Source organism: Oncorhynchus gorbuscha, linkage group LG08, assembly GCF_021184085.1.
Source record: "Oncorhynchus gorbuscha isolate QuinsamMale2020 ecotype Even-year linkage group LG08, OgorEven_v1.0, whole genome shotgun sequence".
In the NCBI taxonomy this organism is placed as follows: Eukaryota; Metazoa; Chordata; class Actinopteri; order Salmoniformes; family Salmonidae; genus Oncorhynchus; species Oncorhynchus gorbuscha.
In genome coordinates, this window is record NC_060180.1 from 10,063,067 (window position 1) to 10,207,245 (window position 144,179).

The 144,179-nt window shown below is 42.7% G+C and overlaps 2 protein-coding genes across 3 annotated transcripts; one reads left to right on the plus strand and one right to left on the minus strand.

Moving 5' to 3' along the window:
• Positions 1 to 2,839: 2,839 nt before the first annotated feature.
• LOC124041181 (GDNF family receptor alpha-1-like) lies at positions 2,840 to 102,815 on the minus strand. The gene is made up of 9 exons (XM_046358454.1): positions 102,370 to 102,815; positions 101,416 to 101,718; positions 100,419 to 100,502; positions 20,539 to 20,890; positions 18,294 to 18,403; positions 16,484 to 16,618; positions 9,452 to 9,651; positions 6,253 to 6,300; positions 2,840 to 5,316 (listed from the first exon to the last, which is right to left on the minus strand). Exons 1-9 carry the CDS (start codon positions 102,407 to 102,409, stop codon positions 5,161 to 5,163), a joined length of 1,428 nt encoding a protein of 475 aa, XP_046214410.1. The 5' UTR covers positions 102,410 to 102,815; the 3' UTR covers positions 2,840 to 5,160.
• Positions 102,816 to 108,043: 5,228 nt separating this feature from the next.
• On the plus strand, positions 108,044 to 114,977 carry ccdc172 (coiled-coil domain containing 172). 2 transcript variants are annotated; one of them, XM_046357821.1, is made up of 9 exons: positions 108,044 to 108,229; positions 108,410 to 108,495; positions 109,705 to 109,821; positions 109,958 to 110,123; positions 110,311 to 110,412; positions 110,604 to 110,706; positions 112,462 to 112,549; positions 112,632 to 112,692; positions 114,689 to 114,977. In XM_046357821.1, the coding sequence occupies exons 1-8, from the start codon at positions 108,151 to 108,153 to the stop codon at positions 112,674 to 112,676; spliced, it is 786 nt and encodes a 261-aa protein (XP_046213777.1). In that variant the 5' UTR covers positions 108,044 to 108,150; the 3' UTR covers positions 112,677 to 112,692; positions 114,689 to 114,977. The 2 variants fall into 2 exon arrangements, with proteins under 2 accessions (XP_046213777.1, XP_046213778.1); XM_046357822.1 differs by having other exon boundaries at positions 108,184 to 108,229; positions 109,692 to 109,821.
• The last annotated feature ends 29,202 nt before the right edge of the window (positions 114,978 to 144,179 follow it).

Sequence of the window (144,179 nt, forward strand, 5' to 3'; positions counted from 1 at the left end):
AACTCTGCCCAGGGACACAACTACTGTAATAACTACTGTAATAGCTTATTCCAATACTAACTCTGCCCAGGGACACATAACTACTGTAATAACTACTGTAATAGCTTCTTCCAATACTAACTCTGCCCAGGGACACATACCTACTATAATAACTACTGTAATAGCTTCTTCCAATACTGACTCTGCCCAGGGACACAACTACTGTAATAACTACTGTAATAGCTTCTTCCAATACTAACTCTGCCCAGGGACACATACCTACTATAATAACTACTATAATAGCTTCTTCCAATACTGACTCTGCCCAGGGACACACCTACTGTAATAACTACTGTAATAGCTTCTTCCAATATTAACTCTGCCCAGGGACACATAACTACTGTAATAACTACTGTAATTTCTTCTTCCAATACTAACTCTGCCCAGGGACACAACTACTGTAATAACTACTGTAATAGCTTCTTCCAATATTAACTCTGCCCAGGGACACATAACTACTGTAATAACTACTGTAATAGCTTCTTCCAATACTAACTTTTTTAGATTAGACACGTCCTGTGCAAGGCCAGCTTTATACAAAATTAGTTTCAATACGAATTCCTTATAGAGCTAGCTCATCACGTTCACCAATCTCTTCATTAGACCAGTCTCTTACAATACTATTTTGTTAGACCATTTTAGCCTTGTTAATTGCCTGAAAGATGTCTTCAGGTACTTCTGCTGATAGTCCAGTGTTTTCTTGAAGTGCAGTTAAAGGTCATCTCCATAGCCAAGGTTCCTTTAGGTCAGCACTATATTGAAGCCTCCTCAAGGTCTAGGCCAATAGATTAGGTAACACTTCTTAGTAAGCACATCTCCAATGTGAATTGCAGTTTGATTCTCATTATCAAACATCCAATTCCCCACATTTACGAGAACTAATGCTCAATATCTTTATTTTTACTGTTCCCTTTTTTTGCCAGAGGGCTTTTTCATTTCAAGTTTGTGTATTGCATTTGTTTGACATTTATACCTTTTTGCCTGAAAAGGCATTATCCACCTTTAGCCATTTGTAACTATTTTTCGCTTTTATATGATTGGAAATATTGTGCGTTCGGGGGGGGGGGGTTACATAACATTGGTATTATTTGGAACACATTCCATTCAACCGATTTTTTGTATTTTTTATTTTACCTTTATTTTACTAGGCAAGTCAGTTAATGACAAATTCTTATTTTCAATGACAGCCTAGGAACAGTGGGTTAACTGCCTGTTCAGGGGCAGAACGACAGCTCGGGGATTCAAACTTGCAACCTTTCGGTTACTAGTCCAACGCTCTAACCACTAGGCTATCCTGCCGCCCCAATACATATTCATCTCAGAAACCCAGGACTGAAATCTTGACTAGTTGCGTTAGATGCTTGATCAATGTTACGTGTATCTGTCCACGAGAGATTACCCATGTCTGACTACAGTATGTACAATATGTAACATGTCTTGTTATGATATAACTGTCTGGGCGGCAGGTAGCAGGTAAAAGCGTTGGGCCAGTAACCGAAAGGGAGCTGTTTCGAATCCCTTAGCTGACTAGGTGGTCACTCTGGATAAGAGTGTCTGATAAATGACTATGTCAAATGTGGACCGGATTAATATAAAAGATACATATCAATCCAAGTTCAATAACTTAATGGTAAGACTTGATACTCGCCACAAAAGTAGCATGAACATCTTCAGTGCTCATTTTCAACATCAGTCAGACCCATTTCAATGTACGTTTATCTCAGCTGCTGATGCTGCTGCTGCTGCGTTCTGTCAATGTCTGTATCACATGTTATCCCATACTCGTTATTTCTGTCCATCTTGATATGAAGAAAATACCTGCAAGAAACACAGACTTACATGAAGTACCAGGTGACAACTGATATACTGTTGAAACAACCACAGCAGTGACATTTTAGCCCTGTTTATACCTGCCGCTTACATGCGTCCTGATATTGTCCTGATCACGCCAGTTCACTGTACACTTATAAAATCTGATCAAAATCAGTTCACAATGTGATTTTTAATCATCTACACCTGTCTAAAAATGTTGGCACAATCGGAATGAGGAGAAGAACAGGACAAATGACGCATGTTAGAACCATGTATAAACGGGGCTTTTGAGTTGATTTCTGAAAATAAAACTGAACAACTTGATGTAATAATTGTGAAGCTTTCTCTAATCTGAGGGATTGGAAAGGTCAACCCCGTTGGCTGTCTTTCTACCCATTGCAACTAAACAACCCCCTCCTGCGTCCAGGGAAAGGCCATAACTACAGCCATTGGATACTATTTTCTTGCGTCCCTGTGGAAAAGTGCATGCATGACATTTACCCTCCTTTCTGTCACGTTTTCTGTGTTTATGCATCTGAATTGATCTGTTTTTGCATTCCATGTTTCAAGTGGGATTACCTTGAATTTGACCAGATGTGTTCTGAGAATAATCTAGGCCCAGGGAACAGTCAAACATTTTCAGAACTTTCTTGTGTTTAAATCATGACGCGAAGCAAATTTTTCATTTGACATTGTTGAACATTTTTCCTGGGAACATTGGAGCTGTTTAGCTGACATGGTAAAGCCAAGACTGATGTCCTGCTCTCAGCATGTCATTGATAAACTGTTGTGGGTCAACATGGCCAATCTTTTCAGCACAGCTCCAGATTCCACCACTCACACAGCACATCCACAGGTACCAGACAATGGCTACACATGTGTTTAATTAAGCAGACTCTCTCTGTCTCTCTCTCAGCCAGCAAAACAGAGTTATAACAGGCCACAAAACAACCCCTAAGCAACAGAAAAAACAACCTCACTGTTGGATGAGTCAACATTTTAATTATAATTTTATTTAGATTGTACATTTTCACAGGCTAAGAAGTATTGTGAATAGCTTAGGGATTCTTTGTTTTCAATCTGTATAAACATTGCAATTAGTTTCTTCTAGTTAAACAACCAATGTGATGTAAATGAATACAAATACTCTAGGGTATTTTATTTCTTCACCTGCCTCTTAGTGGGCTTATTATCCTCCCTCACCCACAAATTCCAACACATTCATCCTCTGTCACTGTGAAATATCAGCAATCTGACTACAGATACCGATGTGTTAAACCAGCCAGCTGCCTCAGACCTTCATAGATAAAATGTTTGTCTTTATCCTTTATTGCATTTCCTATCACCCATGTGATTTTTTGCACTTTAACCTCTGGGTACGGTCCTGTATGCTCCTTACTTGTGCGGGACGTCAACGTGTAATAAATAAAGGCCCAAATAGTAAAAGATAGAAAGAATAAGATGTTATATACCAAAAAACAATATCATATTCAGGCAACTGCATAAATGAAACTATGGTAGAGTATTTGTTGGCTCAGGAAATATAACAGGAGAGCTAGATCGATATCTTATCATTTACAATAGTTCCATCATATGTACTGGGGAAATTATGTAGCTTGCTGTAAAACAAAAAATGCTATTCTCTAACGTGATGTATTTTATTTGGGAATTTGAATCTGATCTAAATTGCTCACAATGCTCCTGAGCAGGATAGGAATAGACATTTCTTATCCAATTACTGTTTCAATCAAGTACACACATCTAATTTTAATGCCTAGTAAATAACATGTAATATACATTGTTTTGAAAAGCCACACGAACCCAAGCAGCATGTCATAAATGCTTTAAAATGTCCAGTAGCTAAAGTAATTTGCCGCACATGCCACGTGTATGTGTGAAGTGACTGTGTGCTGGGTAGTCCACATGAGGAAATTATTATTTCAAATGTATCTCAAAATGAATTGACATTTTCAACTTGCACATTACATCTGAGAAGTTACATATGGTTATGATACAAGGTTGATACTTTCTCAGCGATTCTCAGGAGACATACAAAATGCTACAATTTACGTACAAGAGTCACATGTTCTGCATCAGCTTGACTCAGATGCCAATCGTATAAGATTTACAAGGCTTTGTTCCAGAATAAGATTGACAGTTTTATTGTGAAGGCAACATGACAATAGATTGAGAGCAAATTGATGCTAGTGTGTTGAATGGTTGTGTGTAATTAAAGTGTACACAACAAAGCGGTAAGTACGAGAATCCATCTGTCACGTGATCTGTTACAACTCTTAACGCCGTCATCTGTACGGCTGTTGTCAACAGCTCCAGAGCGCTTTACGATGCTTACAGAGCAGAGAGTATAAACTCATTCAGGTAGGAATGGTCTGTCTACCGGAGAAAACCCTACACCCATCCCCCCCTTTCATCCAGTATAGAGAAAATATGTCAAACAGCTTTGATAGACCAAAATAATGTTTGACTCCATAATGTACATTCGCCATATCCCCCAAATAGCTCATTGTACATGTTAGGAAGAAACTAACCTTGACATGTGAGTGTGTACTGCATGTGTCTTTGCGTGTGTTTTTTTGCATGCGCTACAATGTCAAAGTGAGCTCTTGAAATTAGTGTTTTGCTGCAGAGGGCCGAGTTAGTGACAAAATGGTGGCGTCCCGACAGAATTATGAGTTCTGTAGACCATTCTAGATTAAAGGTTCCATGGTGGTCTAGCCATCTATACTGTCTGTCCTCTGGGCCTTCGTAACTCCATGCCCATCTCCATCTCCAAATGATACCATATCAAAACACACACACACACCACAGATGAGATATATTGACACCTAAAAAGCTGCCTACCTCATTTATACCACTGCCATCAAAGTGATGGGGATTATTTGCTTCTTCAAAGACCTCAGCCTTAACACACAAAGTCCCTTGGATAAAAGCGCCTGCCTAATGACCGTACCATTATGAATACAGTAAATCCCATTGTACCAGGAACTGACAAAAAGCCACCCGCCATTGTGTATTGGAATGTAGCAATGCATCCTATATTCTCATGATCGCCCAGTGACCGACACAGAAGCTTTTCCCTTTGTAAAACAGAAACGGGAGAAACACAGCGAAACTGAGTTACATTGAGATCACTTTAGCACACTGCTTCAACGTAAGCCTCTTCAAACTAGAGTTTAAAAATAATCAGAGAGAAGGGAAATAAAAATACAACAGGTATACTGGGAACAGAGAATATCATTTCGTCTTTTTACAAATTTAGTCTGTCCATGCTTTTGAAAGGTAGCATGGCTACAAGACTGCCGCGGGGTAGAGCGCCGCCAGGGTGCAGTGTAGCAGCGCGACCAGCAGGGGCAGCAGTGAGTAGAGGTGTGTATTAGATGATGGCAGACCGGCTGAATTCCTGGCGATGGAGTTGGAGGTACCGGAGTCGTCGATCTGTGGGTCCTGTGGAGGGAGGGACAGAGAATGTCAGAGGAGCGATAGAACAAGTTAACTTAGGCCTGATCAAATGCTTTTTTTCTGGGGGGACATTTGTGCCATCACTTTGCTTGCTTTTAGACTTTTGTCCAACTGTCAAATTGAAGCAATCTGACAAATCCCGGCTGCATCTATAACCCCTGCATTTACATTGTCCACATTCATGCTCTCTTGGGGCTCCACTCGCAAAACACTATAATAAAGAAAAATAAACAACTAGAGAACTGACATAATCCAAATCAAATAAGAATGTCTTAATAACACCACAAAAGTGTGTGATTAAATTGGCCCATTAGATTAGAAAAAAAGGTTGTTTTGAGAACCAAAATGCCAGTTGGCTCTATCATATCCATGTGTTGCTTTGGAGATGAGATAAAAAAAAAGGTATTTGACACACTAATGAAACGTTGAGCTGAAAAGGGGCCATCTCTTCTCAGGCTGTTTGAACCTGCCACCGCCTCCTTAAATGTCACTCTATGGAATAATGCTGCTTTATTATGTACGATGACATTTACTGAACTTTAAAAGGCACTAGATAAGCAATGCTCACGTCAGCGTAGAGGACTACAAAGACCATGAGCACATGTGCAAGAGGGGTCGCCTTGACTTCTGTCTGTAGGCCTGTGACCTTTGGCATGAGATCAGGGTCTGAGTAGTAATTACCATAGTCTTTCCTTGTAATTGAAAATCGACACTACTGTTCCTACATGTAATTTTACATAGATCAAAGATGAACTAGGACCCACACAGATTTTTCTGGTTAGGTCATGTGTTCAGGAAAAACTCCTGGCCTTAGTCATAATCAATTGTTAGTTGATAGTTCTGGCTTAAACTTAGTATAATCTTTTCCTCAAACAAGAGTAATCAGGATAATCAAACTATGTAGATATGCTGTACACTTACCACGCAAAGCACACCATCGACTGAAACGTTGGACTTCAGTTTCTGAGCCTGTAAAACCAAGAGAGATGGAGAGATATGGTCAAAACCACCCTACTGTGTGTGTTCATGTGTGTGCTGAGTGTGTGCCGTTTGAATTTGTTGCCGTGCTCAAACATCAGTGATTTGTTGCTTTGGAAGGATCCCTGCTGAAGCACATGTCGCCGTTGATCCTTATACAGCATTTAGATCCAGTTTGTTACAGATGACTTGAAAGCGATGGGACTTCCTGTATTTCCCCAGACTAGACTGTATGAGGATATGTCTCCAGTCACAGTAAACTCTGAGATTTTCCTCTTCTTCATCTTTTTTATTTATAATTTGCCTTGAATAAGAGCAAGGCTGCTGTAGGTAATTTAATATCCTGAGACACAGGCTTATCCAGTTTCATCTGGTATTTACAGGGTCTCAAGTGGACAAAGACCTTGAAGGAAAACAGTAAAACAGAAGTGAGGATCTACATGAGTCGCCTGTGTTCAGTGCCGTATGTTAGCCAGCCACTCTAATGCTTTACAATAGGCTACTTGTAGTTTTACATTTAGTAAGAGCTAGAGAAAACTGTGTGTGTTTGTGTGTGTGAGTCTGAAGTATTACAAACTTGCCTTGCCACTAAGAATAATATCCGTCATTCATACTCTGTTTGGAGGACTGTACTTTGTGAAGAAAACACATTACGACCAACCAAACATCAAAGCAACACAGAATTGCAAATATAATGCCTAGCCCAACACCATATGACTGGGGCATTCAGTTAGACTGATAGCTAGTCCTGATCAATGTAATGTGGGAGTGTAGAAGACAGTGTGAGGGTGTGTGGATTTGGCTGTAGTGGGAGCTGGATGGGACACAGCAGAGGGAAATGACAGATGTTTGTCATTGCTCACTGAGCGGAACCCAGAGCTGTCCCACAATTCATTTCTCTCCCGTTGGCCTAAACCATCCATCAGCTTGACTGGGCATGCGGTTATTGTTTCAGATATACCACCATGCATCATCTACGGGACTTCATGTGGAACAGAGGAGAATCAGTCTTGCATCCTTTACGACTACATGTATGTGTAAGGTGTTGAATACTAATAACCTGCAATCAGTATACAACCTGACCAAGACGTTACAAAAGACGTCATTGCATCCAATTTCACCCACTGGGGATGTGGATGCAGAAATGCTGACTGAATTCATATGTTTTACTCATTAACTATTCAAAGGTAAAACTGAATCACTTCAGGGAACCACATTGAATGATCTGTTTTGCTGCTCTTAACTGTCAGGCCCAGGTTGCGGAGCGCTACAGGCCCTGCTGGGCTCAGCAGCAACACAACAAACTCTCCTTCCTTTTGTTTCAGCTTCTTAGACACGCTAGGAGCCACCTGACTTCAATCTCCGACGTGGGACAAAAGGCATTCCTGCCTGCGCCACTTTCAATACACACAAAGAGAGGCAAAGTGAGGCAAAACCCTCTCACAAGACAAAAAGAACCCTTCCTAATTCAGTTTGAAGCTTACGGTAAAAGAAAACAAATCCTGGCAGTTTGAGGAATACACAGTGATGCTAAATTAGATTTGAGAAAATTAACAAAAGGAAGCAGAAAAAATCACATATTTCAAGCTGCTCACATAGAGATCCTCACACAGGGAGACGTTGTCTTTTGGCTAGTAGTCTAGTGGGGCCCTGAGTCATTGGACGAGTGCTAAAGCTGTCTGGCAGTACCAGCACAGAGGGTTTCTAATCGATGATGAGAGGAGAGACGAGTGAATGTTCTTACAGGCCCGTCCCCTGTGTGATTAGAAAGAGCTTGTCTGCCTCCGACAGCCGTCCCTGCTCAACACATGCTCCAGTGCAAACAGGGCTAACTGTGTGTGTGTGTGTGTGTGTGTGTGTGTGTGTGTGTGTGTGTGTGTGTGTGTGTGTGTGTGTGTGTGTGTGTGTGTGTGTGTGTGTGTGTGTGTGTGTGTGTGTGTGTGTGTGTGTGTGTAAGTACTGTAAGTATTTGTGTGCGTGTTGTGTGTGTTTGGAACTCCTTGCAAAGTGAGAGCTTTCCTCTGATTAGAGAGTATGGGAATCTATAACAGTAGCCTTGTTGGTTAACAACAATAATACAGTGAGCTTCCCAACTCTAAACATTTTAGTGGCTGAGTTTGCTTTGTGGAAGCCTTTTGTATTTTGACCAGAAAGACTAAATTCCCACTGATCGAGTTCCAATCTTAGATGTTCATCTTAACCTCAGCTCATGTAAATCATCACTGAAAGCCCCATCAACCATTCTGAGCTCTGATACAACATCAGTGTCTGTAACATTGACAGATCCATCTCCAGCAGGTTGTCTAAGCCAGGAGTCACCCTGACAACATCACAAAGATAACCCACTCCACCCCTGGACCTGAACACTATTTATCCCCCGTCCAGATCAATTGGGGTAATCTATTCTAATTTGTCCTATTAGCATATGAATGCCCTTTCAAATGGCGCTGGCGGAGCATCCAGGGACGCAGCCAGGGACAGAGGACCTCATCAGGCGAGGGGTCGGCTGGCTGGCAGTCAGGCAGGCAGTCATCTGTGTTAATGGGATATAGGTGGCAGCCGGTGACATTCAGATCAGTGTGGGTGACCACGCGTCACCTTGTCACTCGGTGACACCACCAAGCCTTTATTACTGAGGTGAATGAAGCCTACATGCCGGCAATGTGGGATTCTCTAGGGCACTAGAGTGTGTGTATGCTGTGTCAAATCGAATGTTATTATCACATGCTTCATAAAACAACAGGTGTAGGAGTGAAATGCTTGTGTGACGGAGTATATAATATATATAAAATATACTATATGCCGTTTGAATTGCAGTGTGTAGCAGGACGTGCTGACTGACTCACTGAAGGACAGTGTTCTGTCTTTGAGGAGGACTGATTCCACTCAGTGTGTACACCACTGATAGACAAACACTTCCATCTGTGTGCCTCAGACTCCTATACTGCAGAGCAACTGTTAGTCCTTTACAGTTAATTCAGGCTCTGCTGAAATGAGGCAGTATCAGTTCTCAAATCAAATCAATAATGCTTAAATTAATCCAGCGCCTAGCTAAAATAGTTTCCTCAGAATAGATGCTTGGTCGTTGGGCCTCCAGGACAGGAGGTCCATGCGGTATGAAATTAGCTGTTGGAAACCTCACCTGCAAGCTTCCACAGAAGTGGTAGAGGGACTCATCCCCTGCCTTGAGGTGATTGGTGTTTGTGGCGACATCCAGTGAGTTGGGGGACCGGTCCTTAGCCTTCTGGGAAGGAGTGGTGGTGGAGGTGGTGGTCTGCAACGGTGGCATGGGCTGCCAAACTCCCACATCTGTCCCGTTCCCAAACGCCTGGATTGCATTGCCTACAGAAAGACCAGACACTGTGTTAGACATCAATGTTGTAGAGAGAGGGAGCGAGAGAAAGTCCATATGTGGAGATACTACATCTGTCCAAAATCTAAAGCTTTTCATAAAGCCATTACTGGTGTAAAACACTATCCATTTCCCCTAAACGGTATCATGAGTCTAGCTTTCCCTAACACTATTCATTTCCCCTAAAGGGTATCATGAGTCTATCTTTCCCTAACACTATCCATTTCCCCTAAAGGGTATCATGAGTCTATCTTTCCCAAACACTATGGAATAGGTGGGAGAGAACAATTTAATTATATGGAAATACACCGGGGGAAAAACTAAATTCTAAACCACAAACCTAGTGAGTGTGCTTAAGTTTGGCTGGGGGATATGAATATATTAGCGAAGGCCATAATAATAATAATAACAAAGTGATGATGTGGCCTTTTACCCAACACATTAGAGTGCATACACTGTTCCTGGTCTATCTTTGAAGTGAAGCAGACAGGCAGATCTGAAGCTAGATGGATCAGCGTTATGCACCGCTCACAGAATAATTCAACTATTTCTTCCCTGGGTCATTGAATCCATTTAAACTGTTAGCCAACACTTTGGAAAAGGACGGACATGCTTTTTATTATTATTTTTTTTAAACTTGTCAGCTCATTTGAGCTTGAATCGTCTAAGGCTGTATAGGGCCACACCTCTTAAATGTTGGCTGTGAGGGAATCAATTAAAGCTGGTTTCATTATCTTGCGGTGAAGAAAGCGGGTGTGCCACTGAGCCTATCCTAGTGCACTAATACTTTGCGCTAGCACAGCGGCTGCCTGATGAGTGCATTGAATTTGTTGATAAGGTCTTTTATGGAGCTTTGTTCTCAACAAAGACTAATTAGAGACACCGCATTAGACGGTGTCGTCTGTCACGGCTGATGAGGTGCTTTTCTAGTTTGGAAGGGTGCTTTTCTAGTTTCAAATTTAGGCACAATGCTTGTGCTGTGATAATGTACATGAGTTTAGCTCCTATTTAGCTCTAGCTCAATGTCAGGGCTTTCAGTGGAGTTTGAGGAATCAGCAGCACTTGAGAAATACTAACATGTATAACCTGCCAGTCAAGCCCTGAGAATACATACTGTAATTCACTCCTAATAGGATGAGTGTATTCCTACAGGCGTCGACTACACTCTGAGGAAAAAAGGTGCTATCTAGAACCTAAAAGGGTTATTCGGCTGTTCCCATTAGGATAACCCTTTAAAGAGCCCTTTTTGGTTCCAGGTAGAACCCTTTTGCTTGTAGTTATAACCTTTTGGGGTTTCATGTAGAACCCTTTCCACGTTTTTACATGGAACCCAAAAGGGTTCTACCTGGAACCAAAAAAGGTTATCCTATGGGGACAACCGAAGAACCCTATTGGAACCCTTTTTTTTTTGTGAGTGTCCAAACTGGACCCTGTGTCTTATTCTTGCTGACAAACGAGAGTGTGATTTAACACTGGACCTTTACTCTGCAAACACTGAGCAATGTTAGAATCCAGACACCCAGGAAGGCCCAGCAGGCTTGTTCCAGCTGCACAGGAATGCAATGTTTGTCTTACCAAGAGGAGAGAGAAGATAAATCCCATGTTTAAACACAGGGAATATCACACTGTGTGCAAACAGCCTGGAATCTGCACAATCTGCCACTTAATCGTTTCTGTTTCCATTCATCAAGTGCAAACAGCACATGAGTAAACATGATATCATATCACTTAGTGACATTTACATCAACCAAAACACTGACAGACAGGCATTAGTGCGCATGGCCGTCTGTTGAACCAAACAATTAGGCCCATTTTGCTATGGCTGTATTCATTAATCTAGCAAGAAGGCAATATTTTGAATAATGTAGAAGTGTGTCGTGTCCACCCCTCTCGACCCTTCTCGCCAACGTAAAAAAAAAGTTTGAAGGTGCGTTCGTAAAATCGCTCTAGTTATCTACTCCGATTTTAGAGCACTGTCGTCCGAGTGTGCCAGAGCGCAGAATAACTGATGAATTTACGAACGCTCAACACGTGTTGAATATGGCCGTTGTCAGTAAACGTCGGCTAAAAAGCGTAATTAAAATTTTGCCTGCTGCAATTAGTCATCAGCGCTCTGGATAACATGAAAACAGCCTAGCCAGCTCTGCTAGGGCAAGTAAAATGGTCAGAGTGGGGTGTTCTCTCATTTATGTCTGGAAGTAGCGAGCAAATTAGCCAATCGGCTTGGGTGCTTGACTGTTGATGTTACGTCAGAGCGCTCAGATTAACCCTACTCCTCAACCAGAGCGTCCAGTGTGCGCTCTGAACGCTCCGAATTTACGAACGGACAATCTGACAACGCTCTGAATTTATGAAGGTCCAGAGCACACTCTGAGTGCTCTCCAGATTGAATTTGCTAGCGAGTCGACCTAGAGAGCTACTTTTCTAAGGGCCTCCCTTTAACGTGACAAGGATCTGACCAATTAGATCGTAATGACGCAGCAGACCACTGGACACATTTATTCAACAGATAATTCGTTTTTTAACCTTTATTTAACTAGGCAAGTCAGTTAAGAACAAATTCTTATTTACAATGACGGCCTACCGGTGAACAGTGGGTTAACTGCCTTGTTCAGGGGCAGAACACAAATTTCTTTAGCTCAGAGATTCAATCCAGCAACCTTTTGGTTACTGGACCAACACTCTAACCACTAGGCTACCTGCCATCTAGGTGTCCTAGAGCAGTCTAGTTTATTGTGTTCTGACATAAAACGATAGGAAATGAATAAAATAATAATGTAAACATACTATCAGTAATTGCCAGTAAATCTATTGCCCGAAATCGGGCACTGTAGTCTTTATTTAACAATTAACATTGACATTATTGCTATAGTCAAGAGTTTTGGTGTTTGTTTTGCATAGTCATACAGAACAAAGATACAATCGATCAGTATAGGGATTGGATATACTAGTTATACATAGTTAAAAGCGTGTCTCCTCCGTTAAGAGGGTTTTTATAGGAGAGAGCTAACACTAATCTCTGATCTTTTGAACTAAGAGTGAGTGCTTAGACGTGGCATAAAGGAGCCTTGCCAATGTGCCCGCTGGAGTTCTCAGTCAGGCTGTTGGTCAGAAGAATAGGACCATTACTGATCTCCTAGGTGATTTCTTAGGAGCACACAGGGTGGATGCCGCCTGGGCATTTATGGATTGCTGATAATGCTGCCGGTTACTCAGTGTGACCTCTCTGTTGGGATATTCTTTCTCACAATGCCACTGCTACCAGCAAATGAACCACCAACCACTCTATATGTACCATCGAGCAGAAGTAACTCTACTTCTCTTTTCTCACTTCCAACTTTTTTGGTCACGTAACAACCCTGTAATGCCTTTTGTCATGGCTGAATAAAGCTGTATGACAAATACTGAACTACCATCACTGTACTGGATTGAAGAATGGTGCAAGAGAACAACAGTACTTTACTCTGCTGACCTAGAGGCAAATGCAGGAGAGGATCCTTAACTGGGAACAATGTATGCTTAGCATTAGATGAAGCAAATCAGCAGCTATGCTTTGTCTTCTAATGCCTTCCAAAAGAGCTTTCCGTAAGCGGACAGAGCCCTCTCGTTGGCCCCCTGGTTAAGGAGCCAGGGCAAGGCCCTATCACAGTTTCGGAGCCACACCAGCACTGACGGTTGTTTGGGAGCATATCTGTCACTGTGTGTTAGTGCTGACAAATGTTCCCTCTGAGCTGCATGGGTAGCCCCGAGACCGCCACATGTCATGTAAAAATCTTCCCAGTGTGAAATAGTTCCCAATCGTTCTGATCGTATTCTGATTGTGACGTCATGCTGTAAAATTTCTCCCAGCGTGAAAATGTTCCCAGTTCAATAATTGCACACGTAACTCTTTAATGTGGATGGCTGCGCTCGTGCGGATGTTTCTCACAAACCCTCCCTCGATCTCGAAAAATTGTTCTGTGGGCACACACATTTGCCTCACACATCTGCCAATTAATGGAGGCCAGGAGTATTGACTCTGACCAATCAGAAGCTTTTTGAGCAGTAAGGTCAGCATATAAATACCCGGACTCGCGGTCAAAGCGCTGTGGGTTGATGTGAGGAGAGAATTTTTGCGATTGCAAAGACTTGGGCACTACGTTTTTGATTTAGAGTGCATATATTTGTTAGTTAGTGAGCTAGCTATACAAACAAGTTAAAAATGCATACCTCTGAGAACAAACCATCTCGACTTTACAGCTCAACTTGCAAGTTACTGTAGCTAGATAAATCAAGAGCGAGGTGGGGTGAGAGAAACATCTGCCATCCACACAGACGTGCGTTCGATTATTGACTGGGATCATTTTCATGCTGTGAAATGTTTTACAACATAACGTCACAGTCACAACACAATCACAACAATTAGTTTTTATTAGTTTCAGAGAGAGATAGAGAGAGGGGATTTAGCCATGCCTTGGTACTCTTAGGGGATCAGAGGCTGGGCTCCCCGCTTGTGCCATCAAACCCCTGAAACTCTTCCCGCCTGCTGTTCAATCTTTCCAAGTTCTCCAACGTCACCCCGCTCCTCCACACTCTCTACTGGCTCCCAGTTGAAGCTCACATCCATTTCATGATCCTGGTGCTTGTCTATGGAGCAGAAAGGGGAACTGCACCTCCCTACCTTTAGTCTATGTTCAACACTTGCACTCAGGGCCAGATTACTGAACAGGCCCGCAGGCGTTGGGGGTGCACCCCCAGATAGCATATGAACACGACAGTTAGGAACTCCCTGGAGGTCATAAGCCCTGGCAAAATGTGTAGAATAGCATGAGATTAACTACAAAACCGAAAATGGTTCTGTCTGCCACTTGGCAAAATGTGTAGAATTGTAGGAAAGGAGCTTAAAATCAGCTAATTTTTCTTTCACCCTCATAGCAATTGTGTAGATTTGCAGGAAGTGATCTGTTTTCTTACTAGCACTGACTTTGCTGATGATAGCTACTTTATTGACGAAAGGTTTTACTTACTATGACTGTGATATGTGGTTGTCTTACCTAGCTACCTTAAGATGAATGCATTAACTGTAAGTCCCTCTGTATAAGAACATCTGCTAAATGACTAAAATATGAATGTAAAATGGAATAGAGGGAGAGTTGGACACAGTTTAACCCGGACAAGCTTCACAGGCTGTTCCTGGATGTCTAGAGGAGCACAGAGACGTGTAGTGACAGCAAAGCACTCCTATTATTAAGGACAGTACTAGTTCTGGGAATCATGTCAGATTTTCTTGCCAGGAGAACAAATATTCAGGGAAGGTGCTGTTCAGACAGACAGCTCTCCCAAAAAATCAAGAGTTTGGGTAGGGACAAAATAATCCCCTTGGAAACATGACATAGGCGGACTGTGTTTACTGGCAGACACAATGCGGACGCAGATATCTAGGCTAATTTTAGCCACAGCCAGTCAGTAGTTGTCAGCCTGTAACACAAACGTCATGGCGAATGCAAACTACTCACTTGCGAAATGTTTACGTCAGGAAATGAATGGATATGATGCTGGACGGATGTCCACACTCCTCCCTTTCCTCTCTGCCAAACTGACGTTGGTCTAATTGCAGACGTGTATGCTGGACCTTTGGTACATTGTGGGAGGAAACCTATCTTTCTCAATGGCTTTCTTTCTCAAAGCTAAAACCCAAATCCTTCTCAATAGCAGTAGGTCAAATAGACTTCAATGACACTGAAATTCCCCTAAAGAAATTGCTCTGTTGTGATAGTGCTGTGTCATGCACATTGTCACATTGGGAACAAAATGTTATATATAACACTATCTCTATAATACAGTGAAAACAAACTTCCCCATAGGGTCGGTGAGAGCGTGACTATAGTGGATCCTACTGGCTTTGAAAAGGGCTGAGAGACAATGCCATACCAATAACACAGCAGAGGAAGTTGAGCTGTGATTGCACAAAGTCAGGCACCACAGCCATGGATCTGCTATCTCCAGAGGCCTGGCACCTTGTGATAGTGAAGGAGCTGTATTTATTAAAGAAGCAATTTCTGTGATGGGGGAATGGATGGAGAGAGGGGAGGGGGGGGGTTAATTAAAGCTGTCTGATATGTGAGAGGAGGGCCACCAAGTTAGAAGACAATGCCCAGGGCCCAGTTTAAAAAAAAAGGTGATATATCTGGATTTTGTCTATCGGACAGGGTTAAATGCATAGAAAAATAATGAATAGAATGGACAAATCATTGGCTTGAATGGGGATTACCATTCTATTCATTCTATTTCAATGCATTTAATCATATCCGATAGGCAAAATCTGGATAAATCACTTTTGAAAAATTGGGCCCTGGCTATCGCTGATCCAGGAGAGCTACTCCGGGGAACTAGTCACTCACACAAAACATTATTATTAATAATGTCCACACACACACACACACACACACACACACACACACACACACACACACACACACACACACACACACACACACACACACACACACACACACACACACACACACACACACACACACACACACACACACACACACACACACACACACACACACACACACACACACACACACACACACACACACACACACACACAGCCTTATCATTGTTTCTGTTTCTTCCTCCTCTCTCTCTGATTTTCGCCAAAAAGCTCACAGGAGAAATGGAGCATCACTTGGGAGAGAGGGAGGATGAAGGAAGGAACAATGAGAGAGGGATGAATAATTGTCAGGAGACCTGCAATGAAAGAGTGGAGGAGACAGGAAAATGGTATGAGAATGAAGATGAGAGGAGAGGACAGGAGATGCGCGGTCAGTCACTCACGGAGGCAGCTGTTGTCTGTGAAGAACTCTGTGAATTTGTCACATTCCTCCTTGCCATTGCCACTGCTGCTGCAGTCACAGTAGGGGACAACACTGATCTTAGGAGAGCGCAGGTAGTTGGGCGTCATCACGGTACCTGTTGGGAGGGGAAAGAAATACAATAAATTACCCAATGCAGCTGTTTTTATATCAATATCAAATCATTTTCGGGTAACAATTAAGTACCTTAAGATTTCCATTAAATTGGACAAGAATAGTAAGAATTTAGCTAGGACTGTCTGGAAGTAGTCTGAGTGGGGAGGGGAAAACTAAAAACTAGCTGTTATTGGCAGTGAGGTTTGAAACTCTCTTTGTAAAGCCGAAACTCCCGCCGATGCAAAACTGCTGATTAGAAGGTCCTGTGTTAGTTTAAACAATGTTAGTTTAATCAGCTGTTGTACAGTATTATACAAATCACAGTAAAATGGAATTTTGACTGCGCTGGGCCTTTAAAGAACGTTTTTTTGTTCCGTTTGGTTTGCTATAGACATGGTATCCTCTGTGGCAGAGCCACGACCTATTGGTATTCTTGGCTGGTCATTGGCTGGTTATGAGGTATGGTGAAAGAGGATCCGCCTCCCATTGCACCTAACCATCATGTAATGGTGAATCCCTATCATACTGTAACTGTTAGCAAAAGCTGTCTTCCAGCTCTATTTTCATCCAATTCTCTCATCAACACGTAACACTGAAAACATAATGGAGTATTTTCAAAAGTGACAATATGAAGTATTTCCAAAGGCAGTGGGAATAATTAGGTTTCTCCAGCTTTGTAGAAAACTAAATAGCTACAGTCAGTGATTTCTTGCTCCCTTAATGCATTGTTCCCCTACTGGCGTCCGTCCAAACAAGCCCTTTTTGTTTTGCGGCAAAATGAATTGGCATTTTGTTGGTTGCTGTGTGGACTATCTGTAACAGCTGTGCTAGTCAGGAAAATGTGATGGATTGAGCTAGGATGGTTCCCTCAGCACACAGAAGCAGAGAGAAGGGGAAGATAAAGGAGACAAATCTTCTCCCACATTCCCCCTCTCTCTTTATCTCTTTCACACTACAGGAGGCTGCTGAGGGGAGGACAGCTCATAATAATGTCTGGAACGGAGTAAATGGAATGGCATCAAACACCTAGAAACCATGTGTTTGTTGTATTTGATACCATTCCACTTGTTCTGTTCCATTCATTACCACGAGGTCGTTTTCCCCAATTAAGGTGCCACCAACCTCCTGTCTTTCACACGCTCATTCTTTCGCTCTACTGCGTTGTCTGCAACTATGAGTCTTGGCTTCCTTGGTTTCCTCTGGAACAATGAGCTAATTTCATGAAATGATGTGGAGGGGCAGGATGAAGTGGTGTGACGTTGGGTTGTGCTGTGCCGCACTCTTAGAAAATGAACACTTTGAACCTTTTTGGTTCCAGGTAGAACCCTTTTGGTTCCAGGTAGAACCCTTTTGAGTTCCATGAATGACCCTTTTGAGTTCCATGTAGGACCCTTTCCAAAGAGAGTTCTACATGGAACCCAAAAGGGTTCTAAGTGGAACCAAAAATGGTTCTCCCTAGAACCAAAAAGGCTTATCCTATGGGGACAGTGGAATAACCCCTTTGGAGAGAGGATAGGAGGGGGGTGAAGGGACTCTGTGACACATGACTATAACAACAGGTAGGAGAGCCATTCAGGGGACAGTATGAGGATTCAGTGAGAAAATGAAAGACCATAGTGAGACCCATCAATGTGTGTGAGGAAAGGTTGACTAATAGAAACAAGGGAGAAACTCACCGATGAGGCCAGAGTAGGACAGCAGGCAGTCAGCGTAGTTCTCCTTAAGACAGCCAGAGAGGGAGCGTGGCTCAGACTGACAGTTGGCAAAGAAATCAGCCAGACGGGACCTGAAAGACAACAGTGAAACCTCTGAACTATCTCATCTCCCCTATAAGACTAACTGTGACTGTCAAATAGACAAAGCAAAAGCAATGGTACTGATTGGTACGGTTTATAAACACACGCACACACACAGTACTCATCAATCTGTTCCTGGGCTAGTTAGAGGAGAGGGAGAACTGTTGATTCCACTCTGTGATACTGTCGTGGAAATATTGAATCAAATATTTCTCAGATACCGGAGCTTGTGAATTCAAACAGACTTTATTACAAAAAGTAGCCAAGCCGAGCAATTCCATGGAAGAACTGACTCTCCATTCTTAGTACTTGGCTTTTATACAGTCTTACCCTTACTTAAGATCGTCACTCCACTTTATGAATCTTGTTGTCTTGCTTAGTTTCCATTCTCTTATTGGCTCAGACACTGGGGCATAGATTCTATTGGTGGCGTGACATGCACACTCCTACTGCAGGTCTAATGGTGCCTATAACTGATTAGCTAATGTTCCTGTCCAAAGGTCTTCACAAGTTCAGGCCAATGTTGTCTATGTATGATTCATGCATGTGCATGTCCAGTAGCCTTCACAAGATCAGCAATGGCCCAGACCAGTCATGTCTTGTTGGTCTACCTTGCCTCATCCACATGGATTATGCTTACTGTTCTGTGTTTTACATGTCTAATATTTAAACTTATATCGATTCTTCTTTCTACTTCAAAGAAAACATTATAGGTACTGAAAATCACCAGATGACTGGACATTCTCTAACAATACCACTCTCATAGGGTGATGGATCATCCAGCAGGTAGGTATGCCTGGTCTTATAATCCCTCCCACAAACAGAGAGGAGCTCTGGATACCAAGCTCATGATACAGCTGGAAAACCTACTACCACCTAGTGTTACACATTTGTTGAGAAGGGGAAGAGAGTGAGAACAAGAACATTTATCTAAAGGAAGAGATATAAAGAGGGAGACAGACAGAGGGAGATAGAAAAAGAGGGAGAGAAAGAGAAGTGAGAGCGTGAGAGAGAGAGAGAGAGAGAGAGAGAGAGAGAGAGAGAGAGAGAGAGAGAGAGAGAGAGAGAGAGAGAGAGAGAGCATGAGAGCATGAGAGCGCAAGAGAGTGAGACAGAGCGAGGGCAAGAGAGATCGAGAGAGAGAGCACGAGAGTGAGACAGAGAGAGAGCGATTGAGAGAAAGAGAGCATGAGAGCATGAGAGCGAAAGTGACACAGAGAGAGAGTGAGAGTGAGAGAGTGAAAGCAAGAGAGAGAGAGAGAGAGCGAGATAGAGAGAGAGAGTTAGACAGAGCGAGACAGCAAGAGAGAGAGAGCGAGAGCCTGATAGAGAGAGAGAGAGCGAGAGCCTGATAGAGAGAATGCACAGCCCTGAGGCTGGAATCCAAATGGACCCAATTTATTTGCACTAATGCCTCCATTTGATCCCAGACAGAGTGCTGTGGTTCTAGAGGCAATGTCAGACGTCACTCATTGAGTCCAGTCCGTTCCGCTGCATTTCAATATGGCCTCTATTACTGCCAATGAAACAGATGCCACTTAACCCAAACACATCCACTCCGCCGCCCAGTAATTCTAACCAGAATACTGCTACATGACAGCTAAATGAATCACTTGTCTCAGAAAAGACGAGCATTCAGAAAGAAAAGCAGAGTGTTTCACTGCTTAACTTGAATACTCTCAGTTATTGTAGGTAGATTTAGTGTTTGCTTCATGCATTAGTGAATAGTGATGGTTTATTTCCCATGCAATCTCCCAAGATCCTCCCTCCAGTTATCTTAATAGGTTTGTTTATGGTGTTTTTCACAGGGACAGGTATGTTTCCCCCATACACCTCTGAAAGCATGATAGCAACCTCCACGCTGTTTATTTAGACACCCCTCCATTTTGGTGCCGAGCTAGAATGTGTAATCTGTCTCCAGCACCTCTTTATATTACAGCGGATGCTATCGGGAAGGGTTTGAGAAAATTAACTGTTGTTGACTGGAATGTAGTTTTATCCATACATTGACAATGGTTGGTATGTGGTGTGAGTCTGACACGTGACATGTGATTGTTAGCCATCTTATATGTTTGATGCCTGTGTACAATCTTGTGCACTGTGACAACTGTTTATCCTGGTGTACCTGCAGATGTAGTTGGTCTTGCAGGAGGTCTGCAGGGAGAGACAGTTGGGCTTCTCCCTGTCCTCATAGGAGCAGACTGGTACAATGGTTTGGCGCCGGCGCTCAGAGCAGGCCGACTGGTCGCCGGCTGGACAGGAACAGAACAGCATGCCGTAGCTGTGCTTGGGCGGGACCTTGTCGAAGAACTGTCGCAGGGCCTTGTGGCACTTGCGCTTGTTGCAGACCTCTGCAGTGGAGACACGGCTGGTGCAGGGGCTGATGTAGGCCGAGCGGTACTTCTTACAGGTGTCGTTCAGGTTGCAGGCCTTGGCCGCGTTCAGACAGTTGTTCTCCCTCGTCACCGCGGGCTCGCCTGTCATAAAAAGGACAACAGGGTTAGTAATTTTCCATCATCTCTGGGTTGGTAAACTCTTTTTATAAAACTGACTATAATATGAACAGGAGTGCTAGAGAGAGTTAAGCATCACGTGACTAAACTTATACTGGAGTGGATGGAAAAATAAGCGATGTACAGTAAATAATGTATTAATAATAATAATAATAATTAATCATTTAGGAACCTTGCCAACTGTATATTAATCTCTTCCTGGCCGCTGCTGATTGATAGCAAGGAGCCCATTTACTGCTACCCTGTTTCTAGCCCTAAATCAAACAGTGCCCCTCCTCTCCGCAGCCTTAAAAGCAAAACAAATATGCAGCTCTCCCGAACTTCAGAGTCATCAAAGCATCCGGCACCACGGCCTGCTCATCTGTCAGGTCTCGCTAATTGCCAGCTTTCTTACAGATGCCACGTTAATTACCGTTTCGAGATACTTTTTTGGGAAAATGGAGCAATAACAGCATTTTTCTTTAATGAGCGCCAATTAAAAATAGGAGCGGTTGGTTGGTAGAATCCGGCTTGGGATGAGCGGTGTGTGTCGTGCTCCGAAAATAGTGTTAATAAGATTCAACACGTCTCTTGATGAGGACAGTGGATGGTCCAGTGGTTTCTCCATGGTAACAGAGGTGGTGTTATACCAAACTAAGAGGCAGCCTTTACACTCTGCTCCTAGGGGTTGTCACAACTCTGCTCTACAGGGGTGTCACACTCGTGTCATCGAGGACCACAGTGTCTGCTAGTTTTTTAGGCTTGTATGTGCTTGCCACCAGCAGCAACACCCATAAACCAAGAGGGAGGAAGACTCTCGAACACTTTGATTTCATTTGATAATCTTAGCTCCATGAAAGAGAGAAAACTGGTAGATACTAAAACCTGTGAAGACGAGAGTAGGATACCCGCTCCTCAGTAAAGACATTAACACACTGCTGTAGACAGGAAGTGTCTTCTCTAAAGGTCGTAGATGTGCAGTCAGGGTACCGGGCCGGTCCCTGCGGCCAATCCCAGATGACTGGCCGTGCTGGTCTGCCAGCCGGGGCTCACGGTGACCTTTCACTGAAATCTGAAAGTTCTCCTTCACTCTGTCTGTCTGTGCTGCTCTCTTCTACTCTGCTCAATGACCAGACACATGAACTCTTTCTGGAAACAAGTACTCTACAGCTTCCTGCGAGCTGCCTCTCCTGTTGGCCCTGAAGTCTGTCTGTCAGTCAGTCACAGTCTGTCAGTCTATCAGTCACTGGCCATAACAGCTCACCCCAGTCAGCCAGACACCACCCAAATGAGGACAGCCCTGACCAGACCTTCACCCCCTCCTGTGTCCCCAAAAGGGCATTTCCCCTCAGGGCCCAATGGCAAAAACCAGAGCTCTGGGGCAAGAGATCTGTATCTGTGTCAACAGGCTCAATGTTTATCTGTGTGAGCATGTGAGTATGTATAATGTATTAGTATGTGTGGACATGTGCGTGTCTGTGTGTCGCATTTGTGGTACGGTGTGTATGTGCGTATGTGGGTGTCATGTGCCATGCAGCTGTCCAGTCACCCAGCCGTCTGTCTCCTCTCTCCCACAGAGGTAGACTGCAGTGTGTCGAGATCCTCTCCTCATCCCTCCCTGCGGCTCCTCCAGTGTCAGAGAACACATCTGCTGAACCCCAAGTGTCTTGCTGGCAGATGGCACTGTCTCTCAAGCAAACACGCATACTCAATACGCATACCCTAAAAATCCTCACACCCTAAAAATCCTCACACCCTAAAAAGCCCTCCTGCACATGCTCTCCTTCCCTCCCTCCCGTTGTCTCTCCCCACCCCTCCCCTCCCCTCCCCTCCACCCTTCACAGGCCCACACACGGCTGGGGCCATCTGGTCTCTTCATAGGGAGCTGGAGCACCCCAGCAGCTCTTGTTTCCGATACAGCCTCAAATTGATTATCATGTCGCCTGTTACCTCCAACCCCCTCCCTAATTTCAATTACGACGGGACTTTAGGTCGAGTAATGACCTCTGTCTCCTCCTCCAATCCACAGAATAAGAAAACAAGGCAGAATATTTGGGGGAAGATCCATCTGGAGAGATTGTTATGGATAATGGACTTGCCAAAATATCTTTGTCATCTTTATTTGTCTCTTTATGATCGTTATCCTATCTGTGTATTTCCACAGAGTTATTGGTGTAACTCTGACACCAACCAATTATATACAGTGTGACATTTCCAATCATATTCTGATTAATATCTCTCATTTTTTTCATCTTATATCCACATCTGCATTGGAGAGAGGACTGACTAAATGGTAAGCAGTAGGTGGGGTTAATCACAAATCCACAAGGAGCCTTACTCTACATTCTTAGAAAAAAAGGTGCTATCGAGAACCTTAAAGGGTTCTTCGGCTGTCCCCATAGTAGAACCCTTTGAATATAACTTTCCACAGAGGGTTCTACCTGGAACCAAAAAGGGTTCCCCTATGGGGACAGCCGAAGAACCCTTTTGGATCCTGTTTTTCTATGTGTAGCTTGCCAGGTTTGGCAGACTGTGAGTCCCATCCCTCTAACACCTTAATGGAGGGACTTGATTAAACCAAGGCTTCAACCTACTTACAGTAGACTGTAATTACACCTTCCATATGGATAGTATACCTTTTCACCTGTACAGCCTTCACCTCCCTCCATATAACCTGCATCTCAGTGGGCGTGCCAGCCCTGATGCGGGTGACTGGCAATATAACCTGAGGGTAAATAATTGGCTGATCGATAGATAATGATGTGTCTGAACAGAAGGGAGAAATTAAAAAACAAATTCCCACACAAATCCTGTATGCGTCCCCATCTGCTAGCTTTGGGGAACAGTTTGCTGTAGAGACACAGGGGCTCAAGGTGAATTAATATCAGTCACAGACAGTGCTGAATCACTCAAGCATAGAGGGCATGCAGAAAGTGATCAAATCAAATCAAAGTTTATTTGTTGCGTACACAGTTTTGCGATGTTATCACATGTGCAGCAAAATGCTTGTGTTTTTAGCTCCGACGTGCAGGAATACTTAGCAATACAAACAATACACAAATAATCCAAAAAGTAAAAAATTAAGAAATATCAGAATGAGCAATGTCTGAGTCAGTCCCGAATATATACAGTATATACACTGGGTGCACAAAACATTAAGAACACCTTCCTAATATTGAGTTGCACCCCTGCCCTGTTGCCATCAGAACGGCCTTAATTCGTCAGGGCATGGACACTGGGTGTTCTTGAACCATTCTTGAAACACACAGGAAACTGTTGAGCGTGAAAAACCCAGCAGCGCTGCAGATCTTGACACACTCAAACCGGTGCGCCTGGCATCTACTACCATACTCCCGTTCAAAGACACATTTTTTGTCTTGCCCATTCACCCTCTGAATGGAACACATACACAATCCATGTCTCAATTGTCTCAAGGATTAAAAATCCTTCTTTAACCTGTCTCCTCCCCTTCATCTACACGGATTGAAGTGACATCAATAAGGGATCGTAGCTTTAACCTGGATTAACCTGGTCAGTTTACATCATAGGAAGAGCATAATGTTTTGTATACTCAGTGTTCAGCGCATTCGGAAAGTATTCAGACCACTTTACTTTTTCCACATTTTGTTGCGTTACAGCCTTATTCTAAAATATATAGTGTTTTTCAATCTACACACAATACAAATCAAATCAAATTGTATTAGTCACATGGGCCAAATACCTTAGAGTGAAATGCTTACCTACGAGCCCCTAACCAACAATGTAGTTTAAAAAAAATACGGACAAGAATAAGACATCAAAGTAACAAGTAATTAAAGAGCAGCAGCAAAATAACAATAGCGAGACTATATACAGGGGGTACCAGTACAGAGTCAATGTGTAGGGACACCGGTTAGTTGAGGTAATATGTACATTTAGGTAGAGTTATTAAGTGACTATGCATAGATGATACAACAGAGAATAGCAGTGGTGTAAAAGAGGGGGAGGGAAATGCAAATAGTCTGGGTAGCCATTTGATTAGATGTTCAGGAGTCTTATGGCTTGGACGTAGAAGCTGCTTAGCGGCCTCTTGCGACCTAGACTTGGCGCTCCCGTACCGCTTGCCGTGCGGTAGCAGAGAGAACAGTCTACGACTAGGGTGGCTGGAGTCTTTGACCATTTTTAGTGCCTTCCTCTGACACTGCCTGGTATAAAGGTCTTGGATGGCAGGAAGCTTGGCCCCAGTGATGCACTGGGCCGTTCGCACTACCCTCTGTAGTGCCTTGCGGTCGAAGGACGAGCAGTTGCCATACCTAGCAGTGATGCTCTCGATGGTGCAGCTGTAGAATCTTTTGAGGATCTGAGGATCCATGCCAAATCTTTTCAGTCTCCTGAGGGGGATTAGGTTTTGTCGTGCCCTCTTCACGGCGGTCTTGGTGTGCTTGGACCATGTTAGTTTGTTAGTGATGTGGACACCAAGGAACTTGAAGCTCTCAACCTGATCCACTGCAGCCTCAGGGATGAGAATAGGGGCTTGCTCTGTTCTCTTTTTCCTGTAGTCCACAATCATCAGTCTCTGACCTCCTCCCTATAGGCTGTCTCGTCGTTGTCGGTGATCAGGCCATACCCCATAAAGACAAAGCAAGGTTTTTAGATGCTTTTGCAAATGTATATATATATAAAAATGTAATATCACATTTACATAAGTATTCAGACCCTTTACTCAGTACTTTGTTAAAGCACCTTTGGCAGCGATTACAGCTTTGAGTCTTCTTGGGTATAATGCTACAAGCTTGGCACACCTGTTTTTGGGGAGTTTCTCCCATTCATCTCTGGAGATCCTCTCAAGCTCTGTAGGTTGGATGGGGAGCATTGCTGCACAGCTATTTTCAGGTCTTTCCATTCAGTAGATGTAGATGTTCAATCGGTTTCAAGTCAAATCAAATGTATTGGTCACATACACATATTTAGCAGATTTTATTGCGGATGTAGCGGAATGCTTGTGTTCCTAGCTCCAACAGTGCAGTAGTATCTAACAATTCACAACAATACACAAATCTGAAGATAAAATAATGGAATAAAAAAATATATAAATATTAGGATGAGCAAAAAAAAGACAGTTATTCAAGTGACCAGTGATTCTATGTCTATGAATATAAAGCAGCAGCCTCTAAGGTGCAGGGTTTAGCAGCCGGGTGGTAGCCGGCTAGTGATGGCTATTTAACAGTCTGATGGCTTTGAGATCTCTCAGTCTCTGGGTCCCAGCTTTGATGCACCTGTACTGACCTCGCCTTCTGGATGATAGTGGGGTGAACAGGCCGTGGCTCGGATGGTTGATGTCCTTGATGATTTTTTTGCCCTTCCATTAGCGAGAAATATATTTGGAAGCGGTGCCCTCCTCCTGATTCTGACTAGAAGTCCACTCCGAATACCTCTTCTCCGCCGGCAGCATCTTGGAGCAGCCTCTGGGATAATTGCCCTGGGGGGTACGAACAAATGATCCAATTCGGGAAAGTCGTATTCCTGGTCGTAATGCTGGTGAGTTACCGCTGATATCCAAAAGTTATTTCCGGCTGTATGTAATAATACAAAAACCTTTCTGGGCTAATAATGCAACAAATAATAAGTTGCTTAGGAGTTAGAAGCAGAGCTGCCATGTCTGTCGGCGCCATCTTGAGTAGCAGGCTCTGGCTGGGCCACTCAAGGACATTCAGAGACTTGTCCTGAAGCCACTCTTGCGTTATCTTAGCTGTGTGTTTAGGGTCGTTGTCCTGTTGGAAGGTGAACCTGTTGGAAGGTGAAACCCAGTCTGAGGTCCTGAGCGCTCTGGAGCAGATTTTCATCAAGGATCTTTCTGTACTTTGCTCCGTTAATCTATCCCTCGATCCTGACTAGTCTCCCGGTCCCTGCCGCTGATAAATCTCCCACAGCATGATGCTGCCACCACCATGGGATTTCCAGGTTTCCTCCAGATGTGACAGTTGACATTCAGGCCAAAGAGTTCAATCTTGGTTTCTTCAGACCAGAGAATCTTGTTTCTCAATGTCTGAGAGGCCTTTGGGTACCTTTTGGCAAACTCCAAATGGGCTGTCATTCATCTCTTACTGAGGAGTGGCATCCGTCTGATCATTCTACCATAAAGGCTTGATTGGTGGAGTGCTGCAGAGATGGTTGGGGTTCTGGAGTTCTTCTCCCATCTCCACAGAGGAACTCTGGAGCTCTGTCAGAATGACCATCGGTTTCTTGGTCACCTCCCTGACCAAGACCCTTCTCTCCCAATTGCTCAGGTTGGCCGGGCGGCCATCTCTAGGAAGAGTCTTGATGGTTCCAAACTTCTTCCATTTAAGTATGATGTAGGCTACTATGTTCTTTGGGACTTCTAATGCTGCTCCCGGCTTGGTTTTTGCTGTGACATGCTCTGTCAACTGAAGGACCTTATATAGACAGGTATGTGCCTTACCAAATCATGTCCAATCAATTGAATTGACCACAAGTGTACTCCAATCAAGTTGCAGAAACATCTCAAGGATGATCAATAGAAACAGGATGCACCTGAGCTCATTTTCAAGTCTCATAGCAAAGGGTCTGAATACTTATGTAATTAAGGTATTTCTGTTTTTGTTTTCCAAACAACAATTTTTGCTTAGTCATTGTGTGGTATTGTGTGTAGATTGATGAGGGAAAAAATTATTTAATCCATTTCAGTATAAGGCTGTAAAGTAACAAAATGTGGAAAAAGGTAAGGGGTTTGAATGTACTGTACATGGACAGTATGGACAGTACATGAATATAATAGAAATGGTGTGTACAGCAGTAGTTATACAGGATTATCCTTGACTAGAATACAGTATATACAGTGGGGCAAGAAAGTATTTAGTCAGCCACATATTGTGCAAGTTCTCCCACTTAAAAAGATGAGAGAGGCCTGTAATTTTCAACATAGTGTCATGTTTTGTCATTAATTATCATGTCTTGTCCCTGTGCTTCCCCTTCTATTCGTTTCCCTCTGCTGGTCTTATTAGGTTCTTTCCCTCTTTCTATCCCTCTCTCTCCCCCTCCCTCTCTCACTCTCTCGCTCTCTCTTCTCTCTATCGTTCCGTTCCTGCTCCCAGCTGTTCCTATTCCCCTAATCAATCATTTAGTCTTCCCACACCTGTTCCCGATCCTTTTCCCTGATTAGAGTCCCTATTTCTCTCCTTGTTTTCCGTACCTGCCCTGTCGGATCCTTGTCTATATTCACCGTGCTGTGTCTATGTTTTGCCCTGTCGTGTCGTGTTTCCCTCAGATGCTGCGTGGTGAGCAGGTGTCTGAGTCTGCTAGGTTCAAGTGCCTTCCCGAGGCAACCTGCAGTTCTTGATCAAGTCTCCAGTCTGTTCTCGTCTTTACGAGTAGTATTATGCCTTTTGTTTTGTTAAGTATCTTACTGGATTAAAGACTCTGTTTTCGCCAAGTCGCTTTTGGGTCCTCATTCACCCGCATAACAGAAGGATCCGACCAAGGAATGGACCCAGCGACTACAGAGGCTCGTAACACTGCCGTCAAGATCCAAGGAGCCATGCTCGGCAGACACGAGCAGGAATTGTCTGCTGCTCGCCATGCCGTGGAGAACCTGGCCGCTCAGGTTTCCGACCTCTCTGGACAGTTCCAGAGTCTTCGTCTCGTGCCACCTGTTACTTCCTGGCCTGCCGAGCCTCCGGAACCTAGGGTTAATAACCCACCTTGCTACTCCGGGCAGCCCACGGAGTGCCGCTCCTTTCTCACCCAGTGTGATATTGTGTTCTCTCTCCAACCCAACACATACTCTAGCGAGAGAGCTCGGGTTGCTTACGTCATTTCACTCCTTACTGGCCGGGCCCGAGAGTGGGGCACAGCTATCTGGGAGGCAAGGGCTGATTGTTCTAACAATTACCAGAACTTTAAAGAGGAGATGATTCGGGTTTTTGACCGTTCAGTTTTTGGTGGGGAGGCTTCTAGGGCCCTGGCTTCCCTATGCCAAGGTGATCGATCCATAACGGATTACTCTATAGAGTTTCGTACTCTTGCTGCCTCTAGTGACTGGAACGAGCCGGCGCTGCTCGCTCGTTTTCTGGAGGGACTCCACACAGTGGTCAAAGATGAGATTCTCTCTCGGGAGGTTCCTTCCAGTGTGGACTCTTTGATTGCTCTCGCCATCCGCATAGAACGACGGGTAGATCTTCGTCACCAAGCTCGTGGAAGAGAGCTCGCGTCAACGGTGTTTCCCTGCTCCGCATCGCAACCATCTCCCTCCTCTGGCTCAGAGACTGAGCCCATGCAGCTGGGAGGTATTCGCATCTCGACCAAGGAGAGGGAACGGAGGATCACCAACCGCCTGTGTCTCTATTGCGGATTTGATGGACATTTTGTCAATTCATGTCCAGTAAAGGCCAGAGCTCATCAGTAAGCGGAGGGCTACTGGTGAGCGCTACTACTCAGGTCTCTTCATCTAGATCCTGTACTACTATGTCGGTCCATCTACGCTGGACCGGTTCGGTGCTACATGCAGTGCCTTGATTGACTCTGGGGCTGAGGGTTGTTTCATGGACGAAGCATGGGTTCGGAAACATAACATTCCTTTCAGACAGTTAGACAAGCCTACGCCCATGGTTGCCTTAGATGGTAGTCATCTTCCCAGTATCAGATTTGAGACACTACCTTTAACTCTCACAGTATCTGGTAACCACAGTGAGACTATTTCTTTTTGATTTTTCGTTCACCTTTTACACCTGTTGTTTTGGGTCATCCCTGGCTAGTATGTCATAATCCTTCTATTAATTGGTCTTGTAATTCTATCCTATCCTGGAACGTATCTTGTCATGTGAAGTGTTTAATGTCTGCCATCCCTCCCATTTCTTCTGTCCCCACTTCTCAGGAGGAACCTGGCGATTTGACAGGAGTGCCGGAGGAATATCATGATCTGCGCACGGTCTTCAGTCGGTCCCGAGCCAACTCCCTTCCTCCTCACCGGTCGTATGATTGTAGTATTGATCTCCTTCCGGGGACCACTCCTCCTCGGGGTAGACTATACTCTCTGTCGGCTCCCGAACGTAAGGCTCTCGAGGATTATTTATCTGTGTCTCTTGACGCCGGTACCATAGTGCCTTCTTCCTCTCCGGCCGGGGCGGGGTTCTTTTTGTTAAGAAGAAGGACGGTACTCTGCGCCCTGCGTGGATTATCGAGGGCTGAATGACATAACGGTTAAGAATCGTTATCCGCTTCCCCTTATGTCATCAGCCTTCGAGATTCTGCAGGGAGCCAGGTGCTTTACTAAGTTGGACCTTCGTAACGCTTACCATCTCGTGCGCATCAGAGAGGGGGACGAGTGGAAACGGCGTTTAACACTCCGTTAGGGCATTTTGAGTACCGGGTTCTGCCGTTTGGTCTCGCCAATGCGCCAGCTGTTTTTCAGGCATTAGTTAATGATGTTCTGAGAGACATGCTGAACATCTTTGTTTTTGTCTATCTTGACGATATCCTGATTTTTTCACCGTCACTCGAGATTCATGTTCAGCACGTTCGACGTGTTCTACAGCGCCTTTTAGAGAATTGTCTCTACGTAAAGGCTGAGAAGTGCTCTTTTCATGTCTCCACCGTTACTTTTCTCGGTTCCGTTATTTCCGCTGAAGGCATTCAGATGGATTCCGCTAAGGTCCAAGCTGTCAGTGATTGGCCCGTTCCAAGGTCACGTGTCGAGTTGCAGCGCTTTTTAGGTTTCGCTAATTTCTATCGGCGTTTCATTCGTAATTTCGGTCAAGTTGCTGCCCCTCTCACAGCTCTTACTTCTGTCAAGACGTGTTTTAAGTGGTCCGGTTCCGCCCAGGGAGCTTTTGATCTTCTAAAAGAACGTTTTACGTCCGCTCCTATACTCGTTACTCCTGACGTCACTAGACAATTCATTGTCGAGGTTGAGGCTTCAGAGGTAGGCGTGGGAGCCATTCTTTCCCAGCGCTTCCAGTCTGACGATAAGGTTCATCCTTGCGCTTATTTTTCTCATCGCCTGTCGCCATCTGAGCGCAACTATGATGTGGGTAACCGTGAACTGCTCGCCATCCGCTAGCCCTAGGCGAATGGCGACAGTGGTTGGAGGGGGCGACCGTTCCTTTTGTCGTTTGGACAGACCATAAGAACCTTGAGTACATCCGTTCTGCCAAACGACTTAATGCCCGTCAAGCTCGTTGGGCGTTGTTTTTTGCTCGTTTCGAGTTTGTGATTTCTTACCGTCCGGGTAGCAAAAACACCAAGCCTGATGCCTTATCCCGTCTGTTTAGTTCTTCTGTGGCTTCTACTGATCCCGAGGGGATTCTTCCTTATGGGCGTGTTGTCGGGTTAACAGTCTGGGGAATTGAAAGACAGGTTAAGCAAGCACTCACGCACACTGCGTCGCCGCGCGCTTGTCCTAGTAACCTCCTTTTCGTTCCTGTTTCCACTCGTCTGGCTGTTCTTCAGTGGGCTCACTCTGCCAAGTTAGCTGGTCATCCCGGTGTTCGAGGCACTCTTGCGTCTATTCGCCAGCGCTTTTGGTGGCCGACTCAGGAGCGTGACACGCGCCGTTTCGTGGCTGCTTGTTCGGACTGCGCGCAGACTAAGTCGGGTAACTCTCCTCCTGCCGGTCGTCTCAGACCGCTCCCCATTCCTTCTCGACCATGGTCTCACATCGCCCTAGACTTCATTACCGGTCTGCCTTTGTCTGCGGGGAAGACTGTGATTCTTACGGTTGTCGATAGGTTCTCTAAGGCGGCACATTTCATTCCCTCGCTAAACTTCCTTCCGCTAAGGAGACGGCACAAATCATCATCGAGAATGTGTTCAGAATTCATGGCCTCCGTTAGACGCCGTTTCAGACAGAGGCCCGCAATTCACGTCACAGTTTTGGAGGGAGTTCTGTCGTTTGATTGGTGCGTCCGTCAGTCTCTCTTCCGGGTTTCATCCCCAGTCTAACGGTCAAGCAGAGAGGGCCAATCAGACGATTGGTCGCATACTACGCAGCCTTTCTTTCAGAAACCCTGCGTCTTGGGCAGAACAGCTCCCCTGGGCAGAATACGCTCACAACTCGCTTCCTTCGTCTGCTACCGGGTTATCTCCGTTTCAGAGTAGTCTGGGTTACCAGCCTCCTCTGTTCTCATCCCAGCTTGCCGAGTCCAGCGTTCCCTCCGCTCAAGCGTTTGTCCAACGTTGTGAGCGCACCTGGAGGAGGGTGAGGTCTGCACTTTGCCGTTACAGGGCACAGACTGTGAGAGCCGCCAATAAACGCAGGATTAAGAGTCCAAGGTATTGTTGCGGCCAGAGAGTGTGGCTTTCCACTCGCAACCTTCCTCTTACGACAGCTTCTCGTAAGTTGACTCCGCGGTTCATTGGTCCGTTCCGTGTCTCCCAGGTCGTCAATCCTGTCGCTGTGCGACTGCTTCTTCCGCGACATCTTCGTCGCGTCCATCCTGTCTTCCATGTCTCCTGTGTCAAGCCCTTTCTTCGCACCCCCGTTCGTCTTCCCTCCCCCTCCCGTCCTTGTCGAGCGCACCTATTTACAAGGTACGTAAGATCATGGACATGCGTTCTCGGGGACGGGTCACCAATACTTAGTGGATTGGGAGGGTTACGGTCCTGAGGAGAGGAGTTGGGTTCCGTCTCGGGACGTGCTGGACCGTTCGCTTATTGATGATTTCCTCCGTTGCCGCCAGGGTTCCTCCTCGAGTGCGCCAGGAGGCGCTCGGTGAGTGGGGGGTACTGTCATGTTTTGTCATTAATTATCATGTCTTGTCCCTGTGCTTCCCCTTCTATTCGTTTCCCTCTGCTGGTCTTATTAGGTTCTTTCCCTCTTTCTATCCCTCTCTCTCCCCCTCCCTCTCTCACTCTCTCGCTCTCTCTTCTCTCTATCGTTCCGTTCCTGCTCCCAGCTGTTCCTATTCCCTAATCAATCATTTAGTCTTCCCACACCTGTTCCCGATCCTTTTCCCTGATTAGAGTCCCTATTTCTCTCCTTGTTTTCCGTACCTGCCCTGTCGGATCCTTGTCTATATTCACCGTGCTGTGTCTATGTTTTGCCCTGTCGTGTCGTGTTTCCCTCAGATGCTGCGTGGTGAGCAGGTGTCTGAGTCTGCTAGGTTCAAGTGCCTTCCCGAGGCAACCTGCAGTTCTTGATCAAGTCTCCAGTCTGTTCTCGTCTTTACGAGTAGTATTATGCCTTTTGTTTTGTTAAGTATCTTACTGGATTAAAGACTCTGTTTTCGCCAAGTCGCTTTTGGGTCCTCATTCACCCGCATAACACATAGGTACACTTCAACTATGAAAGACAAAATGAGGAAAAAAATCCAGAAAATCACATTGTAGGATTTTTAATGAATTTATTTGCAAATTATGGTGGAAAATAAGTATTTGGTCAATAACAAAAGTTTATCTCAATACTTTGTTTATGTACCCTTTGTTGGCAATGACAGAGGTCAAGTCTTCACAAGGTTGTCACACACTGTTGCCGGTATTTTGGCCCATTCCTCCATGCTGATCTCCTCTAGAGCAGTGATGTTTTGGGGCTGTTGCTGGGCAACACAGACATTCAACTCCCTCCAAAGATTTTCTATGGGTTGAGATCTGGAGATTGGCTAGGCCACTCCCGGACCTTGAAATGCTTCTTACGAAGCCACTCCTTCGTTGCCCGGGCTGTGTGTTTGGGATCATTGTCATGCTGAAAGACCCAGCAACATTTCATCTTCAATGCCCTTGCTGATGGAAGGAGATTTTCACTCATAATCTCACGATACATGGCCCCATTCATTCTTTCCTTTACATGGATCAGTCGTCCTGGTCCCTTTGCAGAAAAACAGCCCCAAAGCATGATGTTTCCACCCCCATGCTTCACAGTAGGTATGGTGTTCTTTGGATGCAACTCAGCATTCTTTGTCCTCCAAACACGACGAGTTGAGGTTTTACCAAAAAGTTATATTTTGGTTTCATCTGACCATATGACATTCTCCCAATCTTCTTCTGGATCATCCAAATGCTCTCTTGCAAACTTCAGACAGGCCTGGACATGTACTGGCTTGAGCAGGGGGACACGTCTGGCACTGCAGGATTTGAGTCCCTAGCGGCGTAGTGTGTTACTGATGGTAGGCTTTGTTACTTTGTCCCAGCTCTCTGCAGGACATTCACTAGGTCCCCCCGTGTGGTTCTGGGATTTTTGCTCACCGTTTTTGTGATCATTTTGACCCCACGGGGTGAGATCTTGCGTGGAGCTCCAGATCGAGGGAGATTATCAGTGGTATTGTATGTCTTCCATTTCTTAATAATTGCTCCCTCAGTTGATTTCTTCAAACCAAGCTGCTTACCTATTGCAGATTCAGTCTTCCCAGCCTGGTGCAGGTCTACAATTTTGTTTCTGGTGTCCTTTGAAAGCTCTTTGGTCTTGGCCATAGTGGAGTTTGGAGTGTGACTGTTTGAGGTTGTGGACAGGTGTCTTTTATTTAACAAGTTCAAACAGGTGCCATTACTACAGGTAACGAGTGGAGGACAAAGGAGCCTCTTAAAGAAGGTCTACGAGAGCCAGAAATCTTGCTTGTTTGTAGGTGACCAAATACTTATTTTCCACCATAATTTGCAAATAAATTCATTAAAAATCCTACAATGTGATTTTCTAGATTTTTTTCCCTCATTTTTTCTGTCATAGTTGAAGTGTACCTGTGATGCAAATTACAGGTCTCTCTCATATTTTTAAGTGGGAGAACTTGCACAATTGGTGGCTGACTAAATACTTTTTTGCCCCACTGTACATATGAAGTGGATAAAATAGTATGTCAACATTGTTAAAGTGACCAGTGTTCAATGACTATGTACGTAGGGCAGCAGTCTCTAAGATGCAGGCTACATAGAGATGGTATTATTGGATGCAAGAAGTAAAGAGAGTTTTTCAGGTGCTTGATCGAGTATCAACTGAGTGGTTCTAGTCCATTGTGGGCAGACAGTGAATGACGAAGGAGGATGTTGTTGAGCTAGGGAATCATATGATGGTATGTATTGAGTGTCCATAGAAATGAGTCAACTGAGATTGTAAGGATTAGGGTCAGGGTCATTCATTAGTCATTGTGATGAGTATTGACATTGCTGCAGTAACCTAGTGTCATGGGCCTGAGTCGGTGATGAAGGGTCTCAATGGAGTTTCCTGAAGATCTGATGAATTATAAGGGGTTTTGGTCATATATGAACATCTTGGCCATGTTATTTTATAATCTCCACCCGGCACAGCCAAAAGAGGACTGGCCACCCCTCATAGCCTGGTTCCTCTCTAGGATTCTTCCTAGGTTTTGGCCTTTCTAGGGAGTTTTTCCTAGCCACCGTGCTTCTACACTTGCATTGCTTGCTGTTTGGGGTTTTAGGCTGCGTTTCTGTACAGCACTTTGTGACATCAGCTGATGTAAGAAGGGCTTTATAAATACATTTGATTGATTCTTTGGTTTTGCTGTATGAAAGACAGTATGATGTCTGTGGCATCGCTGTGATGGATTTTAATGGGTTGTACACTGCTGTGATAATTTGCGGTGAGTCATGTGCATACTGGTAGTCACTAAAATTAGTGTGAAGATGTGTGATGAACTTCTAAATGGGTGTGAGGAGACGTCAGCTATGATGATTTGTGATCGGTTTCATCAATGTTGCGGTTCATGGCGCAGTATTCAATGCAGTGGTAATTATAAAGCGTCTACTCAGTCTCTTCTTGATTATCATTGCTTTGAGTTACTCCACTCGCCACTTTAATGGTCTCCTACTGAAAGTGCCTGATAAGCAGAAATGAATGAGAGGAGGAGTGGGACGGAAGAGAGGAAGCCCCCAGATTTACTCATCTACTTCTATCCTTATTCTGCGACACTTATTAAACTCCCTGTTTCCCCTGACTGTGTCCCAGTGCAATAAACCCACATGGCAGGGCAGCAAATATGATAACTTACAAACCCTGTAATGGATCTCTCTCTCTCTCTCTCTCTCTCTATATATATATATATATATATATACAGTATATACTGTATAAATAAGTATTAACTATCATTAAAACTCATTTTTCAACCACTCCACAAAGATCTTGTTAACAAATTATAGTTTTGGCAAGTCGGTTAGGACATCTACTTTGTGCAGGACACAAGTCATTTTTCCAACAATTGTTTACATACAGATTATTTCACTTATAATTCACTGTATCACAATTCCAGTGCATCAGAAGTTTACATGCACTAAGTTGACTGTGGCTTTAAACAGCTTGGAAAATGTCAGAACATGATGTCATGGCGTTAGAAGCTTCTGATAGGCTAATTGACATCATTTGAGTCAATTGGAGGTGTACCCGTGGATGTATTTCAAGGCCTACCTTCAAACTCAGTTCCTCTTTGCTTGACATAATGGAAAAATCAAAGAAATCAGCCAAGATGTTGGAAAATAAATTGTAGACCTCCACAAGTCTGGTTCATCCTTGTGAGCAATTTCTAAACGCATGAAGGTACCACGTTCATCTGTACAAACAATAGTACGCTAGTATAAACACCATGGGACCACGCAGCCATCATACCGCTCAGGAAGGAGACGCGTTCTGTCTCCTAGAGATGAACGTACTTTGGTGCTAAAAGTGCAAATCAATCTCAGAACAACAGCAAAGGAACTTGTGAAGATACAGGTACAATAGTATCTATATCCACAGTAAAACTAGTCCTATATCAACATAACCTGAAAGGCCGCTCAGCAAGGAAGAAGCCACTGCTCCAAAGCCGCCATAAAACAATGACTTGGTCCCACCTCTGCAAAGCCCTGACCTCAATCCTATAGAAAACTTGTGGGCAGAACTGAAAAAGCGTGTGCGAGCAAGGAGGCCTACAAACCTGACTCAGTTACACCAGCTCTGTCAGGAGGAAAGGGCCAAAATTCACCCAATTTATTGTGGGAAGCTTGTGGAAGGCTACCCGACACGTTTGACCCAAGTTAAACAATTGAAAGGCAATGCTACCAAATACTAATTGAGTGTATGTAAACTTCTGACCCACTGGGAATGTGATGAAAGAAATAAAAGCTGAAATAAATCATTCTCTCTACTATTATTTTGACATTTCACATTCTTAAAATAAAGTGGTGATCCTAACTGACCTAAGACAGTCATTTTTTACCAGGATTAAATGTCAGGAATTGTGAAAAATTGAGTTTAAATGTATTTGGCTAAGGTGTATGTAAACTTCTGACTTCAACTGTATATATTTTCTCTCTTTCACTTTCTCTCTCTCTCTCTTTCTCTCTCTTTCTTTCTCTCTCACTCTCTTTTTATTTATCTTTCTCTCTATCTCTCTCTCTCTCTCTCTCTCTCTCTCTCTCTCTCTCTCTCTCTCTCTCTCTCTCTCTCTCTCTCTCTCTCTCTCTCTCTCTCTCTCTCTCTATATATATATATATATATATATATATATATATATATATATATATATCTCTCTTTCTCTCTCTAAATATCTTTCCTCTCTCTCCCTTTCTCCCGCTATACTCTCTCTACCCCCTTTCCCTCACTCTCTTGCCCGCTCTCTCTATACTTTCTACCCCTTTCCCTCACTCTCTTGCCCGCTCTCTATACTCTCTCTACCCCCTTCCCTCACTCTCTTGCCCGCTCTCTCTATACTTTCTTTCCCTCACTCTCTCTTTCCCTCTAAATTTCCCTCACTCTCTTGCCACCCTCTTTCCCCTCTCTCTATTTCCCTCACTCTCTTTCCCCTCTCTCTATACTCTCTCTCCCTCACTCTCTTTCCCCTCTCTCTATACTCCTTTTCCCTCACTCTCTTGCCACCCTTTCCTCTCTCTATACTCTCTCTACCCCCTTCCCTCACTCTCTTTCCCCTCTCTCTATACTCTCTCTACTCTTTCCCTCACTCTCTTGCCACCCTCTTTACCCTCTCTCTATACTCTACCCCTTTCCCTCACTCTCTTTCCCCTCTCTCTATACCCTCTACCCCCTTTCCCTCACTCTCTTGCCACCCTCTTTCCCCTCTCTCTCTCACTCTCTTTCCCCTCTTCCTTTCCCTACTACCCTCTCTCTATACTCTCCCCCCTTTCCCTCACTCTCTTGCCCCCTTTCCCTCACTCTCTTGCCACCCTCTTTCCCCTCTCTCTACCCTCTCTTTCCCCTCTCTCTATACTCTCTCTACCCCCTTTCCCTCACTCTCTTGCCACCCTCTTTCCCTCTCTCTATACTCTCTCTCCTTTCCCCTCTCTCTATACTCTCTCTCCCCTCTCTCTTTCCCCTCTTCCCTCTTTTTCCTCTCCACCCCCTATCCTTCTTTCAAGTTGGACCTTTCCCCTCCCTCGTACTCTCTGTGTTCCCTGGTCCCCTGTGGGAGTGAGGGTCCTCGTTGCGAGGACAGACACTGTTCCTCTCGGATATTGCATTACACAGTAATTAATTTCTACTGTGACTTGTTTCATGACCAACCAGGCTGTGTGGAGATCAGGTGGTAAGGAGAACCTCCTCTGGGAGTGAGCCACAAGGAAACAGCAGGCTAAGAGGGGCCTTTAATAATGTCTACAAATTTCCCCTTTCTCCCCACAGCCTTCCAGCACGCCCCCACAGAGCCCCACAGCCCACTCCTTATGAGAAACCATCAGCCACTGCACAGAGATAGATGAGAATATATCAACAAAAAAATCCTGCTTATTTCTCGCCGCATTACAAGCCTCTACTACACAAACACAAATTATAGGCTGCAGGCGGCAGGCAGCCTAGTGGTTGGAGCGTTGGACTAGTAACCGAAAGGTTGCAAGATCAAATCCCCGAGCTGACAGAACCTAGGACGACTGTTCCTAGGTTGAAAATAAGAATTGAAAATAAGAATTTGTCCTTAACTGACTTGCCTATTTTTAATGCTGTGAATGTACTGTATTCAACACTATATCTCCAGGCCTTTTATAATGATTTACAATAGTGGTACCAAAGTGCCAATGAACTTGTTACAATGCAGTAAGACCAGGGGATGTTATGTCGGACGATAATTAGCCCTACTGGTGCCCTGGGTGGTTATCTGTAGGAAAGTGTAAGAAGGCTTTGAGAATACATCTGTCTGAATCGTATGATTTTCTTGAGGCTTCTAGCATGGCTATAATCAACATGATAATATAACATACCAAAGTTTGTCATATCAGTTGGACATTTTATAGATGTAACCTAGGACATGTGTGGCGCAGCGGTCTAAGGCCCTGCATCTCAGTGCTAGAGGCATCACTACAGACACCCTGGTTTGAATCCAGGCTGTATCACAACTGGCTGTGATTAGGAGTTCCATAGGGTGGCACACAATTGGTCCAGTGTTGTCTGGGTTTGGCTGGTGTATGGTAAGTCATTGTAAATAAGAATTTGTTCTTAACTGGCTTGCCTAGAAGTAAATCAAAATCATTCCTTGAAATGTGTTCCTATATTTTTTTAATCATGTGAAAATACAGTAATTTTGACATTGTCCTAGGAAAGTTTTTTGCAATCTATTTTTCGGGCAGTGTGAGATGAAAGAGGAGCACTTCTTTTATGATATGGTCTGACGGTACTGAAATCAATCTTAGTACCACCTTTCATAATGGATAAAGCAATGGCAGTATGTAGCTACTGTAATGTAATGACGATAGGATAGCCTGTCCCGTCATGTTTGGATCATAAAGGTTTATTGTAGCTCAGAGTTGACTGCCATGTGAAATGGCTCAATTTAGGCCTTAGTTTGATACAGTCACATGAAGGCGCCTCGTCTGCATTGGCCAATCGTCACATAGCCCCTATGACTGTTGGAAGGGGACTCGAGGTCACATCGCCCACTATAGAACAGTTTAGACAGCCTCGCTTAAAACACAGATCAGCTGAGATTTACATGGTGTTGAATAAATCGCATGTTGTAATGTGACACAACAATTATAATGTGTTATAGTACTTCTTGGGTTGGCAGTCCCTGTATTTTTAGTCAACACAGACTATATGTCAGAGTTGAACTAATGCACGAACAGCTCATTCAAATGATATTCAAATGCCTTTTAAACTTTTCATGTATAAAGAATAATAGGATATGAATTGGAGATAAGCTCAACATAAATACTTATTCAAAAGAATCATGTTGGTGACACAATCTACATGGATGGATGAACAATCAATCAAATGTTAAATCTACATTACCTTTGGACCCTTGTTGTCTCTGAGTTTATTGATCTCGATTGTTGGATTGTTGGGCTCGATGTACAGTAACTTTTCATTGGAAAATAACAATCCAGCTCTCTCACCATGCATTAATATGCTGCTTTGCAATGACCACATCCATCACATTTGTTTGACAGTGTCCAAATATCGGATGAAAGACTGCCCAAAGGTTCTCCTCTGGGACAGCGTCCTAAAACTAGTGACATTTAGAGACTTTTAGCTGCACAACAAACAAACTTTCCAAACTGTCACCACTATAATTGGCTATGGTAATGCAGCATCAGGCTGGAGCTGTATTCACAAAGCATTGTGGACTGGAGCCTGTGATTGATGATATTTATTTTCTAAACTGTGTCTTCAACACCTTGTGCATATGACCCAGTTCTTTGGGTGGTACGTTTTTAATATAACATCCAGCGTGCCAAAGTCTGCCCTGAAGATGGATTAGTCCCTACTCTCAGACTCCTGGCAGGTGGAGCTGAGTAATGTTGATGGGGGAAAATACTGTTAGGTTTGGCAGACATATGGAGAGAGCAGATAGAAGGTTTCTAGAAGTATCCATATAAGGAGAACTGAGTGCTACACTGACTCCATCAAGACTGCTGACAAAGGAGGATAAGAGAGCGGGATGAGGAAGAACAAAGAGAGGGAGAGAGAAAGGGAGAGAGAAAGAGAGCGGGAGGGAAAAAAGGAGTGTGTTTGAGAGAGAAGCAGAAAGCTAAGCAGACTTGATGGCAGCGCAGGGCATCAGGAGGAGGCTGTTTGAGGATATTAACCATGTAAGGCTCCCACCGACAGAGCAGATATGAGGATAGGAGAGCTAATTGCAGGAGATATTTGACCCCCCGTGAATATGTGCCGCTGTACACTCGGCAGCGAGTCTCAGAGCACAGATCAGAATAAAAAGGCACAACATTTTCTCTTCCCTCTGAAACCTCCCCGCTATTTAATTTCACAGCGCAGACTTTTGGAATCCATCTCTATGCACAAAACTATTTTTCTTAAAAAACAAACAAACAAAGACATGACACAGGAAGTCAGGGACACATCTTGTTGTTCTCACAATACTCCTCTCTGTGAATGTGAAAGATACATAAACAAACCATGAGGTCATTACTAAATGAGATTACCTAATGACTTCACACAGGCAACCATCCTGGCCCAGGGCCATATTGAGACAGAATTACTTCCCCTGTCATTATCTAGAAAAACTAGAAAAGTCATTGTATGTTGAGGCAAAGCTCAATCACATTGTCTGACTGTTTTTAAAAGCAGGGTTAAGAAATCCATACATTTACTAAGGTCATTGTGATCACTCAGAAAACAAACTCTGTAGCATTTTGAGCATTTTGTGTCCTTAAGCTTCTGTTACCATGTACTAGAAGAGCTGGACTTATTGTGTAGCTTCCTTTTAAAAGGCTGAGGTTTGAGTAACTCAGGGTGTGTGTTGCTTTCTATCCATTAGGGAAAGGAAGGTGGGAAAGTAACAACGGATTGATAGAAGGAGAAAAGCAGCTCTGAGGGACCACTCTACAGTGAAAATACATGTAGTTTTTGGCTTCTTATTCTTAATGGCTAGACTGACACAATCACACATATGTGAACTGCTACCTCGTTTCAAAGTAATGTTCACCCTAAGGTTATGAGTTCCCTCCAACTTTCTACCAGTGAGGTAACATCCATTCAACTGTCTCAAATTTATAAGGAAGGAAAACTGAACAGAAATGTCATCAAGCTGCCTAGGGCTAGCTGTGCCACCAGAGACTCTGGGTTCGCGCCCAAGCTCTGTCGCAGGCGGCCGCGACCAGGAGGTCCGTGGGTCGACGCACAATTGGCCTAGCGTCATCCGGGTTAGGGATGGTTTGGCCGGTAGGGATATCCTTGTCTCATCGCGCACTAGTGACTCCTGTGGCGGGCCGGGCGCAGTGCACGCTAGCCAGGTCGCCAGGTGTATGATGTTTCCTCCGACACATTTGTGAGGCTGGCTTCCGGGTTGGATGCGCGCTGTGATAAGAAGCAGTGCGGGTTGGTTGGGTTGTGTTTCGGAGGACGCATGGCTTTCGACCTTCGTCTCTCCCGAGCCCGTATGGGAGTTGTAGCGATGAGACAAGATAGTAACTACCAACAATTGGATACCAAGAAATTGGGGAGAAAAATTCTAAAAAATTCAAAAAATAAATAAATAAAATGTCATCAAGCTCCGTACATGTTAAATCAAAGGTATATAAAACAATAATCTTTAAACTACGTAATCTGTGACTCCATCTCCAAGGTAACTCATATCTATGTCATATAGAAACAGCAACAATATACGAGTTCAGTGGCAGTCTCTTCAGGGATTGACCAGGTGAGTGGTGGTTTATGGGGATTCATACAGGCCATTACAGCAGAGGTTACGTTACATTACAGTGGGGGACGTTTTATCTGCAAACACATAAAGAACAGACATCCCATATTTCTGACATCCCAGGAATATATGTACTACTGTTGAGTAGGAGCTGAGAGATGATAATACCAATCACCTCAACTATTCATACCTGCTTGTCTCAAGAGAGTTGAACCATAAAGAGATATAATGGTCAATCACATATACAGATGTAGGATCTTAATTTGATCACCCTGTTGCTAGAGAACTTTCCTGCACTGCAGTATTTGAGCTTTAAAAAGGCTTCCGAAGTTTGTCAATTCCACTTTGAAGTTTGACTTGATATTCCCTTGCCATTTATTTTTATCATACCCCTACAAAAATGCCCATTAATTATAATCCACATAATAATGAACATTTCCTGTTACTGCAACATTATTTTCCTGCTATAGCAAATTCGCTCAAATTAAGATCCTACATCTTGTATGGTCATTTTGAGAGATCAGAGCACAAAGAGCTTTGCTAGTAGGTAATCACATCGCCTCTCCCAAGTCTGTACGGGAGTTGCAGCAATGGGACAAGGCTGTGAACTACCAATTGGATACCATGAAAAAGGGGGTAAAATAAATAAATAAATGCAGCCATTAAAACCTACCAATGACCCAAGCCCACCTCTTTGGTCTCTGTGAGATGTGTAGTAAATGATTCAAACATCCATAACACTCCACACCACCACTACTATAATGACAACAGGCAAGTGTCCGGCAAAATAATAATCTCTCTCATTTTCAGATTAAATTTGCACTGTGAGACTTGTCGGTTCGTCAGAGTTTAGTCTCAGAGTGTGGAACTTTGGCCCCAAGCTTTGTGGGCTTCTGTGCAGTGCTTCATTTTAACCGGATCTGGCTGGAACAGGATCTGGGACTTCTCAGGATCCGATACCTCTCGTGGCATGAAAAATATTTTCACTGATTACAATGTAAAAATTTGAATAAAAGTAATCAGTTAGTTGACTCTGTAATTCTCCTGGCTGCCCCCTAAAAAACATTATATTCTAATAATTTATTTGTGTTGGGCCAGGCCGGATTTATGGTTTGCCCTACACTGTAGCCTATATAGACCAACGCGTGACCAATGATGTGGTGAGATAGAAGCTCACCTGTATCTCTCACAGAACTAGAAGGAGATGAACTTTTTATGATCTCTCTCGCTCCCTCTGCTCTGATAGACATGACCCTGTAACTGTCATCTTTCCAGCATTGCACTTTATCATTTATTTCCTTATAGAATTATAGCCGAGCAAAGGGTTCTGGAGGTGCCGCAGCACCCCTGATAAATTGAAATATATTTGCCAAATTACTGCTGTCTGTTCAGAAATAAATGAAATCATTCTGAATACTACACCAGTAGTAGGCCTATAATTTAGCCACAGAGGATCAATAGCTTATTTAACATAAATAGTCTAGCTGTGGATTGTGTGTAGCCCAATCACAAGGCATGCCTACAGTCGAGAATGCGAGGCAAATCTGTCAGTGAACAGCATGCAGCCAAAACAGGCCTTTCGCAATATTTCAAATAAAATCACAGGAAAACACAGTTTGGAAAGCAAATGGATCCTGCTGAAAAAAGACTAATCTCTCTGTAAGCTACCAAGTTATCAACATCCAAATAGGCCTATTGACTGAACAGCATTGTTTTACAAATTAAAACAGGAGAGAGATAAGCTTCTGGCATGAGCGGTGAGTGAGCTGTGCATCACTGGGTGAGTCAGTGAAACTGGAAAGCTTTTTTAGGACTATAATTCCCTCCTCATACTGTACAATATGTGTGTCTCCACACACCTAGACCTAGTGTCACGGTTTTCATGTGGTGAAGGAGAGTTGGACCAAACTGCAGCTTGTATATTGCGATCCATGTTTAATCACACAACGTAACACGAATCCAAAACACAAACTCTACAAAACAATAAACGTAGTGAAAACCAAAAACAGCCTTAACTGGTGCAAACTAACACAGACTAAGGACATCAGGACAATCACCCACAATACAACCAAAGAATATGGCTGCCTAAATATGGTTCCCAATCAGAGACAACGATAAACACCTGCCTCTGATTGAGAACCACTTCAGACAGCCATAACCTAGAACACCCCACAAAGCTACAATCCCACTATCTACACACCACATACAAAAACCCATGTCACACCCTGGTCTGACCAAATACATGAAGAAAAACACAAAATACTACGACCAGGGCGTGACACCTAGGTTATTGATGGATTCAAGACAAGGTTTTTTTAATTGATCAGATTTGGAGTTTGTCAGTGGTGTCAAAGTAGCCTGTCATTTTGATAATTATTGAGGTGTTAAAAAATATTCTGCTCAAGTCTCCAGTCATCTAAAATGACGTAGAATTGCATGAAATTAGTTTTTAAAGGCCACATTTTTCCCAGACCCTTGGCTAAAAAAAATTTTCCCCATGTGTGCAACTTCTGCAAGTGCCTCAACTCTACTCTACTGCTCTATGCCAGTATGCAAAAGCAAGGATAATGCATGCAATGCTTTATTATAAAGGTGCATTCCCATACCTCAGAGCCTCCCAGATTTTGCGCATGTGCACCCTCTCTTGGGCTCTCTTTTCGTTCCGCCACCTCCCAATTTACAAATTAAGCACTGCCTTTGGGATGAGCCGTGCCACAGCCCAATAATATAAGTTACCATGATATAACTGCAGCAGTGGCCACCTCATCAACGCTGGAGCTCTGCAAGGATCCTTCAGAGGAGGAGAGGGGGAGGAAGGAATGAGGGGTGAACTACTAGGGCTCAGTAGAGATGAATAGCCTGCTATCCTCCATGGGAAAGTGTCATGTGAGGAAGGAAAGAAGGAAAAAGAGAGGAAGGGGAGGGTTTATGTACGAGGGAGCAGCAAATAGTGAAACGGAACAACAGCCTTGGACTACGAGGGTTGAGATCCTTAGACTATGAGGGTTGAGATCCGTAGACTACGAGGGTTGAGATCCTTAGACTGTGAGGGTTGAGATCCTTAGACTGTGAGGGTTGAGATCCTTAGACTACGAGGGTTGAGATCCTTAGACTACGAGGGTGGAGATCCTTAGACTACGAGGGTTGAGATCCTTAGACTGTGAGGGTTGAGATCCTTAGACTACGAGGGTTGAGATCCTTAGACTACGAGGGATGAGATCATTAGACTACGAGGGTTGAGATTCTTAGACTACAAGGGTTGAGATCCTTAGACTACGAGGGTGGAGATCCTTAGACTACAAGGGTTGAGATCCTTACACTACGGGGGTTGAGATCCTTAGACTACGGGGGTTCAGATCCTTAGACTACGAGGGTTGAGATCCTTAGACTACGGGGGTTGAGATCCTTAGACTACGGGGTTGAGATCCTTAGACTACGACTACGGGGTTGAGATCCTTCCTGAGATCCTTAGACTACGGGGGTTGAGATCCTTAGACTACGGGGTTGAGATCCTTAGACTACGGGGGTTGAGATCCTTAGACTACGGGGGTTGAGATCCTTAGACTACGGGGGTTGAGATCCTTAGACTACGAGGGATGAGAGATCCTTAGACTTAGACTACAAGGGTTGAGATCCTTAGACTACGAGGGTGGAGATCCTTAGGGGAGATCCTTAGACTTCCTTAGAGATCCTTAGACTACGAGGGAGATTGAGATCCTTGAGATCCTTAGACTACGAGGGTTGAGATCCTTAGACTACGAGGGTTGAGATCCTTAGACTACGGGGATGAGATCCTTGAGATTCTTAGACTACAAGGGTTGAGATCCTTAGACTACGAGGGTGGAGATCCTACGGGGGTTGAGATCCTTAGACTACGGGGTTGAGATCCTTAGACTACGGGGGTTCAGATCCTTAGACTACGGGGTTGAGATCCTTAGACTACGGGGGTTGAGATCCTTAGACTACGGGGTTGAGATCCTGAGATCCTTAGACTACGGGGTTCCTTAGAGAGATCCTTAGACTACGGGGTTGAGATCCTTAGACTACGGGGTTGAGATCCTTAGACTACGGGGGTTGAGATCCTTAGACTTCGGGGGTTGAGATCCTTAGACTACGGGGGTTGAGATCCTTGGATTTTTACAACTTAAAATTGTGCAGTTGTAAGATTTAGGGCAAAAGTGAAGCCTCTGATTTGACCTGCAGGAAGTATTATATCTTGTTTGCGAGTTTGCTGAAGGGAACATGTTATTGTTATTGTACAAAGGAATCCAACAAAACAAACTCAGGGACAATTCACCCTTTTACTCGAACCTCAATTTCTGGCATTCACATGGTCATTCTGAAATTTAATATGATTCTTGAAAGTGTGGTCATGTGAGACTAAAGTGGTGAAGGGTGGGTTTATTTGAAGGACCTTGTTTTGCTTGATTGCTCCTATTGACTGCTCATCTTAGCCTTGTGTGTTCAAAAGACAAGAGAACAAGAGAAACAACACAAGATTAAAGTCAAGAGAATAGTCTATTTTTCGAGTTCATCAATGCAGTTCTGGGTTTAAGGCAGAGAGAAGCCTAGAGAGCCCACAGAGCATCTCCACACAGCAGAAGGGATTTGATATGTACTTAGAGCTAAGTGGCTGGGCCTAGTGATGTATATTTAAACACCCATATGCTATTTAATAAAACTGTCTCAAAATGTAAAGAATCTATCCTCCTTTAATCTGCAACAACCACCCAAGCCACTGCCTGTTCACCCCCTATCATCCAGAAGGCGAGGTCAGTACAGGTGCATCAAAGCTGGGACCGAGAGACTGAAACATAGCTTCTATCTCAAGGCCATCAGACTGTTAAACAGCCATCACTAGCACAGAGAGGCTGCTGCCTACATACAGACTTGAAATCATTAGCCACTCTAACAAATGGATCCCTAGTCACTTTATTAATGCCACTTTAATAATGACGTTTACATATCTTGTATATACATCCGTGATGTATATACTGTATTTTATACCATCTATTGCATCTCGTCTATGCCGGTCGGTCATGGTCCATCCATATTCTTATATGTACATATTCTGATTCCATCCCTTTACTTAGATTTGTGTGAATTAGGTAAAAAAATATATAATAATAATATTATTTAAAAATATTTTTTGTTATCTAATGTTTCTTCTCAGTAACTCTGGTGGTTTTTATGCTCAAACTTACAACATTCGCTAAAACTGCATCAAAACCACAGGAAAGGCGTCAGGGTGTGCCTTCCTCCCCAAAATCCTCATCCACTCAAATTGTTGATGTGCACGGACATTCCTGACTGAAATGACTGTTTAATGGACAGGGTCAGCATAGAACTTGCTGCCCTGCCTAACCAAGTTGGGGAAACCCTGGCCTAACTGATAGTCGTTGCATTGAGTGGATTTCAAATTTTGCGCATGTGCATTGCCTAACCATGTTGTGTGGGTATTACCTGGGGTAGCCGTGCTCTTTTGGGCGTCTACATAACGTGGCACTCGCATACCTGGAACTGAACAACGCACACACACACACACACACACACACACACACACACACACACACACACACACACACACACACACACACACACACACACACACACACACACACACACACACACACACACACACACACACACACACACACACACACACACACACACACACACACACACACACACACACACACACACACACACACACACACACACACACACACACACAGCAGTGACGTGTGGTGAGGTCGGTGGCTGGGTAAGCACTGGCTATTATCAAAGCCAGATTTATAAATATACCAAGTTTACCATACAACAGCTAACACCAACAACCAGAGTGACATAGGCTATTAACCAAAAGTTACTAATAACTTTCACCAAATGTAAAAATGACACACTGCTCAGCTCAGCTCAGCTCACCCTTAAACTGATGTGGCATCCAGTTACAACCAATAGGTGGCACTAAAATACCAATATATGGACACATTTCATTGGAATAGTTTGCAACGCAAACTTCATAGCCTTTCACAATGGATTTACAATTCTTTCAATGCGCGGCGGCCACAAAAATCGCACACATATATAATAAAAAAGGTTCTAGCGAAATGTACATATCAACAATCGAATTGACCAAAAAAATGTTAGCAAAACAAAATGAAAATGCATTCAAAGAGATGTTGTCCATTCTCAGACTGTCATGCAGGTGAAAGAGGACCCAAAAGCGACTTAACAGAAACAGAGTTTATTCAAGTCCAAACAGAAAACGACAAATCCTGAATCCTTAACAGGAAATGTCCAAACAGGGAATAACAGAAATCCTCTAGTCTGTAGAGGGGAAGAACAGGAGAAGCGGCCACAGACTGCAGGTCGCTTCGGGTAGGCGCTGGCCGTAGCTGACAGAGACACCTGCTCACACGCAGCATCTGATGAAGGCAAAACACGACAGGACAGGGCGATACACAATCACAGCACGGTGAATTCTAAACAAGGAACCGACGGGACAGGAACGGAACACAAAGGAAGAAATAGGGACTCTAATCAGGGGAAAGGATCGGGAACAGGTGTGGGAAGACTAAATGATGATTAGGGGAATAGGAACAGCTGAGAGCAGGAACGGAACGATAGAGAGAAGAGAGAGCGAGAGAGTGAGAGAGGGAGGGGGAGAGAGAGGGATAGAAAGAGGGAAAGAACCTAATAAGACCAGCAGAGGGAAACGAATAGAATGGGGAGCACAGGGACAAGACATGATAATAAATGACAAACATGACAGTACCCCCCACTCACCGAGCGCCTCCTGGCGCACTCGAGGAGGAATCCTGGCGGCAACGGAGGAAATCATCGATGAGTGAACGGTCCAGCACGTCCCGAGACGGAACCCAACTCCTCTCCTCAGGACCGTAACCCTCCCAATCCACTAAGTATTGGTGACCCCGTCCCTGAGAACGCATGTCCATGATCTTATGTACCTTGTAAATAGGTGCGCTCGACAAGGACGGGAGGGGGGAGGGAAGACGAACGGGGGTGCGAAGAAAGGGCTTAACACAGGAGACATGGAAGACAGGATGGACGCGACGAAGATGTCGCGGAAGAAGCAGTCGCACAGCGACAGGATTGACGACCTGGGAGACACGGAACGGACCAATGAACCGCGGAGTCAACTTACGAGAAGCTGTCGTAAGAGGAAGGTTGCGAGTGGAAAGCCACACTCTCTGGCCGCAACAATACCTTGGACTCTTAATCCTGCGTTTATTGGCGGCTCTCACAGTCTTCCCCGCAGACAAAGGCAGACCGGTAATGAAGTCTAAGGCGATGTGAGACCATGGTCGAGAAGGAATGGGAGCGGTCTGAGACGACCGGCAGGAGGAGAGTTACCCGACTTAGTCTGCGCGCAGTCCGAACAAGCAGCCACGAAACGGCGCGTGTCACGCTCCTGAGTCGGCCACCAAAAGCGCTGGCGAATAGACGCAAGAGTGCCTCGAACACCGGGATGACCAGCTAACTTGGCAGAGTGAGCCCACTGAAGAACAGCCAGACGAGTGGAAACAGGAACGAAAAGGAGGTTACTAGGACAAGCGCGCGGCGACGCAGTGTGCGTGAGTGCTTGCTTAACCTGTCTTTCAATTCCCAGACTGTTAACCCGACAACACGCCCATAAGGAAGAATCCCCTCGGGATCAGTAGAAGCCACAGAAGAACTAAACAGACGGGATAAGGCATCAGGCTTGGTGTTCTTGCTACCCGGACGGTAAGAAATCACAAACTCGAAACGAGCGAAAAACAACGCCCAACGAGCTTGACGGGCATTAAGTCGTTTGGCAGAACGGATGTACTCAAGGTTCTTATGGTCTGTCCAAACGACAAAGGAACGGTCGCCCCCTCCAACCACTGTCGCCATTCGCCTAGGGCTAAGCGGATGGCGAGCAGTTCACGGTTACCCACATCATAGTTGCGCTCAGATGGCGACAGGCGATGAGAAAAATAAGCGCAAGGATGAACCTTATCGTCAGACTGGAAGCGCTGGGATAGAATGGCTCCCACGCCTACCTCTGAAGCCAACCTCGACAATGAATTGTCTAGTGACGTCAGGAGTAACGAGGATAGGAGCGGACGTAAAACGTTCTTTTAGAAGATCAAAAGCTCCCTGGGCGGAACCGGACCACTTAAAACACGTCTTGACAGAAGTAAGAGCTGTGAGAGGGGCAGCAACTTGACCGAAATTACGAATGAAACGCCGATAGAAATTAGCGAAACCTAAAAGCGCTGCAACTCGACACGTGACCTTGGAACGGGCCAATCACTGACAGCTTGGACCTTAGCGGAATCCATCTGAATGCCTTCAGCGGAAATAACGGAACCGAGAAAAGTAACGGAGGAGACATGAAAAGAGCACTTCTCAGCCTTTACGTAGAGACAATTCTCTAAAAGGCGCTGTAGAACACGTCGAACGTGCTGAACATGAATCTCGAGTGACGGAGAAAAAATCAGGATATCGTCAAGATAGACAAAAACAAAGATGTTCAGCATGTCTCTCAGAACATCATTAACTAATGCCTGAAAAACAGCTGGCGCATTGGCGAGACCGAACGGCAGAACCCGGTACTCAAAATGCCCTAACGGAGTGTTAAACGCCGTTTTCCACTCGTCCCCCTCTCTGATGCGCACGAGATGGTAAGCGTTACGAAGGTCCAACTTAGTAAAGCACCTGGCTCCCTGCAGAATCTCGAAGGCTGATGACATAAGGGGAAGCGGATAACGATTCTTAACCGTTATGTCATTCAGCCCTCGATAATCCACGCAGGGGCGCAGAGTACCGTCCTTCTTCTTAACAAAAAAGAACCCCGCCCCGGCCGGAGAAGAAGAAGGCACTATGGTACCGGCGTCAAGAGACACAGACAAATAATCCTCGAGAGCCTTACGTTCGGGAGCCGACAGAGAGTATAGTCTACCTCGAGGAGGAGTGGTCCCCGGAAGGAGATCAATACTACAATCATACGACCGGTGAGGAGGAAGGGAGTTGGCTCGGGACCGACTGAAGACCGTGCGCAGATCTAGATGAAGAGACCTGAGTAGTAGCGCTCACCAGTAGCCCTCCGCTTACTGATGGGCTCTGGCCTCTTACTGGACATGAATTAACAAAATGTCCAGCAACTCCGCAATAGAGGCACAGGCGGTTGGTGATCCTCCGTTCCCTCTCCTTAGTCGAGATGCGAATCCCTCCCAGCTGCATGGGCTCAGTCTCAAAGCCAGAGGAGGGAGATGGTTGCGATGCGGAGCAGGGAAACACCGTTGATGCGAGCTCTCTTCCACGAGCCCGGTGACGAAGATCTACCCGTCGTTCTATGCGGATGGCGAGAGCAATCAAAGAGTCCACATCTGAAGGAACCTCCCGGGAGAGAATCTCATCCTTAACCACTGCGTGGAGTCCCTCCAGAAAACGAGCGAGCAGCGCCGGCTCGTTCCACTCACTAGAGGCAGCAAGAGTGCAAACTCAATAGAATAATCCGTTATGGACCGTTCACCTTGGCATAAGGAAGCCAGGGCCCTAGAAGCCTCCCTACCAAAAACTGAACAAAAACCCGAATCATCTCCTCTTTAAAGTTCTGGAACTTGTTAGAGCAATCAGCCCTTGCCTCCCAGATAGCTGTGCCCCATTCTCGAGCCCGGCCAGTAAGGAGTGAAATGACGTAAGCAACCCGAGCTCTCTCTCTAGAGTATGTGTTGGGTTGGAGAGAGAACACAATCTCACACTGCGTGAGAAAGGAGCGGCACTCAGTGGGCTGCCCGGAGTAGCAAGGTGGGTTATTAACCCTAGGTTCTGGAGGCTCGGCAGGCCAGGAAGTAACAGGTGGCACAGACGTAGACTCTGGAACTGTCCAGAAAACCTGAGCGGCCAGGTTCTCCACGGCATGGCGAGCAGCAGACAATTCCTGCTCGTGTCTGCCGAGCATGGCTCCTTGGATCTTGAAAACGAGCGTCTGAAGTCGCTGGGTCCATTCCTTGGTCGGTTCCTTCTGTCATGCAGGTGAAAGAGGACCCAAAAGCGACTTAACAGAAACAGAGTTTATTCAAGTCAAACAAAAACGACAAATCCTGAATCCTTAACAGGAAATGTCCAAACAGGGAATAACAGAAATCCTCTAGTCTGTAGAGGGGAAGAACAGGAGAAGCGGCCACAGACTGCAGGTCGCTTCGGGTAGGCGCTGGCCGTAGCTGACAGAGACACCTGCTCACACGCAGCATCTGATGAAGGCAAAAACACGACAGGACAGGGCGATACACAATCACAGCACGGTGAATTCTAAACAAGGAACCGACGGGACAGGAACGGAACACAAAGGAAGAAATAGGGACTCTAATCAGGGGAAAGGATCGGGAACAGGTGTGGGAAGACTAAATGATGATTAGGGGAATAGGAACAGCTGAGAGCAGGAACGGAACGATAGAGAGAAGAGAGAGCGAGAGAGTGAGAGAGGGAGGGGGAGAGAGAGGGATAGAAAGAGGGAAAGAACCTAATAAGACCAGCAGAGGGAAACGAATAGAATGGGGAGCACAGGGACAAGACATGATAATAAATGACAAACATGACACAGACACATTCCCAATGCCTCATTGGTTCCAATTTCACACTGACACAAAACCTAATTCCCAATCCTTACATCCACAAAACCTAATTCCCATTCCTTACATCCACAAAACCTAATTCCCATTCCTTACATCCACAAAACCTAATTCCCATTCCTTACATCCACAAAACCTAATTCCCATTCCTTACATCCACAAAACCTAATTCATCCACAAAAAACCTAATTCCCATTCCTTACATCCACAAAACCTAATTCCCATTCCTTACATCCACAAAACCTAATTCCCATTCCTTACATCCACAAAACCTAATTCCCATTCCTTACATCCACAAAACCTAATTCCCATTCCTTACATCCACAAAACCTAATTCCCATTCCTTACATCCACAAAACCTAATTCCCATTCCTTACATCCACAAAACATAATTCCCATTCCTTACATCCACAAAACCTAATTCCCATTCCTTACATCCACAAAACCTAATTCCCATTCCTTACATCCACAAAAATTCCTTCCTTAATTCCCATTCCTTACATCCACAAAACCTAATTCCCATTCCTTACATCCACAAAACCTAATTCCCATTCCTTACATCCACAAAACCTAATTCCCATTCCTTACATCCACAAAACCTAATTCCCATTCCTTACATCCACAAAACCTAATTCCCATTCCTTACATCCACAAAACATAATATTCCTTATTCCCATTCCTTACATCCACAAAACCTAATTCCCATTCCTTACATCCACAAAACCTCCACAAAAAAACCTAATTCCCATTCCTTACATCCACAAAACCTAATTCCCATTCCTTACATCCACAAAACCTAATTCCCATTCCTTACATCCACAAAACCTAATTCCCATTCCTTACATCCACAAAACCCAATTCCCATTCCTTACATCCACAAAACCCAATTCCCATTCCTTACATCCACAAAACGTCATTCCCATTCCTTAAATCCACAAAACCTAATTCCCATTCCTTACATCCACAAAACGTAATTCCCATTCCTTACATCCACAAAACAAAAGTAACAGAGTGGACAGTCCAGAACTGTTCGCCTTCCCGACAGCTTGAAGTGAGGGAGATGGTGGTTGCCCATATCATGTCACGTCTTAGTCTTGTAGAGCTCCTGTATGCTGGCTCTGTCTGGTCTTAACATGCAGGATGTGAATGCAACAAAGCAACCTAAAACAATCCTATCACCTGGTCAATATCTTCACTCACTCATGCAGCTACAACAGAGGCCACATTGAACACTTGTATTCATGTAGCACACTTTAAAGAGTCGATTCCCACACCCCAGAGTGATCACTGATTTCTAAGCAGTGCTGGAGATGATTAAACACGATTGAACATGTCAGCCACTCTATTTTCTAAGCCGTTTGTTGAAATGACAAGCGCAGTATAATGGTTCAACTGTCTAAACTCTCGCTTTCTGAAGAGCCTAGCTATGAGATCTGGGGACATCAATGCGTTCTAGGGGGTGTAGTCCCATTACAAGGACAGTAATTATTGATTCACTACCTCTTTTCTGGTTGATTGTGGGGGAAATCATGCTCTGTACCGGCTCTCTCTTATTGATTTGGAATGAGCTGTCATTGAGTGAGGTGGGAGCTAGAGCGGCGGTAAAGGCCGGTGTGTGCGTGTGTGCATGTGTGCGTGCGTGTGCGTGTGTGTGAGTGTGTCCACACACTCATATCTGCAGGCCTCTCCAACAGTAATATCAACACAGCAGCATTTCTCTATAAGGGTCTAGATTGAGAGTTGCTGAGCTTTCTCTACAGCCACTAACCTCATATCTGACACACAGGAAATTACCCTGGCTAGTAAAGTACTGTACCAATAAAATAATTGTTGTGTTGTTTTATGGTGCCTCTGTGGTTTTATACTCATCCAATGCTGTTAAACTATGACTCCATTTCCATCGCAGTGGTGGAAGGTCAAGATGTCGCAGGTCAAGTTTGAGATCAATCAGACAGTGAAATCGTTCCAGAGTATATGCTACAAATAAGCTCAAAAGCAAGACGGAGGGGAATTACAGACCTTTGCACAGAGCAACCTGAATTTTAAATGTTGGTATTACAAAGCACATTATAAAACCTAAGACAGCTTCTTTCTAAGCTCCCTTAGAGCCCCACTTTTAAAGGCCAAACAGTAAACTTACAAACTATAAACACCCTCTTCAACATGTTTATTTCACACAGAGTTTGAGCTTTACCCTGCCACAGTATGGTGACGTATGGTGAGGGAGAGGTTCCTTTGATCAGTGTTCCTGCAGTGACCATTAGGCAAGCTGGCGTGATCCCCTCTGGGTTGGAGGAGGAACACCCCTGCTGTGACTGAAGGCCGGAACCGTCCCAGGTCTCTTACTCTCAGTTCTGTTCAAACCACTCCTGTCTGTCACCACCCTCTGCCTTTTGAACACAACATCAAACAGACAGGGGCCTCGCTTGACTTGGTCCACTTTGCATTGTGTGTTGTTCAGGCATGGTGAGGTACATGAGCGGAGAGACTCACTTGGCAGCGTAAAGTCTCACCTGATCTTTAAAATAGGCTAGGAACGGTTGTATACAACCGACCCTCAGGGAAAACCAAACCACTGAAGACACAAGAAACACTACTAACAAAAACCACCTCTACTTCAGTCAGAATCCCCAGTTCTTGAATCCATCTGCTTCTTGAGATCAAATAAGTAGGATACTGTTGCTGCATTCATATGTGACTAATATATAATGCATTAGCAGGCTTATTGTTATGAACACTGATGAAGTAGTGGCTGATGTTACACAGATTTCACCGTGAAGGTATACCAGGTTTGTTTTATATAGATCCTTATCTGTTTGAAATGAGAATGTACACACAGAACATCCCAGTCAGTAAAAAGCTTAGGTCTATCCATCACACTGCATAACAGAGCTCCATCCCTGACACTCTGTTGAAATAACACAGTCCTGTCTCCCGACGGAACCTGGGGATTGGCTATGACGGAGCTGCTCGGGAAATTACCCCATCCTGTGACCCTGGCGTGATCCCTGTGACCACAGGGAAAGGTGAGAGTACCGGTGGGGACTGTCACTGAGACACTGTCCAGATGTTCCACATTCCTCACCCTGAAGGAAGGAAGGTGTTCTCATCCCAACCTACTGCTGTTAAGACGAAGGATAAGAGCTCCATGCATGGGCGCACATAGGAACCACAGTAGGGCCCAAAGGCTTACTGGTCATGTCATGTGGTCAAGGACAACTCAGGATCTGAGTCCAGAACCACATACTGCTGTGTTTGTTACACAATTTAGTCAGCAACATTCTCATCACTGTTATTAAGTATCCCATATTAGTGGAGATTGCTGGCCATCTCATCTCAAATGAATGTTGACTGATAAGAAATATGCTTCCATTTGTGACTGATATTTTCACTTCTCCAGTACTGAGAAGCACTTAAATAATAATTGGCCCATGGACATTTATAAAACTGTCCCATGTTTTCCAGACACTAACTTCCTCATTCAACCTCCGGCTGTGAAACATAATATATAGTCTTGCATCTGACCTGTTGGATGCTGCTTTCTTTTTTTTATTGCTCTGCAGATTTGAGTTTTCCTGGAGAGACAGACAGACACAGAGAAAGCTGTGATGTAGAGTGGAAGTCCAGCTCTGCAGGCTTCCCATGTTAGGCAAGTGCCAGCTGGGCTATTGATGTATGTGAGCAGCACAGGAGGCTGCTGAGGGGAGGATGGCTCATAATAATGGCTGGAATGGTGAGAACGACATGAAATCAAACACATGGAAACCACATGTTTGATGAGTTCTATACCATTCCATTTATTCTGTTCCAGCCATTATTATGAGCCCGTCTTCCCCAATGAAGGTGACACCAGCCGTCTGTGGTAAGCATCTGTGTGGAGTTGTTGTGTGGATGGGATGAATGGGTCCCTCTTACAGGTGAGCACTGGGGGAAATGGACTCACATGACCAGGCCATTCATCAGCACTGGCAGGTGGGCAAGAGCGGGTAGGGGGAGAGAGTGAACAGACACAGAGGGGAACGAAAATACATTCACGTGTGTGCACACACAAACACCCATGCACCCATGTGAAGTGAACACACACATGACATTCTTTTACAAAATAAATGTACACTCATACGCACATTAGAATTGCATAGGTTTGCTATGTGTGTGTGGAAATTACACTGGAGAGTGGACAAGTATATTAAGATGTATATTAAGATGTATATTAAGACGCATATGAAGACACATATTAAGAAGTATATTACGATGTATATTAAAGATGTATATTAAGATGATGTATATTAAGATGTATATTAAGATGTATATTAAGACGTATATAAAGATGTATATTAAGATGTATATTAAGACGTATATAAAGATGTATATTAAGATGTATATGAAGACGTATATTAAGACGTATATTAAGACGTATATTAAGATGAAAATGAAGACACATATTAAGAAGTATATTACGATGTATATTAAGATGTATATGAAGACGTATATTAAGAAGTATATTAAGACGTATATTAAGATGAAAATTAAGACGTATATGAAGATGAAAATTAAGACGTATATAAAGATGTATATCAAGACGTATATTAAGACGTATATTAAAGACTTTTATTAAGACGTATATAAAGATGTATATGAAGACGTATATTAAGAAGTATATTAAGACGTATATTAAGATGAAAATTAAGACGTATATGAAGACGTATATTAAGACGTATATTAAGATGAAAATTAAGACGTATATGAAGACGTATATTAAGAGGTATATTAAGATGAAAATTAAGACGTATATTAAGACGTATATTAAGACGTATATTAAGACGTATATTAAGACGTATATTAAGACGTATATTAAGACGTATATTAAGACCTATATCAAGACGTATATTAAGATGTATATGAAGACGTATATTAAGATGTATATGAAGACGTATATTAAGACGTATATTAAGACGTATATTAAGACGTATATTAAGACGTATATTAAGACGTATATTAAGATGTATATGAAGACGTATATTAAGACGTATATTAAGATGTATATGAAGACGTATATTAAGATGTATATGAAGACGTATATTAAGACGTATATTAAGACGTATATTAAGACGTATATTAAGACGTATATTAAGACGTATATTAAGACGTATATCAAGACGTATATTAAGTCGTATATTAAAGACTTTTATTAAGACGTATATTAAGTTGCATATTAAGATGTAAATTAAGTTATATATTAAGAAGTACATTAAGTTGTGTATTAAGACGTACAGTTGAAGATGGAAGTTTACATACACCTTAGCCAAATATATTTAAACTCAGTTTTTCACAATTCCTGACATTTAATCCAAGTAAAAATTCCCTGTTTTAGGTCAGTGAGGATCACCACTTTATATTAAGAATGTCAAATGTCAGAATAATAGTAGAGAGAATGATTTATTTCAGCTTTTATTTCTTTCATCAAATTCCCAGTGGGTCAGAAGTTTCCATACACTCATTTAGTATTTTGTAGCATTGCCTTTAAATTGTTTAACTTGGGTCAAACGTGTTGGGTAGCCTTCCACAAGCTTCCCACAATAAGTTGGGTGAATTTTGGCCCATTCCTCCTGACAGAGCTGGTGTAACTGAGTCAGTTTTGTAGGCCTCCTTGCTCGCACACACTTTTTCAGTTCTGCCCACAAATGTTCTATAGGATTGGGGTCAGGGTTTTGTGATGGCCACTCCAATACCTTGACTTTGTTGTCCTTAAGCCATTTTGCCACAACTTTGGAAGTATTTTTGGGGTCATTGTCCATTTGGAATACCCATTTGCGACCAAGCTTTAACTTCCTAACTGATGTCTTGAGATGTTGCTTCAATATATCCACATCATTTTCCAAATGTAAAACCAAATGTAATACCATTTCATATTTTTAACAAGAGTAATAGTTAGTGTATTACATTTACGCAAATCATGAATGCTTTAAAAATGTATATATTTATGACTTTCCAAATAAACTTTATATTTCCATGGAAATACATGGGTAGCCATGAGAAAGACTACCCCCCCCATTGCGATCGACTATCGAGGATCGCTATGGGGTGCAATCAGGCGATATAGGCGTGTACACAATTGCCCAACCTTAACACACACACACACTCTCTGTGTGTGGTTACAGTAGGCTAATGTATGTCATTGATTGGCTACTGTCCGATTCAAACTGTAATCCGTAAATTAAGATTTGATCCGCTGCACATTTTTTTTAATAGCATCATTTTTATTATTTGGACTTGGGAGGGTATCAAGTCAGGTCGAGTCAAAAGGCTCAAGTCCAAGTCAAGTCACAAGTCATTGGTGTTAAAGTCAAAGTCGAGTTGCAAGTTACCATATTCGTGATTCGAGTCTGACTCGAGTCCAAGTCATGTGACTCGAGTCCACACCTCTGAGGCTTTGTGACTCCAATACCTTGATTTTGTTGTCCTTAAGTCATTTTGCCACAACTTTGGAAGTATGCTTGTGGACATTCTCCATGTGGAAGACCCATTTTTGACCAAGCTTTAACTTCCTAACTGATGTCTTGAGATGTTGCGTCAATATATCCACATAATTTTCCTTCCTCATGATGCCATCTATTTCGTGAAGTGCACCAGTCTCTCTTGCAGCAAAGCACCCCCACAACATGATGCTGTCAACCACATGCTTCACGGTTAGGATGGTGTTCTTCAGCTTGCAAGCCTCCCCCTTTTTCCTTCAAACATAAAGATGGTCATTATGGCCAAACAGTTCTATTTTTGTTTCAACAGACCAGAGGACATTTCTCCAAAAAGTACGATCTTTGTCCCAGTTGTGCAGTTGCAAACCGTGGTCTGGCTTTTTTATGGTGGTTTTGGAGCAGTGGCTTCTTCCTTGCTGAGTGACCTTTCAGGTTATGTTGATGTAGGACTCGTTTTACAGTGGATATAGATACTTTTGTACCTGTTTCCTCCAGCATCTTCACAAGTTCCTTTGCTGTTGTTCTGGGATTGATTTGCACTTTTCGCACCAAAGTACGTTCATCTCTAGGAGACAGAACGCGTCTCCTAGCTGTTTAAAGGCACAGTCAATTTAGTGTATGTCAACTTCTGACCCACTGCAATTATTATTATAAGTGAAATTATAAGTGAAATAATCTGTCTTTAAACAATTGTTGGAAAAATGACTTATGTGCACAAAGTAGATGTCCTACCCGACATGCCAAAACTATAGTTTGTTAACAAGAACTTTGTGGAGTGGGTGAAAAATGATGACTCCAACATAAGTGTATGTAAACCTCCGACTTCAACTGTATATTAAGACATATATTAAGTTGTACAGTATATTAAGACATATATTAAGACATATGGTATATTAAGTGAAACTTCATGTGTTTTTTTCCATCATGGCTCATTGTATATCATACCCTTCATCTTTTAGCTTGTCTCAACATCATTATTATAAAATGTCTTTATTTCAATTGAAAAAGATAATGATGGAACGGTGAGTGAATTCATTCACTTTTAAGTGTTGCCAACACATTATTGCTCGATGGGCATAAATATTAAAAGCCCTTGTGAATTGATTCAATTCAAAACAACCACATACTGCAATTTGAGCACACAATGGAATTCATTCATTGGCCTCAAAAATTATTAAACAGCTGAATCTCTTCCCGAAGTTGATGTAAAAATTTTCTTTCATTTATTCATCAGCTGTCTATTAACCTGGGGCTTTTCTAAAAGAATTACATGGATTATTCACTGTTGACATTATAGTGGCGGAACATATTTACTATAAAATAACCAGAGTATAAATTGTTGTCTCAGCTATGATGTTATGATGTGCTGTGTGTGTGTGTGTGTGCACATGCGTGTGTGTACCTCTGTTCACAGTGCTCTGACGGTATGTACAGTACCACTCAAAAGTTTGGACACACCTACTCATTCAAGGGTTTTTCTTTATTTTTACTACTTTCTAAATTGTAGAAGCGGTCTAAGGCACTGCAGAAATTTCACCATGAAGGCCTGATTCACGTAGTCTCCTCTGAACAGTTGATGTTGAGATGTGTCTGTTCCTTGAACTCTGTGAAGCACTTATTTGGGATGCAAAAACCCTTGAATGACCCTTGAATGAGTAGGTGTGTCCAAACTTTGTACGGGTACTGTACAGTATGTTTGTCTTCTCTCTCACACACACACACACACACACACACACACACACACACACACACACACACACACACACACACACACACACACACACACACACACACACACACACACACACACACACACACACACACACACACACACACACACACACACACACACACACACACACACACACACACACACACACACACTTTGCGTGTGCTCATGTTCTTTTCTATAAGTGCTCTGTAGACCATGGAGAATTCCAGGAAGTGATGTTACTTTTAATCAGCCTTTTCATCTGAACTGAAATCATCTCCCTCTGGCCAAGTGTGGCTCAGTTGGTTGACCATGGTGCTTGCAATGCTAGGGTTGTGGGCTCGATTCTCACACGGGGCCAGAATGAAAATGTATGCCCTCACTACTGTAAGTTGCTCTGGATAAAAAGCACCTGCTAAATGACTTAAACTGTAAATGTTTCCAAAGAAATCCTTTTGATGGTGCAGACCTATCCTAATATTAATTTGTAATCTGCAATAGTTGCTACACTACATATTAGGCCCTTTCTTAATTCAGTGGAATCTGTTTTGGTTTAAGAAAATAACTATCTTAAGCTATGAACACTTACATACAACATCTTCCTTTACATCCAGCAACCTAAACAGGCACACAACTGAAGCAACAGCCGTCATCACTACGACCCTGAACTAACTGTCTTAAAAATAACTTTCAGATCATATTGATCTGTCCTTTGTGTTTTATACCATACATGAGTTCACGTAGTGTCTCTCACATGGATGTATTTCTCCGCAGGTGAAAGTGATTAGGGCATTTCACATGCTATTGGATGACTAATGCGTTAGGCATGTTCTGACCTTGAGAATCCAGTCCTCTTTGCTACACTACTGTGATGGCTCCAGGTGGATACAGTCTGTTCCTAATGGAAATATTCCTGTTTAATTTCCCACTCCTCTCTCTCTCTCTCTCTCTCTCTCTCTCTCTCTCTCTCTCTCTCTCTCTCTCTCTCTCTCTCTCTCTCTCTCTCTCTCTCTCTCTCTCTCTCTCTCTCTCTCTCTCTCTCTCTCTCTCTCTCTCTCTCTCTCTCTGAGTGGATGTGTTAGATATGTTGGCCCTAAGGATATTTGATTTCACTCTGTGCCGTTTTATCTGACTGCGTGACTAATTGGGGAATATGCTCATGTACTGATTATTTGTGTGTGTGTGAGACAATGGATCCTCATTTGTGTGTATACCTGCCTGTATGTGGTAAAAAGCATACTAGTGTAGCCTATGTGATTCTGGGAAGCAGAGATGTAGGGCTGTCCCAACACAAGGATCAAATCAAATTTAATTTGTTACATGCTCTGAATAAAACAGGTGTAGACCTTAACGTGAAATGCTTACTTACAAACCCTTAACCAACAATGCAGTTTTAAGAAAATACCTATAAAAAGTAAGAGATAATAAAAACGAATAATTAAAGAGCAGCATTAAATCACAATCGTGGGGCTATATACAAGGGTACCGTTACAGAGTCAATGTGTCAATGTGCCAGGGCACCGGTGTTGAGGTAATTGAGGTAATTATGTACATGCAGGTATGGTTATTGAAAGTGGCTATGCATAGATAATAAAAAAAGTGGCGTGGGGAGGGTGCAAATAGTCTGGGTAGCCATTTGATTAGGTGTTCAGGAGTCTTATGGCTTGGGGTTGGAAGCTGTTTAGAAGCTTCTTGGACCTAGACTTGGCGCTCGGGTACCGCTTGCCGTGCAGTAGCAGAGAGAACAGTCTATGACTAGGGTGGCTGGAGTCTTTGACAATGTTTAGGGCCTTCCTCTGACACCGCCTGGTATAGAGGTCCTGGATGGCAGGAAGCTTGACCCCAGTAATGTACTGGGCCAAATGCACTTCCCTCTGTAGTGCCTTGCTGTCGGAGGCCGAGCAGTTGCCATACCAGTTGCAGCTTTTGAGGATCTGAGGACCCATGCCAAATCGTTTCAGTCTCCTAAGGGGGAATAGGGTTTGTTGTGCCCTTTTCACGACTGTCTTGGTGTGCTTGGACCATGTTAGTTTGTTGGTGATGTGGACACCACCAAAGAACTTGAAGCTCTCAACCTGCTCCACTACAGCCCCGTCGATGAGAATGGGGGCGTGTTCGGTCCTCTTTTTCCTTTAGTCCACAATCATCTCATTTGTCTTGATCACGTTGAGGGAGAGTTTGTTGTCCTGGCACCACACGGCCAGGTCTCTGACCACCTCCCTATAGGCTGTCTCATTGTTGTTGGTGATCAGGCCAACAACTGTTGTGTCATCAGCAAACTTAATGATGGTTTTGGAGTTATGCCTGGCCACACAGTCATGAGTGAACAGGGAGTACAGGAGGGGGACTGAGCACGCACCCCTGAGGGGTCCTCGTGTTGAGGATCAGCGTGGCGGATGTGCTGCTACCTACCCTCACCACCAGGGGGGCGACCTGTCAGGAAGTCTAGGATCCAGTTGCAGAGGGAGATGTTTAGTCCCAGGGTTCTTAGCATAGTGATGAGCTTTGAGGGCACTATGGTGTTGAACGCTGACCTGTAGTCAATGAATAGCATTCTCACATAGGTGTTCCTTTTGTCCAGGTGGGAAAGGGCAGTGTGAAGTGCAATAGAGATGGCATCCTCTGTGGAACTGTTGGTGCGGTATGCAAATTGGAGTGGGTCTAGGGTTTCTGGGATAATGGTGTTGATGTGAGCCATGACCAGCCTTTCAAAGCATTTCATGGCTACGGACGTGAGTGCTATGGGTCGGTAGTCATTTAGGCAGATTACCTTAGTATTCGTGGGCACAGGGACTATGGTGGTCTGCTTGAAACATGTTGGTATTACAGACTGGTTTTACAGACTATTAGACAGGGAGAGGTTGAAAATGTCAGTGATGACACTTGCCAGTTGGTCAGCGCATGCTCGGTGTACACGTTCTGGTAATTCGTCTGGCCATACTTGTGTGAGTGTGTATTAGTGTTGGGTTCAAATCGAATTGAAGGCAGTTCAGGAAGTGATTTGAATTTAAAAAATGTTTAACTTTTGAAATTAATAGCTTCTACTTTGTAGTTTATTGAGAAGTAATTGAAAATAAATACCCCTTTTATTATTTTTTATTTTTTAATTAACTGCCTTTGATTAGAATTGAGCCCAACCCTGGTGTGTATAAGTCTGTGTGTACACATAAATAATATTTCCATTAGTTCTCTCCACTCGGCTTATAACAGCTTTACAGGACACATTTTAAATTCATAGCGCTTAGTGCCTCTTAATCCAAGCGAAATCAATGTTTAATAACCTATGAACATTTACATGTTCTGTTTTACCATCGCCAGCGGCCTAGTCATACACCCTTGGGGCCTAGGCTTTCAATTTGCCTCATTAGCAGTAATAAAACAATCTCAACCAATATAAAAGATTACTGCAAAGGAATCAAATGAGGTGAACAGTCTGTTCAACTGGGGTCACAGGAGGCATGATCTAAGAGTGATGAAAACCAGTTGAAAAAATACTGCACTGCCCAGCAAAATCATCATATAACCTAGAGGTCAAAGACAGATGTCATTGCCAACCTCCTAGGTAATCTGACACCGGTTACATGTCATTTCACAGTATGTGTCTCCATTTATGGATGTACATATGTGTGTGTGATCAGTCATTGCCTATTCAAGTGTTTATCAATCTAGGATTTGTCTAGTCATACAGTCCATGCATACTTTCATGTTCAAGTGTACATGTGCCTGCTAATGCCTGTGGCCATGTCACTTAATCATTGGTATGGCAGCACTACTCAGCCCTGTGCTAGATGGATGGGGCTGTCTGGGCTAAGCCCCCATAGTGAATAGTAAAGGCATGACCTGCTGTGGTGTAAACACTGCTGGATGAATGCTGGGGCTTAGAGGCACCGGGATGAATGCTTCCTGCTACAGACACTCCAGAGCCAGGACCAAAATCCCTCAGCTGTCATAAATGCTTATACGTTATTATTGCCAGTGGGATAATCTCTACCAGATATTAAATCCTTCTGGTTCCCCTGCTGGCTGATCTCTACCAGATATTAAATCCTTCTGGTTCCCCTGCTGGCTGATCTCTACCAGATATTAAATCCTTCTGGTTCCCCTGCTGGCTGATCTCTACCAGATATTAAATCCTTCTGGTTCCCCTGCTGGCTGATCTCTACCCCTGCTGGCTGATCTCTACCAGATATTAAATCCTTCTGGTTCCCCTGCTGGCTGATCTCTACCAGATATTAAATCCATCTGGTTCCCCTGCTGGCTGATCTCTACCAGATATTAAATCCATCTGGTTCCCCTGCTGGCTGATCTCTACCAGATATTAAATCCATCTGGTTCCCCTGCTGGCTGATCTCTACCAGATATCAAATCGATTTGGTTCCCCTACTGGCTGATCTCTACCAGATATTAAATCCATCTGGTTCCCCTGCTGGCTGATCTCTACCAGATATCAAATCCATTGGTTCCCCTGCTGGCTGATCTCTGCCAGATATCAAATCCATCTGGTTTCCCAATTGGCTGATCTCTACCAGATATTAAATCCATCTGGTTCCCCTGCTGGCTTATCTCTGCCAGATATCAAATCCATCTGGTTTCCCAATTGGCTGATCTCTACCAGATATTAAATCCATCTGGTTCCCCTGCTGGCTGATCTCTGCCAGATATCAAATCCATCTGGTTCCCCTACTGGCTGAACTCTACCAGATATTAAATCCATCTGGTTCCCCTGCTGGCTTATCTCTGCCAGATATTAAATCCATCTGGTTCCCCTGCTGGCTTATCTCTGCCAGATATCAAATCCATCTGGTTCCCCTACTGGCTGAACTCTACCAGATATTAAATTAATCTGGTTCCCCTACTGGCTGAACTCTACCAGATATTTAATCCATCTGGTTCCCCTACTGGCTGTTCTCTACCAGATATTAAATCCATCTGGTTCCCCTACTGGCTGAACTCTGCCAGATATTAAATTCATCTGCTTCCCCTACTGGCTGAACTCTACCAGATATTTAATCCATCTGGTTCCCCTACTGAAAAAAAATAACCTTCCTTTCCAGGGCATTTTCTTAATAACATACATAACTTCCCCCTGGCAAAAGCACTTCTCTATGGCCTTGACAACTTAGATAGCACTCTGAAAAATCAATGCCTGCATCTGGCCCAGTGTGTAAAATATGGGTATGAGGGAGAAATGTGTCTGTGGGAGAGAGAGCGAGAGAGGAAGAGGTGGGGGGGGGGGGGGCATATGTTCCCTACCAAATCATTCTGCTCCACATGGCATATACAATACATAACCAAAACCCTCCCCAAACAAACTGTTGAGTTAACATACTGAACTACTTCCGTGCTGAAAAACCAGAGGAGCTAAAGCAAGAAGTCTTGTGTTCATGACTCATCATTAACAGACCAAAAATGGCACAGACAATAAACATATACCTCTTCTGATAACGCTGGTACAATACAGACCCACCCCTAAGCTATACTTTCACTGGCTGGCTTCTCATCTACTACTGTGGCCAAAAACCAAGAGGTCCTAAAAGTAAGACTAGGTGTATATTTACCCCTCAAAAATATATGGGGGATTGGAAATGATGCAGACAATTACATTGATGAAAGCTACAATCTATCCTCAATATTAAAGCTGATCTAACCCCTAAAAAAAGACTGTCAGACTCTTCTCTACCAGAATAAAAACAGCTATGGCTACCAATATCTGTATCACCATGGCAATTGTCTTTCAGACATAAAGGGAAGAAAAACACACCATGAGAGTAAATGCAAATTCTGGCACTGTCTTACAGTGGTCTTTATGAATGATTGATGACCCAATCTGGGAGTATTGTAGGGATATGTTTTAATACATAGGCACTATCTGGCTTTAGGTCATGGTTTGCTATTAATCATTCTCCCACCTATCACAAGGTTATCACAAGGACCACTTTCTGAAATAACTTGTTCTAAATTATAACGAATGCTTACGTGACATAAATATGCTTTGTGGAATCTGCTTGACAGAGGGGAGAAGGATAGAGCTTTAAGAGGAGGCCCATGGTACTGTATGTCTGCCTATGGTGGGTAATGCAAACCTATGGTCACACCAAATATACAGAATTGACTGACAAAAGTGAAAGTATTGTGTTGTTTACGAAATATATATTTTGTCTACAGTAACTATTGAAATGAAAACTAAAAGTTATGTCAGATTAAATGACGTATTTACATAAATAAATACAGTTTAAAGATAACCTTGTTTGCCGTTTTACCTAGGGCTGGAGAGAGTAGCGTGAGGGAGAAAACTGGACTCATCTGATGTTAAAGTAAAGCTCTGCTATAGGACGGCTTGCTTCCAAAAGACATTTCCCCCAGAGGTTGTACGCTTCACCACTTCGTTCCACCTCCCTCATACATGCAAATGAAATGCTAATGAAATAGAACGCTTTGCTGCATTACAGCAACAAGTAAGTGTTTTCCAGATGTGCGTGTTTTCCTGTCGTCAAAGTGAGTTAGTGAGTCATATTCATCTCAACTACTTTGAAGTGTTTTTTTAATGACAGAATAGTACAGATAGACTCACATCAAATAGTCCAATGTGAGCTTGCCATACCAGTGTCTCTCTTAATGGCTATAGGAGCTCAAACATTGTCCCATTCTGACTGACAAGCGGATGTTAGTAACCTTAAAAGAGGCATTGGGGATTTGTGTGTGTGTTTGTGTGTGTGAGATAGAGAAGGGGGGAGAGACAGAGAAAGAAAGATGGAAATCGAGAGAGAAAGAGGGAAAGATGGAAGAAAAGAGAGAGAGAGAGCGAGAGACAGAGAGCGAGAGCGAGAGAGAGAGAGAGAGAGAGAGAGAGAGAGAGAGAGAGAGAGAGAGAGAGAGAGAGAGAGAGAGAGAGAGAGAGAGAGAGAGAGAGAGAGAGAGAGAGAGAAGTCCATGTGTGTATGTGTGGACTTGTTTGTGAGAGACTAAATCTGTAGAAAATCTAAACACTATCGACTTAGACGATCTTTCCCAAACACTATCCATTTCCACTAAAGGGTATCATTAGACTATCTTTCCCAAACACTATCCATTTCCACTAAAGGGTATCATTAGACTATCTTTCCCAAACACTATCCATTTCCACTAAAGGGTATCATTAGGCTATCTTTCCCAAACACTATCCATTTCCCCTAAAGTGTATCATTAGGTTATCTTTCCCTAACACTATCCATTCCCCCTAAAGGGTATCATTAGACTATCTTTCCCTAACACTATCCATTTCCCCTAAAGGGTATCATTAGACTATCTTTCCCTAACACTATCCATTTCCCCTAAAGGGTATCATTAGACTATCTTTCCCTAACACTATCCATTTCCCCTAAAGTGTATCATTAGACTATCTTTCCCTAACACTATCCATTTCCCCTAAAGGGTATCATTAGACTATCTTTCCCAAACACTATCCATTTCCCCTAAAGTGTATCATTAGGCTATCTTTCCCTAACACTATCCATTCCCCCTAAAGGGTATCATTAGACTATCTTTCCCTAACACTATCCATTTCCCCTAAAGTGTATCATTAGGCTATCTTTCCCAAACACTATCCATTTCCCCTAAAGGGCATCATTAGACTATCTTTCCCTAACACTATCCATTTCCCCTAAAGTGTATCATTAGACTATCTTTCTCTAACACTATCCATTTCCCCTAAAGGGTATCATTAGACTATCTTTCCCAAACACTATCCATTTCCCCTAAAGTGTATCATTAGGCTATCTTTCCCTAACACTATCCATTCCCCCTAAAGGGTATCATTAGACTATCTTTCCCTAACACTATCCATTCCCCCTAAAGGGTATCATTAGACTATCTTTCCCTAACACTATCCATTTCCCCTAAAGTGTATCATTAGGCTATCTTTCCCAAACACTATCCATTTCCCCTAAAGGGTATCATTAGACTATCTTTCCCAAACACTATCCATTTCCCCTAAAGTGTATCATTAGGCTATCTTTCCCTAACACTATCCATTCCCCCTAAAGGGTATCATTAGACTATCTTTCCCTAACACTATCCATTCCCCCTAAAGGGTATCATTAGACTATCTTTCCCTAACACTATCCATTTCCCCTAAATTGTATCATTAGGCTATCTTTCCCAAACACTATCTTTCCTAAACACAGGGGTGGGAAAACTACAGCCAGGGATGGGCAAACTACAGCCAGGGGTGGGCAAACTACAGCCAGGGGTGGGGAAACTACAGCCAGGGGTGGGCAAACTACAGCCAGCGGTGGGCAAACTACAGCCAGGGGTGGGCAAACTACAACCAGGGGTGGGGAAACTACAGCTAGGGGTGGGCAAACTACAGCCAGGGGTGGGCAAACTACAGCCAGGGGTGGGAAAACTACAGCCAGGGGTGGGGAAACTACAACCAGGGGTGGGAAAACTACAGCCAGGGGTGGGGAAACTACAGCCAGGCGTGGGCAAACTACAGCCAGGGGTGGGCAAACTACAGCCAGGGGTGGGCAAACTACAACCAGGGATGGGCAAACTACAGCCAAGGGTGGGCAAACTACAGCCAGGGGTGGGGAAACTACAGCCAGGGGTGGGCAAACTACAGCCAGGGGTGGGGAAACTACAGCCAGGGGTGGGGAAACTACAGCCAGGGGTGGGCAAACTACAACCAGGGGTGGGGAAACTACAGCTAGGGGTGGGCAAACTACAGCCAGGGGTGGGCAAACTACAGCCAGGGGTGGGCAAACTACAACCAGGGGTGGGGAAACTACAGCTAGGGGTGGGCAAACTACAGCCAGGGGTGGGCAAACTACAGCCAGGGGTGGGCAAACTACAGCCAGGGGTGGGCAAACTACAACCAGGGGTGGGGAAACTACAGCTAGGGGTGGGGAAACTACAGCCAGGGGTGGGCAAACTACAGCCAGGGGTGGGCAAACTACAGCCAGGGGTGGGCAAACTACAGCCAGGGGTGGGCAAACTACAGCCAGGCGTGGGCAAACTACAGCCAGGGGTGGGGAAACTACAACCAGGGATGGTTAAACTACAGCCAGGGGTGGGCAAACTACAGCTAGGGGTGGGCAAACTACAGCCAGGGGTGGGCAAACTACAGCCAGGCGTGGGCAAACTACAGCCAGGGGTGGGGAAACTACAGCCAGACGTGGGCAAACTACAGCCAGGCGTGGGCAAACTACAGCCAGGGGTGGGCAAACTACAACCAGGGGTGGGGAAACTACAGCCAGGCGTGGGCAAACTACAACCAGGGGTGGGCAAACTACAGCCAGGCGTGGGCAAACTACAGCCAGGGGTGGGCAAACTACAGCCAGGGGTGGGGAAACTACAGCCAGGGGTGGGCAAACTACAGCCAGGCGTGGGCAAACTACAGCCAGGGGTGGGCAAACTACAACCAGGGGTGGGGAAACTACAACCAGCCGACTAAATGCGTCCCGCGAGGGATTACAATTCTTTTGATGTATCACTTTGTACTTTAGCAGTAAAATGTTATGTACACTGTAATAGATAGTGTAATATGGCAACTGCTCGGCATCTGACCGTAAGGCACTACAGAGGGTAGTGCGTACGGCCCAGTACATCACTGGGGCCAAGCTTCCTGACACTGTCTCAAGTCATCCAAGTCATACATGTAGACTGTTTTCTCTGCTATCGCAAGGCAAGCGGTACCGGCGCGCCAAGTCTTGGACCAAAAGGCTCCTTAACAGCTTCTACCCCCAAGCCATCAAACTGCTGAACAATTCATCAAACGGCCACCAGGACTATTTACATTGACCCCCCCTTTGTTTTTACACTGCTGCTACTCGCTGTTTATTATCTATGCATAGCCACTTTACAAATGACCTCAACTAACCTGTACCCCCGCACATTGACTCGGTACAGGTATCCCCTGTATATAGCCTCGTTATTGTTATGTAAATATCTTGTGTTACTTTTTATTTTTTTCAACTTTAGTTTATGTAGTAAATATTTTCTTAACTCTATTTCTTGAACTGCATTGTTGGACCAAAAGTTTGTTTATCTGGAGTACTTCTCCTGTCCTATTCGGTGTCCTGTGTAAATCTAAGTGTGCGTTCTCTAATTCTCTCCTTCTCTCTTTCTTTCTCTCTCTCGGAGGACCTGAGCCCTAGGACCATGCCCCAGGACTACCTGACATGATGACTCCTTGCTGTCCCCAGTCCACCTGGCCATGCTGCTGCTCCAGTTTCAACTGGCCTGGGCCCTAGGACCATGTCCCAGGACTACCTGACATGAGGACTCCTTGCTGTCCCCAGTCCACCTGGCCATGCTCCTGCTCCAGTTTCAACTGTTCTGCCTTACTATTATTCAACCATGCTGGTCATTTATGAACATTTGAACATCTTGGCCACGTTCTGTTATAATCTCCACCCGGCACAGCCAGAAGAGGACTGGCCACCCCACATATGCTCTCTCTAATTCTCTCTTTCTTTCTCTCTCTCGGAGGACCTGAGCCCTAGGACCGTGCCCCAGGACTACCTGACATGATGGCTCCTTGCTGTCCCCAGTCCACCTGACTGTGCTGCTGCTCCAGTTTCAACTGTTCTGCCTTATTATTATTTGACCATGCTGGTCATTTATGAACATTTGAACATCTTGGTCATGTTCTGTTATAATCTCTACCCGGCACAGCCAGAAGAGGACTGGCCACCCCACATAGCCCGGTTCCTCTCTAGGTTTCTTCCTAGGTTTTGGCCTTTCTAGGGAGTTTTTCCTAGCCACCGTGCTTTTACACCTGCATTGTTTGCTGTTTGGGGTTTTAGGCTGGGTTTCTGTACAGCTCTTTGAGATATCAGCTGATGTACGAAGGGCTATATAAATAAATTTGATTTGATTTGGATAAGGAGGTGTAAGTAAGCATTTCATAGTAAGGTCTACACTTGTTGTATTCGGCACGTGACAAGGACAATTTGATTTGATTTGATTTAATTATCTCACATCTCAGGCAAGTTTGTGGAATGACCGCAGTCAGTTAAACTTTGAAGTAAAGTTAAAAGGCAATTGGTGCGTGTGCGTGTGTGAGTGAGTGCGCACACAAGCATAGAATGTGTAGATTTTATGGTGTATAACTTTTGAACACACAGTGTTTCTAGTAGGGGTTTGTACACCAGGCGATTTCATGGGGCAAATTGAAGCAGTCATGTTGGTGTGTGTAGGCCTGTACTGGGTGCCATCTACCACCAGGTGGTTCCTCAGACTGATGCCCGACCTCATTCAGCAGGATTGTCTGAGAGCTGAGAGTAGGAACAGGCTCTGGTTTCCCTCCAGTGAAACTCTACCCGTCGCCATGTCTCTCTCTCATTCCCGCTGACATATTCACACAACAGACCCTGCTGTTGCTCTTCACGCCGGACTTTTCCAATTAACCTATTTGCCCCTAAGCGCTGTCACATGAGATGCTATTGGAGGTTTTATGTAGCCAACTCAATTGGTCAAAGGGCAAGCCGCTAAAAGAAATGTAGCTTTTGAGTGATTTATTGCTCAGATTGAAAGTTCAGTGCTTGGTAGAGAAGCAGGGGAAAAAATGGAAAAATCCTGTTAAGTCAATCAAATTGAATTGTATTTACAAACAAATCCCAATTGTTGCCCTTGCCCTATTTACAGTCCAAATAACCCGTTGGGTGACAAAATAATCCCTCCCTATTGCCTTCGCCGTGTTGTTGGTTGGACGTGTACGAGTTAGTCTGGGATTAGTGTGCTTCTGCAGGAGTGAAAATACCCATCTCCTCTGTGGTAAAAACATTCAGATCACATGTAGTGGAGGTATGGACTGTGTCGTGAGCTTCATCATTGGAGGCCCGGGGCTTGATTTGTGGCACAACTCTGAGTGATTGAGTTGGAGAAAAAAACCTGAGGAAGGGAGATGCCATTACACGCTAGTGGAGCTGGTCGACTCCCACTGGTGTTGATCCTGCATATCATGGCTGGCAGGGACAACTTTTTAACTCCTGATTATATGAAATTCATATATACACTACCGTTCAAAAGTTTGGGGTCACTTAGAAATGTCCTTGTTTTTCATGAAAACATACATGAAATGAGTTGCAAAATGAATAGGAAATATAGTCAAGACATTGACAAGGTTATAAATAATAATTTTGAATTGAAATAATAATTGTGTCCTTCAAACTTTGCTTCGTCAAAGAATCCTCCATTTGCAGCAATTACAGACTTGCAGACCTTTGGCATTCTAGCTGTCAATCTATTAAGGTAATCTGAAAAGATTTCACTCCATGATTCCTGAAGCACCTCCCACAAGTTGGATTGGCTTGATGGGCACTTCTTATGCACCATACGGTCAAGTTGCTCCCACAACAGCTCAATAGGGTTGAGATCCGGTGACTGTGCTGACCACTCCATTATAGACAGAATACCAGCTGATTGCTTCTTCCCTAAATAGTTCTTTCATAGTTTGGAGCTGTGCCATTGCCCTGTTGTAGGAGGAAATTGGCTTAAATTAAGCGCCGTCCACAGGGAATGGCATGGCGTTGCAAAATAGAGTGATAGCCTTCCTTCTTCAAGAGCCCTTTTGCCCTGTACACATCTCCCACTTTACCACCACCAAAGCACCCACAGACCTTCACATTGCCTCCTCTATGCTTGACAGATGTCATCAAGCACTCTTCCAGCATCTTTTCATTTTTTCTGTGTCTCACGAATGTTGTTCTTTGTGATCCGAAAACCTCAAACTTACTGTAGATTCGTCTGTCGGTAACACTTTTTCCCAATCTTCCTCTGTCTAGTGTCTGTGTTCTTTTGCCCATCCTAATCTTTTATTTTTATTGGCCAGTCTGAGATATGTTTTTTTCTTTGTAACTCTGCCTAGAAGGCCAGCATCCTGGAGTTGCCTCTTCATTGTTGACGTTGAGACTGGTGTTTTGCGGGTACTAATTAATGAAGCTGCCAGTTGAGGACTTGTGAGGCATCTGATTTTCAAACTAGACACTAACGTACTTGTCCTCTTGCTCAATTGCACACTGGGGCTTCCCATTCCTCTTTCTATTCTGGTTAGAGCCAGTTTGCACTGTTCTGTGAAGGGAGTAGTACACAGCGTTGTACGAGATCTTCAGTTCCTTGGCAATTTCTCACATGGAATAGCAAACAGCCTTCATTTCTCAGAACAAGAATAGACTGACGAGTTTCAGAAGAAAGTTATTTGTTTCTGGCCATTATTGAGCCTGTAATAGAAGCCAAAATTGCTGATGCTCCAGATACTCAACCAGTCTATTAAAATGATAAACTTGGATTAGCTAACACAACGTGCCATTGGAACAGTGATGGTTGCTGATAATGGGCCTCTGTACACCTATGTAGATATTCCATTAAAATAAGCCTAAAACTTTTGAACGGTAGTGTATACTGTATACAGTATACAGTATATATGTATATATATATATATATATATATATTTAACTTTTATTTAACTAGGCAAGACAGCTAAGAACAAATTCTTATTTACAATGACGGCGTACCCCGGCCAAACCCGGACGATGGTGGGCCAATTGTGCGTCGCCCTATGGGATAATATTATGAATATTCTTACACAACAGGATATTTGAATAAATTAGCTAATCTGATATGCATCAGCTGTTGATGTGATTTTCTCTATACAAAAAGACTAATAAACTCAAAGTGAGTGTGAGTGACTTTAGAAAGATATCACCCACGTTTCCACTTGTAACAAAATGTGATTGGTACCAAAGTCCTAAGCACATTTTACATTTCAGACTTCCTCAGTTAGACCTAGCAGCAGTACTTTGCATGAAAATCTAAGAGTTAAGCATGCAGCCCATACATATTTTCCAAAGCTCCAGAGCGAATCCTACTCCACCTTGCCAGACTGTATTTCCTGCTATACAGGACACTTCAAAATGAGTCACTCCCCTGTAAGAATGAATAACAAACGCGAAAGTAGGCTGACGGCCACTTCTCCCCATTCTCATTAATCTGCTGTCTCAAAAGGTCACTCCGCAATAAGGTGCTTGAAAGCTAATAGATTAGCTTGAGACACAAATATCACCGTGGTGTCTTGCCAAACTGCAGCCGTCGGGGGACGCGGATGAAAGCCAATGCCACAGCCACGCCACGCAATCACTGCCCACTGGAAGACATTTGGGGATTACTGCTTTGCCCATCATTCAGTCAGCAGAAAGGCACAGTGATGCAGTGATGGGCGGCCATGGCTGGCAGTTTATTGAGTGTGTGAGCGCACCCGCCCTATCAATGATTTTTAATGGAAGAGCTCCACAAGCAAGCAGGCAGGAGTCATCCGGGGCAGACCACAGCTCAGGAATAAGGCTCTCTTCCATAGTGTCTGGGAAAGCCTCATACTGTACACAAGTGCATGCAAGTACACACACACACACACACACACACACACACACACACACACACACACACACACACACACACACACACACACACACACACACACACACACACACACACACACACACACACACACACACACACACACACACACACACACACACACACACACACACACACACACACACACACACACACACACAATGTCCCTTCTTCTCTCCCTGACCTCCTCCCTCTAACTGGGTGAATCAGAGTGTGTGAATAATGTATGAAGTACAAGCTGTAAATCCTGGCCAGCCACAACCCCGCCAGATGAGGATTTAAACTTTACTTTGATGCGTTCAAATGCACTGAAAACATCGTCTGCATACCGAACTGCTTTCTGTTGGTAGGCAAACCATCACCCTATTGCTCATTAGAGAGACCACTGGCTGTAGACATGGGTGTTTCATGATCAAACTACTTTTGGAGTCAGACCAATGCATTATGACATATGGTGTTATGCTGATTCATGTTAGACATAGAGTACATATTTTCTATGAATATCAACATGTTCCCAGTCAAAAGCTGCTGTTTTCCCTCAACCTTTACCATGTCCTTACAATAGTAGTTATGTGAAAAACCACTATATACTGTACACCTCGCTTGCCTTTCCCCTCAGGACTGTTGGTTGCCATGCCAGCCACAATTTTCGTAATGCTCTATATCTGGAAGATTATTACAAGGTCTTCAAGAATGCTCTTTTTTTCTTTCTTTTTTAAAAAGTCACCGGTCGAGAGGCGGAAATCATGCATGTGTGGCTGGTTTTGTGCCACCATGTCCTCTAGGCATTTTTGGGAGGCTCGGTGACCTGTTTAGCTCTTTATCCTGTGTAACCTGTTTGGGATAGGGGGCAGCATATTCCCTTTTGTATGAAAAGCGTGCCCAGAGTAAACTGCCTGCTACTCAGTCACAGTTGATAATAAATGCATATTTTTAGTAGATTTGGATAGAAAACACTCTGAAGTTTCTAAAACTTTTTGAATGATGTCTGTGAGTATAACAGAAGACAGGCGAAAACCTGAGAAAAATCCAACCAGGAAGTGGGAAATCTGAGGTTTGTTGTCTTTCAACTCTTGGCTTATTGAATACACAGTGTCTATGGGGTCAAATTGCACTTCCTAAGGCTTCCGCTAGATGTCAACAGTCTTCGTTTCACATGTTTCTACGGATTGTAATGGAAGTTTTTTACTTTTCGCCTGCTCGTGCGTAATGAATTTGGATTACTGGGCTGAACGCGCTAACAAAAAGGAGGTATTTGGACATAAAGATGAACTTTATCAAACAAATCAAACATCTATTGTGGAACTGGGATTCCTGAGAGTGCATTCTGATGAAGATCATCAAAGGTAAGTGAATATTTATAATGCTATTTTTGACTTCTGTTGACTTCAACATGGCGGATATCTGTATTGCTTGATTTGTTGTCTGTACTCAGATTATTGCATGGTTTGCTTTTTCCATAAAGTTTTTTAAAAATCTGACACAGCGGTTGCATTAAGGAGAAGTATATCTTTAATTCTGTGAATAACAGTTGTATCTTTTATCAATGTTTATTATGAATATTTCTGTATTGATGTGGCTCTCTGCAAAATCACCGGATGTTTTTGGGAGCAAAACATTACTGAATGTAACGTGCCAATGTAAACTGAGATTTTGGATATAAATATGCACTTTATCGAACAAAACATACATGTATTGTGTAACATGATGTCCTATGAGTGTCATCTGATGAAGATCATCAAAGGTTAGTGATTCATTTTATCTATATTTCTGATTTTTGTGACTCCTCTCTTTGGCTGGAAAAATGGCTGTGTGTGTTTTGTGACTTGGCTCTGACCTAACATAATCATATGTTGTGCTTTTGCTGTAAAGCCTTTTTGAAATTGGACACGATGGGTAGATTAACAAGAAGTTTATCTTTCATTTGGTGTATTGCACTTGTTAATGTAGGAAAGTTACATATATCTAAAAAATATTTTTGAATTTCGCGCACTGCCTTTTCAGCGGAATGTTGTCGAGGGGTGTCGCTAGCTGTAAGAAGTTTTAAGTACTGATCGCAAATGGCCGGAAACTAAATAAACAGTACATGAAAGAGTGAAGAGCAGAGCAGAAGGCCTAACAGCAAACAAACCCACCGGTATAAACTGCTTGGAATATTCACACAGAACCTAAGTCTCTCTCTGGAGCTAGCTTTATATTATGCTAATACGGTGAATTTAATTTCCCTGACAAAGTACAACATGTACACTCCAAAAATACAAATATTAACATCATTAAAGAACTATAATTACACTCAGTCTGGAATCTATGTGAGAGATTTTCTTGAAAGTTAATTCATTATTGAGAATAGTCTAAAACAAAGGAAAGGTATGGCATTTAGAATAGTGTTGAAAGAGACACTGGTCTGATTTTCTAGGCATTTCCCTAGATGATCTGTGTTTGAGGATTACAAAATCATATAAAAGTACGCAACTTTGATTTATTATCCATTCTGATAAAACAGAGATGTCCACTTAATTAATATGGTTAAAACAGCAACAACCTCATCAGAATATGCTACAACACTTCCACACAAAAAGTACACTTACTCAACAGGATGTGATGCTATTAAATGACTAATTACTTAAAACAATAAATCTGCTTTAATAATGTGATTAATATTTCCAAAAAGTCTTTACGGGAAGCCCACAGCTTCATTCCTATTAACTTTAACAATGACTAACAACATTCAGGGGATTTGAGTTTTAATTCATCTGAACGTTCCTCCCTGAGGGCCCTGGTTCTCACAAACTTGGCAGTGGTATTAACTGTAAGCCACTGAGAGGTGGAGAGAACTCAACACACTCCCTGCTGAATCCAACACCTATCAAAACAAAATGATAAGGCTGTAGCACATTTAGCAGGGCCACTGGACCTTCAATACCCTGGCAGACTGGTAGAATCCCTGGTCATATTAGCACTGGACCTTCAATACCCTGGCAGACTGGTAGAATCCCTGGTTATATTAGCACTGGACCTTCAATACCCTGGCAGAGTGGTAGAATACCTGGTTATATTAGCACTGGACCTTCAATACCCTGGCAGACTGGTAGAATCCCTGGTTATATTAGCACTGGACCTTCAATACCCTGGCAGACTGGTAGAATCCCTAGTTATATTAGCACTGGACCTTCAATACCCTGGCAGAGTGGTAGAATACCTGGTTATATTAGCACTGGACCTTCAATACCCTGGCAGACTGGTAGAATCCCTGGTTATATTAGCACTGGACCGTCAATACCCTGGCAGAGTGGTAGAATCCCTGGTTATATTAGCACTGGACCGCCAATACCCTGGCAGACTGGTAGAATCCCTGGTTATATTAGCACTGGACCTTCAATACCCTGGCAGACTGGTAGAATCCCTGGTTATATTAGCACTGGACCGTCAATACCCTGGCAGACTGGTAGAATCCCTGGTTATATTAGCACTGGACCTTCAATACCCTGGCAGAGTGGTAGAATCCCTGGTTATATTAGCACTGGACCTTCAATACCCTGGCAGAGTGGTAGAATCCCTGGTTATATTAGCACTGGACCTTCAATACCCTGGCAGACTGGTAGAATCCCTGGTTATATTAGCACTGGACCGTCAATACCCTGGCAGACTGGTAGAATCCCTGGTTATATTAGCACTGGACCGTCAATACCCTGGCAGACTGGTAGAATCCCTGGTTATATTAACACTGGACCGTAAATACCCTGGCAGACTGGTAGAATCCCTGGTTATATACTGGACCTTCAATACCCTGGCAGACTAGTAGAATCCCTGGTTATATTAGCACTGGACCTTCAATACCCTGGCAGACTGGTAGAATCCCTGGTTATATACTGGACCTTCAATATCCTGGCAGACTGGTAGAATCCCTGGTTATATTAGCACTGGACCTTCAATACCCTGGCAGACTGGTAGAATCCCTGGTTATATTAGCACTGGACCTTCAAACCCTGGCAGACTGGTGGAATCCCTGGTTATATACTGGACCTTCAATATCCTGGCAGACTGGTAGAATCCCTGGTTATATTAGCACTGGACCTTCAATACCCTGGCAGACTGGTAGAATCCCTGGTTATATTAGCACTGGACCTTCAAACCCTGGCAGACTGGTGGAATCCCTGGTTATATTAGCACTGGATATGTTTGTGTGACATGTTTTGCCTCTAATTCCCTTAAATCAGAGGAAACAACACTTCTGTTTTCACTCCCACAATGTCTCGGTATAAGACGGCAAACACTGGCGTGAAAGTAACTGTTTTTAATGGAGAGCGCTTGTCACTCTTGTAGGACATGTAGGGAAAACGGTCCTCTGTATCCTTCATTTATAGCGTGGTGAGGTTACTGAATTATGCATTCAACGTGAGTGGGTGGGCCACGATACAACCAAACACCACATTGCATGACACTAAATAAGGTGTTTAGTTTTAGATTTAGGTTTGTTTGTGGGAGAGTGAATGAGTTAGCAGGAATGAAAAACAAAGGATACCTTGTAAAAAAATATATATACTGTATACATATAATATTACTATTATTGTTTTATTACAATATTTTTTAGGGTCAACAATTACTTGTATCATATTACTAAGTATATTTCTGTTTATTTGCCTGTTTAGTTTTTGTTGATCTGTTTTGTTTTTCAGGTTATTTATTGTATTTGTATTTTTGTGTGTGATTTTGTTGTGATCTAAAAGCATTTTAAGCGAACAAAATTCTTATCCACACACATTGCCCTCCCCCACAGTCCTTCCAATGCCCTCCCCCACAGTCCTTCCAATGCCCTCCCCCACAGTCCTTCCAATGCCCTCCCCACAGTCCTTCCAATGCCCTCCCCCACAGTCCTTACAATGCCCTCCCCCACAGTCCTTACAATGCCCTCCCCCACAGTCTTTACAATGCCCTCCCCCACAGTCCTTACAATGCCCTCCCCCACAGTCCTTACAATGCCCTCCCTCACAGTCCTTACAATGCCCTCCCCCACAGTCCTTACATTGTGATGCATTTGTACGTGAGCATGTGATGCATTTGTTACAGGTTTGCCTTCATGAGTGTTTTTAAATTGTATGTATTCCAAATTGCTCAGTGTGAGAATGAACCAGGGTTTTGCCACCTCATACAGTGAGTTAAGACCCCCAGATCCCCCTGAACACTCACTGAAGCGATGACCACCCCTTCAGCAACACAGAGCAAGCACAACATTGGGAGTGGGTATGGGTGTTTGGTGTATGTGTGTGTGTGTTTGTGTGTGTCCTATGATGTAGTGGTAAAAAGAATCGAACGCTCCCTACATTTGCCATGTATTTTCTACTATAGTTTGTGCAAAACAAAAAAGGTGCGTAGACAGCTTTTACATGAATTTACCCTCCACTACACCACTGACCTTACCCACAAGCAGCCACTTAAACAACCATATCAAATATTTACACTCTTTTTAATATTATGAGAATGTAAAATGGTCCAGGGTGGTAAAACCCAACTCTCCCCATAATCTTTCTCTCTGCTCCCCAGGGCTTGAGCTTAGAGCACATCTGCTCGAAAATATATTTCCCAAGGATGCTGCAACCCTCACCCTGACTTAGCTACCACCTAAACAACTATTTATCTTAGGGCTGGATGATATCGACTGAAGTCTACATACTGTAACTTTTTGTCATAATCTTATTGATATTTGTTACAAAACCCTATTATAAAAAATAATAGAACAATTTCATCCCACAGCAGTCTTCAAATCAACTACAAACAAATGCAAAAGCACAATATCGCAACATAACCAATGTACTATAACACTGGTTCTCATCAACATAACCCATGTAATATAATACTGGTTCTCATCAACATAACCCATGTAATATAATACTGGTTGTCATCAACATAACCCATGTAATATAATACTGGTTGTCATCAACATAACCCATGTAATATAATACTGGTTGTCATCAACATAACCCATGTAATATAATACTGGTTCTCATCAACATAACCCATGTAATATAATACTGGTTCTCATCAACATAACCCATGTAATATAATACTGGTTCTCATCAACATAACCCATGTAATATAATACTGGTTCTCATCGACATAACCCATGTAATATAATACTGGTTGTCATCAACATAACCCATGTAATATAATACTGGTTCTCATCAACATAACCCATGTAATATAATACTGGTTCTCATCAACATAACCCATGTAATATAATACTGGTTCTCATCAACATAACCCATGTAATATAATACTGGTTCTCATCGACATAACCCATGTAATATAATACTGGTTCTCAGCAACATAACCCATGTAATATAATACTGGTTCTCATCATTATAACCCGTGTAATATAATACTGGTTCTCATCAACATAACCCATGTAATATAATACGGGTTCTTATCAACATAACCCGTGTAATATAATACTGGTTCTCATCAACATAACCAATGTACTATAACACTGGTTCTCATCAACATAACCCATGTAATATAATACTGGTTCTCATCATTATAACCCATGTAATATAATACTGGTTCTCTACAACATAACCCATGTAATATAAGACTGGTTCTCATCAACATAACCCATGTAATATAATACTGGTTCTCATCAACATAACCCATGTAATATAATACTGGTTCTCTACAACATAACCCATGTAATATAATACTGGTTCTCATCAACATAACCCATGTAATATAATACTGGTTCTCATCAACATAACCCATGTAATATAATACTGGTTCTCTACAACATAACCCATGTAATATAATACTGGTTCTCATCATTATAACCCATGTAATATAATACTGGTTCTCTACAACATAACCAATGTACTATAACACTGGTTCTCATCATTATAACCCATGTAATATAATACTGGTTCTCATCAACATAACCCATGTAATATAACACTGGTTCTCATCGACATAACCCACATGATATAATACTGGTTCTCATCAACATAACCCATGTAATATAATACTGGTTCTCATCGACATAACCCATGTAATATAATACTGGTTCTCATCATTATAACCCATGTAATATAATACTGGTTCTCATCAATATAACCCATGTAATATAATACTGGTTCTCATCATTATAACCCATGTAATATAATACTGGTTCTCATCGACATAACCCATGTAATATAATACTGGTTCTCATCAACATAACCAATGTACTATAACACTGGTTCTCATCGACATAACCCATGTAATATAATACTGGTTCTCATCGACATAACCCATGTAATATAATACTGGTTCTCATCAACATAACCAATGTACTATAACACTGGTTCTCATCGACATAACCCATGTAATATAATACTGGTTCTCATCATTATAACCCATGTAATATAATACTGGTTCTCATCAATATAACCCATGTAATATAATGCTGGTTCTCATCAATATAACCCATGTAATATAATGCTGGTTCTCATCAACATAACCCATGTAATATAATACTGGTTCTCATCGACATAACCCATGTAATATAATACTGGTTCTCATCAATATAACCCACATGATATAATACTGGTTCTCATCATTATAACCCATGTAATATAATACTGGTTCTCTACAACATAACCCACATGATATAATACTGGTTCTCATCATTATAACCCATGTAATATAATACTGGTTCTCATCAACATAACCCATGTAATATAATACTGGTTCTCATCAATATAACCCATGTAATATAATACTGGTTCTCATCAATATAACCCATGTAATATAATGCTGGTTCTCATCGACATAACCCTTGTAATATAATACTGGTTCTCATCAATATAACCCATGTAATGTAATACTGGTTCTCATCATTATAACCCATGTAATATAATACTGGTTCTCATCAATATAACCCATGTAATATAATACTGGTTCTCATCAACATAACCCATGTAATATAATGCTGGTTCTCATCGACATAACCCATGTAATATAATACTGGTTCTCATCGACATAACCCTTGTAATATAATACTGGTTCTCATCAATATAACCCATGTAATGTAATACTGGTTCTCATCATTATAACCCATGTAATATAATACTGGTTCTCATCAATATAACCCATGTAATATAATACTGGTTCTCATCGACATAACCCTTGTAATATAATACTGGTTCTCATCAATATAACCCATGTAATGTAATACTGGTTCTCATCATTATAACCCATGTAATATAATACTGGTTCTCATCAATATAACCCATGTAATATAATACTGGTTCTCATCAACATAACCCATGTAATATAATACTGGTTCTCATCGACATAACCCATGTAATATAATACTGGTTCTCATAAACATAACCCATGTAATATAATACTGGTTCTCATCAACATAACCCTTCAAATATAATACTGGTTCTCATCAACATAACCCATGTAATATAATACTGGTTCTCATCAACATAACCCTTCAAATATAATACTGGTTCTCATCAACATAACCCATGTAATGTAATACTGGTTCTCAGCAACTCCTGAAAAACCTTATTAACCCCCACCCACCCATCTTTATTTATTTCTCCATCTCTCTCTCTCTATCTCTCACACAAACACACACGCAACAGTGCACACACCTTTTTTTTACACACACACGTCCTGCCGTGCATACTGTAAGTTTTGAGGTTAATTACCCAGAATTGCCCAATTGGGATGAGCTCTCCTGTTTCTACTGGGGTCTTCCACTGCTCGGCCCCTGACTTGGGGCCCCCTCCCTGTGGGCACTGTGACAGTGCCGCTCCTGGGGTCGCCGATGACCCCTTCTTCTGCAAGAAATGTGCTTCATTCAGGACAACAGGGTGAACAGAGCTCACAGTACAGTGGACCAGGGGACAGGCCACACTCAGAGGGTAAAGGGGACAGGTCAGAGGCAGGAGAGTCACCAGGTGGGGAAGGGAAAGGTATTAGTGCTGAGGTCTTGTTAGTGGAAGGTTTGGGACAGTACAAAGGAGAAGAGGGGAGGTCTTGTTAGTGGAAGGTTTGGTATCATACAAAGGAGAAGAGGGGAGGTTTTGTTAGTGGAAGGTTTGGGACAATACAAAGGAGAAGAGGGGAGGTCTTGTTAGTGGAAGGTTTGGTATCATACAAAGGAGAAGAGGGGAGGTCTTGTTAGTGGAAGGTTTGGTATCATACAAAGGAGAAGAGGGGAGGTTTTGTTAGTGGAAGGTTTGGGACAGTACAAAGGAGAAGAGGGGAGTTCTTGTTAGTGGAAGGTTTGGGACAGTACAAAGGAGAAGAGGGGAGGTCTTGTTAGTGGAAGGTTTGGGACAGTACAAAGGAGAAGAGGGGAGGTCTTGTTAGTGGAAGGTTTGGGACAATACAAAGGAGAAGAGGGGAGGTCTTGTTAGTGGAAGGTTTGGGACAATACAAAGGAGAAGAGGGGAGGTCTTGTTAGTGGAAGGTTTGGGACAATACAAAGGAGAAGAGGGGAGTTCTTGTTAGTGTAAGGTTTGGGACAGTACAAAGGAGAAGAGGGGAGGTCTTGTTAGTGGAAGGTTTGGGACAGTACAAAGGAGAAGAGGGGAGGTCTTGTTAGTGGAAGGTTTGGGACAGTACAAAGGAGAAGAGGGGAGGTCTTGTTAGTGGAAGGTTTGGGACAGTACAAAGGAGAAGAGGGGAGGTCTTGTTAGTGGAAGGTTTGGGACAGTACAAAGGAGAAGAGGGGAGATCTTGCGTTGGGCAGCATTTTGCTGAGGGAGTATAGTTCTTAGAGACAGCTTTTTGACAGCCAGTTTCTGGTTAAGCTGGTAGCATCAAAAACAAGGAAATGGAGGATAGATGCCATTCCCAGGTCACTGGCCTGCTAATTACACTGAGTATACCAAACATGTGTTCTTAATGTTTTGTATACTCAGTGTATATTACACAACATGAGATACAGCTCAATGGTGACTAGACAGGTATATGAAGTATTTTTGCATTTTCTACCCATACTACCCATGAACACCCACAACAATACCCACTCATATCCCCCTCAGAAGTTATTAATTTATGGTAGCTGGTGGCAAATCAAAGACCCTAGTGGTATAATACGATGCTAGCTAGATCTACTCAGGGTTTTCTAAAGCTAGGCAGCTTCAGTTAGCCTCACATTCCAGCTCAGGCTTCATCCGTATTACGACTGTGGATATTGCTCGTATGCCTGCTGCTAACTCTAGCAGGCTTGTAACTGCGTGTGCATGCCGCATGTGGCTAGTCGAACGCTGAACTCTTCATCGAGACTATGGTGAGACATCAATCCATAGGTGAGTCAGTGCCACGTCTTCATTTTTTCCTACATCAACATGAAAGAAACGTTATCTTGCTATGGTGTGAAATAGGCTTTTAGAAGTGCCATGTGCAACTTTAATTACGTAGCGTTATTGCCTGGATTTGGTGTTCTTTGGTGTGCTTATCAATGCACAAGCACGATAAAATAAGTCATACAAAAGTTTTACTGTGGGTGAAGTTTCAAATGCATCCTGTCATTACTAAATGTGTAATTTGATAGGTATTTTAATGTAAACAAAAATGTACACACAAATATTTGGTAAGTATACTGTACGTTCAATTGATGGACTTACACAAGCTGTACCCAAATGGAACATCTGAAGATGTGTGTATATTAGTGGCACACAGCACAGATGCAAATCTAGTATCAATGCCCTCATTTAACATGCTTGAGATCAAGAATGTCGCAAAGCGAAAAACAGCTGGATACTGGAGATATGCATCTTTTCATGGTCGTCTGTTTTCCAGGAAGTTTACAGAGTGAAAATGTGATTAAAAGTGTTGGGGGGGGGGGGGGGTTGTTCTCTCGAGACAAGAGCTGCAGCACATTGTCTTGTATAATCAGAGGACTACTAGCATTTCCAGTCATGATTAGAAGAGTCACAGACACACAAAACCAGACCATTACCTCCTTCTCGGCTGGAAAACAAAACAGCTGCAGCCTTAAAAAAGGATTAACATCTATATTTTCTCACTTCATTTGAGGGCTTAGGACTGTCGCTCCACCCAAGGCTAACATCTCTGAGTCTGGCAGTATGTATGCTCTTGCATAATGATCAATTGAATCCAAACCAATTAATCACTAACTGTATTGTACCAATTAATATTTTTTAAATGGGGGGGGGGGTGTATGCCGCAAGTGACAATTTGATCAAACGTGGTTACTCACAACATTTATCCGACTTTAGACTGACACCTCACTGTTTGCTGTATAGGTAATTATGCAAATGTGCATGCATCTGGGCAGAAAAGCATTAGAGGTAGCTGGCACATGTGATGCCCCTGGTGAATCGAGCTGTCAGGAGCGTCAATTAACTATGATGAATCACTCTCCCACTTTATATCCAATCAGAAAACTCTCAGGACTCCATTCTGGTCACCTTTAACTCAATTATTTTTTGGCCGCATAGAGCTAGATGCAGGGACAAGGCTGGAACCCGATGCTGCTGTTGGCATTATTCTGCCATTAAGTTGCAGCTGTGAGAGTAATGTCTGGAACGGTATGCGCATTTAGCAGCTAAAGACCCTACGACCTGTGGCTAAATCCTCCATGTGATTTGGAGGGACAGCTATAGACATTTGGATGAAAGTCAGACAGACAACAACAGACATCCTGGAAGCTATGTAAAGCTTCGGTATAAAAAACATATTTAAAACCTTCATCGGGATCTAATCTTGAACCACCCTTGCCTTTCGTGAACTAACACTCGCACTTTACTTTTTCCTACTAGCACGGGTTTTTTACTAGAACTGAGAAAACTGTAAGTTGCACTGGATAAGAGCCTCTGCTAAATGAAAAATGAAAAAAATAAATAATAATAAATAATAATAATAATATATATATATATATATATATATATATATATATATATAATAATCAATCTCTACATCAGGGTTCCCCAACTGGTTTCATTTGGAAAGTTTTCTGAGCAACAAAATCAAAATTAAGCTTTTTTAAACGTTTTTTCTTTTCAATGTTGGACATAAAAGATTGTAAAAACACAAGGAAATAAGCTCCAAGTGATTTTAATATAAGAAATTTGTTCCCAGATATAATAGAGAGACACGTAATCATGAACAAATGTAAGCAAGGTTCGAATTGATTATGTTTTAGTCAAACATTATAATCTGGAGGCGGAAAAATGCACACCTGTTTAGGCGAGGTGCTGGCTAGCGGAGTAGAAGACCTGTTTAGGCGAGGTGCTGGCTAGCGGAGTAGAAGACCTGTTTAGGCGAGGTGCTGGCTAGCGGAGTAGAAGACCTGTTTAGGCGAGGTGCTGGCTAGCGGAGTAGAAGACCTGTTTAGGCGAGGTGCTGGCTAGCGGAGTAGAAGACCTGTTTAGGCGAGGTGCTGGCTAGCGGAGTAGAAGACCTGTTTAGGCGAGGTGCTGGCTAGCGGAGTAGAAGACCTGTTTAGGCGAGGTGCTGGCTAGCGGAGTAGAAGACCTGTTTAGGCGAGGTGCTGGCTAGCGGAGTAGAACACCTGTTTAGGCGAGGTGCTGGCTAGCGGAGTAGAAGACCTGTTTAGGCGAGGTGCTGGCTAGCGGAGTAGAAGACCTGTTTAGGCGAGGTGCTGGCTAGCGGAGTAGAAGACCTGTTTAGGCGAGGTGCTGGCTAGCGGAGTAGAAGACCTGTTTAGGCGAGGTGCTGGCTAGCGGAGTAGAAGACCTGTTTAGGCGAGGTGCTGGCTAGCGGAGTAGAAGAACTGTTTAGGCGAGGTGCTGGCTAGCGGAGTAGAAGACCTGTTTAGGCGAGGTGCTGGCTAGCGGAGTAGAAGACCTGTTTAGGCGAGGTGCTGGCTAGCGGAGTAGAAGACCTGTTTAGGCGAGGTGCTGGCTAGCGGAGTAGAACACCTGTTTAGGCGAGGTGCTGGCTAGCGGAGTAGAAGACCTGTTTAGGCGAGGTGCTGGCTAGCGGAGTAGAACACCTGTTTAGGCGAGGTGCTGGCTAGCGGAGTAGAACACCTGTTTAGGCGAGGTGCTGGCTAGCGGAGTAGAACACTTGAAAAAGAAAAGGAGAATCATTAGCCAGCAACTCTAGGAGTTCAGATGCAACAATTTAATAACCGGATAACCAACGTTTTGACAGTCAAACATATCTGTTTGGGATTCTTGCGGTCAATTTGCAGTCTACAAATTATAATTCATTTTGTTTCCGCCACATTTTCTAATATGGCCGATAAGAATGGAGGAGTCAAGACAACCCAGTGGATACTCCTCAATTCTCCAGAACGATGTGCATTGTGCACCCTGCAACAGAGGGATTATAATTTTATCCAGGCCAACGGAAGAGCTAGGGCGAAAAGAGAAATCAATAGTTTCTTGTACGCACAGCCTCAAGTTTCTATTTTAACATGGCTGGCTATTGATTCGCTTTCAGGTGCGATGTCTCCCTTCGACAGCAAACACTCTAGGAGGATTTGGAAGTCTTTAGTGTAACAGAATAACCTTGTAAAATTGGAAGGAGGGAGTAAGGGAACGTTAACATAGAACCGCTATCTCAGTCAATGCTCACTAAGGAGGCTGAGGCCACAACTCTGACAGATAGAGCACCGCTGTACCCAGACTTCAGAGGCCCGGGCTTGGCCTGTGATTGACACATCTTGACACAAACAACCAGACAGTGGCAAAGGGAGTTGCTTTATCAAAGTAGCCATTTTAATGACATTTGTTTGTCAGCTGGCACATGGAATATCGATATGGAAACGCTGCAGATGGTTTTCAAACAAGTCTCCTTTTCAATTCTCTTTATCTCACACAAACATTTTAAGTTGGAGAAAGTACAGAGAGTCAAACACCAAAGCAATACCACTGAGAAGGGTTTTGGTTGGTTGTTGGAAACCAGGGTTGAAACTGTCAAAATACTTCTACCAACGCACTATTAAATGCAGAGCTACTCCCAGGTCCAACCACACTATTAAATGCAGAGCTACTCCCGGGTCCAACCACACTATCAAGAGCAGAGGTACTCCCGGGTCCAACCACACCATTAAGAGCAGAGCTACTCCCGGGTCCAACCACACCATTTAAAATAAATATATAATAATTTAACTAGGCATGTCAGTTAACAACAAATTCTTATTTAAAATGATGGCCTACACTGGCCATACCCGGACGACGCTGGGTCAATTGTGCACCGCCCTATGGGACTCCCAATCACAGCCGGTTGGGATACAGCCTGGATTCAAACCAGGGTGTCTGTAGTGACGCCTCAAGCACTGAGATGCAGTGCCTTAGACCGCTGCGCCACTCGGGAGCCCCATTAAGAGCAGAGGTACTCCCGGGTCCAACCAACATATGCTATTCTCTTTCCCATTCCTCCCACGGGGCACAGACTTCAATTAAACGTCTATTCCAAGTTGGTTCTAATTAATTTATTGAAATGATTTGGAAACAAAGTTGATTTAACCAGTGTGTGCCCAGTGGGCTCTCCCTCCTCTCACTCTGTAAGAACCCCTAGCACCAGTCTGTTCTCAAACACCGCTGGGATCTGAGTTCATTATTAGAGTGGCATTCCAACAGTAGTGAGCTGTGTTGACAGGCTCTCAGCATCGTGTCAGTACGGGGATTTAAGTTGTTGTGTGGTCTGTTTGCAAGGTTGGGACTCCTACTGATGTTTTCACACATACACAGCTCAAGGTCGAGGACTTCAGAGAGAGAGAGAGAGCACAGGATTGGCTCCAGTTTGACAGAATGAGACAAAATATTGCTTCTGAGCAGCGAATGACACTTGTAGTATTTTCCTTAGCACAGTTTCTAATGATTTATGCTGAAGGAAAATAAAACATGTAAAGAGGGAAAAGTAGGGAGAAGAAGGACAAGGAAATTAGGAGACAATGTCAGAATCGTCTTTTATCCCAAATACAGCCACCCTTCAGTTAAAATAATTGAAATGCCAAGTTGTGTGTTCATGTGCTGAGCTCATAGTCATCATCCTGATACAACATCAGCTCAGACCACAAAACTTAACAGGGAAAGGTCATCTACAGGTCTCAGAAAATAATGGAGTGATATAGAAACTCATCTTCATTCATAGTAGTACTTCACAGATTTGTTGATGTCCTTATCCTTTTTTCACCACTACCTCATCATTTAGGCAATTTCAGTCCAGCCAGTCTCGCCTGCACAGCAGACTCACTATTCCATTTTGTGTCACATTTTTCCCCCGGTTTCATTCTTCTCATTGGCCACTGAACATTAAATGACAATAGTCTGACATTTAAAGGGGCTTTATCTACAAACAGAGTGATTCTACCATAGCTATATCTCCATGGTGATAAGTCAGACCATTTAATAACATATTTGAGTTTTCTTCAGTTTAAAGCTACAGTACACTTCCACGAGTCAACCTCCAATGAGTTTACACTTCCACGAGTCAACCTCCAATGAGTTTACACTTCCACGAGTCAACCTCCAATGAGTTTACACTTTCACAAGTCAATCTCCAATGAGTTTACACTTCCACGAGTCAACCTCCAATGAGTTTACACTTCCACGAGTCAACCTGCAATGAGTTTACACTTCCACGAGTCAACCTCCAATGAGTTTACACTTCCACGAGTCAACCTCCAATGAGTTTACACTTCCACGAGTCAACCTCCAATGAGTTTACACTTCCACGAGTCAACCTCCAATGAGTTTACACTTCCACGAGTCAACCTCCAATGAGTTTACACTTCCACGAGTCAACCTCCAATGAGTTTACACTTCCACGAGTCAACCTCCAATGAGTTTACACTTCCACGAGTCAACCTCCAATGAGTTTACACTTCCACGAGTCAACCTCCAATGAGTTTACACTTTCACGAGTCAACCTCCAATGAGTTTACACTTCCACGAGTCAACCTCCAATGAGTTTACACTTCCCCGAGTCAACCTCCATTGAGTTGACACTTCCACGAGTCAACCTCCAATGAGATTATACTTCCACGAGTCAACCTCCAATGAGTTTACACTTCCACGAGTCAACCTCCAATGAGTTTACACTTCCACGAATCAACCTCCAATGAGTTTACACTTCCACGAGTCAACCTCCAATGAGTTTACACTTCCACGAGTCAACCTCCGATGAGTTTACACTTCCACGAGTCAACCTCCAATGAGTTTACACTTCCACGAGTCAACCTCCGATGAGTTTACACTTTCACGAGTCAACCTCCAATGAGTTTACACTTTCACGAGTCAATCTCCGATGAGTTTACACTTCCACGAGTCAACCTCCAATGAGTTTACACTTCCACGAGTCAAACTCCAATGTTATGCCACGCATACAGCAAACAAACCTTTAGTTATTCTAGTTCTCAAGATCGAGGAAAATAAAAGTATGCACATAGGTCAGTATGAAAGGCTCCAGACCAGTGAGTGTTCCTGAATATGTTCATATGTAACTCTGCTGTGTATTCATCCATTTACTCCACTGCTTGCCTCTTGGGCAGGGGCAAATGGCCTGGGAATAATGGAAGTCCACTTGAATCTGTGAGAAATTGGTTCTTACTGCCTTCTCTATGGATCAGTGCATCACACGATGGCAAACTGGTGGGCGGAAAAGGAACCATTTCATTGAATGCTCTTCCTCTATTCCTTGTTTGCTTTTTCGCTCATGCATACACACATACACACATACACCCATACACACATACACCCATACACACATACACACATACACCCATACACACATACACCCATACACACATACACCCATACACACATACACCCATACACACATACACCCATACACACATACACACATACACCCATACACACATACACCCATACACACATACACCCATACACACATACACCCATACACACATACACCCATACACACATACACCCATACACCCATACACCCATACACACATACACACATACACCCATACACACATACACACATACACCCATACACCCATGCACACATACACCCATACACACATACACACATACACCCATACACCCATACACCCATACACACATACACACATACACCCATACACACATACACCCATACACCCATACACGCATACACACATACACCCATACACACATACACCCATACACCCATACACCCATACACGCATACACACATACACACATACACCCATACACACATACACCCATACACACATACACACATACACCCATACACCCATACACACATACACCCATACACCCATACACCCATACACACATACACCCATACACCCATACACGCATACACGCATACACACATACACCCATACACCCATACACACATACACCCGTACACCCGTACACACGTACACCCGTACACACGTACACACGTACACACATACACCCATACACCCATACACCCATATACACATACACACGTACACCCGTGTGTATGGCACACAGACAACAGCATGGCACTTCTTGCTAATAAGAAGCAATGAGCTCTGCAGACACCGGAAGCCCAGAAGCATTTAATGATCCATTTAATCGAGTATAAACACAGATATCAATACAGGTAGTTCTCCCTGAGAGAGACTTAGGATTTCTGTAAGGAAATGGAGGGGAAAGAAACAAGCTGCACCACTTGTATTAGAAGAAGAAGAAACACATAACTCAGCTACAGCCTCAAAGCATGATGTGGTCACTGATGTGGTAAATGAGTGTTGCATCAAAAAAGGCCCATTTCGCTATCTGCTGATTTTATTCATTTGTGTGTCGAGATGTTATTAAAGTATTTTTTGTCAATGTAACTGAAATGGAAAATCGAAATCAAATCAAAAATGTGATTGTTCTGTTCTTCAGATTAAGTTTCTCATGTGGCAACTTCTACCACATTAACCTCTTGAATGTAAAGTCCCCATATTTGGGGACCCTATTAGATGTTTTTTATTTAATTCAGTTTGAAATGAGAACGGTAGCTCCTATCTGCAAAAGCAGGGTGTCTGCGGAAATCTGAGTATCTTGGCTATTGATCTGTGCCTTAAAATCTTTGGTGTGACCTACTACAATATATGGGGAAACAAATGTATAAGGACAAGCCGAGCCGATGACCTAATTTCAAGATGGCTGCTAGCTACATTCTGGTTAGCGTTGTGAAACATAAATGAAATAAACACGGAACACATTGATACACACCGAAAGCTGGGACTACACAGATCATGAGGATGTCTTATTTGTCTGCCTGTGACCTACCGTTACTGATCACCAGCCCAGAGAGTCAAAATATTTATTTTACACAACGTTAACACCAAACAGGAAACATCTTACTAGGTTAACTTCAATTTGGTCTGTGTTTGAGCTAAAGCTACATGGCGAGTATGAAATGAATCTATTGCCAATGCTATCTGATGATGTGTGACTTAATGGCAACATTGAATGTCTACCGAGTGACTATATCGCTGCGCATTAAAAATATGATTTTGCCTGCTTACACAGGGTATTGGCTACTATGGCACCTTGACAGTCTTGTAGCCAATGAGATAAGCTTTCCAGGGATATGTAGTTGACCTGGGTGGGACAAAGCAAGGCCTAGAATCTTTTATGCATAATGCGAAATATTGCTAACTGGCTCAGAGACGAGATGCACCAAGCACGCTACATTACATTGTAAACAGATTTAATCGCTTTAATTTCATAGCTTCAGCATAAAATATGGCTTCTCATGGGGGGAAATAAAGGTCAAAACTAAGAATATCGAACAGGAAGCTAAAAAGAAGACAGCTATGAATAAGTATACCGACATAGAAACTTTGAATAAAATACTGGTCAGACTCGGATTAGGGGAGCGATTTGGAATACGAGGATTTTGATTTAATTTACATAGACCTATGTAACAAGTCATTTTAATGTTATATAATTCCAAAGTAGTTCATGTCTATGTTTCATATTAGTTCACTGTTTGATGTTCTAAGTTTCATTCTTGTAACTTTGGAGCGACCACTGAACTCTTATGGCCATTCTTAATTTGTGGTTCTGACCTCTGTCTTTGTCTCCATTGTGTGTGTGCTTGACACCTTCTATGTGAGTCACTGTACAGATAAAGTTTAGGCTTGGTGTTTTCACTTTACATTAATATTGTTTTGTGAATTTAGTCAACTGAAATTCTGTGTGTCTTATAACAACATATCCCTGTATTTTATTCACTACAGAGTGGAAGATGCAGAGGATTTGGATGATGACGTTTGGGAGCCACCCCTCCCCAGCAAGCGCACCCACCAGTCAAGGTCTTCACCCCCCACTGCTATGTCAATCACCCTGTCTGATGGTTCGATATCCACTTTTCATAGACCTCTTGAAAAATAATGCTCAGATAATGCTCCGATGCTCAGATAGGCTACTACCAAGTCCTCCACCAGACCAGGAAGTGGTATAAGACTTTTTTTTACCACTGTGTGGCCATTGCTACAGTAAATGCTTTCATTCTCCACAAGCAGATGGCCAAAGCAAAAGGTCAAACCCCCCTCTCCCAGTTGGCCTTCAGAGAGCAGCTGGTGTTGGAAATGGCTGAATTGGGGTCCCAAAGCAACCTCGCAACCATCACAAGACACCCCCACTCAAGGTGAGCGCCACTATCCAACACATATGCCAAAAGACAAAAGGAAGAACTGCAAGCATGGCACAAAACACAGGGGAAAAAGGGGGGAAATGCCAGATCTTCTGTCCAAAATGCCTATTTGCTTTTTGTTTCCTGGCAGAGAGGGACTGCTTCAAAGACTATCACGATATGCACAAGCTAAGGTGATAGTGAAATCCAATCATCTACACCTGGGATGTAAAACAAACACAAATGCAATTTGTAAATAGTTCAGCTTTTTTCTATTCTTACACCTTTTTTAGTGAATGACACGTGTGTAACCAAGTTGGTTACATTTTTATATATGTTTTATGTATACCTGTTGCTTTTACACTGTTTTTGTAAAACTGTAATTTGTATGTGGGTTCAATACAGTGGATATGCCTAGACTAAAAGTTCAGGTACTTTGGAGAGGTTGAAATGGTAGAAATTGTGTTTTTATATTGAACAAAGAGCATGTAGGGATTTCAAATATGTAATAGCACTGGAATTATCTAATTTACAGACATAAGACACTTTTGAGAGGTTCAGGGACACTTGGAAACATCCTGTGACCACACCTGACACCACTTACTAAAACATCTGCTCATTTCTAGTTGTTAGGTCTATCAATCCCATTTTTTTTAGGATATTGTTCAAATATTGTAGAAGCCATCTGATTTGTTTCCAGCTCTGGGTATCAATCATTCACTTATAGCTTGTCAATGAAAGATGACTTTTAACATAACAAAAACAAAAAAAAGGTTATTTTGTGTGTGCTTGTGTATTCTGAACTATGTAACTTCTACCAGATGTTTTCTTTCCAAATATACAGAGTCATGTAATTACACATGAGTAACAGTTACTTTAGGGTATGTCTATTTAGGCAGAAATCTACATTGTGCTATTATATTTAGGAGGTTTTAAGAGACCGACTTACTGGGAACAGACGTCATTTCAATGTTTAGTTTTGATTTACATGTGGTTGAGTTGTCAATTTACGTGAATTCAACATTAAATTAAAAAAGATATCACCATGTCACTGGATTGGATTAAGTTTAAAAGTTGGGTGAGAAAAGAAATTCCCTTACATTGATGACTTTTTGCAAATCCAATCAGTTTTCCACATTAATTCAGAGTCATCACATTGATTTTTTTTGCTTGAAATGACGTGACAACAACGTTGATTCAACCAGCTTTTGCCCAGTGGGAAGTGACTCACCCTGACTCAACATAAGGCTAAAAGCATTCTACCTGCCTGGAGAAAATATTTGAAAATAATGTAATTAACTTAGAACTGGATGTACACTGAGTGTATAAAACATGAGGAACACCTTCCTAATGTTGAGTTGCACACGCTTTCGCCCTCAGAACAGCCTCAATTTGTCTGGGCATGGACTCTACAAGGTGGCGAAAGCGTTCCACAGGGATGTCGACCCATGTTGACTCTGCTTCCCACAGTTGTGCCAAATTGGCTGGATGTCCTTTAGGTGGTGGACCATTCTTGATACACACGGGAAACTGTTGAGTGTGAAAAACCCAGTAGCGTTGCAGTTCTTGACAGACTCAAACCACCATACTCCGTTCAAAAACTCTTAAATCTTTTGTCTTGCCCATTCAACCTCTGAATGGCACACCTACACAAGTGAAATCAATGAGGGGTCATAGGTTTCACCTGGATTCATCTGGTCAGTCTATGTCATGTTTAGTACACTCAGTGAACGTGTGTGTGTGTGTGTGTGTGTGTGTGTGTGTGTGTGTGTGTGTGTGTGTGTGTGTGTGTGTGTGTGTGTGTGTGTGTGTGTGTGTGTGTGTGCGTGCGTGCGTGCGTGCGTGCGTGTGTGTCTGTGTACTTGTGTGCAGTATGAGTCTTTGGCCCTGTCCCAGACATTATGGAATATAGTCTTATTGAGCTATTGATTGCCCTGGATGGCTCCTGCCTGCTTACCTGTGGAGCTCTTCCATTAAAAATCGTTGATAGGGTGTGTGTGACTGTCAGTACGCACATGTCCGCGCTGTGCACACAAGTATGTGTGTGTGTATGTATGGGCAAATGTGTGTGTGTCCATGCAATCACGCCATGGGCTTTCCACATCCTCTTCACACATTTGAGCTGCAGTTCTAATGCTACTCTATTCTATTCTCATGTGACTTAATAAAGGACAGCCAGCGTGCTTTAAGGCAGCTGTGTACCCTACAGTATAAGCTTCACTTATATTGTTCCAGCTTTATGTCTGGTTCAGTCCATCAGAGGCCTACAGTACCCAGAGTGGAGGTGGGAATGGGGACAGTAGGACCTGGGGGTCAGTGTGTAGAAAAGATCAGGAATAAACCTCACTATAATCAGGAAGTGTCTGAGGAGAATGACCAGAGTGTCACTGGAGATTATGAGGCTCAGGGCCAAAGCAGGGGCCTATTACAGATTAATTACATCTCACAATGCCTCCCTTTGTTCCCCACTATGAATCAGTCAGCTGATCTATGAGTCCTCTCAGCCTTACGGAGACAGCCATTTTATAGGGCTGCCTGGAAGTAGGGCCTGTGGGAGGCACTGTGTTGACCTAAACCTCCCTGACACCCGTCCTGTCACCCCTCTCACCCATAAGGTGTCCCTCTCACCCTGCCTGGCCCATAAATCCCCCATGATGAGCAAGTACGGATGATCTGTGGGACACGTAGCTAAGAGAGAAATGTGCAACCGTCAATCAACATAAAGAGCTTTTCAAAGGGGAATAAGGAGCACCTTCAAATGCTGAGCGCTTTCCTATAAATCTTTCTGTTCTGGTAGCTCAGAGGGGAAAATGTCTGGGGCTGTTATTTGCCTTGATATGAACTATGCTCCTAAGAAGCTAGAAATGTAGCTTTGATGTTTGGCTGTATTCTGACAGGCAATAATAATGACTGATGTGTAATTTCCACTTTTCTGAAATTAGAGTATTTGTCCTAGAAATGTTATTTGGGTCTTTGCCCAAGGACACATCATGTTGCTGCAGTTTATGTCTTTCTATCGCCATTGATGATATAACGAAATTGCCCCTTGATTTTGTCAGTTTAGCGATCAATATACAAAAAGTAATTAACTAAAGGAACAACCATAATTGTCTATGCTTCCAGGTTATATACACTACATGGCCAATAGTGGATTTGGCTATTTTAGCCACACCCGTTGCTGACAGGTGTATAAAATCGAGCACACAGCCATGTAATCTCCAAGACAAACACTGGCAGTAGAATGACCAGTGAGCTCAGTGACTTTCAACATGGCACTGTCATAGGATGCCACCTTTGCAACAAGTCAGTTTGTCAAATTTCTGCCCTGCTTGAGCTGCCTTGGTCAACATTAACTGCTGTTATTGTGAAGTGGAAATGGCTAGGAGCAACAACAGCTCAGCCATGAAGTGGTAGGCCACACAAGCTCACAGAACGGGACCACCGAGTTCACTACCGAGTTCAAAACTGCCTCTGGAAGTAACGTCAGCACAAGAACTGTGCATCGGGAGCTTAGGGAAATGGGTTTCCATGGCCGAGCAGCCCACACAAGCCTAAGTTCACCATGCGCAATGCCAAACTTTGGCTGGAATGGTGTAAATCTCGCCGCCATTGGACTCTGGAGCAGTGGAAACACGTTCTCTGGAGTGATGAATCACACTAAACCATCTGGCAGTCTGATGGACGACTCTGGGTTTGGCGGATGCCAGGAGAACGCTACCTGCCCGAATGCATAGCGCAACTGTACAGTTTTGTGGAGGAGGAATAATGGTCGGGCTGTTTTTCATGGTTCGGACTAGGTCCCTTAGTTCCAGTGAAGGGAAATCTAAACACTACAGTATACAATGACATTCTAGACGACTCTGTGCTTCCAAATTTGTGGCAACAGCTGGGGGAGGCCCTTTCCTGCATGACAATGCCCCTGTGCAAAAAGTGAGGTCCATACAGAAATGGTTTGTCAAAATCGACGTGGAAGAACTTGACTGGCCTGCAAAGAGCCCGGACCTCAACCCCATCAAAAACCTTTTGAATGAATTGGAACGCAGACTGCGAGCTAGGCCTAATCGCCCAACATCAGTGCCCGACCTCACTAATGCTCTTGTTGCTGAATGGAAGCAAGTCCCCGCAGCAATGTTCCAAGTAACATCTTGCGGAAAGCATTTCCAGAAGAGTGGAGGCTGTTATAGCAGTAAAGGGGACACCAACTCCATATTAATATCCATGATTTTGGAATCATGAGCAGGTGCCTGGGGCAGCAGGGGCGGCAGGGTAGCCTAGTGTTTAGAGAGTTGGACTAGTAACCGGAAGGTTGCAAGTTCAAACCCTTGAGCTGACAAGGTACAAATCTGGTGTTCTGCCCCTGAACACGCAGTTAACCCACTGTTCCAAGGCCGTCATTGAAAATAATAATTTGTTCTTTAACTTACTTGCCTAGTTAAATAAAGGTAAAATAAAAATAAATACCTTTGGTCAGGTTAGTGTAATTGAGAAATGTAGGCATACTATATTATTTACACAAGTATGTCCACAAGTGACATAATAACAGGTGATTCCTTTTGCAGGCAAGAACAATACTTTTGCTCAGTGTTACAGTCTTGGCCATTTAAATTAGGACAGGAAATGTATGAAAAGATTAGCTCCCCTTCATATCCACAATCCGATTGCAAATCTAAATAGAGCCAAATCTCTGTGTTACATTTCTATGTGCTTATTAAACTCATCTCAAGCTCTCTTATTCGCCATACAACATGGCACCTCACCAGCACCGGATTGTAGTTTCTCACAACAAAGACCAAGGTAAAGTCAAAGGCCGCTATAGCTTCCATGGATAGAACCTGTGCGATCGTGAACAAGGGAGAATATTGCCATCTAGAGGCAGCTCATAATTGAACAGAAACTCACTCCACCAATGCGTGTAACGGTGTCCTATGTGATACCCCCTCCCCGCATTCATGATCGATTTGATATGACCATCACAATTCAATGTACAATTTAAACACAGCTCAATAAACTATGCTACAACCTGACGCATTTTTACATTTTTACAACTCCACACCACCACACTCCGTGTTGAGCTCTCAGTGAACACTCAGAACTATAGCTCCCCGTGCAAATTCACTAACAATGGGCATGCATTTCATTGGGGCGAAAGAGGGAAAGTGTGAGGATTGTAAAAAAAAAAGCCAAGTATCCGTTCGTGAACTTTTAAATAAGTTGCACCATAGTAAACTCTTAATAAATCCATGCCCTTACCTGAAATAATGGGGGCCAGTCGGAATATGTCAGACAGCCTGCTATTCATGGTCTCATAAGGAGAGTCCTCGAGGAAATCGTTCCCTGAAAGGAATATTGAAATACAATGTGATTTTTAACATACTCTTGTAGTGTTAATATGCATGTACATGTTGCAGACAACCAGCCAGCCAGCCAGCCAGCCAGCCAGCCAGCCAGCCAGCCAGCCAGACAGACAGACAGACAGACAGACATACATACATACATACATACATACATACATACATACATACATACATACATACATACATACATACATACATACATACATACATACATACATACATACATACATACATACATACATACATACATACATACATACATACATACATACATACATACATACATACATACATACATACACACATACATACATACATACATACATACATACATACATACATACACACATACATAAAGATATATAGATTTTATTTAAAGAGCATGCACGTGGGTTATTGTTTTCACTAAATGTTTGTAAACTACCATGGCTTGCCATTTCTTCACATGCGCATACACATGAGATGGGTATCTAGGTCAGTCAATTTCCATGACGCCCTACTACTCGTTAGGCTACGGTTGATTAGGCAATTTGGTCAGCAACTGAGAACCCCTACTGCCCCACTGGCATTAGGCAGTACAATTTTTGTATACGATCTACTGCGAGATGACGAGTGCCAAAGGGCTTTACACTCGATTCATTCTAAGAGATTTGTTTAAGGTCATTACCCCACTCCTTTCCCATTACGCACGGGCGGGAAAGTTACGCACCCAATAATGTCTTGTTTTCTCCCTGAAACGGTATTGCTTTAGCAGTTTACATGGTCCGTTAATACATTACTCATACAGCAGGTCTGGGAAATGTTTTTTTAAACCATTGATTAACATCAGATTGACTTCTGACAATGTGTGATTGCTGTGTTGTAGCCAACTGCAATGATACCAAAGTGCATACCCTGCAAAGTCTGGTAGATTCCCCAATAGATGCGAAGGCAGTTCTTCTCTTTCTTCATACCCCTTTTACATCTGCAGTTGTACAGGGGGCTCTGCTTGAGCGCATCCATGGCGCTCCGACATTCGTCCTGCGCCTCCAGTCCGGCTACCATGCTAAAGTTTCTCTCCTTCCCCCCAGCAACGCACTGTCTCATTGTCCGATACTTGGTGCTGCATCCTTGCTCCTTCATACACTGCTCACTCGCCTTGACACAGTCGAGGCGGTTGGGACCAGAAAGGACATTCTCCTGGGCATACAATACATCTGTTTGGGGAGAATGAATAGTGATAATACTAATAATGTTTCTGTCGTTGATATATTAAATATTGTAGGCTATACGGGATTTAGTCACAATACATATTCAGAGATTAATCCAAACTAAAGCTTCTTTACAGATTAACATACTGTATTAACGCTGTACTGAGCGTATTTTAGTGCGCAACTCCGTGACAATAACAACAACACAAACATCTCATATAGGCTACTCGTCACTGACATAGTGATCAATGCATCGCATACCCTATACATTTGTTAAATATTTAAAAAATCAGCTGAGGACAAGTAATGTTCTGCTTTTTATTTTTCAATGTAGGCTATAGTAGTGTATATAGGTTATACATGAGAGACGGATAATGAATTGCCACTGTGTTTAGTTGTGTCTATTGCAGAATTAGAACTCAGTTCAATTCGATTAGGCTACATGAGCTCGTATTTGATTTTTCGGTAGTCAATGGGCATGGTCCGCATTATGGTGGCTCATCTCTCTCCGCAAAGATCACTATATGTTTCCTATGTACTCATCTCAGCTGCCCTCTGATTTCTTATTATTGTCCATTTAAAAATGCACATACTAGGCATGTATAGCATATATTAGTCATATTCATAAGTAATAGGCCTTGAGAAACTAAAACTTACCTAAAAGAGGCAGCACGACATAAAGTGTGATGAAAATCATTGCGTTTGTATCCTTGTGATGCCTTGTTACAATGGAATTTATAGAACATATAGAAAAAAAACTTTGTGATTTTATTCCCAAGGCATTTCCACTCTATTCAAATCCATTGGAAATATCGGGTGGATGAGGTCCGACATTGGCTACAGAACACATCCAGCTGACTTCATGCGTAAAACATTCCGACCCAAAAGTACTCCAATGTTTTGCGACAGACAACCGATACCATCAACCACAGAATGATTCCGTTTAAAAACTAAATAAAAGACTTGGATGAGAGATCACAAGGAGACAAAACGAACCGGTGAGTGCTCTCGGAACTCCAGCTCGTAGGATGTCCGCGTGTGTCTTAGCGCGCGAGGATGCTGTAGTCCACTGCTCAATAGTGCAGTAACCCCAACCCGGCAGCAGCGGCAAGGCAGTGGAACTTCTGCGTTTCAACGTGTATTTCGGCGATGACAAGTAGATCAATTCAAACTTTCAGACACATTTTATTTCTGGAATACAGTGTCGATGTGAGGCTAAATGCATACGCAATATATTATTTGTGAAAATATGGTATGACACTATTTGCAAACGTTTTGATTGTTGATTCTGTATTAAATTGTATCAAAATATTATAGTGTCTTGATTCATTCCCCAGGACAAGGCTACACCATTATAATTTACAATATTCTATTATTCATGGAGTTACAGAGAGTTCACAACATGTAGAGGTTAAACAACGTGTTATGTGACTATCCCCAATACCTTAGTCAAAACCAAAGCTGCTATGGCTGTTCAAAACAGCACACTCAAATTTTAGCGAGAGACAACCCCATGCGCACAGATAATATGGTGTAGCCTACAAGTACACTATCAATTGAAAATCTGTGTTGACGTGCGACGCTATCCCACCAATTCGGCGGAAACCTGTCACTGTTCCTTTTTCACATTGAAAAATCTATCCAGATCGTCGCGTATTAATGCTGACTTAGTGTTTGCTATGCTCAGGATGCGCTTTCGCCACCCATTTGGAGCGTGTAATGAAAAAGGAGACGGAGCCTCCTTTTTCAGTACCATACAGTACCAGAGCTGAGAGTGTAGAGCCAGCAGTGCGCTCCTTCTATCCACTCTTGACATCGGCTATAAAAGGTGAACATGGGTGAATATCGCCATCTGTTGGTTTAAAAAAGCATCAACATGCATCTGATTATATGCAAAATAATGCAATCACTATAGCCTAGACGTGGCGAATGTAATATGAAACTATCTGAATTAATTGGAGGCTATACAAATCACAAAAATTGAGTGGTTTATGATAATGAACATTTTAACATATTTCATTAGGCCTATTACGTTCATTTGACATAATTTTCTATATTAGGTCTACACTTTTAACGTTGACCATATAATAACACAGATACACATCCTATTAAGTGAGATGTAATACATGCCCTATTGATTCGTTTTCAGTCCTTCACTAGGCTAAATACAGAAGGAATTTTAAGGAATTGTAAAGGAATTTTCTATGGTTAGACCCAATCGACTGTTGACCGAAACAATCAACAATGAATGAATGTTCCCCTCCACTCCACCATATCAACTGGACTAAATCCTTTAATACACAAATGGGAAGCTGAGAGAGCAGGGCTATTTACATTTTTACAGATAGTGTGAAAGAGAAGACTATGGTGGTGTTCCCCTGCTCAGACGTTGCTGACGCATGTCAGATCTTACAACACCTGGATAGGTATTTTATATACCACATATTATTGCAATCTAGTGCCAAGCTGCACAGTCAATGACGTGGCATGCAACCATTGGTTGATGCATGCAAAATCTCAGCAGGGGAACGCAAGCTTTACGTCAGACACAGAAAAGGAAGCGAGACATCTTACCCACAAATTATTTATGGTACAATTGAAGTCAATGAACTAAACAGACCAGACCCAGATGCTATCACATTGGTGTCTATGGGCTACCCCGTTAAGCAAACCGAAACGGATCATTTTTCCAACAATAAACGGCCTGAGTGAACGATCATGATTTATCCACTATCTTTCGAATATATAGGCCTACAAAGCAATGGAGGCTGCTGAGGGGAGGATGGCTCATAATAATGTCTGAAATGGAGCAAATGGAATGGTATCAAACCATGTGTTTCATGTATTTGATACCATTGTATTAATTCCGCTCCAGCCATTACCACGAGCCCGTCCTCCCCAATTAATGTGCCAACAAAAGGGATCCCCAAAAAACTGGAAAGGATGTAGAATAAACTGTCTTTGCAAAAACTTTTACTGTGAACTCCAGCTTTTAACCATAAAGCTGCACTTAATAAGGCCTCGCAACAAGCATGTCGTTTAACATTATGGCTGCCAGACAGGCAGGCGACTATCAGAAGTTAATGGGCGCATTCCTCTGCCCAGGCGTTGTTGACACCTGCCAGATTTGACCATTTCTGGATAGATATTTTACATATCAGCTAACCACATCATATGTTATAGCAGTCTGTCAGTCGATGACACAGTCAATGACGTTGCACGCAACCATTGGTTAATGCATTCAACGTTTGAGCAGGGGAACACGCCCAACTGAAAGTCTGAAAAAGACAACATACCTGTTGACAGCCCTCCTGGATTGGGTCATACCAACTCACTACTCTAGAGAGGTAACATTAGGCACATCAACCTCTCAGCCTACATCTGTGAAATAACATTAATAAATGAATCACCATAGAACAAAATGGCCTTATAAACTCAAATGACACAAAGACAATATATTTATGTAATCTCAAAATAACAAATAGGGAGAAACTAAACCCATGAGGCAAAATTGGCTCCTCGAAACGGGGCATGAATTGGCACCAATCAGGTGCGTCGTCTACTCCTGGGAACAGGAAATGCATGTCGGCCGGACTGCAAACAATGAATGCACATGAATGAGCTGGCGAGTAACATTTATGAATTAAGTAAGCCTAATAAAAGATGTTTAAGGACTGCATAATGCATAACTATTAACCGACCATGTAATCTGCTGAATAAAATTCCACAAACCAAATGCTTGTCCGATAGTAGGCTTAGATGATGATTTAACAAACACAGAAGCAAGCTAAGTGTGCATAGGCCTACCTTCTTGTAAACAAAGCAAAAAAAGAAACGTCCTCTCAGTGTCAACTGCGTTTATTTTCAGCAAACGTAACATGTGTAAACATTTGTATGAACATAACAAGATTCAATAACTGAGACATAAACTGAACAAGTTCCACAGACATGTGACTAACAGAAATGGAACAATGTGTCCCTGAACAAAGGGGGGGTCAAAATCAAAAGTAACAGTCAGTATCTGGTGTGGGCACCAGCTGCATTAAGTACTGCATTGCATCTCCTCCTCATGGACTGCACCAGATTGGCCAGTTCTTGCTGTGAAATGTTACCCCACACTTCCACCAAGGCACCTGCAAGTTCCCGGACATTTCTGGGGGGAATGGCCCTAGCCTTCACCCTCCGATTCAACAGGTCCCAGACGTGCTCAATGGGATTGAGATCCGAGCTCTTCGCTGGCCATGGAAGAACACTGACATTCCTGTCTTGCAGGAAATCACGTACAGAACGAGCAGTATGGCTGGTGGCATTCTGGAGGGTCATGTCAGGATGAGCCTGCAGGAAGGGTACCACATGAGGGAGGAGAATGTCTTCTCTGTAAAAAACAGCGTTGAGATTGCCTGCAATGACAACAAGCTCAGTCCGATGATGCTGTGACACACCACCACAGACCATGACAGACCCTCCACCTCCAAATCGATCCCACTCTAGAGTATAGGCTTCAGTGTAACGCTCATTCCTCTGACGATAAACGCAAATCTGACCATCACCCCTGGTGAGACAAAACCGCGACTCATCATTGAAGATCACTTTTTGCCAGTTCTGTCGGGTCTAGGGTTTGTTCTGTCGGGTCCAGGGCGATGTTTTTGCCGGTGATGTCTGGTGAGGACCTGCCTTACAACAGGCCTACAAGCCCTCAGTCAAGCCTGTCTCAGCCTATTGTGGACAGTCTGAGCACTGATGGAGGGATTGTGTGTACCTGGTGTAACTCGGGCAGTTGTTGTTGCCATCCTGTACCTGTCCCGCAGGTGTGATGTTTGGATGTACCGATCCTGTGCAGGTGTTGTTACAAGTGGTCTGCCACTGCGAGGACGATCAGCTGTCCGTTCTGTCCAGTCATTAGAAAGGCCTCTTTAGTGTCCTACGTTTTCATAACCGTGACCTTAATTGCCTACCGTCTGTAAGTAGTGTCTTAATGACCATTCCACAGGTGCATGTTCATTAATTGTATTTGGTTCATTGAACAGGCATGGGAAACAGTGTTTAAACCCGTTTACAATGAAGATCTGTGAAGTTATTTGTATTTTTACGAATTATCTTTGAAAGACAGGGTCCTGAAAAAAGGACGTTTCTTTTTTTGCTGAGTTTATTAGGTATGCCAGAAAATTATGTAAAAATATCCTGTTGTTTTTATAGTAACTATAGTAAAAAAAAAAAGTAAATATTCCAAATAAACTTGGTTTAAAAGTACATTACTGTAAAGTTTACAGTAGGGTACTGTTAAACCAAATTTTTCTTTGGAACATAATGTACATTTTTACAGTGACTCACTGTCAGTAAGTCACGGTAAAGACAAAAGGATTTTTAAAACATATTTTTCTGGTCTTTTTGACAGTTTAGGGTAATTATACTGGACAATAGCAACATAAATTCAGTGAATGTATAAGGGGAACACAAATAGGCATAGTCCTAAATTGCAAAACCGCATAGGCTCAGCCAATTAATTGGCTTTTTCAAAGGGAGCTTTCAAATGATAGTTTTGTTCAAATAAAATAAAATATGTATCCTCCTTGACCAAATTACAGGCATGTTGAGAAGGAAAAATATCGTGTTAGTTAATTGTCTGGAAAACCTATATAATTTGGTAACTTGGCTATTTTAATTTCAAAGGGAAGGTTGCCAACCTCATGAAGGTGAGCAACATCAATCTGGGATTTATGAAAAGCCTCAATCAATATTTACTATTAATTTAGCAAATGAATGTCAGAATGATATAGTCCTGGTCATATAAGGAGGCAGGCATTCACACTTTAATGTTCTTCATGGCACTGGCTCAAACCATTCTTTCTGGCAGTGCTCAGGAGAAAATTGGGTAAAGTAAAGAATTAGCCTCTATAGGCCTATGTGACAAATCTTGAAGGAGCAAATGACACTGACTTAAAGCTATTGATTGCCAACTGTGCTTACAAACGTCAAACAATACTGTGGATGGCAGAACTAATAGTTCATTGAAGCAGAACCGTGATGAATGAACGCGATCTTGAGAGAATGGCTGCACTGGTACATTTCTCAGTATGTTTAGGCCTACATAATGTATTCATTGTGGTAGGCTACAATGAAAAGCCCCCTAGGCTACCCCCAGTTTCAACATATTTCTGTGGGTTTAAGAAACACAGCCGCTTGGGTGAGGACCATTTGAAATGTTACACGATATTAGTAGGTTTTCTGGTAAAAGTAAACTGACCTCTCATGCCTACAAATAGGCTCGCGCAGCCTAGAATAGGACTCCATGCGCGCTATAGAACACGTGCACATTTGTTGGCGGGAATTCGACTGGAATCTCAACACACTTGTATGTTTTACTGCTGTCCTGGTGTCATATTTAATAAACAATTAAAAAGTTAATACAGCTAGATAGCATATTTATCCGATAAAGATATGAGTTTGGATACTCTGTTTCAACAAATTCTACTAACTGAACAGCAAATATCGGAGAAAACGCGACAATCTCAAGAGGGTGAGCTGCCAACCATAATTTCCTTTCTAATATCAAGCTAGCTGTTATTGACACAATGTTAGCTAAATTATACTACTTTTAGTTTTCAATTGACTTTTTCAGGAATTGGGGGAAAGAATGTGACTGGTTGTGTTTGTCATGAAGGTCACTGTTGTGTTTCCTTATTCAATGTTCTGTCAGTCAAGGCTGCTATTGCAAGATGTGAAGACAGGGTCAAGTCATTGACAGCAAAATCAGAATGTCTCTCCAAGGAACTTGATGAACAGGTGAATCTGCTGTTATCATTACCTATGTGTAAGAGAGAGAGAACCTCAAAGCATGGTCTGACAGAATATTGTTGAAGTGACAGAGATAAGGACAGACACTTCATTGAACAGTGAATGTAGGCTACAGTTGTACAGTGAATGTACAGTCAAATAGCTACATTAATTAGTCCTGAGAGAGTGTGTTGACAGATTAAGTGCAGTATATTGATACATATTGAGACACATTAAAGAGGTGATTAATCGTATGATTAAAACCCTTCATCTATTAGAGGCCTCATCAGAGACTGTGGATCAATTGCAAGTGGCACTACAAAATCAATTCCTAGTTTCCGCAGGATTACATTAGCATTATAGCAAGCAACGTTTTAACATGCTTGAAATGAATTATGTGTGGAAGATAGATTCATTAACTTTTCATAATATTGTTGAGCACTTCCTGTACATGTCAAAAAAGGAACATAACGAGATTGCCAATTACAGGGGTCAAATCAAAAGAGTCATTCATTGAGATGAGATGCAATAACCTCTGAACTATAGGCTGCTGCTGAATATCACATACATTCAGCCAATATGTTTAATCTATTTTACTGATATTTAAGATTATGCTAAATTGAGCCGCTGTAGGTTAATAGCATACATATACATGTTTGATAAAGTGTTTTAAGCACACTATCTTTATGAAACAGCTCAAACTTTGTGTTCGTTGTTCCATAGTCTATGACACTTGGCTTGCTCAATCATAAATTTGTCTTCAGCCAGCCAGTTTACTTTCAAGCTCTCTTTAACTGTTCCCTTCATTATATTTAGGACACAAAGGTTACTGGTTTTTTTTTTTTTACTTTAACACTCATAGTAACCAATTGTCCTGAATGCCATGCATTTCAGACGGTAATTTTCAATACTTTCCACTAGCACAATTAACCTTCACAATTGCTTATATCATTTGAAGCCAGGTAGTATGTAATTACCTTAATGGTACCATTTGCCTTTGTTTGGTCTGAATGGCTTATAAAAAAAAATATATAAATATTGTGAGGGGAATGTTGAGGCTAGGCAATACAGTGTGCCTATAGTATAGCTACTAGAATGAGAACATATTTCCCTTGATTAACTGTTCAATCAAGTATCAAACTTCATGGAATGGGACAGGCTAACAAAAATATCATTTTTGTTTTGTTTTATGGAACTGCTAAAAGTGTGTTCTTCCAGGCTCAGCATCTATCAGAGACAAAGCTGCAGTATGACCTAATGAAAAAGCATCAAGTACAAGTTGAAAAGCAGGCAGGGGAGCTTCTGAGACAGCAGAGGGATCTCAGGAAACACTTGGTGAGTGATTCTTGTCAAGGGCATTCAAGCACACTCAAACGTTAAACAAATACCACATAACAGTACATTGCTATTCAATAGATCTAGGCTACATTAATCTATTTACATTTTTTTTGCTGTGCTCATATGTTTGAAGGAGAAAATAAAGAAGTCGTTGAAGGAGGAACAGGAGAATTTCATGAAAGAAATCATGACTTTCAACAGCGACTTTAGCCTTTTGAATAACAGGGAGACTGTGTTTGAGAGCCAAACCCAATCTGAGATACGTAACTTGGGGGAGGAGGTTAGCTCTTTAAACAAAGGTAGAGAAGCCACTGTTTATATTAACATGTGAAGTAGGGGAATTTTATATTCATTGGGTTTTGCTAGTTTATTAATGGATAATATATTTACATTATATAACCTGATGCTACACTAACCATGCCCTGTTCTGACCAAACCTGAGGCTTTATGGTGACCCCTTGTACTGTTTTTTCCATCCCGTCTTAGAGATGGATTCCATGGGCCGGACGAATACTCAGATGAAGTCTATGCAAGAAGAAAAGAGAGGTCTCCATTTGGAGCTACAAGGACTGGAACATATTATGAAAGGTAGATTTGATCCAGCTATGTTGTCAGGCAGACGTTTGAATGCTCGCCACCAGATAAAACAAACAATCCTAAAGACAGCGTATAGTAAAATGTGCAGACTAAACTGAATCCATCCCCTCGTGTCATTTTCTTTAGAGAAAAACAGACTGGTATGTGGAGGTAATGTTTACATTAAGAGTTGTTCATTTCAGACCTGGAGAACCAGCTGAGTGAGGCTAAATCAATGACCGAGTCCTTAAGTGCAGAGAGTCTGATGGTCACCCAGAAGCCGCTCACAGACAGCACTTGCTTAAGGTAATCAACTGCGCTGTCACGCCCTGACCTTAGAGAGCCTTTTTATGTCTCTATTTGGGTTGGTCAGGGTGTGATTTGGGTGGGCGTTCTATGTTCTTTATTTCTATGTTTTAGGTTTCTATGTTTTGGCCGGGTATGGTTCTCAATCAGGGACAGCTGTCTATCATTGTCTCTGATTGGGAATCATACATAGGCAGCCTTTTTCCCTTTTGTTATTGTGGGAAATTGTCTTTGTTAGTGGCACTGTAGCCCTCGTAAGCTTCACGGTCGTGTTGTTGTTTCTTGTTTTTGTTGGCGACATTATAAATAAATAAATATACGCTCACCCTAGCCCCGCAGTTGCCGGGCTAGGGTGAGCATCCAGCCAGGACGGGTTGTGCCAGCTCTGCTCTTCAGACCTCCAGTGCGTCTCCACGGCCCAGTATATCCTGTGCCAGCTCCACGAACCAGGCCTCCTGAGTGTCTCTCCAGTCCAGTGATGATCCATGGCACGAAGCCTCCAGTGATGATCCATGGCACGAAGCCTCCAGTGATGATCCATGGAACGAAGCATCCAGTGATGATCCAGGGCACGAAGCCCCCAGTGATGTGTCATGGCACGGAGCCTCCAGCGACGGTCTCCAGTCCGGAGCCTCCAGCGACGGTCCCCAGTCAGGGGCCCGCAACGAAGGTTCCCAGTCCAGGGCCCGCAACGAGGGTTCCCAGTCCGGGGCCCGCGGACAGCCTCACTGACTAGTTCAATTTCGTGGATAGCGTTTGTGTGAGGAGAGTGGTCCGTTATGGCTAGATCAAGGCTTATCCTGGAGTGTGTATAGAGTCAGAAGTTAGAGCAAAAATGTGCTCGGAAACATATACAATTAATACGTGAGGACTGAGTTTTACAGACATAACAAGGATCCTATCGTCAATTCTGACAGAACTGCAAGACTCTGAGTATTTGGTGTGTGGGTCACAAATCATTGCACATTTATTGTCTTCCTGTCTCATCCTGTTAATGATCCTGCTTGAAATGTGCTGAAAGGACCTGCACCCATCCTGCCATTCTTGTACTCTTCAGATCAGGATGCTTAAATAAAGCAACATTACCCCAATCTCTTGAATTAAGGCTTTGATCTGCTGCCTGTATTATCTGGTCAAAAAATAACATCCTACAATTCTCATGTTATGAACTTAATGAAAAGGATGGATCGATACAGAATCTGGCCCAGGGAGGAAGTGTTTGCCTCCTCCTGCTCTTAAATCATATGCAGGGGAAGCATGTTCTGTCCCTCTGTTCCACAAATCTCCTTCATTACTGACGGCCTGATTAGTCCACAGGATGTGCTGAGGGTGGGGCTTTTGGGGAAGCTGAGGCCCACTCACTGTTATGATAATTCCTCTTTTGAGTGTGTTCATTAATCACGCTTTTTACTCAGCTATTGATTGTTTGAAATTGAATGCATGTCAATTTAATTAGTGCTGTCTTTTTAAAAGTGTAAGTGTGCAAACCATACAATTTTAATGTCATAGACTTAGCCAGTGGTAACTTGTGGAATAGACGCCGGCTGGAATGCGGTTTTAACCAATCAGAATTCAAGATTAGAACCACCCATTGTATAATATCTGTAGATCCAATTTGCTGGTAGGGTAAACTTTTGGTTGTACTATTTGCTCCAACTCTTAAATTCATGTTAGATAATTGTTTTATGTTACATTTGACATGTGTGTAATGAGAGACTAGTTTTTCAGACACTTAACATTTCAAATGTGTCATAGACTTAAAAAGGAGCTGGAGATGCACAAAGAAGGAGAGCTGGAGCTGCTGAGAGAAGCCCTTAGCTCTGAAATCCTGTTCCTGCAATCGGTAATCACTCTGAGCTATTCAAATCTATTAGCCTCAAATTAAGTCAATAGCTCTTATTGTAACATGACATTTTTTATTGCAGAAACTGTCTCAGAAGACTCCACAATACTCAAGGAAATTCACATAGTGTCCAAATTCCAGAGGTATGTTAGAGGTTAGGAGAGAGATTGATTATACCAGCAGTCTTAAAAACATAGTGTATTTTACTAAGTACCTATTTTGTGTTACTTTACTGTCAGCTCATTGTGTAACAGTTTTCTAGGTGTGGTGAAGGAGAGTCGGACCAAAACGCAGCGTGTAGATTGCGATCCATGTTCGTTCAATCAAACAAACGTAAACACGAAATAACACAAACACTACAAAACAATAAACGTAACGAAAACCGAAACAGCCTATACTTGTCAACTAATACAGCGACAGGAACAAAGACACTAAGGACAATCACCCACATCAAACTCAAAGAATATGGCTGCCTAAATATGGTTCCCAATCAGAGAAACGATAAACACCTGCCTCTGATTGAGAACCACTCCAGACAGCCATAGACTTTGCTAGATAACCCACTAAGCTACAATCCTAATACCACCACCAAAACCCCAAGACAAACACACCACAATACAAAAACTCCATGCCACACCCTGGCCTGACCCAATACATGAAGATAAATACAAAATACTTTGACCAGGGCGTGACACATTGAAGGTCTTGGCTTTACCCACCGAACATATTGTTACCAAAACATGACAAGATTTTAGCCATAGAACCAGGGTGTTGAGACGGGATGATATGGTTATAGTGATCAAGAGAACAAGAGCAAATCACATGCATTTGTTTAATACTTACATTACAGTTTTTTACAATCGCTTACACACTATAAGTGGTCCGTGAGGCATACTCAGTGAAACCATTACCTCATGTACCTAATCTTCAGACCAAGTCTGCAAAACTGCAAGCATATTATCTGTTTTACACTCAGTTTGCAATTGTAAAACTAAACACAGTTCTCTACATTGGACACATCATTCAAAACTAACAGGTCTTGTGTTTCGTTTGGAAAACACTGCCATTCCAAATACCACACTCATTTACCGATTACCTACACCCAGTGATCTCATGTGAAAACACATAGCTAATTTCTTCACTTAGAAATCAGAGCTTGAGCACTATAAATAGGCTTCAGGTTGGCTTTCTTGGTTTGGACAACAATGGAGGCCAATTTTGGAGAACGAGTTAGAGGAAGAGGAGTGAGAGTAAGAGGGGGACGAGGGAGGAGGAGGAAAAGGAAAAGCCTTTTGTTTACCTTCTACTGTATTTGTTTTGTCTGTTACTGTTCATCCTGAAATCTTGATGAAAATACAATGTTTTGAGAAAGAAATACATTTGATTTTTCCCCCCTTGCATTTCTGTTTATAGTGTAAATATATACTGAATATGCATACATACTGTATATATTTGTGCACACATACGTGTGAGTGCTATGACAAACTGCCGTGGACTCCACTGCACACGGAACATGCAAAAGACACAAGATTGTAGTGTTTTATATTTGTCACATCCGTGTATAATTGGCGTGTACAAGAGCTAATCATTTGCTGGTTTGTGTGTAGAGTTTTATTGGAAAAACACAATTTTGAGAAGAGTTAAAATCATTTCGAATTAAGTATTTGGTTTTGCAACAGATGTGTGACGTTTTGCATGTTGTGCGTGTGTTTTGGGGTTTTGTGTGTAGAGTCTAGAGAAAAGGAGCCATAGTTTCAGAAATCACGTGTCAGCAATTGTCAAAAACTAATTCTTTACCCCTGAAAACTGCCCTCTAGTGGAAATTATCGAAGTTGCAGTATCACATTGTACAGCAAAATCTGACTGAACCAGGTTGACAATAAAATATGTATATATGTACTATGAAAAGAATAGGAAAGAAATAACATAGCAGTTAGAATCAGAGAACAGAAATAATCAAAACATATCCAGAACTCCACTGTGGACTTTTCTGGTTGTTTTTCCATGAGAATACAAATGAATCAGATGATGTGTGGTTGTAAGTCGCTCTGGATAAGAGCGTCTGCTAAATGACTTAAATGTAAATGTAAATGTGAACATGTTTTTGATGTGATGCTGGTCAATGGTCTTTGTTTCCAGGTACAGAAGCAGTGTTCAACCTCAAAACCGCCAGTGTCAGTGATATTTCTTGAAATGTCATTTTGAATGTATAGAAAATATAGTATGACTTACTTTTACACCACCTACACAATTCCAATGTGATCCCTGGCTATACATTTCATTGAATGTCATTAATGTCCATAGAGAGAGAAGACTATTAAAACTGTAAATGTTTGCAGATTGCTTGTTGTATTCTTTGCTGCCCTCTAGGGGCCATTTTGCACCACACATGGTGGCCATCCAGGATGTTCTTGTTCATGTAGTACTCTAGTACCAGCATAATGACTCATTAAAATAATTGACGATTATGGAATCCGGCATGTATCTTCTCCAGATCATTTTCATGTTATCCCTGAATTTGATTGACCGTCAGTTGATTGACTTATGATGTAATAGTTAATGAGTTCAAATCCCGTTTGAGTCTTTGTTCTGTTGACTTCAGAGCATGACCCGGATTATTTCAAATCAGTCCATTTGACTAAGTGGTTTGCAGCCTCTGTACTGGCAGTATTCTGCTAACATAATCCTCACATCACCTGGGATTTGAAAATGCTTATTTAATATCCTTTGAGATTGCAGTAGTCTGACCATTTAACAACTGCATTTTTTATTTGAATTTGAAGCACATCAGATAAGAAATAAAGTAGAAGTGAATATGTATACAACGAATCCACCCACTCTGACACTTAAACCGGAGGTGCTGGTTGTTAGAGAAATATTGACACACAAAGTAATGTTGCTACAGAAACATGTATTAGAAAAACAAGTCAGAAAAATAAAGTGGTGAGAAAAACAAGTGCATTTGACATCAAGCAATTAAACTCATTTCATTAACATTTCTTCCATACTTCAGTTCTTCTGAGCACAATGATATCAAGCTTCTTCGTTATTCTCCTCGTTAATGTTGAGTGTTAGCAGCTAGTGATAGTGCAAAGATTATTGTAGCAGAGGAAAATTAATCTTATCTCTGGCAAATTGAACGACTAACTGAAGCTTTCCCCTCTGGTCTCACTCTTCTCTGTTATGGTTATCCACAGACGAGACAGGTGTATTCTGGCTCTCCGTCAATGCCTTTTTGCTCTTTAGCTCATTGATGAACTGCTTAATGAGCTTAGCCTCAAAATCATTGCAACTCTTGGTCGTCAGGCATTCCTGGTCCGTTGGAAAGTAAGGATTCTTAAGGATTCTGCATAGACAAAGGGACACACATTCTTAGGAGTTTTCAAAAGCATTGACTTTGAAACATCATCCTTATTTCAATATGACTTAAAGGTCCAATGCAGCCATTTTTATCTCGATATCAAATAATTTCTGGGTGACAGTTAAGTACCTTACTTTGATTGTTTTCAAACAAAAATAGCTTCTTAGCAAAGGGCAATTTCTCAAGCAAGAATTTTGCTAGGATTGTCTGTGAGTGGTCTGAGTTGGGAGGGGAAAAGTGAAAATGAGCTGTTATTGGCAGAGTGGTTTGGAATCTTCGTATTGGGCTATTAACTCATTTACTGCATGGTGATGTCACCAGACACGCCAAAAGTATTTTCAAAAAGCTCTTACAATAAAATATCATATATATTTTTAATAATAATATTCCAACCCCATAGTGTGGAAATGTATATAAAACACAGGCAAATCACGTTTTTGACTGCCCTGTGCCTTTTAAGACCTTACAACAGAATTAGAGGATGTTTTAGTGTTAAATATTCCACCTGTACAAGCTGTGCACCATCGCCTTTCTGTGGAGTTAAAGAGAACCCTTACAAAAGATTTACAGAGGGGACTTGTTGTTGCAAAAGGCCAGCTTGTTCCCGCCAATGTAATGGGTTGTCCATTTGTGTCTGGTGTCTGTACTGCACTTCTCATACAGATGACTTCTCCTGAAGAACACAAAATCATAGCCCTGTGTAATGAATTATAATGAAATATGGCAAATAATGATTTAAGAACCAAACATTTATATTTTAATTTCTTATTCCTTAAAGCTTTTTCTGTAGAAACTATTTTTTTGTTGAAACTGTTTGTGTTTTATGTAAAGGCATAGCCTGTTGTAGCATACTGAATATTTGTGCCAGAGATTTTAGCTCATAGGGATGTGATGTTACAGGAAAGAGTACCTCATTGCTCATAGGTTTACATTAACGCTTCCTCCTTTACTCTGGGCTACTGCAGCTGGACACTGCTTGTGCTCAACCTCCTTGCAAACTATATGACGAAAACATATACAGTAACACAATAACTACTTACGCAATACCTTTAGAAAGACACAAAGTAAAGCCAATCTAATTATGGGTTGCGCAAAATGTGGCCATTCGCTCTGCCTTAGCTTATTCCTAGCCAATAAAGTCTTTATCAGCAGCATAATTATTATTGCACACAGATCTGTGTTTTGCTCGGGACTCTTAACTGTTTTTTTCTGTAGAATGTCTGTCAGTGCTCGCAGCGAGTTCAGCACAACAGCAGTCTAGTTATTGCTCCACTGGCTAGTAACGTTTTCAGCACATTGTGCTTTTTAGATATAGTGGAAAGATATGTCATGTGGAGAGAGAGATGTCAGATGGAAAGAGATATCATTCATCTGTTTGAAATCCAAGTATCAAAACATGTCATCGTCAAGCTAGATTTACCTGGAGCAATTGATCAACATTGCAACATTGGTAAAAGTGGACCATGGTGCCCAAGTTTCCTTGATTGTATATATTTAATAGAATTTTACACACAATTCAATGAATGATGAAGGTTTCCATACCTGAAGCTGAGTAGAGAGCTGTTTGGATGAGGAGCAGCTGTTGCTCCCAACATCTTCCTCCTGAGAAACAGTGTATGAGAAGGCAGCTGGCAGACCATTCGGTATTACACAACCGTGTCAAGCTAGTCTCTGCCATAGTTGTTCTGCTGATGGGAGAATGAGTACCATGATGTAACAGGTTAATACTCGGCATGTAAGCCTACTGTGTTTCAGTACGTTGTTACCATAAACTCAAACACGTATAATGAATATGAAGGCTCAATTCAGTTTCTACTCCCATCATGGCTTGCCTTCTTACCTGTCAGTGAGCAAAAGCAAAGTAGGACTCGTCTTGTTGTAGTTTTTGCCATGTTGTCAATGTTGTGTTTCTTTCCTCAGCCTGAGTTGTAACCGCTGTTGGTGTATTAAATGACTGACTGGACTTTGGGGAGGGTTCAGAGTTGATGTAGCAGCTGACCAATTTCCCAGTCATGGGCCAGGCCGTTGCCTTGTTCTGAAATTTTGTAACAACCAGTAAGGTATATTATTTGAGTCAGAATGTATTCATTTTTGTTAATACTGGAACAATGTCTCACAGAGATGACATTATGTTGGTTTGGGATTTTGTTTTTGGCAGATATTGACTGAACATGAGTTATATTCACTTTACACTGTACGTTAGAGTCAATTCCTTAACTGAGCTCATGGGGGCACTGTTACTGCATGTATTTTAAAACATTGTCAACCAATCACTTTACATTTGTCAATGCTGGAAGTTGCCATTAAAATGTTTAAACGTATGATAATGCTTCATTCTTTTTAGAAGAGACCACTTGTACATTTGACTTGAAAATACTATAATTTCTGTGTTACAATATATCAAGTAAACATGATTAAACTGTTTCACTGTAATTACAAGTAAGAACAAGCAACGTAGATCTTTGCTTAATTACAGGTTAATTATGCTGCTAATACTGTTCCTCAGGGATGAGTGAATTGTTGTTAAGGTATATTCATGTTGTTTGCAATATCAGGTGGACTTTTTTCATATTTACTGGAATTGAAGGAGTTGCAGTTCACATTGTTCACATTGCTCAATACAAACACTAACATTATTTAGTGGTTTATTGGTGTAATACTGACAGTGGGTGGATTATAATGCGTAGCATAAAGTACTCGTAACATGTATTGAGTGCTTGTGGCTTGTCCCATGAACATGTTGACCCCAATGAAAAGGGAGTTGACGAAGACACAGCATAATAAGGTGTACAAAGGTGTACATGACAAAGGTGTACATACACATTTCTGAAAAACAAGACACAGTGATTATATGCAGAACTTGGGACAACAATGTTGCAGGTTCACCCTCTAGACAATTCGTTATTTTGTTTCAGTTGAGTAAATGTTGTCTTGCTTTTTCCGGCAATGATGCATAGACCTCGGCATGTTACTGTAAGATATCAAAGACCCATTTGTGTCTCTGCCTGCACATGGCCAAAGGGATCGGTTGAGTCCAAAAGCATGACTGGCTAAATAATTCATTATGGGTGGCATTCATTATGTATGGAGATGATCAGAGAAACATGAATTATTTAGAGTTTTGGAAAATAAATTGAGCTCATTAAGACAGAAAAGGGGTTTTCTTTGATTATAGAAAAAAATGAAATTATTCAAATGCAACATACAAGCTGTTGTCTTTGTCACACAAACTATCATCTTTTGACAGTTTACTATTTGACAATATATTTACTGCATTTACTGGCAATGCAATGCATTAATCTTTGTTTCATTGCATACTTTTGTTGTCTTGTAAATTGCAATCAGTATAGTGTGTACCACATTTATGATAACAAATGCAAAAATAAACTGTAAATCACTGCAGACAGTGACTGTAGCACACATATAATTAGAATTCAAATGATATGGTTGGCCCATTCTATGAAAAGAGGCAGGCTGCATAGACAAAAAAAGGGTTATTGTCATAAAAATCTGATCATCCATTGCACAAACTGCTATGCCCCTATGACCGGTGTCAGTGCTGTGATGAATGGTTGGCGATAACAGGGTTGAACCTTTTCCAAATACCAATGACATTCTACCTGGATTCTACTCCTCCTTCATATTTATTGTATTAAATTACCGAAGTGTGAGAAAATGCAGCTCAGTTGTCAAATCATTCACAAGGATGAATTCCTGTTTCCGAGACTGAGCTAATTGACATTCAAGCTGCTGACACCTATGGTTGAGATTATGTGTTGCGGCAAGTGGTAACACATTATTCGATAATAATGAATATTCCTTTTAATCGTTCTTCCGTTTTATTTTAAGATTGATTTCTTCCACACAGTCAAAAGTCACAGTGCACTTTTTCATCCCCCAAAAATACAGTACATAAATATCTATAGTCTATCATGTCTCCAAAATGGATTACTCTTTAATAAAAGCCCTCTGTTCATTACTGGAATTAAGGAGGGGAAAATTGCCTGACCATGCCTTTGAGGCAGTTTTCTCAGAGCTTTTTAAAGGCAACTTGTAAGTAGGCTGTACTCATCTGTTTTTCTGTTTTGTTTCCACAAATTGACTCATCACAGAATCCACTTAAAGGTGAAGGGGAAATAACACATTGAAAAAGAAGAGACTTGTCTTCAGCTTTTTTTCTCAACAATCACTCAGCACATACAGTTAGTCACCAGTATGCAGAAGATTAGTAATCACTTCAGAAACATGCACTTTACAAACGTACAAGCACTCCAAATCCTACATAATTACAGTCCTGGAAGCAAAGAAAGAAAGACAAGATAAAAGGAAATATCTCAATTTTTCAGTGTGAACACTGGCAGGCACTGGTAGGCACAGCTATCCATCGAGACCAGACTGACAGAGGCCTTCTGCCATAGCTGTTCACATTGAACCCGCATCCATTGTCTTCATGTCAAGTACTTACCGTAGAGAGTTGGCATATGTCATTGCCAATGGCGGAAATGTTAGAGGAGTTCATTGTTTCCCACAATCATATAGCTACTACTACTGCTGCCATAATTCAAGGTTTGTACAGACATTTCATTGCACAGTATGTCTTCATGTTTGTTTGTGCATGATATAATGTTAGTGACGTCAACTGTGGCAGAACCTTGTCTCGTTCATGGAATATGTGTCCAGATCAGTAGTTTGTGGATTAATCCAAAGTGTTGTCTATCCTTGTTTACCAGGTGTTGGGGAGTGCCAAGCATCTACTGGATCATGATAATGGGTCTTCTATCATCTCAGTGCAATAAGAGCGTTTCATTGGCTAATATCCATGAGAATGTTTATGCTAATGGGGACTAAGAGGCTCTTCAGAATGATGTGGAAAAGTATCTTATATAGCTGACACCGTACCCTCCCTGCAGTGTGGCTGGAGGGTAGCACTAGTCCTAAAGTTGGCTTTAGAAATATTTATTTTAGCTGAATGGGGAGACCTACAAAGTTAATGCCAATGTTAGCTTTGCAGTTAAAGTTTATGTTGAATGATTAATGACCCTGAAGAAGGCATAGTGATGCCGAAACGTTGGTGATTTACCCAATAAATGACAGCTATCAGACCTCAGGACTCCACCCACATGAGTTGCTGGCTCCAGGTGGTGGGGATGGCCGAGACGAGGCACCGAAGAGTCGTCTCCAGGTCCTAATTGGCACGATTTGACTGGCCGTTGGATTGGGGATGAAACCCGTAGGACAGACTGGCCGACGACCAAATGAATGTGCAGAAAGCCTTCCAGAACCGGGACATGAACTGAGGACCACAGTCGGAAACCATGTCCACCGGAAGTCCATGGATCTGGAAGACGTGCTGCACCATGGCTGAAGGTAGCTTGGGGAGGGGAATGAAATGTGCTGCTTGGAAAACCTGTCCACCACCGTGAGGATAGTGGTGTTGCCATCAGATGGTGAGAGACCAGTGACGAAGCCCAGGGATATATGTGACCAGGGATAGTGAGGGACAGGAAGAGGTTGAAGGAGTCCAGCCGGAGCTTGCTGAGGAGCATTGTTCTGAGCACAGACAATGTAGGCGGTGACGAATGCGGAGATATCCGGGAACCATGGTGGGCCACCAAAAGTATCCAGGGTTTGAGCCCATTCCAGGACCGGAGAGCCGGCAGGGTCGGGGACAAACATCCGGTTAGCCGGGCCACCCCTGTCTGGGAACGCTGCGCCTCACGAACATGGTTCTCTATTCCCCAGACGAGGGTAGCCGCCAGGCACAAGGTAGGAAGAATGATCTTGGGGTCAGAGGGTGTAGAAGCGTCAATAGCAGCGTGAAAGCGCGTCCGGCTTAACATTCTTAGACGTGGGTTGGGGCCAATCCACCAACGCTCTCTCCTTTCCCGGATCCACCTGCACATTCCCAGCAGTGATGATGTATTCAAGGAAGGAGCGATGGATCTCGCATTTTTCAGCTTTGACAAACAGCTGGTTCTCCATGAGACGCGTTCTTGACGTGTTCTTGAGTCAATCGGGAAAATACGAGCATGTCGTTGAGGTAGACGAACATGACCGGGTCAACATATCTCGGAGAAGCAGGAGCATTGGTCAAACCAAATGGCATCACCAGGTATTCAGTGTGTCTGCTAGCAGTGTTGAAATCTGTCTTCCACTCGTCACCTTCCCGTAGTCATACCAGGTGGTAGGCATCCCGCAGGTCTAACTTAGAGAAGATAGTGACACCCTGGAGCGGCTCGAAATCCGAGGCGAAGAGTGGTAGCGGGTAGCGGTTCTTAACCGTGATGTCATTGAGGCCCCGGTAGTCGATGCATGGGTGCAGAGTTTTGTCCTTCTTCTACACAAAGAAGAACCCTGGGATTCTTGGACGAGCAGTTGGGGCCGGAATCAGACCTCTTTTCCCTCCTATGTTCCCGTAGTTGCCCATTGATCCGGATGGTCAAGGCGATGAGCGAATCGAGTTCCGTAAACAGCTCCCGGGTTGAGAGTTAACCTCCTCTGATAATCCATGAAGGAATGTGTCGAACAGGGATTCTGGATTCCAGGCACTGGAAATCAACCGCATAGTCCGCCACACTACGGGAGTCTTGGCAAAACTGGAGTAACTTCCCGGCAGCCTCTCTCCCGGACAACGAAGATTCTAAAACCTTTTTCACCTCAGCCACAAACTCTTCCAGGCTGAAACACACGCAGATTGTTGATCCCATAATGCAGTAGCCCAAGCAAGAGCTGTCCCAGACATTAGCAAAATGCCTCTCGGGCTTCCAGCCGTGCTGCCGTGCTGCCTCTTCATACCGCCGCCTCTCCGCTTTGGCTGCCTCCAGCTCTGCCTTGGGTCGGCGATATTCCCCCGGCTGCGTCCAGGGTCCTTCTCCATCCAGTATCTCCTCCCAAGTCCAATAGTCCTGATTGCGCTGCTCCTCCTGCTGCTGCCCGTTACCACGCTGCTTGGTCCTTTGGTGGTGGGTGATTCTGTAACAAATGTCTTCGGGTGAAAGAGGATGACCAAGATGCAGCGTGATGATAATCCATATTTAATGGGAATACTTAAACACCGAACAAAAACAACAAACCGACAAAAGGAACGAAGACGAAACAGTCCCATAACGTGAACACTAAACACTGGAACACTGGAACAGGAACAATCACCCACAAAATACCCACATAATATGGCTGCCTAAATATGGTTCCCAATCAGAGACAACGATAGACAGCTGCCTCTAATTGAGAACCAATCTAGGCAACCATAGACGTACACCTAGAAAAAACACCTAGATAGGGTAACACGTCCATTAACATACATAACCCCTAGACAAACAAAAACACATACATCACCGATGTCACACTCTGACCTAACCGAAAAAAAAGAATAATAAGGTCAGGGTGTGACAATATAGCTTGAAGTTTATTCGCCATTAGTCAGCACCTCTACATAAATAAAAAAATTCAGGGTGTGCGCCAGCTCATGTTTTTTTATACAATTAATTAATTTGTAACATCTCAAATCACTGTACAATACAGTGTATATGCATCTAGTGTGTTTCAGTTGGCTGATAATGTGAGATAAAAAGTGTATACTTAATTGTATTCATTACCAACATGTTTCACATGTTAGCATTGAGTCTTGTGCAGCAGGGTGGTCAAGTGCATAGCCTGGAATGATGAAACAAATCCCTATAAATCCCCAGCACTGTTTTACCTCCAAGGATGTGTTTGAGTTATTGGTTTAATTCCTATCTTTATACTACTATACATTAACTCATTTGAATAAACCACAATGCCTCATTAAAATTCCAGGAAAGAGATAGAGAATCTTGTTAAGGTCTCTTCCTTATTAGATTCCAACTCTGTTTTATGAGAGAAGATGAAGGAGCTTGAGTGATACAGTGTGATAAGAAGAAGAGCATTAAATAGACACTGGAGTGTATCGTCTTTCAAAGATACATATTTGTATTTCTATCTTTTACTTAGGGTTTGGTCATAACAAGCACCATGCTATTTCTTACTGTGTTAATGTACAATTATATGAAGAAAAAACCCATCACATCCAAGATTGCATTTTATTTATTTAGAAATTAGGTCAATTCATGTTTACATCTTACATTGGTATTAAACATGTATGATTGCACAATAAATAAGTAAGCTCTGCACTACATACCCATAATACATTTGGACACAATAAACACCTATCAGGATTAATAATCCCCTGTGGAGCTGACCTCATAGGATTCCGTATTCTTATTGTAACGATTGTCATTGGTGGAGGAAGGTGCAGCGTGGTACATGTTCATATTTCCTTTAATAAACTGAACACAAAATACAAAAGAACAAGAGAATAAATGAAAACCGAAACAGTGCAAACACTGAAACGGAAAACAACTACCCACAACCACAACCCATAGGGGGAAAACAGGCTGCCTAAGTATGGTTCTCAATCAGAGACAATAATTGACAGCTGCCTCTGATTGGGAACCATACCAGGCCAAACACCTAGAAATTTAACACCCAGAACAAAACATAGAATGCCCACCCTATATCACGCCCTGACCAAACTAAAATAGAGACATAAAAAAGGAACGAAGGTCAGGACGTGACACTTATGCTAATTTCCTCATCTCACATAAATTAATACTATAGTATAATATGGTATAAATACTATACACTCTTAGAAAAAAGGATTCCAAAAGGGAACTTCAGCTGTCCATAGCAGAACCCTTTTTGGTTCCAGGTAGAACCCGTTTTGGTTCTAGGTAGAACCCTTTTGGGTTACACGTAGAACCCCTCTCTCTATGAAAAGAGTTCTACTTGGAACCCAAAAGGTTTATACCTGGAACCAAAATGGTTCTACATGGAACCAAAAAGGGTTATTCAAAGAGTTCTCCTATGGAAATAGCCGAAGAACAGTTTTAGGTTCTAAATAGCACCTTTTTTTCTAAAAGTCCAGCGTTCACTTTAGTGTTTTTGCAGACTTTACCGTAGGAAAACAAGACAAAACAAATGGAAAATGAAAAGTGGATCGACGGTGGCTAGAAGACCGGTGACGCCGACCTCCGAACGCCGCCCGAACAAGGAGAGGAACTGACTTTGGTGGAAGTCGTGACATTAATGTAGTTTTCAAAACACCAGTCTCAACGTCAACAGTGAAGAGGCGACTTCTAGCAGAGTTGCAAAGAAAAAGACATATCTCAGATTGGCCAATATAAAGAAAAGATGAAGATGGGCAAAAAAACACAGACACTGTACAGAGGAACTCTGCCTAGAAGGCCAGCCTCCAGGAGTCGCCACTTCACTGTTGACGTTGAGACTGGTGTTTTGCGGGTACTATTTAATGAAGCTGCCAGTTGAGGACTTGTGAGGCATCTGTTGTGAGGCGTAGACACTAATATACTTGTCCTCTTGCTCAATTGTGCATCGGGGAGTCCCATTCTTCTTTCTATTCTGGTTAGGGCCAGTTTGCGCTGTTCTGTGTAGGGAAAAAACAGGGAAAATACAGCGCGAAAAAAAAAAAAAAGACATAAAAATCAAACTTGAATTAAATCACACATGTAAGATACTCAATTAAAGCTACACTTGTTGTGAATCCAGCCAACGTGTCAGATTGTCAAAAAGCTTTTCGGTGAAAGCATAGAAGCTATTATCTGATGATAGCCCAATAGTTAACAAAGAGGGTAGCATATTTCAGCACTGCAGGCGCTACAAAAAGCGCATAAATAAAATATAAAACATGCATTGACGAGCTTCTTTTGTTGGCACTCCAATATGTCCCATAAACAACACAATTGGTCCTTTTGTTCGATTAATTCCATCCATATATATCCAAATGTCCATTTATTTGACGCGTTTGATCCAGAAAAAAACAGCTTCCAAAAAACGCAACGTCACTACAAAATATTTCAAAAGTGGCCTATAAACTTTGACAAAATATTTCAAACTACTTTTGTAATACAAATGTAGATATTTTTAAATGTTAATAATCGATCAAATTGTAGACGGGTCTATCTGTGTTCAATACAGGAAGATAACAAACCATGCTACTTTTCACGTCTTGCGCAACTCTCAACAGTGTTACCCAGTTCCTAGATGTCCTACTTCTTCATTGCACAAATGAATAACCTCAACCAAATTCCAAAGACTGGTGACAACCAGTGGAAGCGGTAGGAACTGAAAACAGGTTCCTAAGAAATATAATTTGCCAATGAGATCTCAGTGAACAGACAGACACCAACAAAAAAATAATTCTGAACAGTTAGTCCTCTGGGTTTTGCCTGCTACATAAGTTCTGTTATACTCACAGACATGATTCAGAGTATTTCCTATCCAAATCTACTAAAAATATGCATATCTTATATTCCTGGCATGAGTACGTGAAAGTGAAAATGCTGCTCCCTATACCTTAAGAAGTTAACGATCAATTAACCTTTTAAAATGATTAACTTTGATTATCTAACACAACACAGGAGTAATGGTTGCTGAAAATGGGCCTCGATATGCCTATGTAGCTATTCCATTAAAAATCAGCCTTTTCCAGCTACAATAGTAATTAACAACATTAACAATGTCTACACTGTATTTCTGATCAATTTGATGTTATTTTAATGGACAAAAAACAAAATGTGCTTTTCTTTTAAAAACAAGGACAACAACAAGGACAAAGTGACTTTTGAATGGTAGTGTAGGTTTCTCACTTATTGCGATATGGGGGAGGGGAATGTGCAAATGAAAGTATTTACTATAGTAAAAGCAGTGTAGTGTTTTTGTAGACTGTAGTGTTTTTGAGGACATTACTGTAGTATTTACTGTAGTAATCCACAATATCCTACAACTGTCACGCCCTGACCATAGTTCCCTTTTTATGTCTCTATTTTGGTTTGGTCGGGGCGTGAGTTGAGGTGGGCATTCTACGTTGTTTTTCTATGTTTTCTTTTCTATGCGTTTGGCCTTGTATGGTTCCCAATCAGAGGCAGCTGTCTATCGTTGTCTCTGATGGAGAACCATTCTTAGGTAGCCTGTTACCACCTGTGTTTGTGGGTAGTTGTTTCCTGTTTTGTGTTTTTTCACCTCACAGGACTGTTTTGTTTTTTCATTGTTTCACCTTTGTTATTTTGTGTTCAGATGAATAAAGTTAACATGGACACGTACCATGCTGCATTTTGGTCCGATCCTTCATATTCCTCATCAGACGAGAATCGTAACAGAACTACCCACCACAAACGGACCAAGCAGTGTGGTAACAAAGAGTAGCAGAGGGTTCAGGATTCCTAGACTTGGGAGGAGATATTGGACGGTAAGGGACCCTGGAGTCAGGCTGGGGAATATCGCCGCCCGAAAGCTGAACTGGAGGCGACGAAAGCGGAGAGGCGGCGATATGAGGTAAGGCAGCGCAGCAGGCACTAGAGGCAGCCCCCAATTTTTTTTTGAAACGGGGAGAGTGGCGGAGTCAGGCGATAGACCGAAGCGCTCATAGACTGGAGTTCTATAGGCCAGCCCCCCGCAAGGGCCATGCGAGAGTAGGCATCCAGCCAGGGCAGATTGTGCCAGCCCCGCGTGTTTGGTCTCCATTGCGGCGTTTCGGCCCAGGGTATCCTGCGCCGGCTCTGCGTACCGTGTCTCCGGGGTGCTGGGAGGGTGCTGTTCTATGCCTGTGCTCCGCCCGTGCCGGGCGAAAGTGGGCATTGAGCCTAATGGAGAGATACGAGTGGTAAGCACCAGATCTCCAGTGCTCCCCCACAGCCCGTTCGACTTGTGCCTGCACTCTGGAGGGGCCGGGCTAAAGTGGGCATTCAGCCTGGAGGAGTGGTGCCAAGGCTGCGCATCAGAGCTCCAGTGCTCCCCCACAGTCCGGTTTATCCGATGCCTCCTCTATGCACCAGGCCTCCTGTAGGTCTCCCCAGCCTGGTGGGTCCAGTGGTAGCCCCACGCACCAGGCTGTCTCTGCGTCCTCTCCTTCCAGAGTCTCCCTCCAGTCCGGACCCTCCAGACTCTTACTCCTGTCTGGAGCCGCCAGAGCCGCCTGTCAGTCCGGAGCCGCCAGAGCCGCCCGTCAGTCCGGAGCCGCCAGAGCTGCCCTCCTGTCCGGAGCCACCAGAGCCGCCCGCCTGTCCAGCGCCGCCAGAGTCTCCCGCCTATTCGGAGCCCGCTGCAAGGGTCCTCAGTCTAGGGTCGGCGGCGAGGGTCACCGCTCCAGGGGCGCCACCTAAGTGGGCCAAGACTAAGGTGGAGTGGGGTCTACGTCCCGCACCAGAGCCGCCTCCGCGGATAAATGCCCACTCAGACCAGGTTTTGCGGCCGGAGTCCGCACCTTTTTTGTGGGGGGGGGGTACCGTCACCTTTGCTCCTTTTTTATGTCTCTATTTTGGTTTGGTCGGGCGTGATTTGGGGTGGGCATTCTATGATGTTTTTCTATGTTTTCTTTTCTATGCATTTGGCCTGGTATGGTTCCCAATCAGCGGCAGCTGTCTATTGTTGTCTCTGATTGAGAACCATACTTAGGTAGCCTGTTCCCACCTGTGTTTGTGGGTAGTGGTTTCCTGTTTTGTCACCTGATAGGACTGTTTCGTTTTTTTCGTTGTTTCACCTTTGTTATTTTGTGTTCAGATGCATAAAGTTTACATGGACACGTACCACGCTGCATTTTGGTCCGATCCTTCATATTCCTCATCAGACGAGGATGAGAATCGTTACAACAACATTTAATAGTAAGTACTACTCATGATCGAGGGATACTACTGTGTGAAGAATAACATTCTACAGTTTACTACAGAATTATATAGTAAGTACTGTAGTATTCTATAGTGAACTGTAGTATTTTTTTCACGTGGGATATGCCTGCTGTACCTACAAATGTAGCATGTTAATTTGATCACCCTGTTGCAGGAAAACTGTCCTGCAAATTCAGGAAATGTAAAACTTTTGAGGTCAAAAGGGCTTCTGAAGTTCAGAATTTCCATTTTTAAATTTCAGACAAAATTGTCCATTAATTATAGCATAATTATTCACATTTCCTGTTGCTGCAATATTATTTTCCTGCTGTAGCAAACGAGCGCAAATTAAGATCCTGCATCTGCAGATGCAAGTGGTTTTATACACTTTGCTAATATTGAGTTGCATCCCCTTTTGCCCTCAGAGCAGCCTCAATTCATCAGGGCATGGACTCTACAAGGTGTCGAAAGCATTCCACAGGGATGCTGGCCCATGTTGACTCCAATGCTTCCCACAGTTGTGTCAAGTTGGTTGGATGGCCTTTGGGTGGTGAACCATTCTTGATACACACAGGAAACTGTTAAGTGTGGAAAAAAACATTATCGTTGCTCAAACCGGTGTGCCCGGCACCTACTACCATACCCAGTTCAAAGGCACTTAAATATTTTGTCTTGCCCATTCACCCTCTGAGTGGCATACATATACAATCCATGTATCAATTGTCTCAAGGCTTAAAAACCCTTCTTTAACCTGGATTCACCTGGTTGGTCTATGTCATGGAAAGGGCAGGTGTTCCTAATTCTTCAGAATAAATAGATCCTTATCTGGAGGTATTAGATGAAAGGGATCTGGTGGGTTGTAATGATCAGTGGGTTAACATGCTGTGAGGTAATGGAGGAGGATTATAATGTCTTGGAGGAACCACACTGTCTGTCAGACATTAAAAACCCAGTCCCCTGATGAAATCAGAGGTGACTAACACCCGCATTAAGTATGAGATTCACAATATGCATGGAAGATATGTTCCTAATCAGGGAGTTAATGACCTGCATCATTTCTGATGAATTGTAATGAACCTTAGCACAATGGAAGTAGCAAATGGACTGACACATTAACTCTGGTGTTCTACCAACCAGATATGTTGAGTGGGCATGCCATGTAGACAGAGGAACTCACTTGAGAGATGGATTGCTAGAGGGAAGAAGGGGATAGGAATGGAAAGAAAAAAGGGAAAGAAAGATAAGGAGATTAGGAGTGGCAGTAAGAACATAGACAAGTGAGTGAAGAGGATGGGGCACAACACTGGTTACATAACTTACTCTAATAGGGGCTAGCATGGCCTGCTAATGGATAGGGGAGAGTTGATTCAACATGAATTTGCCTTGAAGGCTGGAGAAAAAATGTCTGGGAGAGAGAGAGAGACAGAGGGAGGGAGACATAAGGGCAGAGAGAGAGAGATGGACGGACTGAGACGTACATAGGACCAGACAGAGAGACCGAGAGATAGGAGACATACGTAGGGGCACACAGTCAGAGAGATAGATGTACAGAGATAGACTGTACATAGGGGCAGACAGAGAGAGAGAGACAGAGAGAGAGAGAGAGAGAGAGAGAGAGAGAGAGAGATGGATGGATGGATGGATGGATGGATGGATGGAGTGAGGGAGACATAGGGGCAGACAGAGAGAGATGGACTGAGGGAGGGAGATGTAGGGGCATATAGGGTTAGAGATGGACAGAGACATATGTATTGGCAGACAGAGAGAGAGAGAGTGATGGATGGACAGAGACATACTTTAGGGCAGACAGATAGAGAGAGATGGATGGACAGAGACATATGTTAGGGCAGACAGATAGAGAGTGATGGATGGACAGAGACATACGTTGGGGCAGACAGAAAGAGAGAGAGATGGACTGAGGGAGGGAGACGTAGGGGCAGACAGAGAGAGAGAGCGATGGATGGGGATCAAAACTAAAGACTCATGGCACATCAGTGAGGAAGGAAAACACAAACACCAATCTATAAAAACAGTCATTACTATTGAATTAGATGTCTGTACAGAGGGCATAAAAGAAAGGAGAAAGCTTGTGAGAGAGGATGGCTTGTCAGAAGGGGAGCACCTATAGGGCTTATGGTGGGGATTTTTTGTGTGGTTTGCTTGCCTGCGAGACAGTGCTGAGGCGTGGCCAGGCATCTATAAAAGGGGTCCCGGGCATTAATCTGCCAAACATTGGCCACAGCTGGAGCATCCTCAGATGTCTCCTTCTTAGATGGATGTGCTTGAGGACATCGTCTGCCGCAATTCTCACTCTCCTCTGTCGTTATTTATAGCCAGAGCTCTTAACAGAGGGAGAACATGTGCAGAAATCCTCCGAGGGTCCAACATAGCCCTAGTTACACTGTTACAACAATGGTTACAAAGTATTTTAAGTTTTAAAAAGCTTTTTGAACGGTCTACTTACAACTGATGTGAACTGGCTGTAGCATAGCTATATTTGTGTGTCTAAGTGCTTTTTCTTAGTTTTTGCTATGTGTGGGTCATTCTTTACCCCTGTTGTTATTGTGAATATTTTGGATTACATGCTGCAGAACTGAGAAGGTTACATACTGCCAGGGCAGGACCTGGTCCCAACACATTTTAGAATGACTGTCTCTGCCAGCTTTTAGTCACCACTGGAAGCTTGTTCAAGTTGTATGTTGAACGGTTTGAAAGTCAGCTACACTACACGGTGCTCTTGAATGTCTTATGTAAGTAAGCATTTCACGGTAAAGTCTACACCTGTTGCATTTGGCATTTCACGGTAAAGTCTACACCTGTTGTATTTGGCATTTCACGGTAAAGTCTACACCTGTTGTATTTGGCATTTCACGGTAAAGTCTACACCTGTTGTATTTGGCATTTTACGGTAAAGTCTACACCTGTTGTATTTGGCATTTCACGGTAAAGTCTACACCTGTTGTATTTGGCATTTCACGGTAAAGTCTACACCTGTTGTATTTGGCATTTCACGGTAAAGTCTACACCTGTTGTATTTGGCATTTCACGGTAAAGTCTACACCTGTTGTATTTGGCATTTCACGGTAAAGTCTACACCTGTTGTATTTGGCATTTCACGGTAAAGTCTACACCTGTTGTATTCGGCATTTCACGGTAAAGTCTACACCTGTTGTATTCAGCATTTCACGGTAAAGTCTACACCTGTTGTATTTGGCATTTCACGGTAAAGTCTACACCTGTTGTATTTGGCATTTCACGGTAAAGTCTACACCTGTTGTATTTGGCATTTCACGGTAAAGTCTACACCTGTTGTATTCAGCATTTCACGGTAAAGTCGACACCTGTTGTATTTGGCATTTCACGGTAAAGTCTACACCTGTTGTATTCAGCATTTCACGGTAAAGTCTACACCTGTTGTATTTGGCATTTCACGGTAAAGTCTACACCTGTTGTATTTGGCATTTCACGGTAAAGTCTACACCTGTTGTATTTGGCATTTCACGGTAAAGTCTACACCTGTTGTATTCGGCATTTCACGGTAAAGTCTACACCTGTTGTATTCAGCATTTCACGGTAAAGTCTACACCAGTTGTATTTGGCATTTCACGGTAAAGTCTACACCTGTTGTATTTGGCATTTCACGGTAAAGTCTACACCTGTTGTATTTGGCATTTCACGGTAAAGTCTACACCTGTTGTATTCAGCATTTCACGGTAAAGTCTACACCTGTTTTATTTGGCGCATGTGGCAAATAAAATGTTATTTGATTTGGAGTCTCATCAAGCAGTTAAATCAACTGGACACTGCACTAATGACATTTCACCATTGCCTTGCTCTTAATAATCAAATCAGATCAAAATGTATTTGTCACATGTGCCGAATACAACAGGTGTAGACCTTACCGTAAAGTGCTTACTTACAAGCCCTTAATGATGATTTCATGAAGTGACTTGGTGGTTATTTTTGCTCTCTTGCCCCCAAACTTTGAGTCACATACAACCAACATTAGCATATGACTCAAAACACCAGCAGGCAACTGTGAGGTTTAGCATTTTACTCTCTGTGAAAATGTGCAAGGTGGCAAAAGACCAGTGAACTGCGTGTCAGACATGATTTGGCTCATACGTGAAGGAGCATGGGAGAGAAAATACCTGCTGGCACTTTAACACCAGTGCACCTCACCAGAACCTTCGTTAAGCTCGTCACAGAGTTGCATTCATTATTTTTAAATGTCACTGTTGTCCCCTGTTGTATTTACACCCTGTCACCGCCTCAGGACACAAACAGAAATGGCTTTTAGTCTCTCTCTCAACTTCTCCAATAATATCTGGGGAATTTCTGCAGAACTTTGTATGGAACATACAGAGCCTTATGAGCAGCACACTGCCACTTCCACGCTTGGATTCTCTGGTACTTTTTAATAAATTTTAGCCAGTAGTTCTGAAAGTAGCACCCACGAGCCAAAAGTGGTCTCCGACAATTCTGTACTACATCACATACTGTATGTGCAGATACAGTACAGTGGCAAGAAAAAGTATATGAACCCTTTGGAATTACCTGGATTTCTGCATAAATTAGTCATAACATTTGATCTGATCTTCATCTTAGTCACAACTATAGACAAACACAGTGTGCTTAAACCAAAAACACACAGATTATTGTATTTTTCTTGTCTATATTGAATACATCATTTAAACATTCACAGTGTAGGTTGGAAAAAGTACGTGAACCCCTAGGCTAATGACTTCTCCAAAAGCTAATTGGAGTCAGGAGTCAGCTGACCTGGAGTCCAATCAATGAGACACGATTGGAGATGTTGGTTAGAGCTGCCCTGCACTATAAAAAACACTCACAAAATTTGAGTTTACTATTCACAAGAGGCATTGCCTGATGTGAACAGTGCCTCGAACAAAAGAGGTCTCAGAAGACCTAAGATAAAGAATTGTTGACTTGCATAAAGCTGGAAAGGGTTACAAAAGTAGCTCTAAAAGCCTTGACGTTGATCAGTCCACGGTAAGACAAATTGTCTATAAATGGAGAAAGTTCAGCACTGTTGCTACTCTCCCTAGGAGTGGCCGTCCTGCAAAGATGACTGCAAGAACACAGTGCAGAATGCTCAGTGAGGTTAAGAAGAATCCTGGAGTGTCAGCTAAAGACAGAAATCTCTAGAACTTGCTAACATCTCTGTTGACGAGTCTACAAAACGTAAAACACTAAACAAGAATGGTGTTCATGGGAGGACACCATGGAAGAAGCCACTGCTGTAAAAAAAACATTGCTGCCCTTCTGAAGTTCGCAAAAGAGGACCTGGATGTTCCACAGCGCTTCTGACAAAATGTTTGTGGACAGATTAAACTAAAGTTGAGTTGTTTGGAAGGAACACACAACACTATGTGTGGAGATAAAAAGGCACAGCACACCAACATCAAAACATCATCCCAACTGTAAAGTATGGTGGAGAGAGCATCATGGTTTGGGACTGCTTTGCTGCCCCAGGGCCTGGACAGCTTGCTATCATCGATGGAAAAATGAATTCCCAAGTTTATCAAGACTTTTGCAGTAGAATGTAAGGCTATCTGTCCGCCAATTGAAGCTCAACAGAAGTTGGGTGATGCAACAAGACAACGCCTCAAAACACAGAAGTAAGTCAACAACAGAATGGCTTCAACAGAAGAAAATACGCCTTCTGGAGAGGCTCAGTCAGAGTCCTGAGCTCAACTTGATTTAAAATGCTGTGGCATGACCTCTAGAGCGGTTCACACCAGACATCCTAAGAATATTGCTGAACTGAAACAGTTTTGTAAAGATGAATGGTCCAAAGTATGATCCGCAACTACAGAAGACATTTGGTTGAGGTTATTGCTGCCAATGGAGGGTCAACCAGTTATTAAATCCAATGATACACGTACTTTTCCCACCCTATACTGTGAATGTTTACACTCTGTGTTCAATAAAGATTTAAAAACGTATAATTGTTTGTGTGTTATTAGTTTAAGTAGACTGTTTTGTCTATTGTTGTGACTTAGATGAAGATTAGATCAAATTTTATGACCAATTAATGCAGTAATCCAGGTAATTCCAAAGGATTCACATATTTTTCTCGCCACTGTATGTGCATAGAGTCACTGTTCTCTCTCGTTCTGCTGCATGTGATACTTGCTAGCTGTCACTCAAAAGACAGGGGGGGTAAAATGGCGCAGCACCTCTTCCAGACAACAGTCACTTTCAATCTAGGGATTTCATGTCTAATTGAGGTAAAACAGTAATTTCGCTCATAGATGATGCATGTGTGACCTACACATTGACACATCCAGTTTAAAGCAGGAGGTTTAAAAAAGACTTACTTGCTAGTCACCAAAGTACCGGGCAGGTCTTTAACAATAAATATTTAGGTATTTTTTATAAGAACTCAAGACCACATGCCCCAATCTGTCTCAGCTAATAACAGTAGGTGTGGGTGGACAATGTGATTTGGTACTGAAGCTATTTACTTGTGAAAGAGTGTGGACGGCAGTTGCATGGAGTCATTTAGCCTATACTGTAAAAAAAGAACGGTATGTTACTCAGTAGTCTCTGGATGCTCTATGTGACTATCCATATAAGCAGTTTAGAATGGGACTCAAGATGTTGGCTCTAGTCCTTGTTCTTAACTGACTTGCCTAGTTAAATTTTTTAAAAGATCATGACACGGTCATGACACCTCAGCCTGCGTTTACACATACGCAGCCCAATTCTGATATTCTTTCCACTAATTGGTCTTTTGACCAATCACATCAGATATTTTTCAAAGCTGATCTGATTGGCCAAAAGACCAACCAGTGAAAAAAGATCTGAATTTGGCTGCCTGTTTACACACAGCCTGAGGTGTCATGACCGTTGGAGCTTCTCCAGACACGTAAAGTAGAAGGACTAGAGCCAACATCTTGTTGAGAGCACAGCACGTGCTAATCTAACATTTCCATGTGTTATATTTAGGCCCCTCCAACACACTTAAAAGAGGATGACAACAGTTTGGATGTCTGGTGCACTCAACTCTAATTTGATTGTACTAGTAGTGGGTATCCACTGCCAATACCCAGGGATGCAGATGAGCAGTGTGCCTATAAATTATGTTTGTGGCTCAATTAAGTAGGGCTTCTTTAAAAAGTAAAAGGACAAATTACAGTGGGCAGTTTTAGAGAGAAATGATTTAGTGTTAATGGTAATGTGTGATTTCTTTGTGGGGGCAATTGTACTTAATATTTTATTATGTTAACTGTTATCAATGTTATTCTAAGTACAGTGCCTTCAGAAAATATTAATACCCCTTGACTTATTCCACATGTTGTTGTGTTACAGCCTGAATACAAAATGGATTTTGTCCCTCACACATATTTTTCAAATTTAACTAGGCAAGTCAGTTAAGAACAAGTTCCTATTTACAATGACAGCCTAGGAACAGTGGGTTAACTACCTTGTTCGGGGGTAGAACAACAGATTTTTACATTGTCAGCTCAGGGATTCGATCTATTCGGTTACTGGTCAAACACTCTAACCACTAGGCTACCTGCCGCCCAGATAAAACACACAAACCCCATAATGACAAAGTGATGACAAAGTGAAAACTTGATTTTAGATTCTTTAGATACGTATTGAAAATTAAATACAGAACTATATTTTTTACATAAGTATTCACACCCCTATGTCAATACTTTGTAGAAGTACCTTTGGCAGTGCTAACAGCTGTGAGTCTTTCTGGGTCTTTAAGAGCTCACCACACCTGAATTGTACACCATTTGCCGATTATTCTTTTCAAATTTATTCAAGCTCTGTCAAATTGGTTGTTGATCATTGTTAGACAACCATTTTCAGATCTTGCCTTAGATTTTCAAGTAGATTTAAGTCAAAACTGTAACTCGGCTACTCAGGAACATTCACTGTCTTCTTGGTAAGCAACTCCAGTGTAGATTTGGCCTTGTGTTTTAGGTTATTGTCTTGCTGAAAGGTACATTTGTCCCCCAGCGTCTGCTGGAATTCAGACTGAACCCGGTTTTCCTTTAGGATTTTCACGGTACTTAGCTCCATTCCATTATTTTTTTTTATCCTAAAAAATTCCTCAGTCTTTAATGATTACAAGCATACCCATAACATGATGCAGCCACCACTATGCTTGAAAATATGGAGAGTGGTATTCAGTAAGGTGCTATATTGGATTTGCCCCAAACATAACCCCTTGTATTCAGGACAAATAGTTCATTGCTTTGCCAAATGTTTTGCAATATTACCTCAGTGCCTTGTTGCAAACAGGATGCATGTTTTGCCATTTTTTATGCTGTACAGGGTTTCTTCTTTTCACTCTGTCAATTAGGTTAGTATTGTGGAATAACTCAAATGTTGTTGATCGATCCTCCGTTGTCTCCTATCACAGCCAATCAACTCTGTAACTGTTTTAAAGTCACCATTGGCCTTATGGTGAAATCCTTGAGTGGTTTCCTTCTTCTCCGTCAACTGAGTTAGAAGGACGCCTGTGTCTTTGTAGTGACTGGGTGTATTGATACACCATCCAAAGTGTAATTAATAACTTCACCATGCTCAAAGGGATATTCAATGTCTGTTTTTTACCTATCTACCAATATGTGCCTTTCTTTGTGATGCATTGGAAAACATCCCTGGTCTTTGTGGTTGAATCTGTGTTTGAAATTCACTGCTTGACTGAGGGACTTAATAGATAATTGAGTGTGTGGGGTAGAGAGATTTTTAAATATTTTTTTATATAACCTTTATTTAACTACACAAGTCACAAGTCATCTTGCAGGTAGTCATTCAAAAAATCATGTAAAACACTATTATTGCACACAGAGTGTGTCCATGCAACTTATTATGTGACTTGTTAAGCAAATGTATTTATTTAGGCTTGCCATAACAAAGGGGTTGAATACTTATTGACTTTTTGTAAAAAATAAAATACATAATAATAATTTCACTTTGACATTATGGGGTATTGTGTGTAGAGGGCCAGTGACAAACAAATCTCAATTTAATCAATTTTCAATTCAAACTGTAACACAATAAAATGTGGAAAATGTCAGAGGTTGGACTACTTTCTGAAGGCACTGTATGTCTTTATCAAAATATCTCTAAAGTAATTTGAATAGAGAACCGTATGATTGAATTTCTATGTGGGCTATCAGGAATAATAGGTGTTGTCTTTACTTTAATGTACTCTTGAGTGTGTTAGTGTGCATTTGTGTTAGTGTGCGTGTGTGTGTGTGTGTGTGTGTGTGTGTGTGTGTGTGTGTGTGTGTGTGTGTGTGTGTGTGTGTGTGTGTGTGTGTGTGTGTGTGTGTGTGTGTGTGTGTGTGTGTGTGTGTGTGTGTGTGTGTGACTGACCATTCACACCAATACAGATCTACAGTATCTGATGTATTTGTGTGAGTGTAAATCATTACATAGAGGAGCACAGTGATTCTGACCCTATGCTCTGTTTGATAGCCCAGGCACATGTTAAAGATAAGCCCTCTGGGGGACATCTCGCCAAAAGTGGGCAGATAGTCAGACTTCTTTAGTTGCCTAGTTGCCTAGTCAGACTCCTTTAGCTGCCTAGGGGATAGGAGAATTCTCCTGTGACATCTGCTCTGTGGAACTGAAACTCCTGAACTCACAAGGGAACCTGACATCCTGATGCCGTGTGAGGTCCTTCTGTCTGTCCAGCCATGTCTGATTCACTATAGCAAGGAGGGAGAGAGGGAGGGAGAAAGAGAAAGGGAGAGGGTGAGAGAAAGGACTTGTGAAGTCCTGAAGTAAGTCATTTCACAGTTGGAATGAGAGGCTAAAAATGTCTGTGCAGCTGCAGTGTGAGACAGAGGTGGGGGAGGGTGTTGCAGTGCTGCTGTGCCGTCTTCAGGGAGCAGGCATTGCCAGTGAGAGAACAGAACAGATTGTCTTGGATTAGCTGGTGTTCTCCAGGAAAATAAGGAACTGCAGCCTCCCTGTGTTGTGGTCATAAAGATGTAGGATCTTAATTTGATCACTTTGTTGTTGCTGAGAATTTTGCTGCACAGCAGGAAATGCAAACTTGTAGTGTATTTAAGTTTAAAAAGGCTTCCAAAGTTAAATTTCCACTTAGAAATGTCTGACTTGGTTTTCCCTAAAAACAAAAGCATAAACCCATACGAAAGTGTCCTTGAATTATAATCCACATAATAACTCAAATTTTCTGCTGCTGCAGGATTATTTTCCTGCTGTAGCAAACTGGCTTAAATTAAGATCCTACATCTGTATCAGAGGCTTTGAGGATGGGATATTGTGTCAGTCCCCAGAGAATTGAGTAGAAGGGACTGCATTATGTAACCCATGTGAAGTGTTTTGGCCTACTGTCTATTCTCAGAAGAATAGGAGGTGTCTCTGAAATCTGAGGTACAGGTATTGAATGTACTCTACCGCAGCCATAACTCCCTTCAATGGTGTAGCCTATTGTATGATCCACAGTGTTTGAACCCAGTTGAATGTCTAGCCCAAGGGGAAGCAACTAGATTCAGCCGCGGGCTGTTTTACATCGAAGCAAATGGTCGGGGGGGGACAGAATTATAATACACTTTACACTAAAAATTGACCAAAACTAAGCCCCCCAAAATATTTGATTTGAAAATAACAATATTTTCATACCTTTTTTATTAGTGGGAATACTTAGGAACAGATTTCCTAAATTAAACACATTTTTTGCTGAATTCCTAGTGATTCTACAGTCTTTTTTATCCCACAAAATATTATAAAATATATATAATATTAATAATATTTTTTTACTAACAACTTTGGGGGGCCAAAGAAACCTTTCTGGTCTAGCCTATATCAGTTTCATTTCATGTCCTTTTTTTGCCCTGTTTCAGAATCTTCCAATCAATTTCACCATTCACGTCTTCATTATCAACTCATGGATGTGCCCAACTCTCCCTCACAATCCCTCTTTGTCTCTGCTTGTGATTAGACCTTTTAATAATGAAATAGTGACCCCCATCAGCCAAACATCTACTGTCTCAGCAAGTCAATTTATGAAGCCAGTGGGACAGCCCAGGTGGAACAGCCCAGGTGGGACAGCCCAGGTGGGACAGCCCAGGTGGGACAGCCCAGATGGGACAGCCCAGGTGGGACAGCCGAGGACTGGGAGTGCCCCTCCTACTTCCTCCTTTCATTCGGTCTTATTTGGGCTATTTCATTTCTCAGTAGTTGGGATGGAACAAACTCAGACAATAACTGTGCCACTTTCAGAGCTTTGTTGTATTCAAATAACTGAACATTATTTATAATGATTTTACACATCTATATTTAATATACTATTTGAAATACTATTGGCATTCACAAGCTGAAGAGGGTAAACAACTATGATAATGCAGTCATGGACTGGAACAAATAAGTGCTGTTTTAGAATATATTCTTAATGATCTTTTAGGCTGTTTGCTAATCTTGTTTATAGCTAGAATGACAGGGTCGATTTTATTATAGTTGGGAGAGCCCTTTGCTATGAAACATTGTAGGGAATAGGTCTATAATTGATTAATATGGATATGTATGAAATGCAGCTCACTACTATGAAATGCATATCTTTCGGCATATTGGTCGAGCTATTATTTTACCATCACAAAGCTTTATACACTTTCAGTCTGTCTTCCCAATCATAGATTCCTTCAGCTGTATCACACTGGTATAATACCATTCCTCGTTATTACTGTAGCTAGAGTAAAACGCATTGAGTGGGCTGTATTGGATTCAGAGAGTTGATGAGCCAAAACCGAGTTTCATTTTCCTCCAGCAACTCGGTAGCTGGTGGTAAAGTTGGCAGAAACTTTAGAGAGGAGATATGATCAGCACAGCTCCTGAACCGTGCCCGTCTCCGTGGACAGAAATAAAAGATTTACCACGCTGCCAAAGCCAAAGGAGATTCATATGCATTGTAATAATAGTCTTGTCACCTCAACTCCCTCGTGACCCATGCAGCTATAGCTTTTTGTGGAATTGTGTACAGTATCTCCTCTGGACTAAAATGATAATGCGGTTTGTTGCAGTATCTTCTGTGGACTAAAATGATTATGTACAGTATCTCCTGTGGACTAAAATTATTATGTACAGTATCTCCTGTGGACTAACATGGCAATGTACAGTATCTCCTGTGGGCTATACACGATAATGTACAGTATCTTCTGTGGACTAAAATGATAATGTACAATATCACCTGTATGATCTCTCTTTTGCCGAATATATCAAGACTGTGTCAAGGACAGCTTTTTTCCATCCACGTAACATTGCAAAAACCAGAAACTTTCTGTCCAAAAATGATGCAAAAAATGTATCCATGCTTTTGTTACTTCTAGGTTAGACTACTGCAATGCTCTACTTTCCGGTTACCTGGATAAAGCACTAAATAAACTTCAGTTAGTGCTAAATACGGCTGCTAGAATCCTGACTAGAACCAAAACATTTGATCATATTACTCCAGTGCTAGCCTCCCTACTCTGGCTCCCTGTCAAGGCAAGGGCTGATTTCAAGATTTTACTGCTAACCTACCAAGCATTACATGGGCTTGCTCCTACCTATCTCTCTGATTTGGTCCTGCCGTACATACCTACACGTACACTACGGTCACAAGACACAGGCCTCCTAATTGTCCCTAGAATTTCTAAGCAAACAGCTGAAGGCAGGGCTTTCTCCTATAGAGCTCCATTTTTATGGAACGGTCTGCCTACCCATGTGAGAGACGCAAACTCGGTCTCAACCTTTAAGTCTTTACTGAAGACTCATCTCTTCAGTGGGTCATGTGATTGAGTGTAGTCTGGCCCAGGAGTGTGAAGGTGAATGGAAAGGCTCTGGAGCAATGAACCGCCCTTGCTATCTCTGCCTGGCCGGTTCCCCTCTTTCCACTGGGATTCTCTGCCTCTAACCCTATTACAGGTGCTGAGTCACTGGCTTACTGGTGCTCTTTCATGCTGTCCCTAGGAGGGGTGCGTCACTTGAGTGGGTTGAGTCACTGATGTGATCTTCCTGTCTGGGTTGGCGCCCCCCTTTTGGGTTGTGCCGTGGCGGAGATCTTTGTGGGCTATACTCGGCCTTGTCTCAGGATGGTAAGTTGGTGGTTGAAGATATCCCTGTAGTGGTGTGGGGGCTGTGCTTTGGCAATGTGGGTGGGGTTATATCCTTCCTGTTTGGCCCTGTCCGGGGGTATCATCGGATGGGGCCACAGTGTCTCCTGACCCCTCCTGTCTCAGCCTCCAGTATTTATGCTGCAGTAGTTTATGTGTCGGGGGCTAGGGTCAGTTTGTTATATCTGGAGTACTTCTCCTGTCTTATCCGGTGTCCTGTGTGAATTTAAGTATGCTCTCTCTAATTCTCTCTTTCTTTCTCTCTCTCAGAGAACCTGAGCCCTAGAACCATGCCTCAGGACTACCTGGCATGATGACTCCTTGCTGTCCCCAGTCCACCTGGCCGTGCTGCTGCTCCAGTTTCAACTGTTCTGCCTGCGGCTATGGAATTCTACCCTGTTGACTGGACGTGCTACCTGTCCCAGACCTATTATTTGACCATGCTGGCCATTTATAAACATTTGAACATCTTGGTCATGTTCTGTTATATAATCTTCACCCGGCACAGCCAGAAGAGGACTGGCCACCCCTCATAGCCTGGTTCCTCTCTAGGTTTCATCCTAGGTTTTGGCCTTTCTAGGGAGTTTTTCCTAGAGAGCGTGCTTCAACACCTGCATTGCTTGCTGTTTGGGGTTTTAGGCCGGGTTTCTGTACAGCACTTTGAGATATCAGCTGATGTACGAAGGGCTATATAAATAAATTTGATTTGATTTGGACTAAAATGTATGGCATATTCTGTGGACTAAAATGATAATGTACAATATCCCTTGTGGACTAAAATGATAATGTACAGTATCTCTTGTGGACTAACATGATAATTTACAGTATCCCATGTGGACTAATAGGATAATGTACAGTATCTTCTGTGGACTAAAATGATAATGTACATTATCTCCTGAGGACTAACATGATAATTTACAGTATCTCATGTGGACTAATAGGATAATGTACAGTATCTACTTTGGACTAACATGAACATGTACAGAATCTCCTGTGGACTGTGTTATTATCTTCAGTTTCATGGACTTGCTCATAGGCAATATGTAAAACACAACCTAACTATCTCTTTCCTTGTGCCGGCCACTGTGTCTAAATGACACTTGTCAGTTTGAATTTGATTTGATCAGCGGGAAACGGCCGGGGACATGGCGTTGATGAGAGGTAGGCTGGAACTGGATCCGCCGCCACCACCACAGACTTTGATCCAGTGTTCCCTCACTGTCCGCGGCAGGAGCCAGACTGAGCACATTTGGCACAGTCCCTAGGATTAGATAGATATGTACTTGATGGAGCCTCAGGACCTGGCATAGTGGGCTTAACTCCTTGCTTCTCTGGTAGAAATACACCAAGTCATAAGTTCAGCTCACAACTGTCCCTTCCTTACCAGGGCTGTAGTGCAGAGCCTCCTTTTGCATCATGCTTACTTAATCTACCCCTCTGTAACAACCCACCGTTAGATTTTATCACGATCATAAAGCAGTTAGATTCAGATAGACAGTGCTTTAGTGGTTTATAGTGAACTCCAATGCTTTTGTAAGAGCAGACATTAAACGTGTAGGATAGGGGTGGTTGTTTTAACACCCGACCCTGTCACAGGACTCCTTCCTTCCATTACAGTGCTGATACAATGCACTAATCACCCCGCCAATAAATCAATCCGTCAGCCAATAGCGATTACTTTGAATTAAGCCACCCGCTATCCCTGGGAAACAGCTGACACATTCATAAAAGCAGCTTTCATTAGTGTGTATCGACCAAGCCATCATGAGCCATGCTGAAAAACCTGCCCTGTGCTCACAGGAAGCTGGGAGGGCGGTAGAGAGAGAGAGGGAGAGATAGAGATAGATGGGGGAGGGTGGTGGAGAAAGAAAACCACAGTTCAGGCAAATAAATCATAGGAGCGAATAAATATTGTCTCTGCCAGAATCTCTTCAATTTATCCCCCTTTAATGGGTGAGAAGGTGGGTGCTCGGGACGGCGGGGGACGACAGGAGGATGTCAGCCTAAAAAATTTGCTCTCTACGGCAGAGAACTAGTGCATCAATGTGGGTCACATGTAAATCACACCACTGGATATACAAAGTGCTATCCCACTGGGGCAGACTCTGGCTGTGAGGATGCATCATTTCAGCATGCGTACAAGAATTTCTCTCACCGTTTATTTGCAACGCCACTGGTTCACTTTAACAAGCAAGGCTTTGGCCAAAGAACACTTTGCAGTGTTTGTCCAGTAGATGGTGGTGGTGGTACAGCCAGCTCCTCCGGACAGTGAGAGTAGCCTACAATATGTATGGCACTGAGCCAGCCTCTTCAGAATCCCAGCCCCCTCTGTGCTCTTCAACCAGACCTGGCTGTTTACCTTCACTCTTCACAAAATCATTGAGAAATTGATCACTGAAAAGCGCTGTAAAACCTGTCGGTGAGCATAATGGCTCTTGTGGTTTTGCTTTGTTTTTTTGGGT

Bases quoted from the DNA above. Each gene is read 5' to 3' on its own strand.
- LOC124041181 (XM_046358454.1), bottom strand. From the start codon at position 102,409: ATGATTTTCATCACACTTTATGTCGTGCTGCCTCTTTTAG. The intron at 100,503-101,415 runs GTATGCACTTTG...TATTCCTTTCAG, and splicing joins AATCTACCAGACTTTGCAGG to GGAACGATTTCCTCGAGGAC. The intron at 16,619-18,293 runs GTGAGTTTCTCC...CCCTCCCAACAG, and splicing joins GTCCTACTCTGGCCTCATCG to GTACCGTGATGACGCCCAAC.
- ccdc172 (XM_046357821.1), top strand. From the start codon at position 108,151: ATGAGTTTGGATACTCTGTTTCAACAAATTCTACTAACTGAACAGCAA. The intron at 110,413-110,603 runs GTAGATTTGATC...TGTTCATTTCAG, and splicing joins ACTGGAACATATTATGAAAG to ACCTGGAGAACCAGCTGAGT. The intron at 110,707-112,461 runs GTAATCAACTGC...AATGTGTCATAG, and splicing joins ACAGACAGCACTTGCTTAAG to ACTTAAAAAGGAGCTGGAGA.